This window comes from Manihot esculenta, chromosome 11 (assembly GCF_001659605.2).
Source record: "Manihot esculenta cultivar AM560-2 chromosome 11, M.esculenta_v8, whole genome shotgun sequence".
NCBI classification, from domain to species: Eukaryota; Viridiplantae; Streptophyta; class Magnoliopsida; order Malpighiales; family Euphorbiaceae; genus Manihot; species Manihot esculenta.
The window spans coordinates 31,998,759-32,140,194 of NC_035171.2; the positions used below are offsets into that span (position 1 = coordinate 31,998,759).

At 32.6% G+C, this 141,436-nt stretch overlaps 15 protein-coding genes and 1 pseudogene across 23 annotated transcripts in view; 10 read left to right on the top strand and 6 right to left on the bottom strand.

Moving 5' to 3' along the window:
* Positions 1 to 1,424: 1,424 nt before the first annotated feature.
* LOC110625856 (probable histone H2B.3) lies at positions 1,425 to 2,092 on the top strand. Its single transcript, XM_021771528.2, has one exon. The coding sequence runs from the start codon at positions 1,494 to 1,496 to the stop codon at positions 1,929 to 1,931; it is 438 nt and encodes a 145-aa protein (XP_021627220.1). The 5' UTR covers positions 1,425 to 1,493; the 3' UTR covers positions 1,932 to 2,092.
* A 7,779-nt stretch (positions 2,093 to 9,871) lies between these two features.
* On the bottom strand, positions 9,872 to 11,528 carry LOC110625804 (cyclin-dependent kinases regulatory subunit 1). 2 transcript variants are annotated; one of them, XM_021771457.2, is made up of 4 exons: positions 11,397 to 11,528; positions 11,159 to 11,300; positions 10,991 to 11,051; positions 9,872 to 10,454 (listed from the first exon to the last, which is right to left on the bottom strand). In XM_021771457.2, the coding sequence occupies exons 2-4, from the start codon at positions 11,209 to 11,211 to the stop codon at positions 10,323 to 10,325; spliced, it is 246 nt and encodes an 81-aa protein (XP_021627149.1). In that variant the 5' UTR covers positions 11,212 to 11,300; positions 11,397 to 11,528; the 3' UTR covers positions 9,872 to 10,322. The 2 variants fall into 2 exon arrangements, with proteins under 2 accessions (XP_021627149.1, XP_043817920.1); XM_043961985.1 differs by having other exon boundaries at positions 11,159 to 11,404.
* Positions 11,529 to 13,552: 2,024 nt separating this feature from the next.
* Positions 13,553 to 21,862, bottom strand: LOC110626469. 4 transcript variants are annotated; one of them, XM_021772387.2, is made up of 19 exons: positions 20,876 to 21,862; positions 20,387 to 20,827; positions 20,209 to 20,295; positions 19,902 to 20,106; positions 19,699 to 19,807; positions 18,618 to 18,710; positions 18,381 to 18,462; positions 18,235 to 18,294; positions 18,105 to 18,157; positions 17,685 to 17,851; positions 16,632 to 16,842; positions 16,158 to 16,212; positions 16,006 to 16,062; positions 15,683 to 15,931; positions 15,349 to 15,425; positions 15,126 to 15,182; positions 14,947 to 15,040; positions 14,687 to 14,827; positions 13,553 to 14,527 (listed from the first exon to the last, which is right to left on the bottom strand). In XM_021772387.2, exons 1-19 carry the CDS (start codon positions 21,584 to 21,586, stop codon positions 14,420 to 14,422), a joined length of 3,057 nt encoding a protein of 1,018 aa, XP_021628079.1. In that variant the 5' UTR covers positions 21,587 to 21,862; the 3' UTR covers positions 13,553 to 14,419. The 4 variants fall into 4 exon arrangements, with proteins under 4 accessions (XP_021628079.1, XP_021628078.1, XP_021628076.1 ...); XM_021772386.2 differs by having other exon boundaries at positions 15,126 to 15,176; positions 20,387 to 21,862; XM_021772384.2 differs by having other exon boundaries at positions 20,387 to 21,862.
* A 7,878-nt stretch (positions 21,863 to 29,740) lies between these two features.
* Positions 29,741 to 30,686, top strand: LOC110627007 (uncharacterized protein At1g08160). The gene has a single exon (XM_021773223.2). The coding sequence runs from the start codon at positions 29,832 to 29,834 to the stop codon at positions 30,435 to 30,437; it is 606 nt and encodes a 201-aa protein (XP_021628915.1). The 5' UTR covers positions 29,741 to 29,831; the 3' UTR covers positions 30,438 to 30,686.
* A 5,835-nt stretch (positions 30,687 to 36,521) lies between these two features.
* Positions 36,522 to 42,896, top strand: LOC110626454. 2 transcript variants are annotated; one of them, XR_006352547.1, is made up of 9 exons: positions 36,522 to 36,676; positions 37,412 to 38,499; positions 38,924 to 39,042; positions 39,796 to 40,668; positions 40,763 to 41,066; positions 41,444 to 41,609; positions 41,767 to 41,833; positions 42,125 to 42,230; positions 42,356 to 42,401. XR_006352547.1 is itself a non-coding variant. In XM_043961811.1 (8 exons), the coding sequence occupies exons 2-8, from the start codon at positions 37,693 to 37,695 to the stop codon at positions 42,471 to 42,473; spliced, it is 2,493 nt and encodes an 830-aa protein (XP_043817746.1). In that variant the 5' UTR covers positions 36,522 to 36,676; positions 37,412 to 37,692; the 3' UTR covers positions 42,474 to 42,896. The 2 variants fall into 2 exon arrangements, 1 of the variants encoding a protein (XP_043817746.1); XM_043961811.1 differs by lacking the exon at positions 41,767 to 41,833 and having other exon boundaries at positions 42,356 to 42,896.
* A 2,503-nt stretch (positions 42,897 to 45,399) lies between these two features.
* LOC110627214 (histone H2B.4) lies at positions 45,400 to 46,445 on the bottom strand. The gene has a single exon (XM_021773498.2). The coding sequence runs from the start codon at positions 46,412 to 46,414 to the stop codon at positions 45,713 to 45,715; it is 702 nt and encodes a 233-aa protein (XP_021629190.1). The 5' UTR covers positions 46,415 to 46,445; the 3' UTR covers positions 45,400 to 45,712.
* A 5,160-nt stretch (positions 46,446 to 51,605) lies between these two features.
* Positions 51,606 to 51,971, bottom strand: LOC110625719 (cyclin-dependent protein kinase inhibitor SMR2). The gene has a single exon (XM_021771346.1). The coding sequence runs from the start codon at positions 51,969 to 51,971 to the stop codon at positions 51,606 to 51,608; it is 366 nt and encodes a 121-aa protein (XP_021627038.1).
* A 3,880-nt stretch (positions 51,972 to 55,851) lies between these two features.
* Positions 55,852 to 57,467, bottom strand: LOC110627192 (protein RGF1 INDUCIBLE TRANSCRIPTION FACTOR 1). Its single transcript, XM_021773463.2, has 4 exons — positions 57,201 to 57,467; positions 56,941 to 57,120; positions 56,542 to 56,763; positions 55,852 to 56,241 (listed from the first exon to the last, which is right to left on the bottom strand). The coding sequence occupies exons 1-4, from the start codon at positions 57,201 to 57,203 to the stop codon at positions 56,008 to 56,010; spliced, it is 639 nt and encodes a 212-aa protein (XP_021629155.1). The 5' UTR covers positions 57,204 to 57,467; the 3' UTR covers positions 55,852 to 56,007.
* Positions 57,468 to 59,882: 2,415 nt separating this feature from the next.
* Positions 59,883 to 63,152, top strand: LOC110625980 (serine carboxypeptidase-like 51). Of its 2 annotated transcripts, none has more exons than XM_043961547.1 (13): positions 59,883 to 60,141; positions 60,231 to 60,325; positions 60,421 to 60,528; positions 60,613 to 60,853; positions 60,938 to 60,981; positions 61,061 to 61,128; positions 61,199 to 61,304; positions 61,400 to 61,599; positions 61,685 to 61,754; positions 61,869 to 61,919; positions 62,263 to 62,315; positions 62,414 to 62,546; positions 62,975 to 63,152. In XM_043961547.1, exons 1-13 carry the CDS (start codon positions 60,015 to 60,017, stop codon positions 63,050 to 63,052), a joined length of 1,374 nt encoding a protein of 457 aa, XP_043817482.1. In that variant the 5' UTR covers positions 59,883 to 60,014; the 3' UTR covers positions 63,053 to 63,152. The 2 variants fall into 2 exon arrangements, with proteins under 2 accessions (XP_043817482.1, XP_043817483.1); XM_043961548.1 differs by having other exon boundaries at positions 59,980 to 60,141; positions 60,431 to 60,528.
* Positions 63,153 to 71,346: 8,194 nt separating this feature from the next.
* LOC110626007 (serine carboxypeptidase-like 51) lies at positions 71,347 to 76,658 on the top strand. Of its 2 annotated transcripts, XM_021771733.2 has the most exons (15): positions 71,347 to 72,511; positions 72,642 to 72,699; positions 73,056 to 73,115; positions 73,201 to 73,295; positions 73,429 to 73,536; positions 73,635 to 73,875; positions 74,010 to 74,053; positions 74,135 to 74,202; positions 74,312 to 74,417; positions 74,554 to 74,768; positions 74,890 to 74,959; positions 75,119 to 75,169; positions 75,271 to 75,323; positions 75,425 to 75,557; positions 76,424 to 76,658. In XM_021771733.2, exons 4-15 carry the CDS (start codon positions 73,209 to 73,211, stop codon positions 76,499 to 76,501), a joined length of 1,254 nt encoding a protein of 417 aa, XP_021627425.1. In that variant the 5' UTR covers positions 71,347 to 72,511; positions 72,642 to 72,699; positions 73,056 to 73,115; positions 73,201 to 73,208; the 3' UTR covers positions 76,502 to 76,658. The 2 variants fall into 2 exon arrangements, with proteins under 2 accessions (XP_021627425.1, XP_021627423.1); XM_021771731.2 differs by lacking the exons at positions 71,347 to 72,511; positions 72,642 to 72,699 and having other exon boundaries at positions 72,708 to 73,115.
* A 2,034-nt stretch (positions 76,659 to 78,692) lies between these two features.
* Positions 78,693 to 95,095, bottom strand: LOC110626392 (syndetin). Its single transcript, XM_021772240.2, has 25 exons — positions 94,686 to 95,095; positions 93,819 to 93,986; positions 92,103 to 92,177; positions 91,693 to 91,771; positions 90,139 to 90,203; positions 89,847 to 89,936; positions 89,521 to 89,610; positions 89,311 to 89,397; positions 88,924 to 89,007; positions 88,016 to 88,135; positions 87,734 to 87,762; positions 87,495 to 87,627; positions 86,356 to 86,922; positions 85,458 to 86,002; positions 85,298 to 85,361; positions 85,078 to 85,180; positions 84,819 to 84,979; positions 82,796 to 82,921; positions 81,865 to 81,935; positions 81,406 to 81,468; positions 80,702 to 80,774; positions 79,911 to 80,030; positions 79,742 to 79,819; positions 79,134 to 79,184; positions 78,693 to 79,038 (listed from the first exon to the last, which is right to left on the bottom strand). The coding sequence occupies exons 1-25, from the start codon at positions 94,923 to 94,925 to the stop codon at positions 78,937 to 78,939; spliced, it is 3,384 nt and encodes a 1,127-aa protein (XP_021627932.1). The 5' UTR covers positions 94,926 to 95,095; the 3' UTR covers positions 78,693 to 78,936.
* Positions 95,096 to 106,710: 11,615 nt separating this feature from the next.
* On the top strand, positions 106,711 to 116,689 carry LOC110626590 (vacuolar protein sorting-associated protein 41 homolog). The gene is made up of 19 exons (XM_021772593.2): positions 106,711 to 107,100; positions 108,146 to 108,415; positions 108,503 to 108,682; positions 108,855 to 109,112; positions 109,845 to 109,977; positions 110,067 to 110,157; positions 111,093 to 111,195; positions 111,838 to 111,941; positions 112,025 to 112,118; positions 112,212 to 112,367; positions 112,451 to 112,513; positions 112,675 to 112,740; positions 113,476 to 113,676; positions 114,661 to 114,738; positions 114,840 to 114,959; positions 115,061 to 115,141; positions 115,263 to 115,348; positions 115,833 to 115,914; positions 116,009 to 116,689. The coding sequence occupies exons 1-19, from the start codon at positions 106,843 to 106,845 to the stop codon at positions 116,426 to 116,428; spliced, it is 2,844 nt and encodes a 947-aa protein (XP_021628285.1). The 5' UTR covers positions 106,711 to 106,842; the 3' UTR covers positions 116,429 to 116,689.
* A 1,687-nt stretch (positions 116,690 to 118,376) lies between these two features.
* Positions 118,377 to 121,112, top strand: LOC110626333 (lysosomal Pro-X carboxypeptidase). 2 transcript variants are annotated; one of them, XM_021772161.2, is made up of 9 exons: positions 118,377 to 119,045; positions 119,119 to 119,305; positions 119,404 to 119,537; positions 119,670 to 119,782; positions 119,879 to 120,128; positions 120,204 to 120,365; positions 120,478 to 120,557; positions 120,692 to 120,741; positions 120,821 to 121,112. In XM_021772161.2, the coding sequence occupies exons 1-9, from the start codon at positions 118,656 to 118,658 to the stop codon at positions 120,961 to 120,963; spliced, it is 1,509 nt and encodes a 502-aa protein (XP_021627853.1). In that variant the 5' UTR covers positions 118,377 to 118,655; the 3' UTR covers positions 120,964 to 121,112. The 2 variants fall into 2 exon arrangements, with proteins under 2 accessions (XP_021627853.1, XP_043817574.1); XM_043961639.1 differs by having other exon boundaries at positions 118,910 to 119,045; positions 119,160 to 119,305.
* Positions 121,113 to 123,767: 2,655 nt separating this feature from the next.
* LOC110626309 lies at positions 123,768 to 131,640 on the top strand (annotated as a pseudogene).
* Positions 131,641 to 133,476: 1,836 nt separating this feature from the next.
* Positions 133,477 to 136,226, top strand: LOC110625720 (lysosomal Pro-X carboxypeptidase). The gene is made up of 9 exons (XM_021771347.2): positions 133,477 to 133,868; positions 133,964 to 134,150; positions 134,241 to 134,374; positions 134,471 to 134,583; positions 134,675 to 134,918; positions 135,333 to 135,488; positions 135,576 to 135,655; positions 135,742 to 135,791; positions 135,874 to 136,226. Exons 1-9 carry the CDS (start codon positions 133,497 to 133,499, stop codon positions 136,002 to 136,004), a joined length of 1,467 nt encoding a protein of 488 aa, XP_021627039.2. The 5' UTR covers positions 133,477 to 133,496; the 3' UTR covers positions 136,005 to 136,226.
* Positions 136,227 to 138,974: 2,748 nt separating this feature from the next.
* LOC110627196 (lysosomal Pro-X carboxypeptidase) overlaps positions 138,975 to 141,436 on the top strand; it is a 3,765-nt gene continuing 1,303 nt past the window's right edge. The window contains exons 1-8 of the mRNA XM_021773468.2: positions 138,975 to 139,422; positions 139,543 to 139,729; positions 139,846 to 139,979; positions 140,061 to 140,173; positions 140,271 to 140,517; positions 140,632 to 140,784; positions 140,874 to 140,953; positions 141,125 to 141,174. Coding sequence (XP_021629160.1) covers positions 139,033 to 139,422; positions 139,543 to 139,729; positions 139,846 to 139,979; positions 140,061 to 140,173; positions 140,271 to 140,517; positions 140,632 to 140,784; positions 140,874 to 140,953; positions 141,125 to 141,174 — 1,354 coding nt within the window. The 5' untranslated portion in view covers positions 138,975 to 139,032. The remainder of the gene's footprint in view (positions 139,423 to 139,542; positions 139,730 to 139,845; positions 139,980 to 140,060; positions 140,174 to 140,270; positions 140,518 to 140,631; positions 140,785 to 140,873; positions 140,954 to 141,124; positions 141,175 to 141,436) is intronic.

Below are 141,436 nucleotides of genomic sequence, written 5' to 3' on the forward strand. Positions count from 1 at the left end.
TTGTAGGATATGACGTATTGTAAGTGTCAAAATGACGAGTTTAATTTTCTGAGTGTGTAATCCTTTTAGACACCTTTTGGTACTTCTTCGCTCAATACCCAATCTTTCAAAAACCGACAGAGTCAAAGAACTCTACTCGTCGCCCGTTGTTTCTCTCATGCTAATCCTTGGTTTGCTTGTGGATTTCTGCTTCTCCCTCAAAATTGTCCTCTTGATGAATTTGTTGATTGTTTGAGATATGTGTTCTTTTATTTTCTATATTGATTTAGAATGATTGTTGGTAGATCGAGTCTGCCTACCTCTTGAGAGCTAGGATTTTTAAATGAGAATTTATTTATTGAATTGAGCCTTTAAATTAGGGATTGCAACGGATAAGATATTTTCGAGTACTCATCCGATTAAAATCTAATAGGACGGATTTGGATAGTTATACTCATTTGAGAGATGAGTTTGGATTTAAAAAATAATACCCATTGTGAGTTTGATTGAATTTAAATTTTATGTTAGATATCCACTGTCAGAATCCGTTTATATAAATAATTAATTTAATATAAAAATATATTTTACAATAATATTTATAAATTTTTTATATATTTTTATTTAAAAATTAAAATTTAAATATTTTTTAAAAATATTAAATTTTTTAAATAAAAATTATTAATAAAAAATATTTTTTATATAAATTATTAATTAAAATATATAAAATTAAATAAGTCCAAATTTTACTTGAATAAAAATAATTGAATTTAAAATGAATTCAAATAATTTAAATTAATTTTTAATTAAATTTAAAATAAATTTAAATATTATTAATTTAAATTAAATTCAAATTCAAATAATTAATTTTTGTGATTACCCTACTCATTTATCTTCCTATTTTAAATTTCACAGGCTTTTAAAATTTTATTTTTTAGACTTTAAAGGGTCTACTTATTTTGTAAGAGTCGAGTCTTTTTATACATTTGTTGGGCTTCGGCCCTTCATTGTACTTGAAAAAATGTGGTCAAATTTGGTTGAACCTTCATCTATCCATTGCAACAGTCGGTGACATTAACAACTTTGTTAAAATTTTTTGCTTAGCCCGCCTTTAAACAGCCGGACCGCGAAACTCAGTTTTTGTTTAACTCGAAAACGAAGAGGCAGCCCAGATGTCCTTAAAATCAATCCTTTCCGTCCATACACTCTCCCTTTAAATCCATCCGTCCACATCACGAATCCGTGCCTCACACGACCTACCCGCGAAATACTCTAATATTCCCAATATAGCCACAAAAGACTTCGTGCGCGTCCCGCTCTAAATACATCAAAAATCAAACTTTGACAAAAGATCAATGGTCCATATTTTCCACGTCATCAATCCGTTACTTTCCATCCCAACCAATCAAAGAACATTCCTCATCCTCTATATAAGGAGTTGCAATTCACTGGACAAACACAATTCGCCCTTTCTCTATCTTGCAAATCAGATCTTTTCAATCTCTTTGTATTCCCAGATGGCACCAAAGGCAGCAGAGAAGAAACCGGCGGAGAAGAAGCCAGCGGAGGATAAGAAGGCTGAGAAAGCACCGGCGGAGAAGAAGCCGAGAGCAGAAAAGAAGTTACCTAAGGAAGGTGCCTCCGGCGCTGACAAGAAGAAGAGGCGGACAAAGAAGAGCGTGGAGACCTACAAGATCTACATCTTCAAGGTCTTGAAACAGGTTCATCCGGATATTGGGATCTCGAGCAAGGCCATGGGGATCATGAACAGCTTCATCAACGACATCTTTGAGAAGCTAGCTCAGGAGTCCTCTCGGCTAGCTAGGTACAACAAGAAGCCCACCATTACTTCTAGGGAGATTCAGACTGCTGTGAGACTTGTTTTGCCAGGAGAGCTTGCTAAGCACGCCGTTTCAGAGGGTACGAAGGCGGTTACCAAGTTCACTAGTTCTTAGGTTAGGGTTTTATTTTGGGGAAAAAAAGTTTGGTCTTTCTTATTGTAAAGGCTGATTTGATTTCTATGTTGAATTAGGGATTTTCTGATGCTTTTTGTAACTAATGTAGTTTCATGGACTTAAATGAAAATGAAAAAAGCTAAATATTTTGTTAATTTCAATCTGAACCCTTTTCTAGTACGAATTTTCTCTATTAAATTTACATAATGATTGAATTTTTTCATAGTGTTCTATCTTTTTTCAACTTCAAGCAAACACGTTAAACAGGAATATTGAAGGCAAAGGTCGTTGATCACTGAAGCCAAACCATTCAGGTTGATGTTGCCATCTGCTTGAGTGGAGTTGAATGCGAGTTTTGTGTAATCCTGATTCTCATAAGTGAAGATTTTCTCCATGCCCTGCAGCATAATCAAAACTGATTTTAGGAGCAAAAGAAAATTTGCCTCTGACTATTTTAATTAGAATTTGTGATAAGGGGTTACTCAAAGGTGCAAAAATATTTTTCTTTTTGTTAAGAGATAAATCACCTGGAAATACAAAAATCCAGAAAATGTCTGATTTTTCAGCAGGAAGAGAGAGCGTTGCTATCGCCTATACAAACTTGGCCAAAAATATTTTCTCTTTGTTAACGTTTTGGGAATGCATAAGCAGCATGAATTAGTTAGTATTCATTGGAATCATATTGCCAAATTGTCATTGACATCGAGCAGACAATCAAGAGACTGAGCTGATCACCACCAAGACCGTTCAAGTTGTTAATAGACTCTCAAGTTTTATCATATTCATTATTGAGCACCCAATTATGTAAATAAGCCACCCCATACTGGCTTCGGATTAAGTATCTCAAATATTTAGCTTCTTCAAATTCTAGAGCATAAGATCACAAGATATGGAACTTATTTTTGCCCATCTTGGGGCAATGTTGAATTCTGTCCATATTGTCAATTTATTAAAATCTTTTGATTTAAAATTAAAATATCCTATTTGAAAAAATAATAAAATATTAATTTTCTAATTTTTTAATAAGTAATTTTTTTTAACAATAAAATATACAAAATAATACCGACTATATTAATTAAATAAAAAAATTTAAACACTACATAATTAAAGGAAAGTATTACAAAATACTTATATGTTATTATTTATTTTTTACTTCAAATTTAATTTATATCAAAATAATATTTATAATATTTCAGTAATTTTTAAATATAGTCACGAATATTAATATTAAAATTATATTACAATATTCTAATTTAATATAAATTGAATTATAAATTTTAAAATAAAATCACGAATTATTATTTCACTTTTCCTTTTTTAATTAACAATTATATTTTACTTATTATGTTAAGCATTTTTTAATAAAGTCATAAAATTACCGCTATTTACTAACAGTACCATACTACAAGAATTGAACTATATTGACACAAATTGAATTTTATTTTAAAATAAAAATATTGAAATTATAAGATATTTATAATATTTTTGGCCTAACAATATAAAATAAATTTAAATCTTAAGAATATAAATTAATATTTCACTATTAAAAAATTTTAAAAGATATATATTAATTTAATATTTGTTAGCAAAAAATCAGCTTATTTGATCCAAAATCAAATGGTTTAAGTAAATTACGGATAAAAAAACTTAATTTTAGATAAAATTATATATCATCAGAAAATTTAGAGACAGAAGAAAAAAATGAAATTTCTTACGTATCATACATCCACCAAAAGAATAGTAGACTAGCATCCGCGGGGCAATACGAGTGTAGTTAGTATAAGTGTCGTCGTATTCTTACATATTTTAAATTAAAAATCTATTTGAAAATTTGATCAGTATTAATTGAGAAAGGCAAATAGTAAAAGTAATGAATATAAAATTTTTAATGTAAATATTACATGAAGAGCCATCAATCGTACAATTAGGAATAGGAACAAGAAGGAAAACAAAGTCGATAACAACGAAAGAGATTAGGATTCAGGAGGCAAGGTATTGCTTTCTTGCACATCCAGTAGACTAGTACCGGTTGGAATCGTACGCACTTAGTTTAAATTCTTTTCAAATTAGGTAAATCTGAAAAATCACTTAATAATCTATAATAACAAATAATCATATTAGCTAAAATTATACAAGCAAACAGCGAGACTAACAAACAGTATATACTCATAAGCCTACCAAAAGTAATTAGAGAAACAATTACTACTTATTTTATTTTAGAAATAAAATAATAATTATACATTGTTATCGACATAATTATTATAATAATTCTCTCATGGTTACAAGGAGTACAGGCACAATTTAGGAACTCAGTAGACCTACAGTAGCCGACTGGATTCAGTTCGTTCTGATAGCCAACTAATACTCCCCTAAAGAGTTTTAGAAATAAATAGACTCATGACAAGAGAAGATATCAACATGTCTCGTATAACATATCCTCCAAAATAAATACATAAAAATGAATCATAACAAATTGTCTCTACCATTAAATTTCTCTTAATTTATATTAATTTATCTCAATATTATTTTTTGAGAATTATAATATTGAAAAATTACAATTTTAGTTCCTACCTTAACAGATAACATCCCCCATGAGTTATCTCACTGGAAAAAATAAACATCTGCTAGATCCACAACTAAGCACTAGCTTCAACACGGTGGAGAAACACTCATTAAAAACTCCAACTAGCACTCATGGCTTTATTACAGCGTAATGAGTTTTGCGAAAGAAAGAACTTATCTTTTTATTGAATGAGAAAAGAATGCTTCAAGGTACATATTTATATACAAATCACGAACTACTTATAATAGAGTTACAACTGTACATAACACCTGAAAAATAGAAACTAGCTTAATAAACTTCAATTGAATTTAGTGCCACTGTATTTTCCTTGTGCCTTAACACCCTCCCTCCCCCGGCGCAAGCTGAGCAGTAAATATTGATCAGCCCCAGCTTGGAAGTGATGTTATGAAAGGGAATTGCAGAGAGAGGTTTTGTATAAATATCAACCAATTGAGCTATAGACGTCAAAAGAAGTAGTTTGAGTATTCCAAAGAGTAGTTTTTCGCGAACTAAATGACAGTCAATCTCTATGTGTTTGGTGCATCCATTGAAGGTGGGATTAGCTGCAATTTGTAAAGCTGATATGTTATCATAGAATAAGAGTGCAGGTTGAGGATGACTGATATGTAAATTTTGAAGAAGATAAAGTAACTATTGAAGTTCACATATAGTAGAGCTTAAGGCACGATATTCAGCTTCAGACGAGCTTCGAGAAATGGTACATTTTTTTTTTTGCTTTACATGAAATAAGGGAGGATCCTAAGAAAATACAAAAACCTGTAACAGATTTACGGGAGTCAATTCATCCTGCCCAATCTGAAGCACTGAATCCTTCAAGTTGAAGTGCAGATTTACTGGGAAAAAGAGTTCAGCACCAGATGAGCCTTCTATATATCTTAGAATTTTATGTGCAGCTTGTAAATGAACTGATGTTGGGTGGTCCAGAAATTGACCGAGTTGCTAAACCACAAATGTGATATCAACTCTGGTGGAGGTTAGGTATAATAGTCTTACAATTAATCTTCGATACTGCAGAATGTCCTCCAGTGGTACACCAGAATCTTTGCTCAGTTTTAGCTTGCAGTCCATAGGAGTGTTTGTTGCTTTGCCATCCAAGAAACCGGTGTCTGCAAAGATATCTAATGCATAATTCCTTTGGTTAAGAGAGATTCCAGCCTTGCTTCTTGCTACTTCAAGGCTTAAGAAGAACTTTAAATCACCAATGGCCTTGATTTTGAACTTGTTATCAAGAAAATGCTTGACAGTAGTAATTTCATCTAGATTTGTTCCTGGTAAGAGAAGATCATCTACATACACCAATAACACAGTTATGCATGATTCAGTTTTTTTAACAAATAAAGAGTAATCTGAGACGGATTGTTTGAATCCCAAAGATATAAGAGCACTTGACAACTTAGAGTAGCACTGTCTGCTGGCTTGTTTTAGGCCATAAAGAGACTTTTGTAAGTGGCAAACCTGATTTTTCTTAGCTGACTTGAATCCAGGAGGAAGTGTCATATAGACTTTTTCATGGAGGTCACCATGGAGAAAAGCATTGTTGACATCTAGTTGTTGAAAGTACCAACCATTTGATGCTGCTAAGTCCAAGAGAAGTCTGACATTGTAATTTTAGCAACTGGAGAAAAGGCGTCAAAGTAATCCACTCCCTCAGTCTGTGTATAACCTTTTGCTATTAAACGTGCTTTATATCTTTCCATTTAGCCATCAGCCTAGTATTTGATTTTAAAAACCCACTTCTAACCTATAGGAGTAACTCCCAAGGGCAAGTCTGTGATTGTCCAAGTATTATTTTATTCTAAAGCTGGTATTTCAGCTTGCATGGCTTGCTTCCAACATTCATTTTTGATAGCCTCATTACAAATTTTAGGCTCTGGATGAACAGTTATGGATAGAGTAAAGTGTTTGTAAGCTGATGAGAGGTGATCATAGAAAAGGACTGAGGAAAGAGTATGAGGATAGGAAAGTGTAGGAACTGAAGGAATGTTTACAGCAGATTGTAATTGATAGTGGTAATCTTGTAGATAGGAAGGAGGTCTTCTAGGCCTAGATACTTGTCTTATAAGCAAAGGAGATGATGTTTGAAGAGTTGGGTTAGGAGTAGAAGGTTGTGAGAAGAAAACATCATCAAAGTTTGGGAGAGTAGTGTCTTGTGGAAGAGAGGGTGAGATGAAAGGGAAATAAATGTTCATAAAAGGTAACATCTCTAGAAAGAAAAATGGATCTGGATTGCAAATCAAGTAGAAGATATCCCTTGACACCATTTTTAAAACCGAGAAACACACATTTTTTTGCTCTTTCATTAAATTTGGATCTGTGGGCAGTCAAAGTGGAGGCAAAACATAATGATTCAAATACCCTAAGATCATTGTGATCAGGTGGAGAAGAGAATAATGCTTCAAAAGGAGACTTGTTGTCAAGCAAAGTAGTGGGTAACCTATTAATCAAATGTACAGAGTGTAATATAGAATAAGACCAGTATGCAAGAGGCAACTTTGAAGGAAACATCAGTGATCTAGCAACGTTCAAGAGTGTGATGCTTTCTTTCTGCAGTACTATTTTGTTGAGGGGTCTCAACACATGATGTTTGATAAATTGTTCCTTTAGCAGCATAAAAAGTAGGCATATTGAACTCTACACCATTGTCACTTTTGATGATTTTTATCTTTGTGGAGAATTCGTCTCTACAAGATTAAAGAAGGACTGAAGAGTGTATGGCATCAGCTTTAGAGGATAACAAAAAGATCCATGTAAATCTTGTAAAATCATCTACAACTATCAAAAAATACTTGTGATTATGTATTGATGGACTAGAGAAGGGTCCCCAAATATCTACATGGATAAGCTCAAAGGCTTTGTTACTTTTAGAGACACTAACAGGAAAAGTAAGTCTTATTTGTTTTGCAAAGTGACATAAATCACAAACTTTATTACTTTTATCAGGGGAAAAGAAAGGTAAATGTTTCTGAAGGAGATGGAGTCTAGATGAGGAAGGATGGCCTAATCTGAAGTGTCAATTGTCAAAATTTTTATTGACAACAAGGATGTTGTGAGAACCAGAGGCTGTAATGGTGTAGAGTCCATTTCTGACTAACTATACCAATCGTTCTCCAATGAGTTAAATCATGTATAAAACAAGCATGTGATTGAAAGACTAAGCAAAAATTATCACAGCTGATGAGTTTAGTGACAAAGAAAAGATCAAAGGCAAACTCAGGAATGAAAAGAACATCTTCAAGAACCATATCTTCTGTCAACTGAATAGTGCCAGTAATTTTAGCAGAAATCTTGAAACTATTGGGAAGAGTTACATTTATGGGTGTAATTTGATGATATGAACTGAATGACTTGATTGAATGAGTAATATGATTTGTTGCCCCTGTATTCAATATCCATAAATTTGGATCAAAAAAAGAAAATAAAGCTAAGTGTTTACCTGGCTGTTGTTCAATGGTAGAGACAAGATTAGAAGAATGTGTAGCAGTAGTAGCAGGTGTAGTAGTCATTTGTTGAAAAAGGTTGCTATCCACTTGAGTTTTATGAAGAAGAGTCATCAGATTGTTATATTGATCTTGAATAAGGGCAAGTTTAGACTGATCTTGGATGTCACTTCCCTAAGAATTATTAATGGTAGCCATATTGTTAACAGTAGTGTTAAAATTTCATGGTTTATAACTAGGAGGATAACCATATTTCTTGTAACAAGTTTCAATTGTATGTTTGAATCTGCCACAGTATGTGCAATATCTAGTATCTTGGATGTCACTTTGTTAAAGGATCTGAATCTTTGTGACAAGGAATAGGTCTAGGATCTGGTACAAAAGGCTCGACAACTCTGCTAATAAGTGCTTTAGAATCATCTAGAGGTACTGCAAGGGAATGTTGCTATCTTTCTTATTGTATAACTAAAGAAAAAGCCAGGGAAAAGGATCTAGCATCATATTCCATATATTGTCTTGCTTTTTTTAGAGCACCACATGCGCAAGCAATTGAACAAGAACATAGAGATAAGGGTTTGAAATTCAAGAGTTCATCCCAAAGAATATTTAATTCGGTGAAGTAATCAGTTACTAGATATTGGCCTGAGAGAATCTTTCTTTGAGATCATTCCAAATATCTGTTGTTTTATCGATCAAGAGAACATTGTGAGTGATGAAGGGTGAAAGAAAATGAATTATCCAAGAAACCACCATAGTGTTGCATTGCTCCCGGGCAGGAAATAGTGGATCATCAACTGATGGAGCTCTTAACGATCCATCGACAAATTTTAGTTTGTTCTTTGACAGTAGGGCTACTCTCATTGCTCTAGCCCATGAATGGTAGTTAGGACTTTTGGGTGCCGGAGAAACAAGAATGAGCGTTGGATTTTCATTTGGATGCAAGAAATACGGGCTTGAAGTGTTTTTGTGTGGGATCTATATTGGAAGTCTGTGCAATATTAGCTACAGCAGCATCCATGGAAGAAAAAGATTTTTTTCAAAAAATTTAATGGCAAGAAATGAGAGAAAATATGTGCTTCATTACCCTGATACCATGATGAGTCTTGCGAAAGAAAAAACTTATCCTTATATTGAATGAGAAAAGAATGCTTCAAGGTACATATTTATATACAAATCACAAGTTGCTTGTGATAGAGTTACTGCTGTACAGAACACGTGAAAAATAAAAATTAGCTTAACAAACTTCAATTGAATTTGGCGCCACTCTATTCTCATTGTGCCTTAACACCGCGTAAATCCATCACCTATGAAACCCAAACTTTACAAGTTGTCATCGTCAATGATCAAAAAGCGCAGATCAACAAGACCCTCATACTATGAGCACTAATCTGCCAAGCAAAACAAGGACCTTATTTATGCACGATCTCTCTAGAGGTGGAGAGAGATCCATTCCCTGAGCTGGAGAAGAAGAAAGTCGACCCATACCCAAAAGGGGCAAGAGGGTAACTAAGAGACGAGGATTGGTTCCATTGGAGAAAAGGAAAACTCTAGGGAGAGAGTTTCTCTCTTTAGCAGACTCTAGGGAGTGATTATTCAGAAACTTCTCCTAGATGACATGACTTGTCTTGTACAAGAAGGTTCATATTATTATTCTAACATCTACAAGCATGAAGAAAATAAATTCTCTGCATTAATAATTAAGCATGCAACCTAAAAAACCTATTGTTTAATGTTACTAAAATCGTTTACTGATTCCAATGCTAACTAAAATCCCAGGTCAAAGAGTTAGGAAAACAGAGCTCAGCTACCTGTTCAGAAGAGGAGCAGAATGATATATACAAAAGATTGTCAAATGGAATGGAAGTGCATTACAGGGTGATGGTCCCATAGAGAAGAGAGGCCACATAGAATATCTCAGATTGGAAAATAATTTAATCCTATATTAGATTTGAAAAATATAACAACAAAGGTTCTGATAACATAACTAAACCACACCACCCACACAATTATCTAAATCCTGTGCTTCCAGTGACTAACCAGAACCACACATACCTTAGGACAATAACAAAGAGAATCTATCAAAATCCACCATCAGTTTTGGATCAACAACATCCAACCAACAGACCACAAAGTATCATATGTCTAATCAACTGATGCCAACAACAGCAAGACTTCAAGGTCAGGTTTAATAAAGGAAGAAACAAGAACCCAAAATGAAATTCTCCACAGGAGAGAATTACAACAGAACACTAGAAAATTCCAAATCACCCATATTGTATAGTGTTTACGCAGAGCATAAACAAAGCATTTTGCATTTGACATTTTCCACATATCAGGAGGTAAAACTGATCACTTAGCGAGCATATTTTGCTAAGCTTGATTCTCCTGCTGCTGCTGATAGTTCAAGGGCCTTCTGAAGAGCATGATATGTGGCTCAGGGCGGTGAATTGCATAGTGAACCCAACCACGGCTCTGCTGAACACCGATAGCACGCCATTCATTCTGCAGAACCAGTTTACAAACACAAACAAAATTGCTAAGAATTTCGCAAATTAACTGCTCATACACACCATATATAAAATGAAAACATGTAAAGGAAATGAAAACATTAAGTTTTAAACTGCCTATTAATACATTGAATTTACATAGTGTGCTACAAAATCTAAGTGAAATGCAATCTATAGCATCTTAGATTCTTAGTTCCTTCCAATGATTCTGTTATTATCAGTTTATACACATTGAATTGATTTCTTTTTCTAAAACTATAATTTCGAATCCAAAGTTCTTTCTTCAAAACAGTGGCACTAGAAACCCAGAATCCCGCTCTCTTTTTCTTGATCCCAATCTAAAATTTAGACTAATAATTGCGTATAATTAACCAAAAACGCTCAAATGACACAATAAAAATTTACGCAAATATGAAAAAAAAAAAATCAAAACTCTTAATCAACCACAAAACTAAAATAAATGATGAAACCATACAACAAAATGAGTACTAAGAGATAAGAAAGCACAAAGATAACCCCAATTGAACTCACTTCAGTGAGAAGCCGATTCTTTGGAAGAAGCTTTGCCACTTCAGGAGGGAGCACAACATGCCTGTACGGACAACACAGTTAACAAAATCACCGTCCAATCAAGCAACACTTCTGCAGAAGCAAATACTGAAAGGAAGAGATTAAAGCAACGATTGCTGTTATTAATACCTGTACTCATAAGTATCATCGAAATATTTCTCAGAGTACTGGATCTGACCCATCTTCTACTCTACAATAGCTTTGCTTTTCGTCTAAATCAAATTCCACTTTGAAGTCAGTTGTTTAAGCTTCTTCAAGAGTTGAAACTGATCTGTGAACAATATCAAAGAAGAAAATTATTCAATGAAATAAAAAATGGACTGATCAGTACGGGAAGAAACGCAGGAGGAAGAAGGGAATTTCACACCTCAGAAAGAGAAGGAAAGACGGAGGCACAGAGACTGAAGAAAAAGGAGAGAATATGCGGCCTTGATTTGGGGGGACAAAAGCGTAAATAGAGGATATTTGTTGGGGGCAAATTATAATTGTAGTTTCTAAGACATCATTAATTTAATTTAAAATATGGAAGGTTAGGGATCTTTAAATTTTGAATTTTTGAATTTTTCCCGCTTTCAAATTAATCAATTTTATCTCAGAATTTATTTTTTCCAATTGATAACCAAGTATTTCTGCGTTTTAATAATTTTATTTAAATCTTTAATTTTATCAAATTACTCTAATATTGAAATGTTCTCAAAATTATAATTAAATTTAAAAAATGTGTCCATATTTAGCAAAGAGACACCAATGATATTTATTTTTTTGAAAAAAAAAAACCTCAATCAAATTAAAATAATTCTAATTTTTCCATTTATTTGATATTATGCACTTTGTTTTCTTATGCTTAGGTTCGTAACTAGGGCTGAGCATTCTGTTGGTTCGGATTAAAATCGAATCGAACTGAATAAACTGAAAATTAAAATTTTAGTATTTATGAAAATCGAATCGATTTTTGTTAAAAACTGAATCGAACCGAACCGGTCTGATTCGATTCAGTTTGATCGGTTTCAATTTTTAATAATTTTTTTATTTTTTACACTTTATTTTTAATATTTTAAAATTTAATTAAAATATTTTAATCTTAATATGATTTAATTTCTCTATATTATTGAAAAAATATATTATTATCACTAATCGGTTCGGTTCGATTTTTTCAATTTTTTTCTGATCAAAATCAAACTGAATCGAAATAACCAAAATTTCTAAAATTAAAAACCAAAACGAATCGAAATGTATAAAAAACCGAACTAAATTTTTAAATCGATTCGATTCGATCAATTTTTTCAATTTGAACCGAATACGGCTCAACCCTGTTCGTAACAGGTGGCAGATCCTTGTCTTAAAAGGAAAGAGAAAAGGAAATTCCTTGTCAACTCGCTGGAGAAGCAAATGTTAAGAGTGTCAATTTTATGAGTTTTCAAAAAAGGCATGAGCTTTCTCACAAAGCTAGTTTGAGATTTTTATTATTTATTTAAGGATTAGACTTGAAAAGAAAATTATAGGTGGATTAGCCTTTTATTATGTGTAGTGGCAACATGGAGATTTAAAAATTATTTAAGGCCACGTTTGATTTGAAACAGAATAATTTATTTTATTAGAAAGTTATTTTTTAAGAAATATATTTTAATTTATTTAATTAGTGTTTTAAATTACTAAACATTAAAACTGTTTTAATAAATTTAATAATACAAATAACATAAATATCTCTATTTTAATATCAGCACTCATCATTAATTTAATATAATACATTTTATAGTATTCAATATTCAAATCACGTAACGATTGATATGTATTTTTTTATAATATAATAATTAATAATTATAATTATAAATTAAGGATAGGTGAAATTAAAGTTGTACAGAATTTTTTAGGATTTTGAATCGAACTAAAAAATCGTATTAAATTGAACTAGAATCGAAAAAACACTGATAATATATGAATTAATCTAAATTGTACAAAACCGAATTTATTTAAGTAGTTAATTCTGATTTTAATTTTTTATTAAGAATTATACCAAAATCATATTGAATTGAAACTATAATAAAGAATCGATTTATATGTATGTATATTTTTAAATAATTTATAGTAATATTATAATTCTAATATATAATATATAATTTCACTAATATATTATACATATAATTATAATATTATTTAATTATTAAATATTTTTTATCATTTTATTTAATTAATTACAATGTTTATTTAAATAGATTACATATTATATTATATAATATATATAATAAAAATATATATCACGATCTAATTTTGTGAACCAAACTAGCACTAGAATTTAGGCCGGCATAAGACCCAAAGTTTGTAGTAAGTCTCAAGTCATATTAAATTCAAAATTTAACTCAAAAAAAATTTCAAAATTAAAAAATTAAACAAAAATTTTTTCTATAAACTGAATATATGAACGAGGAGAAAATTTATCCGATCTATATATAAATAAAATTCAATAACTTTACTCACTCTCACAATCCATAACATTATTAAATATTTAAAATAACAACAATAATATAATAGAGAGCTCAACTCTCTAAAAAAAATCAAATAAATCAAATATTACAAGATATACATTTGTTTGAAGAATAATGTTTACACGTTAGATCAGAGAATAAAGGGAAAAAAAAAAAAGCAGAGTTAAAATAAAGTGAAAAGAAATAAATTTACTCAAAAACTCTACTTACTTGGATTGGAATGGGTAATTTATTTACTATACAGAAGTGGAATGGGTAATTCATTTACTGTACGGAAGAGTTCCAGACATCTAGTAAATATGGTCAACCAAACAAGACTTATTTTTACGCTTTCAATAAACTCCTACTTCCTTCTTCCGTGGTTAAGTTTCCTCAAAGCCTGAAGGAACTCAAGATGCGTGCATAAGCCATATAAATAAGATTGATCCTTTCTTATTTCTTTTATCATAAGAAAATAGTCTTTTTTTTTTCTTTTTTTGGTTTCTATTTTTCAATTCATAGTTACCCAAATGCCAAAATCAATTCTGAAAGCTCAAGTAATCATGGGCTATGAGTTGGAAAATTTTAAACAAATTCTTTCAAAAAGAGCAAAAAAAAAAAGCTACTTTCCATTTTGCTATTTTGTCAAAGCTCTGCAAGTTAACAGCAAATGTAGAGCCCCACCCCCCTCCCCTAATGCATGTATACATATCAACTGTGCCTATGATCTCTCTCTCTCTCTCTCTCTCTCTCTCAATTTTCCTTCTGCAAAAAGAATTTTGTAAAGACCCTGTCAGCTTCAACTATAACCATCTATATCCTCCTGTACACTAAATTCCAAAAACACATGTATCCCTGTACATTTAAAGGAATTCACTCCCCCCAAAATTTGCTAGGAAAAGCATTCCACACCCATTCCTTCCATCATTCAGCCACCTTCCGGTCGACCGACAATCCGGCACTTGGGGACGAGCTTCTGCAGCATTGATGTCCCTTGAAACACCATCATTTGATAATTCTTCCTAAATTTCAGAAACTGCAACATAACCATAATTTATAAAAAAGGAGACCATTTTATTAATAGTTTGACAATTATAAAATTATCTTTTTGTTGTAAGAGGAGAATCCACTTAGGAGGTTAACAAGCACAAAGCACACATACGAATATATCCCAAGGAAATGAGAATGAACACACCTCTTCTGGGGTTAACTTGCTGAAACCAAATTTGTTTGTCCAAATAGATTCAGCTTCCTCGGCTGCAGGAAGTACAAGGTTCTTTACATTGAGAAACCCAAGTAGTTTCTCTAAACAAGTAAATAAGGCTTGAAAATAACCCTACAGATTTAAAAACACACTGCAGTCAGAATTGCAATCTTTGATTATTTAATTCCTTGGAAAAAAACAGACAATAGCAAAAAAACAATGAATGTGTCAAGTGCAGCATATCATATCACCTGTCCTTGGACTTTGCTACTAGTTGCAACTAGAGGAAGTTCTGCCAATTCCTGGCCAAAAAACCTAATGATTGCTGATGACACAACTACTTGGCTGCATGGCAAATAATCAATAATCAGTCAGTATAAATACACCCGGAAGCAGGATAACAAAAAGAACACTCACTAAAAATTCTTACTTGACAAGCAATACTGCACAGTACATGCCACCCAGTTCCTGTCCTTTGACGCTATTTCTTCAAAAACAGATTAATGAAATCATTCACCAGTATATTGGACGTGGCACAACCAATAATAATAACATACAAAGAAAGGTTCCATTGCGTAAAATGAAAAGAAACCAAGTTCAATATACTATTTAAACAGTGCAGGCACAATTGCATGTCATTCATCATTACTTACCCAAAAACCATTGATGGGATGAGGTCACAATCAGCTTTGGCAGAAGTTCCGGACACAAGAATAGGATCAAATTGCTCCTGACCACCAAGGGTATAAAGAAATAATTAAGATGAAAATCAACAAATAGTTAATAGACACGAAACATACTCTCATGATTAAATGAACACAGGAACAAATCAAAATTGCACAGAACCAAACAGCTCAGTAAGAAAACCTTCTTATAAAGTTCACCACCCAGAAACTTCAGCAAAATAAATACTTTTATCAAAATCAACAGAAGTGTTTGTTTTCTCATAAATGAAAATGTTCTTAACACAGAAAAGCAATCTCTTACATGGAAAATAGCAAGGGCTTCAGATAGTAATGCTTCAGTGTCACCAAAAGGATCTATTTTCCCATTAAGTAGCCTCCATCTCACATCAATGCTGTTGCCATTCTCTAAAATGTTTTCCTCAGACTTCTTTTTTATGACATTTAAACAAGAATCTGGAAGCCTCTCTTCTCCACGAGCAACCAATTTCTCCAAAGCTGAATGAATCCTGTTGCAGTCTGTGCAACAGAACCAATTCCCTTTAGGCAACTCCTGCAGTATAAAATGTGTCAAAATTTCTACATTAATAAACACTTTTGCATGATAGGAACATAATATTATGGCACCTTTAGATCCTCCATGTTGTGGTCCTTTAAACAACCGACATGGAACTCCCTCTCACACTAGAAAAATTCCACACAAATTAGAGCGCAACTTCATTGTAAATAAATTAATAAACAGTGAAAATAATAACCAAAATTTTTTGATAAACTTTTACCTGATCACAAAGTAGAACAGTACGAGGACCAAATGACTTATCAAAATCATGGGCCCTGCAAAGATCAACAAAAAATTAAAATTTTGAACTTAAACAAAAAATAGAGAAGAGAGAGAGAGAGAGCCAAAAAGAGAGCAAAAACAACTCAAGACCCAAACACAGCCTTCAAACATCAATGCCTAAACCAACAAAAGAACAGCTTCGACAACTTTGTGCACCCATTATATGTCAAACGTCCATTTGCCAAACATACATAACAAAGTTCCAATCTTTCACTGAACTGACCTTGCACCACAAAGTATTAACTAAATCTACCTACTACTATAAATACACTGCAATATAAGGTAAGTGTGACTGTACGAACATGCGCAATCTGTTACATGTAGGATAACTCGGACATTATATGCTTGCACAAGAAGATTAAAAGGTAGGACTAGTGTTCATATTCAATAAAATGAGACAGAAGCACTCCACCTGCATAAAACACATCCACCAAATTCAGATTCAAGTGTCTTCACAATACGAATGCATCGCTTTGTTATCTGTTCTATTGGATCAACTCCTGCAACTCTTCCTGCAGCTATTGCATTGGCATTACGCTCCACAAACTTTTCTTTCTGGAAGTTATTCAAGCAAAATTTGCAATACCATTTACCATCTGGAATTTCCCGTATAGAAAGACATTCTGCCATTGAAATATAATGAATATGAAAATAAGTAAATCAGAGGATGATAATCAACATACATGCATGCACGTAAATGTGTGTATACCTAATTTCAAGCATACAGTGGACTACATTGAATTTGGATGAAGAGTCAGGTAGCTTAAGAAGAAAGTTTGCAAACATACACACACAAAAACATATATATGTATGTATGTATGTATGTATACAACATACTGAAAATACAGGTATATGAACTATTATCTGCATCTGCACTTTCTGCAGATTAGCCCATCATATACTATATATCTCTATCAAATTTAAAAAGCAAGACAGCAATATTTGATCTGCATATATTCCCCATCAATTTCCTTGGCCAGCAGCTACCAGTCTCAGTAATCCTCCAGGAGGAACAATTAGTTCCAGTAAACTAGTCTCACTTCCAAATTTTCACTGCTTTTTCACACCAACTCCAGGCCTCAAGGTACCATTGCCTAGGAGACCACCGATCTACCACTAACTTATGGATTAAGATAGACAAGGATGCGTTATGCACAAACCCAACGCAAAAAAAGGCAAAAGAAATAAACTAGCATTTGAATACATTTGTTTTCTCTCCTTCAGGAATGCTTTTATTGGTTGTGCCAACAGACAGATGCAGAATTACATTACACTACTTTTTTTTGTAAGCTCCTCTAGTTACCTACCAATGCACTTCAACAACAAATGATTTTCCTTAATGCAAAGCTATTTTATACATATAGCATGCTCCATGATCTCCACACCAGTTATTTACATCTAAAATTTTAGAAACCATTTCAAAATAATGCAAAGGAATCAAAAAAAGGAATAGTGCAAACTCCACCTCTATGATAGGCCCTTGGACATATATCACAACACAAAAGATTCCCACCATCTCGACAAATTTGGCACAGGTCATCATTTTCATGTGTGGGAAATTTCCGAATTTTGGATAGTGATATTGCCAATTCATGAAGAGATACCCCATTAGATGTGTAAATGTGCAGGTAACTGCTCAAAAAAAAAAAAATAAATAAAGGCATAAGTAAAAAACAAATCAAAATAAAATACAAAGGATAACTAAACCAAAAAACTTATTACTTCCAAGTATCAATTGCTTTCCGAGGAAACTAATTATTGCAGTTATTGCCATTTTATCATGCCATGGAATAGTAAAGCATAACTTTTTGGGTTGTTAATACAACAATGAGTTGATTGTAGCATCACTTTAGAAAAAACCAGGATTCTGAACATATATACTCACGGTTTTCGACGTGATGCCCAACCAGCATGGGCTTCAAATTGGGAGGGACTGACCTGCTCAGCAAATGCCAACAACATCAAATATCTAACAGGGTACACGGGGACGGGGGATCGAATGAAAGAAAAATTACCTCAGAATTGCAGCAAGAACAAAATATACAAAACCCCTTCTTGTATCCAACCAGCAATTTCTGCACAACGAGATATGAAAACTTAGAAAAAGGCAAATTTGAACCGAATGCACCAAAAATAGATCTGCCACCACTGTAGCAACAACCTGTCCTCGAGAATAATAAGCAACTTCAGTTCCATCCGGCAAGACATCTTCTTCAAAAACCAACTTATGCATCCGCAAATCCCTATCAAAAAGGAAAAATAAAGCCCAACAGCTTAGACCTCTGTACAGAAAAATCACACAACAAAAAATATCTAGTTTGTAAAAAATAGAACCTGATAACAACTAAACAGAAAACAGAAAACATAAAGAATACAAGATGAAAAGGAAGAAGAATACTTTGTTGTAAGTCTCCCCTGACTCTTGCTTCTTGATGTGCTAGACTTTGACACACTGTCAGCGGACTTAGGAACAGAAGGTGGTTTTGGCATTCTGAAACAAGACAAAAGAAACACATTAAATTTTATGGCAATAATGTGTAATATATACACCAGAAAGATTTTCAATGTAGATTTATCTTGTAGCGAAGAAATATGCTTATCAACACTTACACCAGAAAATATAAGGGTTACATTGCATACATTTGGCATTTATAGTTGGTTTTTCTTGCATATGCATATCTAAAATGCAAATCCTATATACAGGTTTATTTTGCATATTTAGCAAAAGAATGCCCAAAAAGAAATAAATTCACCCAACAAACATTATAATTAGTGATTCACATGAAGACACTTTCACACATAAGATGTAGAGGAGGGATAAATAGATGGATTAAGGAATTGCAAAGCCAGAGCAACACATTAATTAGAAATTAGAAGATGAAAAAGAAGAAACCTAGATTGTTGCTTTCATCACGAATCAAAAAAGACAATCACAAATATGAGTGCAAGAACAAGGGTTCTTGCAATAGATCAATCATATATGAAGAAAATACCAAAAATATTGAACATGTCCAGTCAGATGTGGCATATACACCACACGGATTGCACTAACCAATCAATCATATAAGAGATTCTTAGTTATAATGACACAACCAAATGCCAGAGACTTTACTACAGGAATCACAGTCAATAACACGGGGGAGAAAGGAAAAACTTTTTTGCAATATAAAACAGTGGTGTAATCAATGTCGTATGTCCCAATTAATTGCACCAAGTACTCAAGGATGAACTACCTTGCTCATGAAAGTGAAGTTTTTCCAATATAAAACAGGGGTGTAATCAATGTCGTTATGTCCCAATTGATTGCACAAAGTACTCAAGGATGAACTAACTTGCTCATGAACGTGACCATCAAATTAGAACATCAATCCATACCTGGACTTCGAAACACCATTCATTACATAACTAGATATAACATGTAGATTCTAGAAAATTTTGTCACCAATGATTTAAGAAAGCATAGACACAGTTTCGTATACCCTTTGTCTGGATCTATTGTCACTGATAAGATGGCTTGAGAATCTTTCAATCGGATGCATTGACTACATACTACCATTGATTTTCCAGCATCAGCCTCAGCAAATGACCCTGTAAACCATCAAATATAAAGCCCAGCATTTCATGTCTGAAAATATATCATGAAAAAGAAAATATCAATAATATGCAATTGTGCAAATAAAACCTCTGCAGTTAACACAGAAAGCTGATTTCTGCAAAGATGAACAACCGATGGAAAGCCGAAGGGCTTCATCCAGAGTCTCCAATGATGCGTCCTTGCAAGCATTCATCACATCACGAAGTGTATTCCCATTCTCCAAGTAAATATACTCTGGTGGACGTTTATTTGCACTGCCAGCATGCAACTCAAATAAACCAGGCGTAACCACCTGTAATTTAAGATTGAGGAACAAAGTGCTCTCAACAATTGAACCAAACAACCATATAAGTTACAAAAAAAAAAAAAAACTTCAACTATACACATTACTCACTTCATTTCCTCCACAAGCACCACAAAAACACAGAATCCCAGATCCCCTGATAACTCCACGCAACCCTGTCTCTCCAGGTGCTCTGGCCTACAAAGAAAAGAGTCCTAGCTAAGACTTGAAACAGTAATTAAAGCCCGAAGGAATTCACATCAATTATTATGGCAAGGTCGTGTCATACCTTAGATCCCCTCATATACTTCACCTTTAATCCCTCTAATATACCCGAATCAAGAAGATCCTTCAACTTTGATGGGAACTTCTTTGATGCATCATCTCTCCACATCTTCACCAGTGAATATGAATTAGCAGCCGAGGAACTACCAGTATCATCAGCATTTGCCATTGCTTTGGCGTCATTCCCTCCAGCACCATCTTTAGAATTGGATTCTTTCCCTGTCTCTGTCTTTGGCTTCAGCAAAGACCTGGTAAACCTCCTAAAAGGCTTCGCCTCCAGCTTACTATTACTATCATTAACCAAAACTGGCGATGAATCATCAACACCTGCTTCCCCATTAGTAGAAACTATGGACGACCTGCTAGTCCCCTCTTCAGATACATTGTTCATATCACCCCTCACTTCAGCATCATTGTTACTTTCTGAAATTGCATTCATTGTCTCCTTTACTTCAGCATCATTGTTACTTTCTGAAATTGCATTCATTGTCTCCTTTCCCAATTCGTTCTTTACATTCTCGTCCATTAAAACTGGCGCTGACCCACTAGTTCCTTCCTCATATTGATCACTCCTATCACCTTCTTTGGATCCTCCATCCACCATAACCTCATCTAAATCATTCTTTTTCTCTACACCCTCGTTATTCATGGAATTTAGCAGCGAACCACTAGACTTTTCCTGATATTCATGGTTCCTATAGTAATCGTCCTGCAAATCCTCATTCAACACCATCATTTCAGGTTCATTACTCCTCTGTGTCTCCTCTGCACACATTGAAGAGGCTCCATTATCTTTCTCTTGCACTAGTTCTACATCTACATTCATTGTAAGAGGAACTGATTCAATCAAGCCAACCTTTGCCTCTTCATCTCCACTCCCCAATTCTACCACATCACTTTTCGCCTCTTCTTCCCTCATAGCCTCCGCTGCATCTCCACCATCCACCACTTTCTCCCCCAAATCCCTGGCCATTTCAACTTTCTTGGCCTCCTTTGAGCCATTGGCATTCAATCTCTTTTTATTATTAGATCTCTCTACAGTTCCATTCACTGGGGAGCCTCCGGCCTCAGCCCGCCTAGCCCGGGTCCGACCCAAAGACCCAGAAATCTCTGAGTGAGCCCTGAACGCAAACTCGAACTCGCGTTTTAAACCTGGTCGGACCTTCGCCACCAGCATATCCTTAGCCTCCGTTCCGTTTGCCATATATAGGAATCGGATTCCAAAAGAGCCGTCTGGGTGTCTTTCGTTCACTCTGATTAATGGGTCCGTTTCAGATTGAAATTTGACCAATACAAGGCCTCTGCATATATTGCAGGTATATGGTTTTCGATTGATTTGGAATTGTAGATGATAACTGGAAGGGATTTTGGTAATTGAAAAAAGATAGAGAAAAGGGTTAGGGTAAGAGAAAGAGAAGATAGAGACGAGAAGGGGCCAAGTTCGTTCTTTCGAGGGAAGAAGGGAAGAAACAGCGGATTAGAGAGAGAAAGACAGGTGGAAACATAGAGGGAGCCACCTCAATTTTATTTGAATTACCAAAATACCCCTAGCTGAATGCTAGACTGCTAGTTGCCTTGTTTGATAATTGATTTAGCCCCATAAAATTTAAGTCTATTGACTTAAAAATACCTAAATTTTATAAATTTTCAGATTTATAATCTAAAATTTTAATTTTAAATATTTAAATTATTATAATTATAATAATTTTTTAAATTAATTTTCATCATATTTAAATAAAATTAAATAATACGCAATATATCATTATTTTTATCATATAAATAACTTAATTAATTTAAATTAAATTTTAATTAAAATTTTAAAGTTTTAATTACTTAAAAATGTTATTAAAATTTTACTTAAATATTTTAATTATATAATTTAAAATTTTCATAAGAGTTTAGATTTTAATTACTTAAAATTGATATGCAATAAAAATAATTATATATAAGATGTGTAAGTTAATTTAAATATAATTAAAATTAATTTTAAAAAATTATTAAAATTATAATAAATTTAAAAATTAAATTTTTTTATTTAAAATTACAAAATTATTTTTTTTAACCAATAGACATATTGTTTTATATATTAGTGTTTATATTTTTTGAAGTTAATTATTTAGTCTTGTAATTTTAAAAAATTAGTCTCTACACACCAATTTACTTTTATTTCATTTATAATTTAATTTCTATAATTTTATAGATTTATATAATTTAATCTATATAATTTAAATACATACAATAAATTAGTTCTTGAAAAATAATACAATAATGGTAATTTAATTATTTTTAATAATAGTGATCAATTTGTAATTTTTTAAAATTACAATGACTAAATAATTAATTTTTAAAAAATATAAAGTCTCATGTATAAATTTTACTAAATTATAAAAATTAAATTACATTTTACCTAGAATATTTAATTTACCCGTATTTAATTTTTTATAAATTACTTTAAACCTTTAATTTAATTGTGAATTTAACCCAAAATTAAATTTCCTGAGTTTAAATTTTATACTTCTTAGCTTCAAAATTAAAAAAAAAAAAAACTCAATTTTATACTTCTTAGCTTCAAAGTTGAATATATTTAATTTAATATAAAAATATATTTTATATATTTTTATTTAAAAATTAAAATTTAAATATTTTTCAAGAATATTATTTTTTAAATAAAAATTATTAACAATAATTTTTTAATATAAATTATTAATTAAAATATATAAAATTAAATATATTCAACTTTTATTCAAATCGAAATAATTTAAATTTTATATGAATTTAATTAATTTAAATTAAATTTTAATCAAATTTAAAAATATTTAAACCAAATCAAAATCATTGAATGGCGAGTTGAGGTAAAATAAATTTTGCAAATTCCTTATCTATTCATATCTTTAATGCTATCTTTTATTTTCAATGTTGGATTTAGAATTCTATCTCAAGGATTTTTTAGATTTTCGCGTATTTTACAGGCGAAGTTATATTTATTGCATAAAATTGTAATAAAACGCTTCGTTTTGTTAAAAAACAGAAATTAAAAATCTCCATTGAAAAATATTAAAAATAAGGCATGGAACATGGACACGAATGCAAAACATAAGAATGCAAATGCAAATAAAAATGCCACGTCTTTTATGTGGGTAGACAATTGAAGACTTGATTCCATAGGGGTATATTTGTCCACATGGATAGCAAAAGTGAGTCGCTTTGTCTCTTATCTACCCTCAAAATTTTTTTTCTTGTCGACTTAGCTAATAACCCGCTTTTAATTTGTTACCCAATGCCCAATCACCAAATTTTATCCTTTATTGCTTCAAGTTTTTATGAACTCGCATGCTTAGGGGTTTTTCAGAATTCCAAACTCAGCGCTTGGAATTCCAAACCCGGTCGACCCATGGCTTGGAGAACTTTCTAGCTTCATTGTTGTCATATTCTTAGCAAAACTTGATTTGAATTTGAAATTTTGAGCTCTTATTTTATAAATATTATTTTAAAATAATTTAATTATTTTGAAATTCCACCATTAAAATTAAATTAATCCTTTCAAAGCTTGAATCCCACTCGTCCTTCTTAATTGACACATTTAGAAATAATTTTAAATTAATTTTAATAATAATGTAAAAAACAAATCAAATTAAAATCACTATTAAATCAGATTAAAATCAGATTCTAAAAGATTTTAAATAAAAAACAACTCAAATCTTTTAATATTAGTGTAGATATGATATGGCCAAACGATCGATCCTGATTTGAAATAGAAAGTTTGATTTATTTAAGAAAAAAATTAAAATTAATTTAATTTAAAAATAATTTAAAAAGATTTCAGTCTAATTTTAAAATTGTGATAATTTTAATTTTTTAGAGTTTCAATTTTAATTTCAATTAAATCCAAACTATAAACCACCAATTCAATTTTGATTTTTAAAAAATGTAAAAATTAAAAAATTTAAATAAAATATAAAAAATAAATATAAATTTTAAATATTATTGAATATATATTTTATATTAAATAAGTAAATTATATAAAATGTATTCATTTATATTGATAATCTGAAATCTAAAAAATAAGATTTTATAATGGTTGAGTAAGTTTAGTTTGAAAGGAAGGTGCTCCTCGTTTTTTATTCTTTTTCTTGGTCATCTGTCCCTGCTATGCTGATCCGTATGTATAGAAGAATCGGATCTCTGCGTTATGCTAAACGGCCATTTAATTCTCCCTTTTAGCATGCATGTGAATCGAGTAGTTCGGGACTGGGCCAGTAATCCTTATTTTGCTAAGCCTCCGGGCCGGACTCGAGAAGAGAAGGCTGAGTCTTTAGCAAAGTCCGACTTCAAGGATGAATGGATTGAACATTTTCGCTTGTGGGACTCTGCGGGTCCTGGACCGACTCTGTCATTGTAGGCTCAGCTTCTTACCATGATAGTGAAACCCAACGGGTATTATATATAATATAAAAATAAAATAAAATAAAATTACATATGATATAAAAAATAAAAAATATTAAATTTAAATAATATTTTTTATAAATTAAAAATAAAATTTAATTTAATTATTTAATAATTTAATTTATTTATATATCAAAAAATAATTTTATAAATAATTTATTTTAAAAATAAAAAATTAAATTAAAATTGAATCTTAATTCCAACTAATTAATTTGAATTTATACAATAAAAACCGTAATTAATTTTTTTAATTTAAAATTTCAATTCAATTCAGAAATTTAGAACCAGGTGGCCGGACCGCGGCCTCGTCCATATGAGAGTACTTTTTGTTGGTTTGTAATTTTGAGCGCGCGGGGAATTTTCAGTTTTGTGTGTAAGAATGGATTGTCAAAATATGCTAGAAATGCAAAAAGGAGAAATTAGTTTGTTTTTTTATGAGTTTGAAAATTTTTGGTGGTAGCGGGAAATTATTTGAGAATGCCACGTGGCACCAGTGGATAGCGAATAAATTGAAATTTTTTACGTAATTATATTATTATTATTATTATTGATTATAATAAATTTTGAAAATATATAAATAAAAACACTATTACCTTTCAAATATTACATACATTTTATTTAAAAAATTAGCATAAATATATTTAAATAGGGAGGGAACTGCAAAAAGCTTAGGCTCCATGAAATTCATATATTCTTTGTTTTTTTAATTATGCTAAATCCAAAATGAATTTATAGATTTATAATAAAGACAATGAATTTTTAATCATTTTCTTATTTTAATGATGGAAAAATATATTTATTTTTTGTACCTCAACTTAATTATGACCGTTAATATAATATAAAATATATTGTAGATTTGTAATTGTGATTGACTGGTTAAAAATGCATTTTTTTAGTGAAAATGTTATTTTAAATATTATTAAAAAATACAAAAAATATTTTTTATTTGAAATAAACACTACTTTAAATTTATTATAGGTATGTAAAAAAATATTTAATACTTTTAAAGAAAATTTTAATAAACGTACTTTAATATTATAAATAATTAAAGTTAAAATTATAAGAAATAAATAATATAAATTTTTAAAAATAAAATAAATTAACTAACTTTTATATTTATAAAAAATTATAAAATACAATGTATTTAATTTTTAAAATAATTAAAATTTAATTACTTAATTCTTGCTACTCAATTCTTATAATATAAAAAAATTTACTAATTAATCTATTAATTTTAAAAAATAAATTAAAACACACATAATATTTTAATAAATTTATTAACTAATTATTTTATTAATTTTTATCATTAAATATTTTACCATTTAATTTCTGAAAACACTTATTAGTTAATTCTACAATGTTATAAAAAGTCTACAACTAATCTTTTTATATTTAAAGTATTTAAAATTTTTTAATATTTAATAATTAAAATTTATAAAATTATTAATTAATAAATTTTTTAAAATATTAAAATCTTTTAATATATTTTTTAAAGTTAAAAAATTATAATAAAATTTTTCATATTATAACTATTAAATAGTAATTTTTTTTTTAATAAAATATAAAATGCGCTGGTAATTTAATAAATTTTATTTGATGTCCGCTCGATTTGCGTAGTTGGGCTTCAGTAAATCCACTAATAGCTAGGCCTAGGCTCTCTAGCCACTCGCTCTCTAATTATTTTTTTTAGTCCATATTTCTTTTTTTTTTTTTTCATAGCTAATTGGGTGAGAAGTAGGGAAATAAAAACCGATGACTATAAAATTTTCAAATATGTATTACTAATTCATTTTTCTTAACAAAATATTACCAATTTATTTAGCAAGCCATATTTCATTTTTAAGCTCTATTTGTTATGGGATTTATATATAAAATATTTTTTAATAATAAATAGCTTATTTATTTAATGATAATATTAATTACATAATTTTTATCTAAATCTAATTTATGTAAACTTGCATTATATATATATATGTTCGATCTATAAAAAAAAAAAAAAAAATCTTACTCACCTTGAGACTTATAGCAGTAATGTGCGAAATTTCAAGCCTTACCACAGTAGAAAGAAAGAACAATTGCCTTTAAATGCAATACCAAAAGAAACAAAATCCACAGGCTCTAAACACATACCACCATTAAGAACCAGGAAGAAACATGTCCTTGTCCATACATATATTTAGAGCACAGAAACAACAGAAGGAGAGTTCTAAAAGAGAAAAAAAAAAAATCCAGAACCTAATTTAAACTCGCTGTCATGATGATCAGATAACTACCTTCAAGCCTTGAGCATGAGCCTGAGCCTGAGCCTGAGCCTGAGCCTGAAACTCCAGTCCAGATCATGTCATGAAAGCGAAGAGAAAAGAGAGAAAATGCCAAAGGATTGAGGTTGCCCTGTGGGAGAAGTTTGTCTCTCCCAAAATTTTGTCTGACAAAATCTATACGTCGCCTTGCATATTTAGCCACCTCCCACCACCCACTAAACCATTACAGCCATGGTGGGTGATGTGGGTTCATAGCTTTTAGCTTGGTGGGGTTCAGGAGGTGGCACCAATGCTAAGAGAAACACCTAGCCATCAGCTTGAAGCAGCTCATAGCATGCTATATATATATATATATATATATATATATATAAAGAAGTAGATGGTGATCAATAGAGAATTTGTAGATATTTATATACTTATAATTCTATAGGTTTCTTCTCCTATGGGTTATCAATGGCCGCATCTTCCAAGGGATATGCTTCAACCACCTCCTCCATGCTCCACAAATCATCACAGCTTTACTTCTTTTTCTGCATTATTCTTTTTTCCATATATCTTGCCATTCTCACAGCTCAACTCTGTATTCCTCACGCGCTCCAATGGATATGGCCAACATGGCAAGCCATGGAGCCAACAAGTGTCGAAAATGTTCAACCCATGCAGGCGCGTGATGACACTGCGAGATACTGAGATAGGTCTAAGCTTGTTTCAACGTCTTATTATAATGTTCCTGCAATTGCTTTTCTGTTTTGTCTCCATTACTTCTGTTACAAAAGCAAAGTTTCTTACACTGTTTATTAAAAAAAGAAAAAAAAAAAAGAAAAAGAATGGAAGCTATTTGGATTTTGAAATGACACGTGAAAGTCACAAGAGAAAATGGAGTGATGAATGGACTTAGACAAGGGTGCCAAGAGCGGAGGAAAGAAGGATTATACCTAATAATATTAATAATTAGGATCAGCATTAAGATGTTATTGATTTTAATTGGTTGCTCAGATTTGCATAGAGCATTGTAGGGTCCACATTAAAGTTGGAGCATAAGCATAATTATGGGACTAAATTGAACTTTGAGCATAGTCCAAAGTATAGGCCTATTGGAGGATGATGTCAACTTCAAGAAAGGGATAAAGCTCTTTACAGAAATTTCCAAGAATTTCCAAGAAGCTGATACTCGCATCGATTTGGAATTCTCTTGTTTAAACTTTCACTCGTTTGGGCGGGAGGCAGCTTTTGAAATGAATTAGACCTAATCTAAATTTAACGAGTGAAAAGATGTATTGAATTCTAAATCAATTTGAAAAAAAGAGTCTTCTATCTATTAAAAGGATATTTTATAAGAGTTTTAGACACTCCTCTTATTGAACTTACTTTTAGAGTAAATTAAGTTTGATATAAATTTAATCGTTACGTTTATATGAACTTACTTTTAGAGTAAATTAGATTTGATATAAATTTAACCGTTACATATTTATATAAACGTACGAAATCGAATTTAAGCCGAATTAGAATGAAGTTGATTAGAGAAATTGAGAGTTTGATTTGCCCCTGAACCGAAAGCAGACTGGTGGCCATCCCTATCCTATCTGTTTGGCAAAAATGAAAGGAAGCTGGAATTTGGAATTACTTGGAGACAAAGCAAGAATCAATATGGAAAATAAAGTATTGCTTCAAAAGTTCCATATTTAAATAGACCCTTCAGAAATAGGAAGAAGCACAGAATCAGAAAACTCTAGCTAATAAGTGCAAGAGTTTAATATGGAATTCTTATCCCTAAATAAATTATAACCTTAATTTTAACTTTCTAAATGGGATTATAATTAGTTGATATATCCTTTATATTGAACTTATATTAAAAACTGGATACCTACACCCAAAAAGAGTATATACAGCAAATTAAAGCTCGAAATTGTACCAAAAAGAATAAAAAAAAAGCCTATATAATTAAATAGATTTTATGACTTCACAACCAAAAATGATTGTTAAAATTGGGTATTTTCAAACTTGAACCATAATTGATTATTTGCAACAAACACACTCAGCCTCCTCTTGCTAGCAGGAAGAAGACATTTATATCTAAGATTAAAAAAAAAAATCTTTAATTTACCATTTTATTTTGAAGATTTCAAGTCCTGATATCAGCTCTGCAGCAAAAAGGTCTAAAGTGGTAGTCTACTCAGAAAACCAGTAATTTCAAACAATCTGATTATCCAAGAACTTCTCTGTCTACAGCAGAAGTGTATGATTGTGGCTTACATAAGGCATCAATGGATTAAGTTTGTCTGGTGGAAGCATATTCTTCTTTTCATATTTGATTATAAATACAGCATATTCCCACAGATCATAAAGTAGACTATGTATATAAATATATATATATATAGCCAAGTAATTTCTCCCAAAATGATCATTTTTAAGCATACCCAAATGGACTAATTAATGAATAATGAAGCATTCAATATGAAGAAAAGAACAATGGAACCTGAGACCCCCAAGATTTCTTGAGTTTCTTACAAGAAAATTTTAAGAGAAAAAGGTCCAAAGCAGATCTCTGATTTATTATAGTGGGTCTAGCAATCAGCTGCTCTTCTCCTACAAAAGCAAAACCTTGGATTATTTTTTGGACTAATTTAATTAATGGGTTTAAGTTTAACTTCTTCTCAAGTAAAAGAATCCTAACCCTTTTATCCTCTATAAAACTATAACAAGAATTTGATCACAGCTATCTCCAAACTCATCAGTTCCTTTACAATGGCTAATAGTGTTTCCACCCAACCACCGGCTGCAGCCACGCCAGGCCACTCAAGTCTGCTTCGAGTCATAGCTATGGTGATACTAGCCCTGATAGTCCTTATGGGTCTAGCTGTGCTAATCACTTGGCTAATAATCAAGCCTAAACAGCTCGTTTACACCATTGAAAATGGCACAGTGAGTAACTTCAACCTCAACTACAACCACCTCAATGCTTCATTTGATTTTAAGATTACGGTTCATAACCCTAATAGAAGAGTGTCTGTATACTATGATTCCTTTGATGTTTCTTTATCTTATGATGATCAAACCATTGCTTTCAATACCCTTGAGCCATTTCATCAACCCAGAAGAAATGTGACTCAGCTAGAGACAAAGGTTGAAGCTAGAGATGCTGCATTGTCTGGTGGCTTGTCTAAAGACTTGAGACACGAGAAACAATCAGGCAAGATTCAGTTAGATGTCAGGATTAAGGCAAGGATTCGGTTTAAGGTTGGAATATGGAAGACCAAGCATCGAACTCTTAGAGTTTTGTGTCCTTCTGTGATTGCTCACTTCTCCTCTTCAAAGATTTCTCAGAGGACTTACTGTGATATAGATTACTGAAGTGTCAATTTGATTTATTTATAGGGATGACTCTTAGTTAGGTTCTTGATTATCTATTCTATCTTTGTGTTTGTCTTCTTTGATTTCTTTTTATATCTGTTTTTTCTTGATATTGGTGACTTGATTTTATTATTTTTCTTACTTTTTTTTTTATAAATTTGGTGTGAGTTTCTTATATGGCTATTGCGTTTCTTGTATTAAAAGGGATTGATTTTTGTGTATTTAAATATAATTAAGGTGTTGTCATCATTTTTATTTTTAAATTTTTAAAATATATTAATACGATTCGAGTTAAATAAAAATTCTCATAATTGATTATAAAGTTTTTTAAAGAGGTAAAATATTTCGAGTTCGAATTTCAATTAAAATCGTGTTATATTTGTTTAATTTATCTTATTCCTATAATTTTTTTTTTAAAAAAAAAACAATACATTGGAAAGTGGGGACCCAAAGTGTGTTGAATTGTTGTTCCTTGGTAAGATATCATACATTAGTGAGGCCCATTAGGTTAGGGAAATGGGCTATGGGCTTTTGTCAAAGAGCCACTTGGTCACCTAGGGCATAAACTAAGGGGTTGGGCCTCAGTATAAACTGAAAAGCAAAATTCATAAATAATTAGGTTCCGTTTGTTCATGGAAAATATTTTGTTGAAAAATATTTTTTATATAAAATACTTTCAATAGAGCACGTTTTCTAAAAAACATATTTTTCAAATAAACGGAATTAAAGAAAAAAAAGGAAGAGAGAACTAAAGGGTGAGATGATATAGATATTTGGAGAAAATGGGAATAGAGGGATACCTTTCACTCCAAGTGAAAACAATTACATCCAAAAATGCCAACTATAGAAAAGGACTGCTCCTAATCACACATCAAATACATAGATTTGAATTGTGATATTGAAAACACCTTTAATTTTAATATTGAGTGTAATTTATACATTTGCATTTGATGCTTTGTTGCTTGTGCCTATAATATATAATCAATGAGGAAATTAAGACTAATTACTCTTTTATTTTAATTAAATTAAAACGATTCTATATAAACTTTAAATTAATTAAATTAGTTTAAATTAATTTGAAATCAAATTAAAATCGAGTAATTTAGTTTACTGTGAGATTAAATCTCGACTAATATTGAATTAGATTGAACTCAACTACTCATGAAAAATTCTTTTTAGATATGGTTTATAGTCAAAAGCAGGAGGGGAGAATTAAAGGGAAAGAGTAACTTAAACAGAAATGCCAGATAAGATATGACCCAATATGACTGCTACAATACCACCTAAGCATTTCTTAAATCCAATATGTGTTATTTTGGCAATAAAAAGAAATGCAGGATATTTTTCTTCAGGCAGAAGTTTTAGCATGATATAAAAAAGGCCAAACCCATGTTTTGGGACCCTAAAGAGGATGGGTCCAAGTGCTCATCCAACCTCTTTACAAAATGTACATACAATGATTTGATATTGTAGCCTTAAAAGCCACCATTTCTGGGTGGCTGTTCTCACTGTTTCAGACCCCTCCATGGCTCCATCTTTTTCATCATTTTTATCTGCATCAAGTGTTTGCTATAGGATAAGAGAAACAAAACCCTAGGTATTCATTATGCCAACAAGGAAACCCAAATTCTTTAACAATGTTAGAGATACTTTGTACCCTTTAATGTTTATATTACCATTTCAAATATATCAAGAGATAAGATGGACTCTGACTATAAATGAATTACGTTTTTATACTTTTTAATAAATTTATCCGTATAAATTTAAATTAATCAGATTTATTAGATCTCTATAATTTAAAAATAATTTTAATATCACTAAATAAAAATATATGAATATAACTTGAACATATAGATTGAGAAATTTATCATCACACAAGGATCCATCAAGTGAAAGACAAGCAACCTAACTCATAGAACCATTTCCATTGGATGCATATCTATAATTCTATAACCCCATGTCTCAATGTTAATGGACACACATGTGTGATATTATCTTTAAACAAAGGCCCATCAAGCTTCAATTATACTTTTTTTTTCTACCACTTTCTTAATTCTTTTCGTTTGTCTTTTTCCTCAACACTTAAGAGATTAACATGTTTATGTTTATTTGATAGTTGTTTGTTGTTGCTCTTCTCTTAAAACTCAACTTCATCTCTTGTCCCCTCTTAGCAACTCTCAGTGGGCACTTCAAATTAGCTAGCTAACAACTACCCATGTTGTACAATTATGAGGAAGATTCTCCTTTATGTTTCTTTGGAGCTTAGATCCATGCAAGTTTGTACATTAAGATGAAGTACAAATTGTTGAGTTGTAATCATGGATTCTATGCCACCTTTCTTTAAAATACATAATTTTTTGCTAGATATTTTTTCCCTTGTTTATTAGTGAAGTTTTGAGTTAATTTCATGTTTTCAAGTTTAAATATTTTTTTTATTAAAGATCATTAGATATATTTCTGTTAAAAATCTAATAATCACATGAAAAGAAATTAATACACCAATTATGTTCACGGCGATTAGAAATTTTTTATTTTTCTGTAAATTTTTTAATATAATACATTAAGAAAATATTATATTTATATATTTAAAAAAAATATAAAAAGATAAAATAATTTTTAAAAAAATTCATCTCAGAGGCTCTACCTCCAAACCTCGACTTTTGGGTGGCCAACTCAGTCAACTTAGCGTAAAATTAAATCTGCAACTGTTGATATAATTTACTGTTCATAATATATTATTAGACTTTATATCTTAATAATTTTTTCTTATTTTAACTTAACTTAGAATGAATCAAAACTAAAATTATGCTTAATATAAGCTAATTAAAATTGAGGGAAAAAAATGGTCGAATTAAATTAAATTAAAAAAAATAACTTTGAGAAAGCGTAGAATGTTGGTATTGTTCCATAGATTGTACATGTGAGTATTAAAGTAGATTCATATATATTATATTATCAATAGTAATTTAGTTATCAGTGAATGGCACGTAGAGTCAATTTTTAAAATCGAGAGATTTTTGAGTTCAAAATTCAAATTGAACTAATTGTATTATATAAGATGCGGATTCGATTAGGTGCATATATGATTTGGTAGCATGTAGCTAGCCAAGTATCCAACAGTATCAACTTTCAAAATCATCAGTACCCACCTCATGGCTCGATCATTTTCACTATACATGTGCCCTTTAAGCCCTAGTTTTTAATTATTTCATCAACTCACCTCCCTTGATTCATGGCTGGCCACGAAGTTGTGGTCTTAAAGCCCCTTAAATAATGCAACCCTATAAGCTTCACTTGGTTCAGAGGTTGAACTAACCAACAGACCAATTCAGTCAATGCATTTCTCCAAATTTCTATATATTTTTCTGATTTTTTATTATGATTAATCATTATATATTAAGACTGCATGATTGATTTGCTGTTGGTAATACATGTTCAAGACACACCAACGTGGTCTAATTAACAATTCTATCATGCATGAGTCATTATTGAATAATTTTTTCTATTATTATATCATTTGAATAAGTTTTCATTATCCTTAAAATAAAAAATAATAAAAATTGAAAAAGACAATTTCTTTATACAATATTCATAAAGTTTGATGGGTTTTGTCTTGTATTATCTATTTCATTTTTATATATAAAAAATCATATAGATTAGTCTAGTTATTGCTTTATTATTCAAAATTTGACTCAATTAAAATATCACTCATAAATGATTTAATGAACATAATTTAATAAGAAAATATCTTATTGATAAAATTTTGAAAAATTTTATTATGATTGTTGGGTGATTTAATTAATGGGTATTGCTTAAAACTTGAGTTGATATTATAGAAAAATGGGTAATCATCATCCTTAAGTATGAAACTTGGATGGTGGATGATGAAATGACAACTAAAAAAATTCAAATTTCAGGAAAGAAGTGGACCAAATTTTCACATGCTTGCAATTGAAAATTGCAAATGTGTTTGTTTCTTACTTTTTGGTTAAAGTAAAATTGGGATTCTTTCTATTAAAGGTGTTAAGTGTAAGTGTAAGTTAGCAAAATAAACTCAAAAACCCAAAAAGTGAAAAATTTTTAAACTAGAAATTCAAAGAGAGGTAGTTATGAGTTGCAATCCTTTAACCAACTAAAAAATTTGTTGGTGGTTGCTGAAGGACCAAGAAGACTCAAAGTATATATAAGTATAAAAGTAAGCAAAGGCTTTTTGCTCCCAAAAGTCAAGTGTACTTGACTATGCACCTTTTCTTCTTATTAATTATTATATTTAATACCCATAAAATGATGTTCATCTTTGGAAATTGCTTTAATATTTTTTTAATCTATTGAAATTTTGTGCCTTTTTTATGTGATTTATAAAATAAAATGGAGGCCCTAACTGGGTATTTACTCAAACTGAAAAGTGGATTTATACAGTTTACTTTTTTGTATTTTATAATTATTAATATTTTTATTTATTTACACTGGATTTTATTCCACAACAAGGAAATTAAGTTAAATTTTAAGGTGTCTCAAGTTTAATCTCTCATTCTTATAAAAAAATGTATTTTAAAAAAATTAAAGACTAATTCATTTTCAAATTATTTGGCATAACAATTTACATTAATTTGTAGTAAATAAAAATTATATTTATAATATATCCATACTTTGATTTAAAATTGATTTGTTGTAAATTTGATTATGCTTTTTTTTTTTTTTCACTATATTGTGGTCCATTTAAAATGTAAGCTTATTTCTTACATTTCATGAACCTAACTCACCTGCCCAAAAGAAAGATTTTAATGTATTGAAGTTCACACCACATTATAGGTAGAGAGCTTTCATGACAACCTATTTCACTTGATTTAGACTTTAAATTAACTCTTACACACAATGTGTTTGTACAATTCATACAAATAATTAAAATAAATGATATTTATTAATAAAAATTATATTACTTTTCACATTTAAATTTAAATTTAAATTTAAATTAATAAAAAATTATTTTTAATGGGTATAGAAACACTTTTGTGAAATTTCTTAATTTTTATTGTCTGTTTTACTCAATTCTATACTTACCCTTTATTGTTAACTTTTGAAATACGATATTTTTTAAATAAAAAATTATGAGTATGAAAATTTAAATATACAGCTATGAAATGAGTGATGTTTATTTAGTTATTGAATCAAATCAGACTTAATTGTTTTACAAATGCTTAAATGTTTAATAAAATGCATGAAAAACATGTATTTTAATTTCTTGAAATTATTATTTTTGGGTAAATCTAATTATATGAAAGAGTTCTAAGCTAAGATCTGATACAAATAATTGTATAGCCATAATGCTTGTCCAGTGGCAATGACCGAGACACAAAGGGTAGGATCAGAGCAGATATTTTAAGCTTTGAGAGTTCTTTTCTCAGGAAGATTTTTATAATTTTATAAATAATTAAAATCTCATATATATATATATAAATTATTATTTGAAAATTATCATAATAATTGCACAAAAACACAAGATTTAATCACATAATAATGTAGCTAATTACCTTAATTTTTGAGCTAAAAGCTAAGTACAAATCAAAATCTCTTTAACATGTTTTCTCTCAGTGTCCTCTAATGAAGACAAATTACTAAGGCTTTCTTCCACTTTCCTGGAATGAGCCTCTAATCAACCTTGTTATAAAAAGTTCTCTTTTAAATAGCCGTTATTTCCCACTCGTAACGGTTAAACTCGCCGTCACGTGCCGTTAATACTCCCGTCACTTAAACTTCCATTATTGCCCCTCCGCAAATAAAGCCAAAGATGAACGGAACCGATTAGCTTCCAGTGGCGCCGTATGGACCGGAGAGTGAAAAGCGACAGCGATTGATCCGGTGTCGTTTAGTTCGTGCTTTCAGCTTCTTCATCAATTTTTCACTCCCCCTTGAGCCCCGCTCAAGATTTGAGAAATTTCCACAAAGAAAAGTACGCTGCCACGTGTCAAACCCTTGCGGCTCCTTCGTTACCTCAAATATATTTTTAAAAGTTTAGACGTTAGTGTTACGGTAAGGTTTATGGGCTTAAGACTGTGAAATGATGACGTGTCCACCTTCCCATTTATTGCTCTAAAATAAATCTCTTCCCTCTCTCTTTCTCTCTGTTTTCTCTCATTTCTCTCTCTTGACGTTTCTCTCTTTCTTCACACTTCTTTCTCTCTCTTTTGCTAGGGTTTCGTTTTCTTTACTTCGAAATCATCAAGGGAAGAGCTTCAGTGGTAAGTTTTGGAGTGGTTTTATATGATTAGTTCTAGGAGTTCTCTTCGATGTATTTAAAAATGGAGCGTTTGCTCTTGTTTTAGATGGTTTGAGTTGTTTGATTTGGTTTTCTGTTGAGGGAATTTGATTTGGCAGAGCTTTTGTAATGTTGGTTTGAGTAATGGTTTTCGGTTCTTGTTTGCGGTTTGTTTGGTTGCTGAGAAAGGTGAGAAAACGAATGGGAAATAAATTGTTATGGATTTTTGGAATTCAGCTGCTTGATATGAGTTCGTTAAATTGGAGGTCGTTATGTATTGGTTTGCTAACAATGGAAAATGTGAAGTATAAGGTTTCGCTTTCTCACCTTTTCGTGCATTTTCTCAGCGACCAAACAGAGGCCAGAGGGATTGGGAATTGAACGGATTCTTATATTTTGTTTTGGTGACTTACCTGAGTGGATGAGGCTACTGCATCAGCCTACCACATGATGGGGACTCTTATTTGATTTTTTTCCTTTTATTTTTCTTATTATTCCTTGTAACCAAACAGTGGATTAGCAATTCAATGAGCCTTTGGCTCTTGTACTGTTGAGGTTTGGATTTAGGTAGCTTTTTCTTTTTGTGAAACTTTTATCAAGGTATCAAAATTGGAGTACTTTCAATATTTTTTGCTTTATTATTATTATTATTGTTTTTATAAAGTTCTATAGCACCTATGCTAAGAGTAGAGAAGTGATGTTATTTTTATTGATGCAGGAAGGAGACTTCTGTGGAGAGGTTTTCTCGTGAAGAATTGAAAAGTTTAATGCTGATTCCCTTTGGTGTCTACATTTGATTGCCTTCCTTTTGGCTTCTGAAGATTGATAATGATAAAGATCATGATTTGGAGGGTTGTTGATCTCATGTTATAAACTAATAGATACAATGATTTAAAAGCAATCTTCTGCATATATTTATTGCAAATAAATGCACTTTTTTTCATGCATTTTACAGCAGATGGTTGAGAGGTTTTGACTGTTTGTTTGGAATTTTGACTAATGGCTATTGCTGGTCCGCACAATGTTTCTGTACTTGATTCCTCATTCCTAAGAGAACCTCAATCAGAAGCTGTTCCAATAAGGAGTGATGGTAGTAGTGGTAGAACCCGGGCGTCATCGGTCCTGCAAATGTGGCGGGAGCTTGAGGATGTGCATGTGGTGAGTCATGCCCGAGAGCGATTTGGTGGGAGAGTGCTCAACAATAGAAGTGATGGAATGAGTTCTGATCTGTCAAGGATGGACATGTCTGAAATCCATGGTAGTGAGCACAGTGGCATCTCAGAGGATGTGACTGTGAGTGAGAATGACTATGCACAATGGTCTCCAGGTCCAATTGGGTCAGAGAATGGACAAGAAGATTCATCTGATCTGGGTGAGATTGCAAGGGAAAGGGTAAGGCAGATTTTTCAGGAATGGATGAACTGCGCTGCAAGGGAACGCACATCTAATATTTCCTGGAGGAGCACTAGTTCTAGAGCACAATGGCTTGGTGAAACTGAGCAGGAGAGGGTCAGAATTATAAGGGAGTGGGTACAAATGAACAACCGACAGAGAGGTACTTGCATTGACAATAGAGAAGAGCATGATGGTGAACTTGCAGGCCAAATAGAACAAGTTCTTGATGGATCAGTTGTTAACCCCAATGTAGGACAAACTGAGCATACACGGAGGGGCATACGTCGATTATGTGGCAGACAGGCTCTGCTCGATATGCTTAAAAAGGCTGAGAGAGAGAGGCAACATGAGCTTCAAGTTCTGTTGGAGCATCGGACTGTATCACAATTTGCTCATCGCAACCGCATTCAGGTGAGTTTCTTTAAAATGTCCTTCTGTTAGTCCTTGATGGATCTTGTTTCTTTCTTGGTTTGAACACTGTGTATGCTATTGTTTCTTATCTGTTTTTCAAAGTAACATATATCTTTAATGTATAAAACACACTTGAGTGGTTAGAGATTCTATTTCTAGATGTAAATTCTTGAGGGTAGTGCACTGGTATGGTATTCAGTGATATTTGAAAATATGATTTACACTCTCCTTGAAATGATTATTGTTTCCTGTTAAAGTCAAGCCTATTTCTCGTCTCATTGTTGTAATGCTGGCATATTTCAAGTTTGTCTCACTTTTGGGTTAAACCTTCTTGTAATTTGCTGTTGCAATATCTGACTTTGAGTTGGTTACTTTATTGTGTTTCTATTATTTGTGTTACTGATCCTTCTACATCGGTTTGCAGTCATTACTTAGAGGTAGGTTCTTGCGAAATGATAGAATAATTGAAGATAAGAGACCTCCATCAACAGCTGCAAGTGAACTGGGCTTACTGAGGCAAAGACATACAGTAGCTGATTTGAGGTATTTGGATCCTTGTGCACATCTTCAAATATGTTGTGCTCTCTCTCTCTCAAAGCACACATGCACTCACAAGAATTGTGATTACGGTCAATTAAAAGAGAATCTTAATTGATTATAGGAAAGAGAATGGATTCGCCATTATGAGCCTGTAATGTTCATAATTAATTATGGAGTTCTTGCAATTCTTTTAAAAGTATTATGTGATGAGGATTTGAAAATGGGGTTGCATTTGCTTGATAGGAAGGATTTCAATTTTGCTTGGAATTTTTTTTAAAGGGGATTGTTTCCTTGTCTTTGTTATTTAATCAAATTCAAATAGAAGAAATTTTATTTTAGACTTGCTTGTTTCTGAGAGATTTTGTATGCTCATCTAGTTGATTTTGGTTTCAGTATTTTGAAGTGTTCATTGTGTTCTGCTATTTAATTGAATACATAAACTTATTCATATTGTGATTTTCATCCGAGTGGAATATGCTTTTCTTTTTTTGGTTGCTTTCAAGGAATATTTCTATACAGGATGCTTGAAAAATCATAAAATTTGGTAACCCTTTTTCTAAAACAAGATATGTTTCAGAAATCTGTTGCTTATGTCCTAAAATTAAGACGTAGTCTTCCAGGCTGATCCAAAAATAGACTGAAAGAGTGATAGTCTGCATCCCAAATTGATATTTTCTGTCCTGTTGATTTCATAATTAACATTGTAGTTTAGTACATTCTATTAATGATAATATGCAAACTGTTTCTTCCTTGAAGGGAAGGGTTTTCCTCCAGATTGGACCATTCTATATGTGGTCAAGTAAGCAGCAGCACTTCTGATACTTCTTCTAACATTGAGATTAATGGTAATGAAAGTGAACAAATTCAAGCAAATAATTCACAACAGGTCGTTGATGAATTTTATGAACAAACTGAGTCGAATACCGAGGAAACTGACAACCATAGATTATCAGATGGTAAAACTGATTTAGGAAGTAATATCATTGATTATAAAAGTTCTCAGGAATCTACTTCTGCTTCAGAAGTGGGGTCAGGACAAGTTTCGGAGAATGAGATAAGTGACAGGCAACAAACCATGAGTACTGAGTTTGTTGAAAGCAGAGATGGTACTGGAGAAGAGGTGAATGCAAACTGGAGAGAAGTTACCAATGAAAATGTAGCTGGAGAGCATATTCCTCTGCCGTCAGCCGGTGAAGTATTTTCTCATCAATTAGAGCCAAATGGGAATGAAAGTTCTGCCCCCATCTTATCCAATCATGTGGATGATTTAGAAGGCAATGCAGTTGAAGATGCAAATCAGCATGGATCTGCTGCACTAGTGGAACAGTGGCAGAGTCAAGTTCTGGGAAGTGAAGATGGAGGCTCAGGGTCTAATGAATGGAGAGATAGTATTCACGATAACATTGATGGACATCAACAGGAAATTGCTGCTAATGAGTGGCTGGTAAATGATGATAGAGAAGAAGCCTCTGAGATGTGGCACCATGATGGTGGTTTTCGAGAGACCGTGCAAAGTTGGTTACAAGAGCCTTCTGAACAGGAATCTGTTCCTGTTGGGAGGATGGATCCTTTTTATTTATCTGATGATAATAATGTGTACAGTATGGAACTTAGGGAACTCCTTAATAGGTAAGGGTTTTATTATTGGAGGTCTTGTTCATTTGGCTAATTTAATTCAATGAAATGCTTGATCAAACTTTTGTTTTTGTTGTTTATGTTGTAGGAGAAGTGTTTCTACTCTTCTTCGTAGTGGTTTCCGTGAGAGTCTTGACCAATTGATACAATCTTACGTGGAAAGGCAAAGCCATGCTCCCCTTGATTGGGAACTGCAAGAAACATTGCCCACTTCAGTATCAGCAGAACAAGAGCAGCATAGTGGGGATCAGAATGAGGGTCAGCAAGATTCTGTTCAGAATTCTCCACACGCTCTACCTTCCTCATCAATTCCCCCTGTACAGCAGCTCTGGGACCAAGAAGCGCAGCATTTTCCATGGTCACAGCATGACATGCATCAACGCTTCGGAATTGTGCGTTTATTTTTCCTCAATGATTTTCAAAAGTTAGATTATTTTTACAACACATATAGAACGATTGAACACGTGCTCATCTTTCAGACATTTAACATTTAGCATATAGAAGCTAGAAAATTATGAAAAACTTGACGAGTTCTCTGGAAAGTTGAGTGTCTTTATACACAAATCATGAATTCGATATATTGGATGGGAATTAGGTTTAGACATTCAATGGTGAGATTATTTGTCTGTATGCAATTGCATGGCTTAGATTTTTCTTTCTCATCAGCACTGATTCTTTTTTTTTTCCCCCTTATTTTCTCAAGGACTGAAACTTTAATGTTGCAATGAGTTCTTGTTTCAACTATAACATGTTTTTTCATTTGGTGCAGGACTGGGACATCATTAATGATTTGAGGATTGACATGGCTAGGCTACAACAAAGAATGAATAACATGCAGAGGATGCTGGAAGCCTGCATGGACATGCAACTTGAGCTGCAGAGGTCAATTAGGCAAGAAGTTTCAGCTGCTCTGAATCGCTCAGCTGGTTCAGCAGGTGCATGCATGGAAGTTGATGCAATTTCTCATAATTTATGCTCACTCCATTTTACCTGATTCTTTTTAGGTCAAAATATAACTCGTTTGAGATATTGTCTGGGATGTAGTTTGTTAGTGTATAGTTTTCTGATTTTAATAGATATTTCTTCTCTCAGTTGATATTTTCCTTGAAGATAGGGTCACATAGATCATGATGACTTTTGAGTTAGCTTTAGCAGAAAGGTACTATTCATGTTGTTACTTTTTCATGTGAAGAACTATTCTTTGGACATGTTTGCTCCCAAATTTCGACTGTCATCTTTTTAGTACGTGCATCTACTTTTCCATACATGCAATGCACTTGATACATTTTCCACATTTGAGTATACTTTTTTTCCATAGGATTCTTTTATTGAAATTATCATTCCGGATGACAAATTTTTCATTAGTGATCATTTTGCCTCCTGCACTCTGTTGGGAGACTTAATTTGTCACTTGTGAATTGACCATCTAAATGCTTTTGTTCTATGGCAGGGATGTGCGAGAATGGTTTGCCAGAGGATAGATCTAAATGGGATCATGTGAGGAAAGGAATTTGCTGTGTCTGTGGTGATAGAAATATAGATTCTTTGCTGTACAGGTAAAATTTGAGCAGAATTATATGATTGTCTAATATTTGATTTGAAGCATAAATTAGCCAGAGAAGAATATGTATTATTTCTTGTTCATATAATTTTGCATTGTTTTGGATTTTTCTCATTGCAGATGTGGGCACATGTGCACATGTTCAACATGTGCAAATGAGTTGGTCCAAAAAGGAGATAAGTGTCCAATGTGTAGGGCACCTGTAATTGAGGTCATCCGTGCTTACTCCATCTTATAGTTTGATACTTGAAAAGGACAACGGGGGATCAGAAAGTAGAAGAAAAGAAATTCGGGTTAACAATACTGGGCAATTTCAGTTCTTGCTCTGGGACCTGGTCAGGTATTTATTATTTCCTGGGTTCTCATGCCATGATTTTGATACATATTGATTGTACGAGTGACTAGACAATGGGGGTCTTTTATTTGTCGTTTTAATTTGAATAAAGATTTTGAGTGGAAGAATCGTTTTATTATTAGCGCCGAGAAAGTTTTTGAAGGCAACTTTTTTATCCTGAGATGTACAAAGGATATATATGTGACTTGTGACCATTCCCTGATCCCTGACAGCTCCCACTTCTAGTGGGGTACCTAGCAATGGGCTTTTGCACAACGCTGTAAAGTTTATTTATAGCAACTTCATTAACTTGATTTCTTTGATTAACATATTGTATCCCCTGAAATTGCTCATTTTTATTGCTCAATTATTGGGAGATATGAGAGAGATGGAAAAAGATTATGCTTTGATTTTACCCTTCACAGGGCTTAAAATATTGACGCATTATGATAAAACTCAACATTTTATGACAAGGTTTAGTGATTTCCAACAAGAATCTGGGTTGATATTGAGAAATTAAAAGCTAATTATTTTGAGTCTAGTAAGAGAGACATGATTATCTACTAGGTCCTTGATAATAGATGTTACTTTTCCTATTCTTTTCTGTGTATGCCATTTCGGGTCACACAAAATAATCATGCCATGAAATTTTTGATACTGTAGTTGATTTGTGGTTATGGATTAGAAGACTGTTAGATGGGTTTGCATTAAGCTGAAAATGGATTAGGAATAAAAGTGTAAACTAAAATTGGCTAATTGTTTAATTTCACCCCTGCATCTGTCAGGAATGTTCAATTTAGCTAATTTTTATTTTTATTTTTTGTTTACTTTTTTTTTTGAAATAGTATTTTTTTGTTTACTTTAATCTTGCAGTTTTAGTTTAAGTTTAATTTTGTCCAAAATCAAAATTTGTGAGTTAATTTATTGATTTAGATGGCTAGGGTAACTAGTTTGAAAAAATATGGTTAATGTTGGGTGACTGAATTGTATTTGGTTTTTCAGTTTGTTTATGCTGTTTTTGCAAAAAGTGATTTTCGTTCCTTGAGGCAACTTTTTGGATAAATCAATTTATATAAGATATGACTTGGATTTTGGTTTTCTAGAAATTGGAAAAATGAAAAAAACCTACTATCATAGTATCATAAGAAACACACCTTAAACTTCTCCATTCTTTTTTTCATTAGAATAATTGAACAACTGAATAAGAAATAATTTTGGGAAATACAACAAGAATAAGAATAATGATGTGTTTTTTAAAAGTACAAAATGAAAATGTGTAAATAATTTTGAATAAGACTATGGCGATGAAGAGGAAGGGATAAAAAAGGAAGAAATTACCTCAATTAAGAGAGCAAGATGAAGAAGCTGGGAGAACAAACAATAAACAGATAAAAAAGATAAAGAAGACAAACAAAACCTCTAAGTTGTTTCTCTTTTTAGGAGACGTTCGTCTTTTCGAGTTTCGTAAAAAATTCATAGACAATATGAGAGCACTTTTGCTGAACGATTTACTAATTTATTTTAGCAAAGTAGAAATAGAAAACCACAAACACCAATTATATCTAATTTTTTATTTCTTGCTAAATTTCTTAATTTAATTCAAAAATTAAAATTCCAATTTTTTAACTAACAAAAGTGGCTGAAATCGAAACTTTTTAGTTAAAAATGACCATATTCAAGTTTTTTGTTATGGGTATTAGCATTGCCGGCTTGAATATGGCTCGATTTAAGTCTGAATCGAAAAATTACTTTTATAAAATAAAATCAGGTCAGAATTACTAACGTAATTTAATTTTAAGTTATTTTTTTGTAACGAAATGTACCATGTAACCATGTTAATTTCAATCTGTCAATATTTTAATTAAAATTTATGTTTTAAAAAATTTGGGCATGTTTATTTAGACATTAAACCCCAACCACCGTGTCATTAACACAGTTAAATTTTGACCAAAATAATAAGTGAAAAACAAACTTTGATCTGTGTATGATTTATCTAAATTCTATCCTACGTGGTAACAAAGAGAAAGGGAATTTTCTCTCTTCCCGAAAACTCTGCCCAATAGAAATCGAATTATTTATTTATTCTGATCGTTGGAATTTTTATTTATTCTAAATGCGCATCTATTGATTAATTCAGTTCGAAATCTGGAAAAAAATTTTTTACAGAATCTCTTAAAAATAATAATAATAAAAAACTATTTTAATGGGTTCAAGCCTTTACGACTGTTCTCCCCTGAAAAAAAAAAAAGAAAATTACTATAGGAAAAGAAAATTTATGAGTTCTTTAATTTTGAAAATGCAATTAGTCGTTTCCCACTTCTCTTCCTTCTGCGGCATTGCTACTGATAAACGTCCTCCACCACCTGTATCGGTTAGGAGAGCAGCTTCTTTTCCCACTTCTCTTCCTTCTGCGACATTTGGCCTACTAGTAAATTTCCTCAACTAGTAAATTCCCTCTTCTCTTCCTTATGAAGCATTTGGCCAAAAACATTTATTAAATATTATGAAGCATTTCTCTTCATTCTGCAGCATTTAGCCTGAAAACCGCTTATTAATATTTTTCAGAATCGAGTAAATTCCCTCATACTATTAGTTCCAATGGCATGACCCAAGTATAAATCTCTATGAAGACCAAGTGGCCTCTTCTATAAAAAGTTCATCAATTGGCCAGTCCTATTTGCTTGATATATAAAGCAAAGGAAAAAAAACAATTAAATCTGTGATTAAATTAGCCATTAACTCTTCAATCTTCTCTTTAATCTCTTATAATCTCAAGAGAATTAATTTCAAAACCTCGAGTACCCATTAAACTGCAAGAACTGAATTATAATTCTCCTCAAAAGTTGCTTCAGACGGTAAAGATTTGACTAAGTGTATTTTGATCAAGTGCAGCAATTGCCACAATAAGAATATTCAACAGCCGTGATCAAACTCTACCGTTGATTTGAAGTCATGCATGGCATGGAGAAGCTAGCTGCTTAAACACCTTAAAAGCATATATACATGCACATTCCTCCAAAATTTAGGCTTCCCATGTACAATTCAAAGACAAATTCTAACACACTACAAGCCAAATTAAAAAAAAAGAAAAGAAAATCCTAAAATTAAGACACTATTGATTCTATATTTCAAATTGAATGATGCTATGCCTTGGATCCTTTTGCTTCATAAGACATATAATTTGTTACAGCTTTAGAACCCTCAGCAATGGCGTGCCTCCCAAGTTCTCCAGGCAAAACCAGCTTCACTGCACCCTGAATCTCCCTAGACGACAGTGTCATCTTATGGCTGTGCTGTGAAAGCTTTGCTGCCTCATCAGCAATCCTCTCAAACATGTCCTTCATCAAGCTGTTGATAACACTCATCGCCATTGATGATATTCTGAGCTCTGGATGGACCTGCTTCAAAACCCTAAACACATATCTTTTATAACCTTCACCACCTTCTTCTACTCCCCTTCTCCTCCTCCTCCTCCTCTTCTTCTCCTGCCCTTTCTCTTCTTGGGTTCTTTTCTTTGTTTTTGTAGTCTTCGCTGGTTCTTGTTTCTCTTCATGAGTTTCTATCTTCTCCTGCTTTCTCTTTTCTTCCTTGGGTTTTTTGACAGAAACTTCAATTGTTTGGGCTTCTTCTTCTTCCTCGACTCTTTCTTCAACAGGAATGGTTCTGACCACCAAAGGCTCGTTTTCAGGAAGTTCTTCGGTATCTCCATTTTGATCTTCTTGTGTTGATTCTTGAGTGTCTCCTTCAAAAACAGCGATCTTCACGGTTTCTTTAATAACCCTCTTACTAGACCTCAACACAGTCCCTAAAACTTTCTTCTTCCCCCTCTTCCCCTTAGGGGCCATGGGCTTGTTGTACGCTCTCAAAAACTATAAATTTTCCCTCTTGAAATCAATTTAAAAGACGAAACTAAGGATGTAAAATTATTTATAGCCAAGCTGAAGCCTGGCTGAAGGTGGTAGAATTTGGCAGAGGTGGACAAGTGGAAGGGCAGGTGTCTAATGTATAGGAGACAGAATGGCTACGTGGGGTAAATTTGGGCATGGTAACTGGTAATGCTTGATAAGTATAGATTTCAGGATTAATACAGTGCCTCCGATTGCTAGTACATACAGTGCTCTCATTATTCACTTTCTATAACATTTTATTATCAGATTATTGAAAAATTTATTAATTATTTTTAAAGCATGCAAAGGTGTTTCCATTAGGCCAAAATTAAGAGATAATAGATTTTTTTTTTTAAAAAAAAATCAGACTTAAATCGGAACAAAAATCAAATCCACAAACAAGCAAACCAATCAATTCTTTTTTTTTTTTTTAAATTTGAAATGAGTGGATAATTTTAAAAGTTGGCAGACCAACAGAACATAATTCTCGACAAGTCCTCCACTTATCGAGACGAGGATTTTTCCAGTGTCTTCTCAGAGCTGTCAGTACATGCACTTCTTTTCCCTAAGGCTGTAAATGAGTCAAGCTATTTGTGAACTACTCGAGACTTGACTAAATAAAAATTCGACTAAGTTCGGCTTATTTTTTAAACGAGCCAAATTCGAACTCAATTTTGAGACTCGTCACTTAAACGAGCTGAGCTTGAGCTCCATATTATTCGGCTCATTAAGACTCGCGAGCTGGCTCGTTTTTAGGCGAGCTGGCTCGTTGAGAAGACTCGCAAGCTGGCTCGTTGAGAAGACTCGCGAGCAGGTTCGTTGAGAAGGCTCACGAGCAGGCTCGTTAAATAGGCTCGTGAGTAATATTGTTTAAATAAATTGGTGAACCAATTCGTTAAATAAATTTATAAACAAGTTCATATATTATTAAAAAAATAAAAATAACTATAAAGTTATAAAATTTAAATTATTATAAATACTTGAAAATTATAGTATTGAAAATTACAAATAATTAAGATTAATTATTATAATTAATATTCTTTAAAATTAAATTATAAAAATCTTTTGTATATAATTATTATAATAAGATTCCATAAAATTAATATATAATCACAAATAATTAATATTAATTATTATAATAAGTATTCTTTAAAATTATAGTACTACATGATAAATTGAGTTGTAAAAATTATATACATTTTAAAATTAAAATATAATTATAAAAAAAAATTTGTATATAATTACGCATACAATATAAAAGATGATAATAATTATCAAAGTATATTAATAATAATTAATTAAGGTTATATGGATGTTAAAGTTGAAATTTAAGTTAACTAATTGAACAAGCATGAAGATGATTATGAAGATAATTAAATTATATTAGCTTGTTTCAACTGTTGAAAATTGGAATCAACTTTATTCGTTTGATATTAAATTTTGTGTGTAATCTAATTTTATTATGTTGTTGAATTTATATTTATTTGTGTTATTTTACTTATAAATTGTGTTACGTAAATTTTTTTATGTACACTCTCTTTTTTTTATATATTATTTAAATTAATGATGATTAAAAACTGATTAAAATGTAATTATTAATTCGAGCTCGAGCCTGAACTTGAGCTCAAACCAAACTTTTTAATTTTGAGTTCGGTCTCGACCTTTTTTAACGAGTTTCTTAATCGAGCTTTCCGAATTCGAGTTCGAGTTTTATTAATGAGCTTCTTAATCGAGTTTTTCGAGTTCGAGCTCGAATTAGGCTCGTTATTAAATCGAACGAGTCTTTCACGAGTCGAGCTCGATTATAATATTTAATTCTCGAATCGAGCTCGAATCAAATATTAGAGCTCGAGCTCGAACTCGAGCTTCCAAACTTTTTTAATAAACGAGCTTGAGCTTTACAAAACTCGGCTCGGCTCGACTCGATTACACCCCTACTTTTTCCGTCTTCAATTCTAATAAATTTGGAAAAAAAAATAAGTCTTATTTTTTTTCTGAAATTAAAATTTATTAATTAAATTTAGAAAAAATTTAATAAATTAGATTCTTTTTATTTCTGATTATCAGATCTTTCGGCTTCGAATTCAAAATATTAAATAAAAAAATTTAAAATAACATTAAAAAATAAAATATTAATAAACAATTTTATTGATTCTATATGTATGTGTAAAGGTCTTATTGATCTTAATAATATGTAAATTTCATAGTATTTAATTAACTATATTAAATGTTTTAAGTTAATTTAATCAATAAAAAAGAAAGTTTTTTTTATATTATATTATATTTAAGAATTAATTTAAAAATAAATATTTATAATTTTTATAATAAATATATTATTTTTATTTTAAATCGATATAAAATTTAATAATTTTTTTTTATAAAAATATAAAATTAATATGGAATAATAAGTTTCATATAATGATTAATGAGATAGTTTGGGTAAATTGTATGAGCGAATTTTGTCTACATTCAATCTTTAAAAAATCCAAGATAAAAATTAAAGATTTTACTTGTAGTTCTCATTTAGAACGATTTTTATTTTTTATTTTTTAAAATTCAAATGAATCTTTATATTCCACATGCATGATTTAATTTCTTTTAATAAAATTTTAAATTAAAATGAATTTACTTTTTTATTTTAAATAAAAAATATTAATAAAAATAATTAAATTAAATATTTACAGAGATTTTAATTGCATATAAGAGAAGAATATTCATTTTCAAAAAAAAATATCCAGGCGGTTGATATCCTAATTACCAGGCTTTAAGAAATAAGTTTAAAAGAATATTTAATACAATTACATATAATTTAAAATACAAAAAGAAAAGAAAAATCGAAAGAAGAGCTCTCCAACTCTGTAGCCACCACAAATAAATAAATAAATAAAACCTCCAAGATGAGGGCAACTCCTAGAAGCAAACACAAATCAAGTCAATGGAGGCTTTGAGAAGAACCAATTACTCCAAACTTCCAAAAATCTTACATTTTTTAAAAGAAACCTCCTCCATTAAATATGACTATTACAAAAAATTTTATTTTATTTCTTAAAATTTCTTCTCATATTTTTTCTTTTTCACAACAACATGCATAATTGGAGTTCTATTTAAATATTTCTCTAAACACTCAACAAGGTCAAAACTCTAGTAGGATTCTCTCCAAAAAATGAGAGAATAAAATTTATGTCTTATTTAGTTGGGATAACTCAATTAGATATTTTTAAATTTTCAAAAAATATTAAAATTATACGTATTTGATTAGCATGTTTACTTGATATTTTGGGAGGTTGAAAGCATTTCTTCCTTTAATAGAAAAGTAGTAAGTTATTTTGTTTCACCCAATTAAATTACTTTCTGAAATCCATTTGAACCAAACGAGGCTTATTTATTATAATTGTTAAGAATGTTGTTAAAATAAAAAAGTACCTTAATTAAAAAGCAAACCTAGGTAGGTGGAGGTTAGAAACTGTTCAAATCAGTTATTGCAGTTGCAAAATCAGTTAATTTCCAGTGCACACAGCTGAGAAACATAAAATCAGTACAAGTTTGTGCAATGGAGAGGAAGGAGGACAAAATTAAAGGCATCCAAAGCAAACATTAAAATTCAAACAATATATGATGTTTCCCCTCATTTTCCTCCAGCTTACAGACATTTAACATTGTTGAGTTAGGTAATTACTGTGCATGTAAATGTTGAAAACAGTTGGTAGTTTTAACTCTTCTTCATATAACAAAAATCTGCTCCTAATTGCGTGTTGTTTATTGTTGGACATTCAGACAAATCATATGTATGAACACATGCAGAAATAGACATGGGTTGGTCTAATTAATTATTATCTTTACATACAGAAGCAGACAGCTTTTTGGACATTTAGAGGAAACTCACTTAGTTACTATTCCAAAGGGTATCTACAAATGTGAAATTGTCTTTGTGTGCATACCAAAGTAATCCATCACAGCACCATCATATATTGAATATTTATCTCCATCCGATTTATAAAAATTCAAAATATTTACAGTTATAATGAAATAAACGTGGAAAATAAACGAGACCCACACATTTATTTTAAATTTATTACAAATTTATTATAGTGTAATATTTTATCTATACCACCAAACAATAGTGGTTCTAAAATGGCAAGAGTATGGATCACCCGCAATCCTTGAATTATTCAATGCAGCTGTAATATGTCTAATGATTATGTATTGATAATTGATTATAACGAAATCTATATAAAAATTACTATGATCAAAGGCTGAAATAAAATTGTTATGCACGATGAATGGGCTACTGCCTTTTGATGCCCAGCTCCCCAAACACAAGAAGGAAATTTTAACAAAAAACTTCTCCTAATTCCTTATGGGAAGAATGCCAAATTATTTAAACTGTAATACCCAAATGGTTTAGTTTCAAATTTCAAGTTACAAATGATTGTAGACATCACATGGTGGATATATGGTGGGATTTAAACTGAAAAATCTCCCAACTTCTTATGGTCAAAATGCCAATTAAATTATACCCAAATGGGTTAATTTAGGTTTTTCAAGTTAGAAATTATTGTAGAGCCACTAAGTTATGAGCCTATGTTTGGATTTGTGAAGAAAACTGTGATGCAGCTGAATGTGTTGTGCATACAAGAAATAAGAGAGAAGGACATATCAATTACAGGAGGCCACTCCCTAGAATTAATAATAATCACTGTGCTTTCTGCTGCATCAAATCTTTAATCTTCATCAATCATCAAGCAAATTAATTAGTTCCTTTCTTTTGCTGCTGTATCAACTTCCGTGAATCTCTCTCTCTCTCTCTCCCTCTGGTTTGCAGTAATCCATAAAAGTATATGAAGAGGAAGAAAACGACTCGACAAATGCAATAATTCAAATTTTGTTTGCATAGATAGAAAAGGAAAGAAAGAGATTGTACTAACACAAGAAGCAAAAGCAAAAATAAAATGGATATCATAATCAATAATATCAGATGATTTATGATAGTTACAAAAATCACAAAGTATAATTAAACAGATAATAAGTGTTAGCTAGCTAGACTTACAATAATTCATACATGAGAAATAAATAAATAAAAAAAAATTCAGATATTTCATATCTACATATATGAAGAGATCATAAATTTAAAGAAAATATATTTGATTCATCAAAAGCTTCTACATCTTCTCTTCATTCGGCAAGATTCAACTCTAGCAAGCTCAAAGTTTGATCGAAAGAAAGACTCTACCTCATCTCTATTAGAAGCTTCAAAGAATTCCATCTCAGAAAATTTTCTCTTCTGCAACAACAATTTTCTCTCCTTCTTTCTCGGTGTTGGTGGGCAGCTTCGAATTCTTGGTATCTTGTGATCACTAGAAGTTGGTGTCTTGCACTCTTCTTGATCATTTGATGACACGAGTTCTTCATCAGCAGCAACTATCTCATCACCATCATCTTGCTTGAGACCTTGTGATGTTGCAGATTTTTCATCAAGTTCTGGTAGAATTTGCTGGGGTTTGTGATCTTCAGACATGGAAATGGAAGGAATAGTTATGGAAACTTGTAGTGGAAGAAGTTTCAGAGATAGAGAGAGATTGATTGATAGATAGAGAGAGAGAGAGTTTTGACAATTTGTATTCTTGTAGTATTTTTCTTTCTTATCTTTTGAAAGCTAATATGTCTATTTATTACAGTTTGCTTGCAACAAATGTACTATTATTTTATTTATTCTTTTTCTTTCTTTCTTTCTTTGTACTATTTCTTTCACATTAGCTTCCTTCTTCCATCTTTCCTTCTCTTGTTTTGAAATGCACTAGTGCAATCTCTCTAATAAATGAATATCTCCCATTTTCATTTATGGATTACTACCTGTAAATTAATGGTAGGGTCATCAAGAACTCAAACTAATTATACCTAATTGAAATGGATGGCTAAGAACCAGCATTCATGGTGATAGATATGTAAACGTGCTGTCACTTTAACTTTCACCCTCTAGTTTTGCTTCTCCTCTAGGCTACGTTGTCTTGAGAATGAAAGGATGAGCTAGCTCATATGGACATTTAGCTAGAGATCCTGTAATACAAAATAATTTGGTGATTTTTGAAGTCAATGTTGATTATGTAAATATATATTTTAATCATGCAAGAAAAAAAATTAAAACATTCACTAAAAAATTTAAACTTTATAATTTTGAAAATGATTAAAAATAATTATATATCTTACTATATGTAAGTAAATTATTTATTACAGTGAAAAAAAGATAATGCAATAATGAAAATTATTAATTATTATATTAAAGAAATGTTTGAAGAAGACAATGATGTTAATAGAATCCTATAAAATGAAGGAACAAAGAAAGGAAATGTTTATATATAATTTGTATAAGAAAAATGAAGCCATGTGATTATGTCTATTGAGAGATAAGCATAATATATAATAAAAAACTAAAATAATGAAGAAAAATTTTTGGTGAATCGGCAGACGAAGGAGAGCATCCCATGATAACGTAGTAAACGATATCTATCTTATCTTCTCTCTTCCCACTTCAGCTGTCACGTCCTACCCTCTTCTTCACTTGTCTGTATTTATACCAAGGGCATTGGATACCCTTTTGGACGTGTGCCATTATTTGACACTTGAAGGTGACCTAGAATTCTTTCCCCCTCAATAGCTCGGTTCCAGTGCACATGCTATCACTCTAGTTGTCTTGCAATCACCAATGGCATTCGATCATTGTTTCATGTGATTGGTGAGTGCAAAAATGAAGAAATGGAGAGAGATTTTTGTTTGAAGAGTTTAATTGTTGACTGTGAGTGTATGTCTGCAGTCAGACCAAAGAGCAGTTGAGGGCAGAGGGATCTATCAGTTTCCTTATTTTTTATTTGTTTCTTTAACAATTTCATAGATCTATGGACTAGACTTTTTGTTAGATTACCCTTCGTAGCCATTTGCCCCCCGGGATTTTGGGGTATATATTCCCCTACACTTTTTTTTTTTGAGAAAATTTATTTTTATTAATTGAAACTAAATTCACATTATCTTAGAAAATATACTGTATGACCATTGTTTAATTCTATAATTTTCTTAGAAATTAATAACCTTCAAATTTTATTTAGCCCCTTATTAAATAAAATACTTGCATCACTGGTGAATTTTGAACGCTATAGGTAGATTTGTGATGATTTAATTCGTAAAATAAGAAAAAAATATCAATAATGTGAAAACAAAAAAATCACTTGACTGAATTACTCTTCAAATGATACAGCAAAATTGCTCATTTTATGGTCACAATAACATTTAAGTAATTTTTTTAAATAAAAATTAGAAAACAAGAGAGTAGAATATGAAACTATTTAAATATATTTATCACCATATTATATATTTAAATATTAAAAATTATAAAAAATAATTTTTAAAAAGTATTTTTTGTAAAACGAATGCAGCCTAAAAATTTTTTTATTGAAGGATTAAACCATGTTATTTTTTATAATAACTCGTAAAACAGGGAAAATGTTATATAATTAGAAAATTTCACTTCAATATATTATAATTAAATTGTAGCATCTTGGATTTAGAATATTATACAAAATATTCCAGTTTGCAGTTTGCAGTTTGCACCCAATTATAATTAAAGCTTTTTGTTAATTGAAGGTTACTGTTAATGTTGACTTTGGATTCAAATTAATGTTATTTCAAATTTAATTATATTGTAGGGTAGGTTAATATTTGAGCTAATCAACTTGTTTAAGGACGTGATCACCAATATCAATCAATTAAGTGAAGATCATGCTTTCTCATTTTTAGAAAAAAAAAATCCTATTTTAATCTAAAATTGAACCAACGGATTTCTGTTTGATTTCAATTCAAATCCAAATTCAACCAATTTCAATTAAATTGATATGTTCTTGAATCAGACTGTGGCACTAATTTTAAGATGGAATCCTATATACCAAATAAAGCAGGTTGAGGGTTGCAAGTCTACTGAAAATGATGAGCTCTTTTAAAGTTTGACTCCACTCAATTCAGTTTAATTTTTTTTTATTAGTAGATATTTAAAAAGAAATTAAATTTTGATTATTAGGAGATTATATTTAAATTATATTTTATATGTTATTAAGTGATATGTTAGCGAAATTTGTTTATCCCTTGTATAAAGGAGATTGAAGGGTAAAAGCAAGAACATTAGATAGGGTACGCATTTGGTGCAATGAGGGTGAGGAGTTGCTATCCGTGAGATTGAGTTGCTCTCTTTTGTTTTTTTGGTCTTTGTTTTTTGTTTGCTCCATCTGCTTTCTTCTCTGCTTGGCGTTGAGCAGTTGGCTGTTGGGTCTCTTCTACTGTCGTTGGAAAATGCTTCTATCTAAATTGGTTTAAGCGTTTGGTTTAAGAAATTCATATCTTAATACTTTAATAGCATCAAGTCTATATTAGGAAATAATAATATTTTGATATTAGTTATTAATTTATAATATGTGTACATGTTAAATTCAATGTGCCAAACAATATATATATATATTATTTATTTATTTAAAACCTATTTTTCAATCCACTTATTTTTCTCTTTTAAAACTTTTAAATATTTTGATTTTTTTTATTCCTTTCAACAAAAAAAATTATAAAGAAAATCTTATTTCCTAGAACTTAATAAAGTGAGTAGTTGGACCCAGATTGACAAACAAAGTAAGCCCAGTTGATAAATCATAGATGGGATTCAGGCCGAGCTGACAAATGGGCTGCACCTGCAAGGTTTAATCCATAATTTTTGCAAAATATTTTTAATCAAATTCTTTTTTTTTTTAAAAAAAAAAACAACAAAACAATCTGTTTAAAACCGAAGTAAGTTTACAATAAGTTAATTAAACTGTTCATATTTGACAATTTTTTAAAAATAATAATTTGATTCGATTATAATTTTTAAGTTTGGAAAGTAATCGATTTATATAATTGTACTGTGTATATTTTATTTTTATATCAAAAATTATTTTATAATTTTTATAAATTATTTAATATATATATATAATCTATCATTTTATCCTAGCTAGAGAAAAACAAGAAAAGCAAAACACAAATTATAATTTTTTTGAATTGAAAATTGGGGATTAGCTAGTAGAATCTGAAATTTCTCAAATTTATTTATATAGACTTATCACCAAATTAAATATGTAAGTGTAAACTTATATTATAGTTTGAAAGGGAAAATATGAGAAATTATTATTGTTAATTAATAATAATAATAATAAATGATTTCCTTAGCATCTTATACATGTTTTTGCATGTTTCATGAGCTCAAGCAATTAAAATAAGCTGAGGAACTGTTGCGTGTACACATAAATAATTAACATAATTTCCATTTCCCAAACTTTAATGCTACCATCATTAATTATCTGACCTAAAGTTATATGGAATATATAAAATAAAATAAAATAAAAATCTTCTTTATTTTCTTTAAATACACCTTAATTAGTAAATTAATTCAATCCCATGTGGTTGATTGTGAGGAATGCGCTGGATCATTTACAAAGTTATAAAGATTAATTAATATAAAAAATTAATTAATTAATTAATTAAATTTAGGAGGCAAAAGGTGCTCTATGAGGGATGCCTTTTCTTCTTCTTGAATTGGAATTGTGAGAATTGCTTCTATACATGTCTTGTTGGCTTCCTACACGCAATTCTTCTTCTTCTTCTTCTTCTTCCTTTGATTGCAATCTTCTCCCCCCAATTCCTTCCTTTCTTTCTTCCATTTCCTCCTTCTTACTTGTTACCTTCAACTTGTCACTCCCATTTTTCTTTATTCCTACAAGCTGAATTATATCCCAAGTTATCTTTTACACCATTACTCAATTAAAAAAATTTAATAACACAATTAACCCACATGATGTCAATCTTGCAAGTTTCGATCAAGTTTACCTAGCACAGGTAAGTCTTCCCTGCACTTATATGTTCATGCAGACAAGAATTTTCACAATACTTCCATGCACTTAAATGCATACAATCAGCTAATTCAGTACGTTTCGTATATAAGCATGCTAGACTTCGACAAGGTCATGGGAATTTTGTAAATGTGAAATTAAAGGGAAGAAGGGCGGGGGGGGATGACTTACCTTACATCCAAGAGAACAGAAACGAAAGGGGTCCAAGAGACTTCTTCCACAGATTTCGCATAAATGAGAGACTCCTTTGCTTGAACCACTCTTAGGCTGTGGTCTTTCATTTAGAAAAAGAACTCTTGCACTGTTTATAACGTAAGTTTGAACTTCACTTATGTCCAAAACATTCTGAATCTCAGTAACTCTAACAACATCATGGTACGATGATCTCCTGATCTGAAAAAAAAAAAAAAACACCCCCACATTTCAGACAATCTCGATCCGTTTTAATTAAGCATTAAAACACATTAATAAAGACTCATCAAGTAAGAAAGAGAGAGAGAGAGAGAGAGAGAGAGAAGAAGAAGAACTTGAATAACTGCATGATCAAGAACTAGAAGAAGATCAACATACTTGAATAACTGGATGATCTTTGTGCCTGGAGGATCTGCAATAGAAGCAAAAAGCATCGTTCTTGCAATCAAGGCAAAACATATTACACTCATTACGTGGGGAATCTTGGTGCCTAGGGCAAATGTTGAAGAATGAAGATGACAACAATGATTCTAGCCATGGTGGTACCAGCATTTGTTCCTGTTTGGCAACCGGGAAAATTTAGACATTACACAATCATAACCAAAACTGAAAACTACACATATATAATAATGCATTACCATTAACAAGAAATGAGAGAGAAATGGGTGATGGGTTCTTCAAAGCCAACTAAGGAGAAAGCAGATAATGAAGATTCATAAGCAAATTGAAGGAGAGAAAGATCAAAGAGGACAAAATGAAATCATGGGCTGGTAGGTTACAGTGGGTTTTGAATCGTTGGATTTGAGAAAGAAAGGATTCGAGAAAAAGAAAAAATAAAAGAGAAAGATCACTTGGAGTACTTTGGAGCTTACGCAAAAGTATAGAGTTCTTGTTTTGCGTTTATTTCCAAGACACACAAAGGTCGGCAAAATTTAAGGTTACGTATAGGCTGGTTTTAATTAAAAAAAAAAACCCATTTTTTTCATTTTTATCATATTATTTATTATCTTATTTCAATAATTAAATTGTAGATCTTCGATTCCAAATGTTTTCTCTTATATACCATCGATCGTCTTCTTCTCTAACTTGAAAATGGGCTAAATTTCTTTGAGATCCATGTAAGTCTAGAAGTTAAAGAGCCCCAGATTGGAATTGTAGGGTTCACTCAGGAGTTGATAAGCCTATTGCATTAATTGTAGCCCAAGTGTTTGGGTCAGCTTAAGCTTGAAGCAAATATGGCGGAAAAAAAAAATTTAAGAAATAAAAGCATAGATTGAAAATAGAAAATGAATTTCTCCTCTAACATCTAAACGATGAAGTTTGCTGGAAAATTAATTCAATTTACCAATTTATCAATGAGATTTGGAAAATCGATTTAAATTTAAAAATATATAAAGTTAAATGAGTTCAGATAATAACAATTAAGTTTAAGTAATTTATAATAAATTCTATAAATTTAAAATGTATTTAAATTTTTAAAATGCTAAATGAATTTGAAACTTCATAGAATGATTTATGATTTTATTTTCTACTTTTTTTAATGACTTGTTGCCATGTCAACTTCTTTTCAGTAATTTGGGAAAGATTGATTGAGAGGGGAGACCTTTAGGGCAAGCAAATTGGTTATGATATGCTAAAAGTCTTTCCCCTTCGCCTGCCATCGGAGCTTGAGCCCCAAATTAGACATTTATATGTACATTTATTTATTTCTATATATTTTAATATATATATATATATATATATATATATATATATATATATATATATATTAAAAAATAATAAAAAAATTACCGATCAAATTAAAAAAAATTATTAATAAAATAAATTATTTCAAATACCGATCATCAAATTATAGACCGATAAAATTGCATAAATAAATAATTTTTTCTAACTTATATTTAGTTTTTAAAAAATCTCAATCATATATTTTTACTTTAAACGGTGAAAATCATTTAAACATGAGATAGATCTAAATCTGTGAAACATAAATGGGAAAGAAGAGTTGATTTTTGCCCCACTGCCAGGTTGGCCATATGGGCTGACATAGAAAGCTAGCTGGCTGTGATCAATCAAGAAATTTGAGAAATTGACATAGACTTAATTGTCTAATGATACAAAAAAAATTTAAAAATAGAATTTACAATTTAATTTAATGATCTCTTATAGTAAGTTTTAAAAATTCTTTAAACTAAAAGTCCAAATCCCATCTCCAAGCCTCTAATCTAGGTGGAAGCATTCAATTTCTATTTACAAGGAAAAATAGGTGGGGGTGGAAATAATTCGTAGGAACAGTATTCAATAGGGGTTGAAAACATCTATCCGTTCGAATTAATTTAAAATTTTAATTAAATTTTTTATTGTTTTATGTAGTTTAATTTTTAATTTTAAAATTTTTTATCATTTTAATTTGATTAATTTTAATTAGTAAAAAATTGATAAAATTAAATCGAACGGATCAGTAACTATTGTATATTATTTTTACAATATAAAAAAATTAGACTATAATTAAAACAAAAATATTTTAATTAAATTTTAAAATATTTAAAATAAAGTATAAAAAAATAAAAAATTTATTAAAGAATTCAATTCATCAAATATAATCCAATTAAATTGATTCGATTTAAATCAATTTTTATTTAAAATTAATTTAATTTTTATAAATATTAATATTTTAATTCAATTTAATTTTAAATTGAATTCAACAAATGCTCATCAATGAGTTTATTAAGACATTCAATTATTTAAAAAGGTTTTCTCCAATGATTTTAAATTACCTTATTTTATACACCATTTTGGGATTTATTTTAATATAATTTTGGTAAATTATTTATTAAATTATTATTTAAACTTATTTTTATACTATATTTAAGTTAATTTCTGCAAACAATGAAACATTTTTAGATTTATTCAGAAAAATGTTAATTTAATCATTAAACTATCGAGTTAAATGTGAAAAAGTTTTAAATTAGCGCATATTATTTATTGGATTTTTCTCAATTTTTATATCGCATCCAAATTATTTGGATTTTTCTACAAATTAAAATCTATTATAAATTACTTTATATTGATCGAACGGGAATTTTCCACCTCTATTCTTATTCCCTTTCAGAATTTGCTCGAATTTGGATTAATTACTGGTTGGGTAAGTTTTTCTATTCTCAAAATTCACATTTTTTTTTAAAAAAAATTTCGTATTAGTCTAATTAATTTAAGATAGCAAAAACCTCGCATTAAATCCACGTCAAAATTAAACAACTAGCCTTCATACAAACATACTCATTTCTTTTTCCTTTAAAAACTTGCCATATTTTGCTTTTTCCTGTTGCAGACAGAAACAAAGAAAGTTTCATTTCAACCACAGCTTCTGTCTATTTATATAATAATAATTATTCTTTCTGCCACTGCATGATTGAATCTGTGAAGTGGGTATCTAGCTTTTCTCCATTTTTTGGATGGGAAACTTGAGTGTTCTCATTGCTTGTGTTGTGTTCTTGGTTTCTCTGCTTCATGAAGCCATAGCCACAGCTGCAAGAACCCAGAACGGGTCAGAAGCTTGGGGATATGTACAAGTCAGACCTAGTAAGCAAAAATTTTCCATTATATTGTCTTTGAAAGTAATTATTAATGAAAAAGTGTTTATTCATCTGGGCTTGTGATGAACTAAGCAGAAGCACACATGTTTTGGTGGCTTTATAGAAGTCCTTACAGAGTTGAAAATCCCTCCAAGCCATGGCCAGTTATTCTTTGGTTGCAGGGTGGGCCTGTATGTTTCAATATTTGCTTTACTCTCTCTTCATTCTTCCAATCTTGTGATTTTTTCTTTATTTACTTTATGGGTTTTTATTTAATTTACAAAAGGGAGCATCAGGTGTTGGTTTAGGGAATTTTCAAGAAATTGGCCCACTGAATCTCAATCTAAAGCCAAGAAATTCAACCTGGCTGAGAATGGCTGATCTCTTATTTGTGGTAATCAACTCAGCCATTTCTTAAACTGAATTTTAATATTTTTTTTTCTCTCATTAATCATAATTTATTATGAAATTTGTGCAGGATAATCCAGTTGGTACAGGATACAGTTATGTAGAGGAATCAAATTTATTTGTGAAAACTGATGAAGAGGCAGCAACTGATTTAACCATATTGTTGGAGGAAATATTCAACAGAATTGAAAGCCTGCAGAAAAGTCCTTTGTATATAGTAGCAGAGTCTTATGGAGGCAAATTTGCAGTAACTCTTGGATTATCAGCTCTTCAAGCTATAGAATCAGGAAAATTGAAGGGTAAACTTGGAGGTAATTTCTTGTTATATAATTAATTCACTTTAATTACTATATAAATTATGATTATGATATGCTAAATTAATATTCAATATTCAGGAGTTGTATTGGGTGATACTTGGATCTCCCCAGAAGATTTTGTGGTGAGTTCTGCATCTGTAAATCAAAATTCTGCAATTTCCTTAATTTACTATGATTTAAATCTCTTTTCTTTTTTGCCAGCTTTCATGGGGTCCTCTTCTCAAAGATGTCTCAAGGCTAGATAACAATGGGGTTGAGAAGGCAAACAGGTGCCAAAAATAAAAATCAATCTTAAGATTAAACTTCTTTGATTATCTAACAAATCTCATTATAAAACAGTTTAGCAGAGAAGATTAAGCAGCAAATTGGCGACGGCCAGTATGCTTCTGCAACAAATTCTTGGGCAGAACTTGAGGGAGTAATTAGCAGAAGCAGTAGCTCAGTGGTACTTATAATCCTATAAACATGTAAAAAATTTTTAATTTTAACTTTTTTTTTTTTACAATGAAAGAATTTAATTTTGTGGATTTTTTTTTTCAGGATTTTTACAATTTTCTCTTAGATTCTGGAATGGACTCAGTATCTCTAACAGCAGCAGAACTCTCACAAGGAATGGCAATGAAGAGGTACATTAGATATCTTAGCTCTTTGGGGTCATCTCCTGGTGGTGATGGTGATATTGATAGCTTGATGAATGGTCCAATTAAAAAGAAATTAAAGATTATTCCAGATAATATTAGGTATGATTTTATTCTGGTTTAATTGATTATCTTGCTTAATGATAATTATCTCTATCATTAAAAAGGATAAGCTTGGTGTTTACAGCTGGGGGGGACAGGCAGATGAAGTATTCAGCAATTTGGCAGGTGATTTCATGAGACCAAGAATTAATGAGGTAATATAATTAATTTCATTATTAATAAATAAATTATTTTATTTTATCAATCAAACGAATATTGAGATAAATGGTTTGGTACTGTTTCAATTCTGATACATAATGCGTTTGTAGGTGGATGAGCTTCTGGCTAAAGGGGTGAATGTGACTGTCTATAATGGGCAAGTAAGATTTCTTTTCAGTCTCTTCCTTGAGTATGGCACTATCTATATGGTTTCTGGTCTTGGTGTGGTTGGTTTCTCTTGAGGATTGAAAGAGTAGAATTTAAAATCTCTTAAAAGAATAAAATTTAAAATCTCTTAGATTTATTATCAGACTAAATCTGTACGCGCAGCATCCAATTATTAAACGTTTAAAAAGTTTTGATTTAATAATAATTTTTAATATAGTTTTTGTATTTTAATATAATATTTAGAGATTATGAAAATAAATTATGAAATATTAAAATAATTAATATTTTATTTCAATTAATTTCTAACAATTGTATTTATTTTTCTTTTAATTGTAGCTTGATTTGATTTGTGCAACCAAGGGCACTGAAGCATGGGTGGACAAACTTAAGTAATCAAAGATTTAAATTTGATTACTCCTCTTTAAGTACTTTAATTTGATATGTTTGTGGTTAATTAGAATAATTATTTTTATTTTTTGATTTTCAGATGGGAAGGGCTTCCTAGCTTCTTGAAGATGGATAGAGCCCCTCTATACTGCGGTAATGATATTCTCACAAGAGGATTCACCAAATCCTACAAAAACTTCCATTTTTATTGGATTCTCGGAGCTGGCCATTTTGTAAGTAAACAAAACCAAACTCATACTTCTTCACATCTTACACATTAAGATCTCTTCCATTGACATGAGAATATTTTAATAGTTGTGCAATCATTAGCTAGCTAAGCTATGATGCCATGATTGGCCAGCTGGGTTCTGGTTGGTAGAGCAATGTTTTTATTTTTATAATTGATTTTAATAGTTAGAACAAATTTTTTAATTGGTTTGCATATTCTTTATAATTTAATTGTATCTTCTTAGGATTTCCACCAGTTAATAAATTAATTAAACTTACTATAATTTAAATTTTAAAATATGGGATCAAATCATTATTAATGATAAAGTTTACTAATTTTTTTTTTTTTTTTTTTTGAAATGGGGAGATGAAGCAATTGAGTGTATTTTGTTAGCCTAACATTTTGGATTTGATGGAATGAGGTGCATTGCAGGTACCAGTAGACCAAGCCTGCATTGCGTTAAACATGATAGGGGCAATCACAGAGTCGCCAGCAGCTTCTTCTGCATAGGAAAAAAGACAAGGAGAATTGTTCACAAATAATTACACCAAACCATCAACTCTATTATACAAATGGGTTTAGTGAATAAAAGCTAGAAAAAAAAAAAAAACACTATACAAAAGCTGATTCAACAAGAAAAAATTTTATATTAAATTTGTAACTCATAATTTTAGTAGAATCTATTTTTTAATTAAAGTGAGAGTCTTATTCTTTAATAGAAAAAGAACTATAAAGAGTAACTTTGTATTTTTAAACTCAATAAAATTAATAATTAAATAATAATTGAAGGGTCTAATATTATAATTATATATAGGAATATGATTGATAAATTATTTGGCCTTTTCTATTATAGAAATAGCTTTATTGAGAATAATCTTATCCAATCGAGGAGAGTGACTTTTATTTATCATATAGGTTTATCATGAGAGTGCATTCCCATGAAAAAAAAAGAAGTTTTGGATTAAGGTAAAAATGGATTTTATATATGTAGTTGATGATATGACGTAGTTATAGTAAATTATTTTTTATAGAAGAGTAAGATAAATTAATTGATTAACTTAATATGGGTAGTGTATGATAATGGATAATTTATAATTTTATTGTTTATAATGGAAGATGAATGCATAATTATATGTTGAAAGGTGAACCACGCTAAAGTTTTATATTTTATTTTTATTATTTATAGTGATTTATATTTTATTTTTATTATTTATAGTGATTAATGCGAAACTCTAAGATCAGTAACGATTCGGAAACCGGACCGCTACCGGCACTAGGATCCAGATCGGCTTAAGGCCGTCGGACCCGTAGCAAACCTAACATACATCTTCTCACCTGGTCAAATCCCATACATGATCAAAATATTAACACAAAAACTTAAACATTTGATGTATATACCGAGCTTGACCTGCATGCTACATAACTGTAAACATAAAAAAATCCCATACAAGAGTCCTCATCAAAACTTTAGCTGGGTCAACATTACATACATCAAGCTCGGATCACATCCGATGAACCAAAACTTAACCTGTGCATGCCTCAAAACCATAAACATAAGACCTCCACTAGAGTCCTCATCAAATACTCTAGCGTGGTAAACATCACATGCCACAAGTCTGGTTCACACACAACTCAATACCAAAACATAACATACATCATGTACTAAAAGGGACTAACCAAGCCTTAGGGCAAAGCATATCACTAATCCATAAATATAACTCTACCTTACATTACATTTCATTACATTACATTATCTTACAATACATTATATCAATTTACATTACATGTCCACGCTAACATGCTAATCTATTACATAAGTATGACATTTACCCTTGACGTCTTCCTGGACTACCTCGGACCTGCAAACCTGGGGTTAGAGGAGAGGGGTGAGCTAAAGAGCCCAGTGAGTAGAACAATAAAACAGTTCATTAATTATATGTTTTCATGAAATGCGCCACAACACAAACATTTCACATCACGGATTGGACATGACCTCAAAACTCCCTCTGTCGGTGCCCGGCCCCCAAAGGAGCTCACACAGAACTTTCAATCACATAACATGGTGCCCGACCCTAAAAGGGCTCACACAGGACTTACCCAACATAGTGCCCGGCCCCCCTAAAGGAGCTCACACAGGACTTTCAATCATGACAGATCTATGGGCTATTGAGGTCGCCTTGGTCCATCCACATCAACAGTAAATAATGCAATGCATCATATTCGTGACACTAGTGCAATCAACCTATTACATATAATCATGATGCATGAAAATGCTTTAGGCATTTGATTTTCTTTAACATAAAAGATCAGTTTAGTTCCACTCACCTCTGGCAGACGCTACACTGACTCTGCAACAGCTAACACTGCTGGCCTCCTCGGTCCCTCGGGTCCGATCCTACAAAGGTGGACTCGAATGAGGTGCCAAACACACTCTAAACAACTCATAAATAAATCCCCAACAACCCTCTAAAACATCCTAGAACAATCATAGAAAGCATGCAAAGGAAGGCTGGACAGGACACTTTCGGCGGCAGGTTCGGCGGCCGAAAGTCCCTCCAGAGCCGAAACTCAGCTATTTTCGACGGCACCTTCGACGGCCGAAAGTCTCTTTCAGAGACGAAACTCATGCATGTTCGGCGGCACCTTCGGCGGCCGAACCTGAGTTCATCCAGAACTCAGCCTCTTATGCATCCAAGCCAACCAAACCTTCCACAGCAACCCAAAACCTCACATGCTCTCTCCCAAACATGCATATACACTCCCACATGCATATAGGGCAAAAACTAACTTAAACCTCTCAACATAACATCACATAAACATACATTGAGCATAAAACCCACATAAACCCTTAACATGCATATCTACCCATACTCAAGCATTAAAACTTCTTTAAACTTACTTAAAACTTTCGAAAATATAAAGGAAAGCAAGGATCTACACTTACCTCTTGAAGATCGAGGGTTGGTACGACCCTAACTTGAAGATATGGAGAATCCAAGCTCCAAAGATCTCCAAGCTCCAAAACTTCAATCTAAGCTTTAAAACTCTTCAAGACAACCATAAAACTTATAAAAACCTTGAGAGATTGAAGGAAAGACATGAAATCAACCAAGGGAGGGCATGAACACATCTGAGCTCGAGAATAGGGAGAAAACTCGCCCATTTTCGGTCTGAGGGCCTTTTATAGGTGGCCTGGTCAACCATTTCCGGCGGCCAAACCTGCTTCCAAAACTTCACCACTTTCGGCGGCTGAACATGGAGTTCGGCGGCCGAAAGAAAGCCACTTTCGGAAGCCTAACTTGCCCCCTAAATGATCCCATGCTCGGCGGCCGAACTTGAGGTTCGGCGGCCGAACCTGGCAGTGCACTCCTTGGTCTTTTCTTTTCAAAACCCCATTTCATTTGCATTAAAACCATAAATCATGTGAAAACATTTTAGAAAACACCTTTTACCCTTCTAGAAGACTCTGGCATCTTCAGAATTCCAGATTCCAACGGAGATTCCGCCGGAAAGTAGGGATTCTGATGTCGGAATCTAGCCCGGTATTACATTCTTCCCCCCTTTAAGAACATTCGTCCCCGAATGTTCGAACAAACAGGCATTCTCAAAATATAGCATCACGCATACATAAAACAAGCAAGCAAACCTAAAAAAACTCCCTCCTAAAAGGGATATGGATACTGCTCCCGGTTCTCCCAAGCAAACTCTCCCACCCTGGCGGTCCCAAAGGACTTTCACCATCAGAATTTCCTTGTTCCTTCTCTTTCTGACTTGTGTGTCAATGATCCGCACTGGCTGCTCAACATAGGTGAGACCCCCCCAAGATCTCCACCTTTGGTCCTTTAAGAACCTCACTTAGATCTGACACGAACTTCCATAACACAGGAACATGAAAATCCGAATGGATTTTCTCCATAGGAGACACCTTAGCAATACCCCAACCTTCTCCTGAACTCTATAAGCTTCCGCTGCGCACTCTGATCCTTTCTCTTCTTCCTTCTTTTCTACTAACCTGACTTCTGCTCTAACCCTCAACAGGTAGGGAATACCTGTTCTTGGTAGTGACCTTGTTCAACTGCCTCCAGTCACAACAAAGTCTCAAGGATCCATCCTGCGTTTCCCATACAACACTGAAACAATCCAGAGTGAGGTACTAGGTCGGATAAAACCCTTGTCTATTAAGCTCTCGCCACTACTCTGACTACTACCTCTCTCTCTGCAGGTGCCATCCTGTAGGGAAGACTAGAAATGGTTCTGGGTCCAGACACCACTCCTATTCCAAACGCTATCTCCCTGTCAGATGGTAAACCTGACAGTTCGACAGAGAAGACATCTAAAAACTCTCTAACTACTAACACTGAGGCTGGTTCTCTGACCTGACTGCTAAACTCTCAACAAGAGCTCGCACCCTCTGACAACCCCTTCTACTCCCCCTACGAACCTGACAGGCTGACATCAAATCTCTAGGCACCCCTACACTGTCCCCTCAACAGACTACCTCTGACCTATTCTGTCTTCTGAACCTGACTACCTTGTCTCTGCGGACCCAGGTAGTACCACTAGTAGAAAAACCCAATCCATCCCTAGAATGACGTCCAGACAGTCAAGTCTAGGACCTCAAGGTCGGGTGGAAGGCATCTACCCTCAACGGACACTGAACTGAACCGGCAGACTAACTCTGCACAGATGGATCACACTCGGATCCACTGACCCCAAGAGGACACTCTAGCCTAGAAGCTATCAACTCAACCTCTCGACGGCTCCTAGAGCAACTAAAGAAAGAGAAACACCAGGGTTCACAAAAGCATACACATCAGAACATTCAAAAGTGAGCATACATGGCACCACTGTGTTTGATGTGTCTGCCTCCTGCTAAGCTTGGGTGAAGATCCGAGCCGGAGCTGACGGACCTTCTCCACGGGAACCTGCCGAAGAAGAGGATGCACCTCTCCCTCTGCCTCGACCACTGGCCTGCAACAGGGCTGAAGCTGCTGGCTGAGCCGCTCTACCTGAAGCTGCCTGCTGGGACTGTGCCAACCAGGGTGCAATGGGACACTCACGTGCTATGTGCCCCTCCTGCCCGTACCTATAACATAGATTGGTCCCATACCGACAGACTCCCTTGTGTGGTCTCCCACACTTCTTGCATCTTGAACTGCCTGAGCCAGAGCTTGAACCAGTACCACAACCCAGACTAGTCTTCAAATTCTTCCAGAACTTACTCTTCTTCCCCCTCAGAGTTCTGCCCCACTTCTTACTTCTTGTGGCAGTCGTACTCAGAGTGGAGGGATCAATTCCTCCTGAACCTGAGATTCTGGAGTCCTGAGTCTGAGTATCCTCCTGAGAATCTCCCATACCTTCTTCTGACACTCTGATTCCCAACCTGATATCTCTTCTCTGAACATCCATCTCTACTTCCCTCATACTAGCTGACATCTTTCTTGGAGCCATTCCTTCTCTGCTCACATCAAAAGACCTTCCAGGGTCCGTTGATGTTCCCCATCTGCCGACTCTACACGACTGCGCTCTTGGCAGAGCAGGGGGAAAGGTGTCCATACCTTCCCTCTCAGACGAAACTCCAGTCGATTCTACAGATCGACGAGTGCCTCGCATCCTAGCTCCGCTGAAGAACAACACACAAGCATACAAACATCATTAGCATCATACGACTCATGTGGAAACACATGAACCTGCATCACATACATAGCATATCATCAATGCACATGCATAAAATATTGCACATCATCATACAAGATAGGACTCTACATTCTATCCTAGTGGACATGATTTTGCCTATTGTGTTTGCCCTTCTACAACATCTATGAGCCCAACACACTCTAGGTCCAACTATGTGAACCTAGGGCTCTGATACCACTCTGTAACGACCCGGAAACCGGACCGCTATCGGCGCTAGGATCCAGATAGGCTTAAGGCTGCCGGGACCCGTAGCAAGCCTAACATACATCTTCTCACCTGGTCAAATCTCATACATGATCAAAACATTAACACAAAAACTTAAACATTTGATGTATATACCGAGCTTGACCTGCATGCTACATAACTGTAAACATAAAAGAACCCCAAACTAGAGTCCTCATCAAAGCTCTAGCTGGGTCAATATTACATACATCAAGCTCGGATCACATCCGATGAACCAAAACTTAACCTGTGCATGCCTCAAAACCATAAACATAAGACCTCCACTAGAGTCCTCATCAAATACTCTAGCGTGGTAAACATCACATGCCACAAGTCTGGTTCACACACAACTCAATACCAAAACATAACATACATCATGTACTAAAAGGGACTAACCAAGCCTTAGGGCCAAGCACATCACTAATCCATAAACATAACTCTACCTTACATTACATTTCATTACATTACATTATCTTACAATACATTATATCAATTTACATTACATGTCCACGCTAACATGCTAATCTATTACATAAGCATGACATTTACCCTTGACGTCTTCCTGGACTACCTCGGACCTGCAAACCTGGGGTTAGGGGAGAGGGGTGAGCTAAAGAGCCCAGTGAGTAGAACAATAAAACAGTTCATTAATTATATGCTTTCATGAAATGTGCCACAACACAAACATTTCACATCACGGATTGGACATGACCTCAAAACTCCCTCTGTCGGTGCCCGGCCCCCAAAGGAGCTCACACAGAACTTTCAATCACATAACATGGTGCCCGACCCTAAAAGGGCTCACACAGGACTTACCCAACATAGTGCCCGGCTCCCCTAAAGGAGCTCACACAGGACTTTCAATCATAACAGATCTATGGGCTATTGAGGTCGCCTTGATCCATCCACATCAGCAGTAAATAATGCAATGCATCATATTCGTGACACTAGTGCAATCAACCTATTACATATAATCATGATGCATGAAAATGCTTTAGGCATTTGATTTTCTTTAATATAAAAGATCAGTTTAGTTCCACTCACCTCTGGCAGACGCTACACTGACTCTGCAACAGCTAACACTGCTGGCCTCCTCGGTCCCTCGGGTCCGATCCTACAAAGGTGGACTCGAATGAGGTGCCAAACACACTCTAAACAACTCATAAACAAATCCCCAATAACCCTCTAAAACATCCTAGAACAATCATAGAAAGCATGCAAAGGAAGGCTGGACAGGGCATTTTCGGCGGCAGGTTCGGCGGCCGAAAGTCCCTCCAGAGCCGAAACTCAGCTACTTTCGGCGGCCGAAAGTCTCTTCCAGAGACGAAACTCATGCATGTTCGGCGGCACCTTCGGCGGCCGAACCTGAGTTCATCCAGAACTTAGCCTCTTATGCATCCAAGCCAACCAAACCTTCCACAGCAACCCAAAACCTCACATGCTCTCTCCCAAACATGCATATACACTCCCACATGCATATAGGGCAAAAACTAACTTAAACCTCTTAACATAACATCACATAAACATACATTGAGCATAAAACCCACATAAACCCTTAACATGCATATCTACCCATACTCAAGCATTAAAACTTCTTTAAACTTACTTAAAACTTTCGGAAACATAAAGGAAAGCAAGGATCTACACTTACCTCTTGAAGATCGAGGGTTGGTACGACCCTAACTTGAAGATATGGAGAATCCAAGCTCCAAAGATCTCCAAGCTCCAAAACTTCAATCTAAGCTTTAAAACTCTTCAAGACAACCATAAAACTTATAAAAACCTTGAGAGATTGAAGGAAAGACATGAAATCAACCAAGGGAGGGCATAAACACACTTGAGCTCCAGAATGGGGAGAAAACTCGCCCATTTTCGGTCTGAGGGCCTTTTATAGGTGGCCTGGTCAACCATTTCCGGCGGCCAAACCTGCTTCCAAAACTTCACCACTTTCGGCGGCCGAACATGGAGTTCGGCGGTCTAAAGAAAGCCAGTTTCGGAAGCCTAACTTGCCCCCTAAACGATCCCATGTTCGGCGGCCGAACCTGGCAATGCACTCCTTGGTCTTTTCTTTTCAAAACCCCATTTCATTTGCATTAAAACCATAAATCATGTGAAAACATTTTAGAAAACACCTTTTACCCTTCTAAAAGACTCTGGTATCTTCAGAATTCCAGATTCTAACGGAGATTCCGCCGGAAAGTAGGGATTCTGATGTCGAAATCTAGCCGGGTATTACAAGTCAAATAATTTTAAAATTCTTGATCAAAATTTAAACATATAAGTTAAACCACCAAGCAATTAAATTAATTTATTCTCTCACTTAAAAAAAACAATAACAATTTTTTTAAAAAATAAAAAATAAAAAAAATTCCTTTAAATTCAGTCGCATTAAGGTGTTTAAACAAATTAAAAACATAACATATAGAAATTGAATTCGAGAAACAATTAATAATTAACCACAACTTTATGCATAAAATTAAAAGAAAGGTGTTTAAACAAATTAAAAACATAACAAATAGAAATTAAATTCAAGAAACAATCGAATAATTAACCACAACTTTGTGCATAAAAATAAAAGAAAGTCAGAACTCTCCTTCAATAAAGAAAATTTTGAAATTTTAATTCAACATATATAAAATAAAATACTACGATCTATATATATATATATATATATATATATATATATATTAAAATGCAAATAAAATTAAATTAACTTTAAATCATTATAAAAATAGTCTCCTTTTATATACTCCTTTAATATTTGAACACTCTCGATATATATAAAATTTTTGATGCATAATGCAGCATTAAAGAAATAAGCAAGTGGATGATATTTTAAATAATGGATGATTCAAATTTTCTTTTTTTTTATAAAATTGTTTGAATAATAAAAATTCAATTAAGTTTAAAACATACTCAAATCCAAACAAACTTAAAATATAATCAAGTTAATTTAAATAAACAAACAGGCTGATTTTAACAAGTCCAATTTGTCCAAAATAATATTTATATAAAAACAAATTAACTACATCGCCTAACAACCAAAGATTACAAAGAAAGCTTTGTTTTCTAGTGGTTGTTGCTTTGTTTTGTTTGAATGTATTGATTAATTTTGCTGGCTTAGGAGCAACCTGTTTCTTGCATTTTTTTCCCTTGCAATCAATAAATTATTTTGCTTATGTACAAACTTTAAAAAAAAAAAAAGACCCACTTGATTTTTTTAAAAAAAAAGTACTTAATTTAAGTATAGAAAAATAGTATAATTTGTGTATAACAGTCGTAATAGAGGAAATATTTGAAAATAAAGCAAATGCTAGATTTTAATAGAGCTGAGTTCAAATTTCAATAGGAACAATTATATGAACAAAAAAAAATCAAAAGCTAGACCACAATTTTTTTCTTAAAAAAGCTAGACCACATGAGTACAAGCTCTTTGCACTTTTGAAAAGGTTTCCGCAATGGGGTCCTTTACTTTCCCTTTTTCATTTTCATGGGATCTTCTTGAGATGCTTCAAAGCCTAAAAGATTTTAGTTCATACCCAAAGTATCCCCACAAACCCAAATGAAAAGACACTTGCTACTTACAACATTATATAATTTGGATTTTTTTTTCTTTATAGAGTATACTTGCATTGTGGAATTTATTATGATTTTGATTTATTTATTAATTTTTTTATCAGAAGAATTTTCCTGTAGCATATACACTTGTTTTTCATTTAACTCTTTTTATGTGAGTATTGCAAAGATAAGTAATATTAAAAGTAAATAAATGAAAATAAAAAAAATTATACTTTTATATAATTAAAAAAATAAAAAAGACACCTTTCTGCAGACCCACCATGTGAAGCTAACTGTTTTAGCAAATTTGACGTTTTGTCATATGTGTGTGTCTGTTACCTCTTATATTATCTACAATCAACAACTAATTCTTTTTTATTTTTTTTTTATCAGCGCGACCACCCGTTATTGTTTTTAGTAACGGAATTAATAATTTGTCACGGTTTGTGGCATTGAATTGATTTTCGTTGCTAATTTACTTTACAAATCCAGGTATATTTTATTTGAAAAAAAAAAAATCAAAACGACACACATAGAGATAAAGGAGAAAATATTGAGTTAACAGTCATAGATTTTGCAAATTCTTTTTTCTTTTTTTGATTGGCGATTGCGGTTTTTGCAGTGGTCAAGTGGAATTAGGCTTCGTTATGGTGTCGTATAGCTTCAAAACTCTCTCCCCAGTGAGCATACATTTTTATTTTCTTCTTTTTATTTAAATTCCTTTTCAATTTTTTTTTAAAAAAATTCTATTTATGCAAATAATAGATTTATTAGCTTAAATTTCCCTGCATTTGTTTATTTTTCTTATAAATTCTGAGTGATTCAGAGCAGAGAGAGAAAAAAGAAAAAGCTTCTTTAATCATCGATTTGTGTGTTTTTGTGTGCACATTTTCTTCCTTGTTTGCATGATTCTGATCAAGCTGTGAAGTGAGTGAAAAGTCTTCTCTGTTTTTTTTTTTTTTTTTTTTAATGGAAAACTTTCTTCTCTTTTCCCTCTCTCTCTTCCTCTTGATTCCTCTGCTTCATGGAGGAACAGCCATTGCTGACAAAACAAAAGCTGGATCAGAAGAATGGGGATATGTTAGAGTCAGACCCAGTAAGCAAAAAGGATTATTTTTCCATTTTTTTTTTAATTTTCAATTATTTTGAAGCTTAATTTTGTATGAATTGGGATAAAACAGAGGCACACATGTTCTGGTGGCTTTATAGAAGTCCAAACAGAGTTGAGAATCCTTCCAAGCCATGGCCTATCATTCTTTGGCTACAGGGAGGACCTGTGAGTATTCAATCTGTTATAAAGCAATCAATTTTGATGAAAACCCTGATAAATTTTCTCTATAATTCATTATTTATATAAAATTTTCCCTTTTTTTGCCATTTTTATTTGATTTTTTTTATTTTTAATATAGGGTGCATCAGGTGTTTCAATAGGGAATTTTGAGGAGGTTGGTCCATTGGACACCCAATTTAAACCTCGAAATTCAACATGGCTACAAGTTGCTGATCTCTTGTTTGTGGTAAGTCTTCTATGATAAAAAAAACTTTGCTGTAAAATTTCTTGATTTTCTTTGGCATGCATTAATGGGATTCAATTTTTAATAAATGAAAAATGCAGGATAATCCAGTTGGAACAGGATTCAGTTTTGTTGAGGACATAAATCTCTTGGTGAAAAATGATGTAGAGGCAGCAGCAGATTTAACTAAATTATTGCAGATGATTTTTAACAGAAATAAGAGCCTGCAGAGAAGTCCTCTGTACATTGTTGCAGAATCCTATGGAGGAAAATTTGCAGTAACTCTTGCATTGTCTGCTCTAAAAGCCATTGAAGAAGGGAGATTGAAGCTTAAACTTGGAGGTAATTGCTTGTGAACAATCCGGAAAAACTTACTTAGACCGGGGCTACATGGCTCCATTCTTATTTTAGGCCGTCAACAATCTCCAACAAGAAGAATTTAATTTATTTGTGATAATGAATTCTTGTTTTCTCAGGAGTGGCACTGGGAGATAGTTGGATTTCTCCTGAAGATTTTGTGGTGAGTAATATTATTTTCATTGTTGATTTTGCTTCTCAGAATATATAGTTATAAATCATAATTATGATCTTAATATTGCAGCTTTCATGGGGTCCTCTTCTGAAAGATATCTCCAGGCTAGACAAGAAAGATTTTCAGATTATACACAGGTTCTAATACTTTCTTCTTTTTAGAATTTTTGTTATTATTAATTTATCTTGTGATAGTAAGATATTAATTATTTTATTTATATAAATCGAAATCAATTTTAATAAACAGTATGGCTCAGAAGATTAAGCAACAAATCAGAGAAGGTCTCTATGTTAATGCAACAAATGCTTGGAGTGATCTTGAAGATTCTGTAACCCAAAGAACCGGCAATGTGGTACTTTTTTTTTTTTTTTTTTAAATCTTTTCCTTGGTTAATTATAATTTAATTTATTTTTTATTTCAAAAATCTAGGTTTAGTTAATGCAAGTTATAGTTTAAAAATTCAAGAAATATTCTTTTTTGGGTTGCAGGATTTTTATAATTTCATGTTGGCCGGTACAGTATCTGGTTCATCATCAGTAATAGCTTCAACAACAAGAAGGCAATTTTCTAAGGAAATTGCATTGAAGAAATATTCTAAATATTTAAAGTCTGCGAGGTATATTCCAGGTGGAAATGATGACGAAGAAAGTGATTTTATAAATAAAATTAGAAAGAAAATCAAGATCATCCCTGATGATATCAAGTAATTTTTCCTCTTTCTATTAATTAAATTAATTAATTAATTAATTGTTGCCTAAGTGACATTTATAAAAAAAAAAAAGGAAAATGGATTGAAATGTATAGTTCTCTTCTTTTGTTTACAGATTTGGTCAACAGTCTGAATTAGTATTTGAAGCAATGGAAGGTGATTTTATGAAAGCAAGAATTAAAGAGGTAATATTTTCAATAACATGATTTATTTGATCTCTTTTAATAAAAATTTTATTAAAAGCGCAGTCTTTCTTTTTTTACTCTTTTAATTAGAGATTTTGAATTTGAATATAAATTATATTCATAATTAAATATTTTAATTTAAAATTTTATTTTTGGCAGGTTGATGAGCTTTTATCTAAAGGGGTAAATGTGACTATATATAATGGGCAGGTATGAGGAATTAATTGAGATTTTATATATATATTATTGCAATTATTATCATATAATCACATAATCTTTTTTTTAATTAAAAAAAAATGGATTGGTTGTAGCTTGATCTGATTTGTGCAACAAGGGGGACAGAAGCATGGGTTGAGAAGCTCAAGTAAGAGTTTAATTAATAATTCTTTTGGGGTTTTCATTGTTTTTTTTTTTTAAATAATACTGAAAGGTTAATTAATTAATTTAATTGTGTGTTATTTTCAGGTGGGAAGGGCTGCAGAATTTTCAGAAAAAAGACAGAAGAGCTTTGTTTTGTGGTAAAGAAAGGCTTGTAAGAGGATTCACAAAGTCATACAAGAATTTGCATTTCTATTGGATTCTTGGAGCTGGCCATTTTGTAAGTCAGAAATTATATTTATTTACTGAATTTTTTAATTTTTTTTCTCATATTTATCTGATAGAGATGTGTTCTGTGTCATCACTGTCACAACTCAAACACTCTTATGATTACACCATTATTACTGCCACATTCACATGATTCCTTTATAATCTCTCTGTCTCTTCATCTCAATTTAACTCCAAATGTTTAATTCTGAATGTGGGGAAATGTTTTTTTAAAATATTTTTCAATTTTTTGACTTTTCAAATATTTAAAAAATTGGGTAATGAAATTTATTATTTTAATTAAAAAATTACATCATTTGAAGAAAAATAATTTTATTTTCTGAATTTTTAAACATTGTAAGTTATTTTTTCATAAATAAAAAAAAAAACAATTTATCACTATGTTATAATTATTATTTTCTAATCTAAAATGGTTCTAAATTATATTAAAAAAATAATTATATTATATACTTTATTATCAATTGAAAATTTATTAGAAATGTTCCTCTGGCATGGGCGACAGTGAAAAGGATGTTAGCAGCAGCAAACTGGACAAAATAAATTGAAATTTGAAGACAGAAAAAAAAAAGAAAAGAAAAAGAGAATGACGTCATCTAAGAAGCTGACAATGCATGCAACTGTTTTGCAGTTTGTATTATTATTATTATTATTTGCATGCATAAGCATGACGTTGAAGATAAAAAAGCTTTATTTATAGAGTGAACAGTGATAATGAAACAACGACTCATCACTGGACAACACACAGATCATAAGACAGGATAGATAGATAGATTGGGTCAACGACAAAATGTGAAAAATTAACCTGGAATTTTCATATATTTTAAGGTTTTATTTTTGGGTATGGTTGGATTATTTCAGGTTCCAGTGGATGAGCCCTGCATTACGTTAAAGATGATAAGTTCCATAACACAATCGCCTGCAGCTCTAACTAGTTAGAAAATCAGCAGCAGCAGCAAAACGGGGAGGAATTATAAGTTTTTTTTTTCTTTTTTTGTTTTTTCAATTATCAAGCAGAAATATGTTAATTGCTATGCTGTTACTTTTATTACCGTGTTTATTGCTTTACACAGGGAAATTTGGAGGTTTTTTTTTTTTTTTTCCTTTATTGCTTATCTTAATTTTTTTTTTAAGAGAAAACAAACAAAGAAAATAAAATGTTATGGATATAAGCTGCTGGTGTTGGTGATTTTCGGTTTTTGCCTTCTTGAGCGCTGAACCCTTTCTTTTAAAAATTTCTTTAAAAAAAATTGTAAAAGGTAAGCGTAAATAGTTAATTAAATATGAGATTTTAAAATTGAGTTTCGATTAGATTCAAAGGGGAAAAAAGGGTAGAATAAAATAAAATTTGTATTTATTTTTTAATAGAAAATTGTTGCATATTTGCATTACATTGCTACTAAAATCATAATATCTGCACAGTGGTCTTAATTTATTTGTATTTCTTTTAATTTATAATTACTTTTTCTTCTTTTACTAGAAAACATAAACGCAAAATCACAAAACTTTGTTGAGTTGTAAACTAAATACCAATGTAATTTACATATATTTTACACTAGCAATATTAAATTATAATAATAATTTTAATTTCAAGTTATTTAATTCATAAAATAATAAAACGCAACTATTTTCATGTGGATTATATTGGACATCACTTTGGTGAAATTTGGTATTAAAATATTTGATGATGAAAAATACCTATTTCATAGATTTATAAAACATAAATTTCACTGCTATAAATGGACTTAGGATATATAATAAGAGCCCAATTCTTGAAACACGGGACCAATCCCAAATCAGCTCTCACAATCGAAGGAAATTGGGGTATTTCATCAGTTTTTTTTTTTTTTTTTTTTTTTTAAAAAGCATTAATCTTTGGTTCAAGTAAATATCATGGTAATGAAAATTTTATGTAAAAAAAAAAACCAACAAATTAACGAGTTCTACACTTTTATGCAAATGCATAATAGTTACATATTAATAATGATAATTATGTGCATAATTTTTGAAAATTTCGAGTTGAATTGAAAAATTATATTAAAATTGAAAAAAATCAATATTTCAGTAATTAAATTTATTTAGCTATTTATTTTTAATTTTAATTTTTTATTAAAAATTATATTGAAAAATCAATATTATATATACATATATATATTTTAAATAATTATATAATTTTAATAATATATTATATATTTTTAATATCATCTTATAATTTATATTATTAAAATTATAAAATTTTATTTAATGAATTCAAATCTTGTTAAATAGTTTATAATAAAAAATTATAAATAAATAAAAATATAAATAAAATAATCATTTGAGATTTATTTTTTATGTGTATATACTACCTTTAATATTTTTATATTTAATAAATTTTTATAAAATTATTCATATAATTAAAATATAACTCTTTATTAATTATTAAATAATTACTAAAAGTATTATAAAATAAGCATATAATCTAATTAATTAATAAAAACTTCTAATAATATGATTTAAATAATTTAATTAGTTAATTATAATTTATTCTATCTAAATAAATTATATATATATATATATATATATATATATATATATATATATATATATATATATATATAAATAATTTCAATTATAAATATATTAATCACTGAATTATATATTAATAATATAATATATTTTTATATATTAATTATACATATATTTTTACATTAAAAATATAGAATTAATAATTATATATAAAATAATATAATATTTTTATTAAAAATTACATAAAATATATATCAATATTGATATTATTATTATTTAAATATTAATATTTTTATTATTATCTCGATATTAATTATTTACTATTTTAAAATAAATATAATAATATTATAATTTAATTTGAAAAATAAAGATTTGAATTGAAATTAAAATTAAAAAGAAATTAAAATAAGAACCAAAACCGAACAAACCATATTGAAAACAGAAATCATATTGAAATTGTTTAAAACTGTACCGGAATCATACGAAATTTAGTTCTAAGCATGATTTCTAAAAATAAAAAACTGAAGATTTGATTCTAATTTTTAGAAAGGACCGAATTAAAACCGAAAGCGAACGGCTCTAATAAGACAAGACCATCGTAAATCGCACTTAGATCATACAGTTTGGAACGGAAACTTTCCTATAAACTCATTTATTATTTCACATAAAATGTGATCCAAAATTACATTTGATATTCCCGCATAGGGAAAGCCATATAGATTACAAGATATACAGCCTACATTTTTAATTAAGGAAAGGGGAGATCAAATATTCTATCCAAATATACATCACTCCAATAGATGAAAACAATGCAAGATTTTATGTACCTGGAACCTGATATGGCCACCCAAACCTTACATATCAGCTCATTCAATCTTCTCTATTATTTCCAACCTGGTTTTCCTCTTCCAACCTTTCACTGTGGCAACAAGGTTAATCAACCCAACAATTTGATTTTTAGTATATTCCTGCAACCAACAAGTTATTCTCACATTCAGAATTTCATTTAACCAATCATTTTCAACTATATAAATAACATTTCCACTCTGCAATGCTGTCTTACTGGGTGAGCACGGGCCCAATGCACATACTCGGTTTCCGGAAGGTAGTAAGCCTGCATGAGCACAAAGTGAGAACTGCTGTTAATAAGCACAATAGTAAATTATGTCTAACGGATGCTTATTTAACTGATTTAACCATACAAGTCAAGATGCAAGCCTCTTTTCTAATCTTATATGCACCCATGTAATTACGTTTTAGTGAAGACTGAGCTGAGATAAAATTTGAGAACTTACAAGTGGAAGATGAATTGTAGACAGTTATTTACAAACTATTTGGGGAAAACCATAAATTTACTTTTACACAGTGCTCATTGCTGGTTTGAACATACTATACAATACAATTCATGCCAAAGCACACACTGAAGACATTTTCATTATTACCCTTGTACTACCGTCCGTCTTCCTTTTATTTATTTATTGTTTAGTTTACGTTCTTAACATTTACTATTGGCTATTGCCATGATGTTCCCAGGAATTTGAAAAAAAAAAAAAAAGTAAAAATAACACACTAAATGAAACATGTGCATATGCCAGTGCCATTACTAAAACTTCATCCCTCATTTTGTGTCTATTTTAAAAATTACAGCATCTTTATTTTACCCATTCTTACCTTGATGAAAGTTTCAACTACTTGCAACTTTGGCTTCACATTCACAGAGACAAAATGTTGTAAGCCATTGATCAAAACCTGAAAGGAATAGATAGCATTTTAACAAGCAGCAAAATTAGCAAGGGGAAATCCTCCTACAGTTCAGGGAAGAAGAGGGAAGAAAGAACACCTGAAGATCCAATGACATGAGAGCTCGGCCTTCATCAGTACACTTCTTCACCCGAGAGAGACCTTCAATGAGAGTCTCAGCCACAATTTCGAGACCATATTCTAGGAGGATGTCCTGAACCTAGGAAGAGGGAAAAAAAATATGGTTCAAATGAGTTCAAAAAGAAAATTGCATACTAATGTAGTTAAAAAGGCTTTTCCTCCAAGTCCCCAGCATCACATGAATTCTCAACAGACAAACAAGACTATCAACAAATCCATGTCAGACTAATCGAAGTTAAGAAGTTATTAAGACACAATTTCCCATATGCAAGTTCTCTTGTGCCACGAACAAGCCATTTGTGAAATATATAGCTTGCTGAGGGGGTGAATCAAAGATTTCACAACAATATTTTTGGAGCTCATTCTAAAAAAAAGTGTAAAATATGAGATTTTACTCCCTTTAGGCACGTAGCACTAATTACTTGGGATTAGTGAATCATGCAATTAAAAACATGCAAAGGGGCAAGAAATGTTTCACAAATCACGAACATTGGAAATTGAAATCTATGCAACTTGGCTTGCATAACAGCCATTCAAGAGTTGCCCACTTATTCATCCACCTATTTACAAATGCATGCTTATATCCACAATTCAACGCATCCATTTAATCAAGAAAACAACATAATCTGGAATACAATAAATCTAATGAAAATAACAACCCCCCCCCCCCCAAAAAAAAAAAAAAAAATTTCTAGAATGAATACAAAATTTGACAGGAACTGCCCAATGAATTGCAGCACCACTAATTACCTCCTTGTGGATTCCCCCATGAGCAAGCCTGGTTTTATAGTGCTTAAATTCTCCCAACAACAAATCAACATACCTGACAATATATGTTAGGGAACTAGTCAATTGGTACTATGTATGAATAGTTAATTAATTTGCTAACTTGCTTGCAGCTTGCTAGGAAGATATAAGAAAACTAGTCCAGAAGATAAAAATAAAATATCAAAAGCTAATCGACATGATGATAGGATTTTCATTAATATAGAGACCAAATTAAAGTCATAAGAGTAAATAGATACGATTCAAGCATTTTATTGCAAAGAACAAGGCAGAAAAGGGCAATGACTAATGTCATCAGCAAAAAGTCTCATCCACTATCATGTAATGAAAACTTGGCCCCAAGAAAATTAAACTTGCAAAGAAAGAAAGAAACATACATCAAACACTCAAATAGTTGGACCCATATTTAGGCACTGTGTTTAGTTCAACATCAGCATTTTATGAAACCAAAGATCATGGTAAAGGACAAATGTACTAGCAGCATGGTGGCAGATGACCTAGAGAATAATATTATCCAATAACTAGATTCTTTGCATTTTCTACAGTACAAAGTTAAAAACAAAATTTGATATGTGAAATCATCTATCAGCAAACATTTGAATCTGAGCAAGACAAAATAGAAATCATAAATTTAACGATACAGAAACAATAAAAGCACTGAAACAAACCCGTTATGCTCTAGTCCAAGTTCTTTTACTTCCCATTTAGCATTAGCAATCCGGTCAACATACCTGTTAAAATAAAAAAAGAAAACACCTCCCTAGTAAAGAGTAAAAATAATGTAAACAAAAGAAACAGCCCAGAACATACACTATATGGTAGCACTTCATCATATAAATTCAGTACTGCAATAGAAATTAATAAAAATTAATATAAAGTTGTGTTTTTGGCGGCTTGATTTGCATTCTCCATTTTCAGGTTTGAACTTCTAATGGCCAAATAAGCATGTTTGGCAGCATGGTGTGAGCTGCAGTGTGCTTGAAAGTACAGGTTTGGCAGGCGTGTGCGCGCATATAAAAGGGTCACTATTAGCTTTTTTTTTAAAGCAAAAAAATAAAAGAAGTTTTGAGAAGTGTATGAGACTAGAAATGGAGCTTAAGTCCAAACAAGACATATTATTCCCTTACCCATTAATATGTAAAAGTAGTCTTGCAGTTGTCCTATGTATATGCTCTGTAAGATCTGGTACAGAATCCACCTGTTAAACCATAACTCACATATTAAACACAACAAGAAAAACCCCTTACCAAAAATTCCAGATGTTTCAAATTAAGAATTTATTTCACTTAACAACATAAAAAAACAACAGCATACAGAAAAGGTATAATCCAATCGTCAAACAAATTAAAGGAAGGAAAAACACTTGCCCACTAATTTTTTTTTTATAAAAAAAATGTAGAGGAAAAAAGGCAATGACTTTCTAATACAAGTAACAAAATGGATGGCATAGATGCATCATCATAATTCAATTTCAAGCTTGTTAATTTCTCTCTCTAAGCTCTGTTGAATAACTGGAAAACTAATTTAAAAGGCCAAATAAACACTCTGCAAGCCTCAACAGTCAATAGAAGTGATTCCAAGCTCAAACATCAAATTAGAGAACTAAATGAAGTTGCAAAAGTAAAAGCATTACATTCTGAGGGGTCATCATTTTACCATTACATTAAAATCATGGAATACTTCAGGTAGTAAAATTTGAATTCTCTCTCTGTTTGGGAAACCAAACTCTGATATTTATTTGGAGAACTAAATTGAGCATCTACAGGAAAGCACTACACTCTGAAATGTCATAAATTCTCCATTACATTAGAATAATGGAGTACTTTGGTAGTAATTTCAGTTTGGTACACCTCTCTGCAGGTTTTCTTTTCTGTTTCACTGAAGTATAACAACAATCCAAGCAGTCAACTATTAATTTGCCATCCTGACATCTGAAATATTTATTGCATTCTCAGTTTCTACATTAGAGTATCCATGCCAATTTTGCAACATGCCAAACTACTAAGGCTGTAAGGCAGATAATAATAAATACCCCAAGACATAGTAATAAGAGTGTACCAAGTGTGCATAGAAATCCTCCACAATAGCAGGATTATTTTGAAGAAGCATTGACTGAAGATGGGTTTTGGATCTGCGCAATATTCGAGCAACAAGAGAGATGCTATCAGTAGCTGCACACGTATCCTGCAACACAATGATCACATCATTTATAGGAGCTCTTAATTTCTTATACAGCATGATGTTTCTTTTCTAATTCAAACCATCAAATCTTAATAAAGCATCTCATGGTCCACACATCAACAAGATGCATGATTTCTGTTAAATTTAGGCCAGGCCTAACTCACCCCAAAAGCTAGCTCAAGAGGGAGGAGTGCCTATACCCCATATAAGGGGCACATTACCCCTTTCCACAACCGATGTGGGATTCAACACACCCCTCACGCTCAGAATTTTTACTAGTGCGTGGCACATTTATGGGGCGCCCAACATCGGATGGGAGGCTCTGATGCCATGTTAAATTTGGGCCAGGCCTAACTCACCCCAAAAGCTAGCTCAAGAGGGAGGAGTGCCTATAGCCCATATAAGGGGCAATTTACCTCTTTCCACAACCGACGTGGGATTCAACAATTTCAATACATCCTATGTCAAATACTTTGGTATGAGTATCAGATATGAACTAGCATACTTTCTAAAATTTTCATATATTTTTTATTAATTTGAAAGCATCAAAGTGTTATTTTCTGTCTGAGCATCCTTACCAATAATTAAATTAAAATGAGAAGAAACACAAGCTTCCGTGTCATTGTGTGAATCATGGTTAGCTAATCATGATCACTGATCAACCATGTAGCACGAATTGGGACAAGGTCCCAGATTACAGTACGTCAGTGGTCCAAGATCGCAATGGTGTGAAATCTGGACCTACAGAACTGGGGATCTCATTTCTGTTTTGCATTGGTTTTCAGATATTTTTCCAATATCAACAATACAAATAAGAAGTCAGTTAATGAGGTTTTGACATGAGAAATGAGTAGGGAAAGTGAACAGCAAAGAAGCAGCAGTGATGGTAACAGAAACTGAGATTGTGCCTTGTGGTAGTAGAATACAGGATGGGTGAATGGTAACGGTTAGGTGGAGATGATTGTTAAAAGAGAGGAAAGAGGTACCAGTAAAGAAAATGAGAAAAGAGAACATAAGTGGACTGTACTCTCCGAACTTATTTAGCTAGTTTCTCAGTGGGTATATATGTTCAACTTACTCAGCAGGTAGCCATCTTCCACAGATGTATAGACACAAATAGGAGGAAGGCAACGGACATTTGTCTTAGTACTTGTTTCAATGAAATGGAGATATAAGGATTTTGCCAACAGTTTACAGCTTCTATACTTATCTGCTACCAACTGACAAGACCATATCATGAAAATAAGCAAAGGATTTTATTTAAAATCAGCTATTGCATGATCCTATAATGGTGGCATCATAGCCAACCAACTTACTTTTAACACCAAAAACATACCAGTAAAAAACAGTTGCATTGTTGTAAGAATGCAAAAAGGAAGAGAATAAAGAGGAAAGTAGATTTTTTATTTCTTGGGTTGGGGGGAAGGGGTGGGGGGGAGCTGCTAGCTTGAAGATGAATTAGAACAAAGAAACAAGAGAACAATGATTAGTGTTGAATCCCACATCGGTTGTGGAAAGAGGTAATGTGCCCCTTATATGGGCCATAGGCACTCCTCCCTCTTGAGCTAGCTTTTGGAGTGAGTTAGGCCTGACCCAAATTTAACATGATATCAAAGCCTCCCCATCCGATGTTGGGCCTCCCATAAATGTGTCACGCACCACTAAAAATTCTGGGCGTGAGGGGGGTGTATTGATCCCGCATCGGTTGTGGGAAGGGGTAATGTGCTCCTTATATGGGCCATAGGCACTCCTCCCTCTTGAGCTAGCTTTTGGGTGAGTTAGGCCTGGCCCAAATTTAACAATTAGGAACTCTTGCACATGAGCAGCAAGATTAGAAAATATGTTATTATCCTAGTAATCACTCAGATAAACATAATTGTTCATAAGAATTATCCAGTACCTTCAGACTGAAAGACATGGCTGGTGAATGATTCTGAGGATTAGTAGGTGTTAAATCTGCATGCATATTTGCACTTAAAGATGTGGGCGAAGATGTTGCCTGAGATTTTATCCATTGGTCACAATCCTGTGATATTCTGGATAAGGCCATCTTCAGTCGATCTGGAGAACATTGGAAACACATGCGTTAAGAGTACACTTTAGCTCAACTTGGAGGGAATTTCGTGCAATATAATGATCAATACAAGAAAAACACTTACAATTCACAGAATCAGATGAACCTTTTCCATTTGAGTTGGAGTTTTGTTGACCAAAGGTTTCAAATATAAAGTAGAAAAAAACCTCAAACAACTGGCATATCCCCTGCAATAGAATACTGAATCAGGGAAAATAACTTAGAGAAAATGAACATATCACTAAGACATGTGCGCCAAGCAAATGAAGACAAGCAATAAATTTAGACAATATATAGTAGCATACCTTAAAAAACTCAACATTCACTATTTCTAGTTTCTGCATGAGCCTTGCATATTTGTCCATTGACCTAATATGTATAAACAAATATGGCCAAATTAAATCCATTCACACATAAGCATCTAAAAACAGATTAGTATCACTTTGAAGATGGAGAGCATCTCGCCTTAGAAGACAAATAGATGATCCCGTTTGTGCAGTTATCTCATCATTTTTCCAGTGGACAGAGTTACTTCTTGAATGATTTAGCTTTGAAATTCGACTTGGGAGTTGACTATCCTCATCAATGAAGTCTGCAAGTAGATCTTCATTCTCATCTTCCGAACCAGGAGATCCGTTTGAATGATTGATATCACTACTTTTGGGGGACATCAAATCAGCATGATAACCATCATTCGCATGTCCATCATATTCATTTGAAATTGCGCCATTAAGTGGGGATGAACTATGGCCTTCTCTGGAAGTGTGCATTAATTTTAGGGAAAAGGGATTTCCATTTCTGAGCCAACTTGTAAAACCATTCTTCTCAGCAGTAGGGTCAATCAGATTCAATGGTTTATGAGAATGACGCAATCTGATATTAGTGGGGTCAGCACCTGATGGAACGATCAAGGGTGCCCCATCCCCAACAAGCCCATCAAAACTTATTGTTTTTACAGTATCTGATTGTAATTTCAGCCAATTTTCCTTTTCCAAAACCATTTTAAGTGCCTGAAAAAAGAAAAGAGTAGTTTTTCTTTCATGTTTCTAGCATAATTCCAGTATGTATTACTTTACTACTAAACTAGCAATTCCGAAAATAGATAGCTACCGACTACAACAAGCATGTCAGCCAGAACCCTCAGTTTGCAGTATAATATTCAAAACAATATTGACAACTGCCAAGCATCCAAAAAAACCACAAGAGAAGATGACAACAGCAAAAAGAAAGGTTAGGAAAACCCCTGACAAAAGATGCTCAAAAAATCAATCCATGAGACTAAATATATCAATGTGCCAAAAGAGGTAAAGTTTATCTGCATAACATTTAAACTGGAAAATACATTAACCTGGTAATGACTTACATGAATATTTTGCCGATGAAATGCTACAAAATAATTCTCACAAACAACCTTCAACTTCTGCCTAAACTCCACTGCTTCAACTCCACAGAAGGCTTCACCAGCCAAGACGAATACATTTAAATCTTCATAATTTTTCAAGAACTGGTGAATGCTCATTGAACCAACTGCAGAAGAAGAAAGTAATACTGATACTCGACTCGTTGTAAGCTGCCAAAGATTCTTCCGACCTCTCTGAAGAGTTTGTGAGACAAAAGCGGTAGCATCTTTCCGCAGATGATACCAAGGGGATCCACTGCTTGATGCCCCACTGCTGTCACTCCTAGCCTCATCAACTTGATTATGAGAATCTGAATAACTGGCATTTGTAATTCCCGTATGGTCTGCCTTAGATACAGCAGTAATAGGTTCCTCCGTCATCATGCTGTCCACAGATTTGGAGATAGAACCATTCATTTCTTCAGGATCAGGAGAAATTCCTGAAGCAGAATCAATTTGCTGGGCCTCTCCAGGTTGTTCGGTGTTGCTACATTCCCTTAGCTTCATATTTGATTTTTGGGATGCCCAAACCTGCAACAGAGAAAAAACAAGTTCATGAAGAAAAAAATACCGAAATAAAAGCATGAAAATAGGCAGATCAAGATAAACACCCTCAAACAATAATGTCATATGAACCACACACATATACTATGACCACAACTATACAAGGGATACAAGTAATTAACTTCTGAGGAAAGCAAATTCAATGTGAAAATTTATGCTTGTGCTAATTTTACTAATGTTTTCAAGTTATAATTCTAATTGATCAAAAGGATCTATTTCTTCCCTTAAAATCTTCTCAGTTATAACTTGATGCGTAGATGCTTCAATCACATAAAGAAGAAAGAAGAAGAAGAAGAACACACATCTTTTCATAATATTTGATTTATGAACTTTCGATTGTCCAAATCATCCATGACTTACCTAGAAATGTTTTTTACAGATGAGAACCAACATGCTTAAGAAGTGCTGAATCAAATTGCAGAAGGACGAAAAATGATTATTACCTGTAAGATTCTAGAATAGCATCTTCATGCAGGAAAGATAAGGGCAAAGAAAACAAGCAACAAAAAGACCAGGCGATAGAAAGAACATAATCTTACCTTGTTCTCCAGCTGAAAGATCATGATCTCATGATAGGAACACATCAACCTGAATAAGACGGCTAATGTTCTCAACAAACACTGCCTGAACTTAGAATCAGGTATCTGAATGCATAGATCACTGTAGGTGAGTCTGGAATGAATTGAAATGTAGAAACATGTTATGAAAATGAAACACATGAAAAGTGGAGAAGCTGATAAGTATTCAGCACAGGGATGTTAAATTTAGAAGAAGATACCTGCTATTCTGCTTTTCTACTTCTCGGTCCTGCAAAAGTTAATTAATCAAATTATACAACAATGTTTTTCAATAAGACAGAGGAAACCAAATTCTATAGAATTTTAAGTTTAAAAATGATAAGAAAATAACTAAAGGGAAAAACTCATAAACAAGAGATAACTTCAAACAACCCCAAAGTGTGGATGACATTAACAGAAAGACAGATATTTCAATTTAAAACTACTAACTCTCAATACTCCTGAAATCAACGGACTTGTGAACCTTAATTACATCAGCATACCTCTTGCAAAATATTCTTCAACACAGAGTGAGTTTCTGATAGAACTTCCTGCATAAAGAAGCTCTGTATCTTTTCAGCAAGACCAGAGATATCTCCAATTAAAGCATAAGCATCAACCACCTGTTGGACACAACAAACATTTATCATTTAATTGAGAGTTTGGCACAACTGAAACAGAATAATGTTATTGAGTTTTTTAATTTAATTTTCCAAGAGACTACTGTGGCTTCTAATGTCATTTATTGATAATGGTACTGGGGATTCCCAAGAATCGGTAAAACAATATAAGCCCAACCCAAACATCATCATGGACAGATGGACGTAACATCAACTGCAGAGAAGTTCAGAAATGATAATTAAAGTGGTTTTGACATGTGCATCATAGACCAGCATACACACCAATATGTAAGTTTCAGCACATTCAAGTGATAAGAGATTAAGAAGGTGAGAGGCAAACCTTGTATGACAAGGGAGGAAGTAGTAAGAAAGGGTTTAGCAACACTAGATATTTCTAAACAATTTGATACAGAGTATGCTATCAATTTGTCCTACGGTTGTATCGTATGTTTGAACTAGCAATAAAGTAAACACCCTTCCATTCCCATAAATCCCTATCCATGATAGCCCCAAGACTTTGCTACAATCACGATGCCAAGACTAGTCATTATCAACTGTGCACTAAATTCCCTTGAATTGATAAAATTACTAAAGGGCCTCATAAAAAATGACAGATACAAATATAACAGATGCACCAGAAGACTAAGAATAGAAAAGAGAAATACAGCATATCAACCTAATACTAGAACAGCTAAAAATGCTTCAAAGCAATAATTTTGAGAACATTATGTCTGCATAATTTTGGAAAATGACTAATGATTAACATCACAGCAAAGAAATGATATACTGACAGTTATATAACTCTCTTCCTTGAACTCCTGGCACACTCCTAATAAAAGTGAATCCAGCTTTTGAAGGGTTCTTCCCAACCAAACCTGTATTAATATTAAAACAATTTAAATTATGGGAGAGGGAGAGAGAGAGAGAGAGAGAGAGAGAGGGGGGGGGGGGAAGCAGCTGCTGTTCTGCTATGCATAAGAGCAAATGGATAAGCAGTAAAAGCACAAAAAGTGCATCATCCAATAATGAAGTTCAAGGGGAAATACATCTAAGCGGAAATGAAGTCATTATATCCCAACATAAGCTTTATTAAAATAAAAACAAGAAAAAATTATGATTATTGATGCATTTTGATTTTGAATAATAAATGCATCTCAAATTCTCAATCAAATACTCACCTCAACTCCACGGCTCATCTCCTGTATGGCTGAGAGGTCTGAAAAACTATCTAATAGCTGTAAATATTCAGATAGGACTTGGAATGCCTGAGGAACAATGAAATGTAGTGTATTTAAATAGGATGGACAAAAGTAAACAAAGCAGCAACCCATCAAGTGGAGAAGGCAAATGGAGAATCAAAGGTCAAACATGGTAATCCACAAGCCCACCTTGCAATAATTTCCTTCTTCAACTAAGGATTCAAGAGCTGCTTGCATGTACAATGCATGATGAAGGTCAGATAATATGGGAAGCACATCCTGAAATTGGAAATGACATATATCTATTTAATTGTGCCTGTTTATCAACATGGTTCCAGAGAAAAATAATCAAAGATAAATGGTTCTTCCTGCCATATGATATCCAATGAAGGCCACTATTAGTTTCCCCAAAAGCCAATAACCCAGGGAGAAACGAAGATTTAGATTGTATTCGTATTCTGGTAAATACAAGGATGTAGATGTGTTGCAGTATAGTGTCCAGAAATAGGACATACCAGGAGAGCTTGTTTCTTTTTGGAATAAGAATTTACAATGAGATCCCTCGAGACCTCATTCCTTGATGAGGTTAAGTGCCTTCTTCCATTCTGCAAACCATAGCAGTAACTACAATGAAAGCCAGATCCAGCAAAGAAAGTAGCAGTAACGATGAACATGATGTTAACAAATAACAACAGCATTATTACAAAAAAAAAAATTATTACAGAAGGAAAAAAGATGCATTTATTACAAATATTCTCTTTAATAAGCTCTTTAATCTTTTAAAGAAGATACCATGCACATGCTTACCATGCAGATAACATTCGCAACCTTCAAGTCCTTCTCTAATTCCCTGACCAAATTCATCCCTTTCACTGGCCAAAAGCAAGTAAAAACATCTCATTCAAAAGAAAGGCTATACAATATTCTGAACTTGTTAATAAATTATGGCCATACTAGAAGAGGCGATTGAATTAGGTTAAGAATTGAAAGCAATGTAAGAGAAAGAGTACTGAAGTTGACTTCTATTTTTTCAAGTAAAATATTTCAAAAAAAAAAAAAAAACACAGGAAGACCACCCAAAAACAGAGGAAGCAATAAGCAATGCCCTAAGACTAGTGAATAACACTATAACTGAAATATGCACTTATAGCATGAAAATGCTACTAGTTTTAAGCACAAATCTCACACAGCACTCTCTACTTAGCTGATATCATGATAGCAAATAGAAAAATATAGTGAAAGCAAATGTAATCAAATAATTAAGACTATCAAAATGGCTTGATAAGCAGTAGCATCATACCAACAAACTCTTTTATTACACTGAGAATGTCCAATGCACAATGGGACAAGCAGCTAGCAACAAAAACAAACATTAAAAAAGTTTCACCCTAACTTTAGATAAAATTAAGGCTGGTTGATGCATCAAGGAAATCCAAGAAGATCCAGTTTAGGATTCTATTAATTAGGAACTAGGAAGTTTAGGGCCCTATTATTGTTTAGGAATATTTATAGTTTTATTAGATCTGGAATTTTATTATTTAAGAATTCTATTAGATTTATTTATCATTCCCCTGGTTTGGGTGCGTGTACTATTGCTAATTAGTTACCATTACAACTAGTTATTTTACATTACATCTATGTCTAGGTATTATAACGGATGAGAGATTATTATGATTTTATTTTAACAATTAATAAGATTTGAGAATTTTTTTTCTCTTCTTTATTTGAGAATTTGTTTATCCAGAGCATGTGTTTCTTTATTATTTGAGAATGTGTTTATCTAACTTCTGAGAATTTATTTCTCACTATGTTTCCCTGGTTCAACATCAACTTGGCATTAGAACTTGTTCTATATCAATTTGGAATCAAATTCCCACTCCTTTGTTCTGCTGTTCCACATCAACCAGTAATTTTCCTGTTCCAGGCAAAAATGGAACCAGAAGGTGGTTTTAGTCTGTCCCAATTAGAATTTTGATCAAATCAAACAACTACTAAAATTTAATCCCAGACTAGTTGGGTTCTGCTTAATTAATATTGAGCATTCAAATTTTTTTTCTTAAAAGAAATTCTTTTTTTAAGGGGAACACTGAAATTGGATCAAATCAAACCAGCTGTTTCAGTCCAGTTTCAGTCAATCCAGATTTGAAGGTTTTGGTACCGTTTCAATTCCAAGTTGGATCAGTTCCACTTCCAAACTAGACCATGGCCACCTTTAGATAAAATACAAGGAGTCACAAGAGTATAAAGGTAATCAGAATTTTTTTTTTGTCATAACTGTGGTTGATGATATAATGCAAATACATTATCTAATTAAAGTCATAAAACTTCAGAACAGCTACCTGAAAGGTTATAAGAACTTACCCATTACTTCATGATGCTCCATCACTTGGTGGGATAAACGTTCTGCTACTCTATCCAATTGCGCTAACCTAAGAGCAGCCTACAAATAGAAGGACCAATGTTGATTGTAGTCCATCAATTGCATGAAACATACAAAGAAAATGATGCCTTGTAGAAATAAAACGCAAATAACATACATTTTCCATAGTTTAGTCAGGTAACAAGCTTTGAACGTAAAATCAACAATGTTTCTTTACATGTGATGCGAGATTCAACAATTTGACAGAGGCTTGTATATGTAATACATGCGAAAAAGAATATATATATGCATCCCTTATAAGAACATAAACATCATTACAGCCATCCATTAGGCATATAAAAATATTGAAATCTTTAAAATATTGAAAATTTTCCATTAGAAGCAGCAATACCTGTTTCTCAAAATAGCCTGCGTCATTTTCTTCAGATGGAATATGCTCTAAAATGTGTCTAATTGGATCAAAATCCTGCATAACAGTTGTGCAATAATATTTTAGAAAATCAACTCAAAAGTTGATGAACAAAAGAATCTTAAAATAGATGCAACTGCTCGTGGGTGATGAAGAAGAAACAAATACCATAAGCATTTATGCACTAGTTATATGGCCACCTATTTAACTACCTTAAAAGAAAAGGTGAAACAGAAAAAATATGCTGACATATAAGAGAGAGAGAGAGAGAATAATTATTAAAATCCTCATGCATTGATGTTATCCAACATAATATACTATGTTGATCTTGTCATCCGTAAAAGTAAAAAATGAATCCAGCTGCCTCACAAACAAACAATAAAATTTCCTAATACCTTTCAGGCACCTAGACAAGCAAGGACACCAAAATCCGAATTACCAAGTGAACTCATCCTACTCTATGAAGTGGGAGACTACTGTGTGTTGGCATGTCCATTGTCTGAAACAGCCTAAGCCACAATATATATTGGGTGCAAACCAAACCATATGAATTTCAATCATAGATGAATGAACTCAGAGACTGAAATTTTTGTTTAACAACCCAAATCATGCGTACCGGAGGAAGCTCAAATAACGACTATGCTTAAGTTGCCTGAAATACAGGACACATAATTACTGGCAAAGGTGCAGAAATGGATTACTTTATAGTTTATACTCTTGGTATGAATTAATGGAAGTAGATTAGTTTTTTCAATAATTTTGATACAAATTATGCCTCTATATGACAGCATAAACAGCATGCAGAGAGAACCGGCGGCTGCCAGGTATTATAAGTATAAACTTACAAGATGGCTGCACACATAAGGATCATGAGTTCAGAAACTATTAAGTTCTCCATATCACAAGTTTGGCAAACATAATTGAAACAAGTAATATGTAACATAATTCCTCCTTACCTTGAAATTCCCACTTTTTTCCTTCTCTGGATGCATAGAAAGATTACATGGAAACAAAGAACAGCCAACCCATCTATAAATGAAAACCTGCTTATGAAATCTAAGATTTCATGCGCATCCAGAAAGCCATGTTCAATCTACAAAGATACAAAGAAAAACCATCTTTCTCTAATGTGATTATAAGCAACACGCTAATTGATATTATCAGTTAAGGTTGGTTTTCTTTTCTGCACTGGGGTTCCATTGTGCCAAGGGTATTTTTAATACTTTCTTACTTCTTTTCTACAATGGTATCATATATTATCATTTACGAGTTCTTTTTAAACTTTAACCTCACCTCAACTTTTCTTTCTACATAAGTTAAAGATTCTGGATGGTCAAGATCTCATCAAACTTCAGAAAGTGTTTTTTTTCTCCTTAAATTATCAAGCATACCTAAAAGAGTAAAGCTAATGGTATTACAAAATGTTAAATTCTGTCAAGGATTCAGATAATTCTAAATGAAATGATTCTCTTGTATTACATAAAGAAACATGACATGATGACAACATATGGATAGTGATGCTCCTTCAATAATACTATAAATAAAAGACAACCTTTATACTAACGAACTGTGTCATTGTTAATGAGAATATTATTGACATATAAGATGCCTTGACTCCTAAATTTTAAATGATAACACAAAGAGAGAAAAAAAAAAAAACCAAATATAAATCACTACAGATTTATATCAAGCAGAAACCTCTTTATAGAAGTCCTCTTCTAGTTCCTCCACCACTTGACCCTGTGATCTGCTCCCATATATTGAGAGTAATTCTTCAGAACTTGATGGAAGACTAAATCGCTGATGAGGAGGCAGTCCAGCAAGAACACGTGCAACTGCGGCAGCAGCTGCAGCTCGTGCAGGAACCTATTAAAGGAAAACAAGTCACGTCAGGATATTGCTAACTTTGTCAGCGTCAGACTAGAGTTGCATAAGTTGATTAAGGACGTAATTGACAATTGGAAAAAATCATCATAGTACCCACACAATCATCTAAACTGTTAAACTGTGAACATAAACTTAGATGCATCAAGTCTAAGCCGTTGCAAATACAGGGTCGAAAACCCACAAGCATCAAAACAAAACCAAAAAGACCCTCAATTGCAGCATAATCCAAATGCAAAATTTCACGAACTCAACTCACATCTTGTCAGAGTTAAGATCTCATTCACAAAATTCTACTAAATATAGCAACCAGAAAAACGCCCTAAAATTGATCAATTTCCAGATAAACTTACCTCGACTAAGGTTTCTAATAAAATGACAACACAATTTACTGGGTGATTTCCACGAGACTTTAGAATGAAATAAAACAGAAAAAAAGAAAAAACAAGACTAGTGAATAAGAAAACCCAGATTAAAAAGAAAAAACTCCTATCAGTGGCACTTTGAGAATTTTTTGAGTGCTAAGAACCTACTTAATGAAGTTCTAAAAGCTCTAATCAGAGAGCAGTCCAAAAAAATCAGGATTAAAAAATAAATAAATATAGCTAATCAAAATCCCACATATGCTGATTAACTAAATTAGACCAAAACGAAACTACATTTCTTCCGCAAACAATTTACCTCAGGGCGATCAGAGGTGGAAGGCAAGAGACCAAGCGATCTAGCGGAACGAACAGAACTTAAAATCTTCGTACCAACCTTGGACAAATCCATCCCACCTCCTTGGAACAACAAAAAGGGAACCAAAAAGAAAACCCTAGAGCTCTCAAATCCACCGACACCAGCTTCGTTCAAATCACCATTGAGTAGAAACGGATTCCCAAAGACGGTACCGAAAGGGAAGAGATTGGGCTGCTGCATTTCAGCTCAGGATTGCGAGATCAAGCATCAGGAGTATCCCCATTGAATCGTTTATTGAGATCTGATATGAGTTTTTGCAGGTGCTTTTTTTTCTCTGTGCTTTGGGAGTTTTGGGACAGAAGTAAGTGTCTTTGATTTTGATATACCGTGTTTGGATGGTTGATTACTTCAGAGCTGTCACTGACTTTAGTTTTTTAGAGCTAGCTAAAAATAAAAATAAAGCTGCTTTTTACAGTAATATTATTTTTTTTATTTACAGTTTAATGAATTTTAAGACTAAAAAAAGTAAAAAAACTTCAAAAATTTTAAACTAAATTTTAATAACTCTATGTCACGTTTGGGATAATTTTTAGACGGTAAGAATTAAAGAAATGAAAAAATATATATATATATTTTCCTTCCTATGTTTTTTTTCCCTTCCTATGGAGAAAAATGACTCGGAATATTAAAATAAGTATTGAATATAATTTCCATTATTTACTGTTTATTTTCTTTCTAATCTTAAATTTAAATTAATAATCATAAAATAAAATATAGTTTTTGTTTTTTGTTATTTACTTTCAATCTCTTGGTTTTTCAAGTGTGGTGTGTATTTATTTATTTTCTATTATTTTCATATATACAAACATGATGTCTAAACTATAATTAAAAGATATTTCTTTCAATAATAATGCAAATCACATGTGTTTTATCAGAGTTAAAATTTAGTCGGTTATTTCAATAATAATGCAAATTACATATATTTCATTAGAGTTAGGATTGTTCATGATCTATATAAGGGGCACATTGCCCATTTTCTAAATCGATGCAGTTTGCTTTTCGTATGAAAATCCTTTATAGAAAATCTAAAAGGATCAAATTCAATAGAAACCATATTATTGATAGTAAATTTACGTATCAAAATAAGGTTTTTAATTAATTTAGGAACATATAAAATATTGGTGAGCTTTAATAAAGGGTTGGTATGAGTTAGAGAAGTATTACAATAACTACAAATTGGAATTATACTACCATTGCCAACAATTATTCCTTTATTATTGGCTCAAAATTATAGTAAGACGTGAGAGTACCTGGAGTGGCAGTCATGTGTAATATAGCTCCAGTGTCCATATACCAATTTTCTTATGACTGTTTCAGAAAAGGAGTGTTCATTGTCTGATCAATGTTAGTAGGAGCATAAACACTTGAAGTCGGAGTGGCGGTGTAGAAAGATTGAGGTGGTCGAGCACTTAACACCCCTACTGCCTGTCCACTGGTGGTTGTTGAGTACCCCAAGGAGTGTGGGATAAGGGGCATTGAGGTATCGCCCTAGGTTGAGGATACCATCCAACTAAAGGAGGATAATTCCAAAACTGTTATTGTAAAGTCAGCTGCCTGCTTGGAATTCAATCCCACATCTGCAGATTACAGTAACTCGGAATTGTATATAATAGCTAGCACAAAACTACTAAATAACTTGGGTTAACTATTTTGGGCCAAGTAGAAAATGGGTTCAAAAGTTATTTGAGTCAGTTTGGGCCGGACTGTTTCAATTGGTATCAGAGCTACCCTAGGTCAGACAAATTGTGCGGAACTAGTGGACCTGCGAGGAAAGGGCTACTCGTATGAGACGAGGTGGAGCTGCCCGAGGTACTAGCGAACCATAATACTCAAGGGACCAATCTTGGTTTAGCAATTGTACCCGATTCAGTTGCGACGAAGATGTCGCAAATTTAGCAGGGGAGAGTGTAAAAGTCAGCTATCTGCTTGAAATTCAATCTCACATCGACAGATTATGGTAAATCGAAATTGTATATAATTGTAATACCCGGCTAGATTCCGGCATCGGAATCCCTACCTTCCGACGGAATCTCCATTGGAATCTAATATTCTGAAGATGCCAGAGTCTTCTAGAAGGGTAAAATGTGTTTCTAAAATGTTTTTACATGATTTTATAGTTTGTTTAAATGGAAAAGAAATGAGTTTTGAAAAGAATAGGCCAAGGAGGAAGGACCCAGGTTCGGCCGCCGAAAACAGGGCTGTTTCGGGAGTGCTTTAGGCCTCCGAAGGCTTTGAGGGAAGAAACCAGGTTCGGCCGTCGAACCTCAAGTTCGGCCGCCGAACATGGGATAGTTTAGGGGGCACGTTAGGTTGCCGAAGGTGGTGAAGTTGTGGAAGCAGCTTAGGCTACCGAAGGTGGGTGACCGGCCACCTATAAAAGGCCCCTCAGACCGAAAATGGGCGAGTTTTCTCCCCATTCTCGAGCTAAGGTGAGTTCATGTCCTCCTTTGGTCGATTTCATGTTCTTTCTTCAGATCTTTCAAGTTTTAACTAGTTTAGCTTGGGTTTTGAAGTATCAAAGCTTAAGACCAAGTTTTGGGAGCTTGGGGACCCAAGGGGTTGTTTCCTCCTATCTCCGAGTTAGGGACTACACCAACCCTCGATCTTCCAGAGGTAAGTGTGGATCTTTGCTTTCCTTTATGTTTAAAGAAGCTTTAAGAAGTTTTGATGCATGGGTAGAATAGATGTGCATGTTTAGGTTTATGTGGGTTTTATGCTTAATGTATGTTTATGTAATACCCGGCTCGAGTCCGGCATCGGAATTCCTGTAGTCCGGTGGAATCTCGAGTGTCGGAACCCTCGAGAAGGGTAAGACATATGTTTTCATGTGTTTTTCAGAGTTTTGCATGTTTTCACATGGTAAATGAAATGAGTTTTGAGAGAAAAGCAACAAGGGAGAAATGCAAAGGTTCGGCCGCCGAAGGTCACTTTCGGCCGCCGAACATTGCATGGTTTCGGAGTCACGTTCGGCTGCCGAAGGTGGTATGGCCAGCCACCTATAAAAGGGCCAAGGGTCGGTGGAGAGAAGCTATTTCTCCTCCACTTGCAGCCAGAGGTGAGTTCCAGCCTCTCTCAAGTTGACTTTCATGTTTTTCATGTTTTTCACCAAATCTTCCAAGGGTTTTAAGGGTTTTGGTGTGTTTTGAAGGTTTTGAGCAAACATAGCAAGTTTGGAAGTTTGGAGCTTTGGAAGAGCTTTTCTTCATATCTCCACGTTAGGATCACTCATCCTCAAGTTCTTAAGGAGGTAAGGGTGGATCCTGAACTTCTTTGATGATTTTTGAAGGTTTTATGGAAGTTTGATGGGTAGTATGCATGATTAGGTTTAGGTGCGGTTTTTGGGAGATTGTTATGTTTAAGCATGTTTAAGTGTTGTTTGTATGTGTCTTGGGGTGATAAGTGAGGTTTAGGCCCTTTTATGCATGTTTTTATGGTATGTGCTAGTTGGGAGTAGTTGATATGCATGTTGGGTAAGTTTTGGGTGAGTTTTGCATGAAACAGAGCAGGTTTCTGCCCAACGGGCAAAACCAGGTTCGGCCGCCGAAGGAAGGTTCGGCCGCCGAACCCCTTGTGGAGGCAGTTTCGGCTGCCAAAGCTTGCCCCCGAAACTTGGGACTTTCGTCTCTGGAGGCAAGGTTCGGCCGCCGAAAGTGCCGCCGAAGGTTGAGTTTCGTCTCTAGATGAGACTTTCGGCTGCCGAAGGTGCCGCCGAACATGCATGAGTTTCGTCTCTGGAGAGGGGTTTCGGCCGCCGAACATGCCGCCGAAAGTGCCCTGTCCAGCTTTCTTTTGCATGTTTTATGTGAGTATTTGGGGATCGTTTAGAGGGTTTTTAGGGAGTTTTAGAGAGATGTTCTTGAGTTAGTTTGGTCCCTCATTTGCGTCCACCTGTGTAGGAACGGACCAGAGGAACCCCAGAGAGCAGCAGTGAGCACTGTTTCAGAACCTGCAGAGGTAGTACAGAGTCAGCCAGAGGTGAGTGGAACTTCTTTTTTTAGAACTAAACTAATTTTGAGCATATATCATGCATCATAATGAGTCTAGTAGGATGCTTGCATTAGTTTCACGAATATGCTGCATTGCATATACGATGCGTATGAGGCTGTGGATAGACCAAGGCGACTCCAATAGCCCAAGCTCTGTTATAAGACCTGGCCGGGCCAGGCAGCCATCTGTAGGTAAGACCTGACTAGAGCAGGCAGCAGAGATAGTAAGACCTGGCTGGGCCAGGCAGGCAGAGTTGATAAGACCTGGCTGGGCCAGGCAGATTGAGGTTGTAAGACCTGGCTAGGCCAGGCATCCTTGTAGTATTGGGATTTTTGGTGGTCATGTCTATCCCTGAGATGATGTGCTGTTGTGCATGCCATGAGATCATGCTTTTCAGATTATATTTTATAGTTCTGCTCATTGGGCTTGTATAGCTCATCCCTCTCCCCTAACCCCAGTTGTGCAGGTTCAGAGTTATGTAATAGCTAGTGTGGACATGTAATTGTAAAGAGATGTATAGTGTGTAGTTTTGTGCTTGACTTATAAGAGTTGTAATCCCTTTTTGTAAACACATGATCAGTTTATGTATGTTTCTTTTATTGTTAATGAATATGAGAAAACCAGGCTTACCAGTATGAGTTATATCCGCCTTGAGTGGGGATAAAATAGTAGAGAGATAGTGCATGCACAGGTTAAGCCCTGGAGAAAAGTAAAGTTTTAATGGTTTGACAGAAAATGTATGATCATGAATGGGATTTCACAGGTACACAGACAGTATAGCAGGCTTACTACGGGTCCCGGCGACCTTAAGTCGATCTGGATCCTAGTGCCGGTAGCAGTTCGGTTTCCGGGCTGTTACAGTTTATGTGATGTTATGTTGGGAAGTTTAAGTTAGTTTATGCTCTATATGCTGGAGGGAGTGTGTATGCATGCTTGGGGGAGAGCATGTGAGGTTTTGGGTTGTTTTGGAAGGTTTGGAGGTTGTTTGTGATGAGGAGGCTGAGTTCTGCCCTTCAGGAATAACTCAGGTTCGGCCGCCGAAGGGACTTTCGGCCGCCGAACCTGCCTGTGGTGGCTTATTGTGGCTGCCGAACCCTGCCTCCGAAAGTTGGACTTTCGGCTCTGGAAGGGAGTTTCGGCCGCCGAAGGTGCCGCCGAACATGCATGAGTTTCGGATCTGGAAGGAACCTTTGGCCTCCGAAGGTGCCGCCGAAGGTGCATAGCTTTCGGATCTGGAGGGACTTTCGGCCGCCGAACCTACCGCCGAAAGTGCCCTGTCCAGCCTTTTCATAGTTGTTTTCTATGCATGTTTTGAGGTTGTTTTAGGGGGTTTTTTGGGAGTTGTTTATGAGTTATTTAGAGTGTGTTTGACACCTTATTCTAGTCCACCTGTGTAGGATCGGATCCGAAGGACCGAGGAGGCCAACAGTGTTAGCTGTTGCAGAGTCGGTCCAGCGTCTGCCAGAGGTGAGTAGAATGACTCTTTATGTTTCAAAGCAATTAATGAAAGTTTTAGCATGATTCACGCATCATGAATGCCATGAGATATATTAGGGTGTTTGCATTAGAATTCACGAATATGTTGCATTGCATAATTTAATGTTGATGTGGATGGGTGTTGAATGATCCATTAGCCCTCGTATGATGATAGGATATGATATGATATGGTAGGGTATGTATGACCAGTGAGACCCATTCTACGCCCCTGGTACTATGTAAGAAAAAGACTAGTGAGGCCCATACTACGCCCCTAGCATATTGGAATGTTATATTATGTTACGTAAGAGAAAGACCAGTGAGGCCCATGCTACGCTCCTGGCACTATTGGAATGTGTGGAGAGCTATTGGTGACAAGTCCATCCTTGATGTGATTTGTTTGTGATGTGATGCATTCCATGAAAGCATGAATTTTAATATAATATTTTTACTATTCTGCTCATTGGGCTCTAGTAGCTCACCCCATTCCCTTAATCCCCCAGGTCTGCAGGTATGGGATAAATCAGGAAGTCAACAAGAGTAAAGTCATGTTTTATGTAATAACTAGTTGTGGACATGAAAAGACATTGTAATGTAAAGTATAGTAATGTGATGTAATGTAAAGAATTGTATTGAGGATAGAATTGTGCTTGGCCCTAGTATATGTTAATCCCTTTTAGATACATGATCTTTTAATGAAAGGTTTTAATGATGTTTATGTAAACCAAGCTTAATGTATGATATATTACCCCATTGGAGCATTTGATGAGGGCTCCAGTGTGGGGTTTTATGGTTATGAGTTATGCATGCACAGGTTGAGCTTGGTAAATGAAAGAAAAAGTTTGAATTTTATGTATATGTTTGATCATGTATGGGATTTAACAGGTATACAGGATGTATGTTAGGCTTGCTACGGGTCCCGGCGGCCTTATGCCGATCTGGATCCTAGCACCGGTAGCGGTCCGGTTTCCGGGTCGTTACAATAATAACTAGCACGAAACTACTAAATAACTTAGTTTAACCATTTTGAGCTAAGTGGAAAATGGGTCCAAAAGTTATTTGAGTCAGTTTGGGTTGACCTGTTTTAATTGGTATCAAAACCACCCTGAGTTAGACAAATTACGCGGAGCTAGTGGGACTGCAAGGAAAGGGCTACCCGTGTGAGACGAGGTGGAGCCGCCCGAGGTACTAGTAAACCACAATACCCAAAGATCCGGTCCTGATTTAGCAATTGTACCAAATTCAGTTGCGATGAAAACGTCGCAAATTTAGCAGGGGAGAGTGTTAAAGCCAGCTGCCTGCTTGGAATTCAATCCCACATCGGCAGATTACGATAATAGGAATTGTATATAATAGCTAGTACGAAACTACTAAATAATTTGAGTTAACCATTTTAGGTCAAAAATTGGTCTAAAAGTTATTAGAGTCAGTTTCGGTCGAGTTATTTCAGTTATTGTTGTTGGAATCATTGTTGAGGATGGCGATTGTCGCGTCATCTATTCTGATGTTGCTGATTATGGTTCTGCTGGTTACCACGATTTTTATCAGGTTGTTTCTTGCCCTTATTTGTTGAATTATTGGTTGGAGCATTCTTTTGTTGTCCACCAGCATTGTCAATATTGTTAATAGAATTTATTAACAAGGCAAAATTTGAACCTGCTTCAATTTTTGCCCGTTTGGCTTTGGTGATCTCTTCCAATAGTAATATAGACCGTGCTTGGGCGAACGTCGGCAGAAGAGACTTATTATGAACCACTATTACAAAGCCATCATATGCATCGGTCAAACCAGTGAGTAGGCATAAAACCATTCTCTGATCAGAAACCTCAGCTCCAACATTAGATAATTAATCAGCTAAAACCTTGAGACGACGAGTATATGCCTTTGTATTACAAAAATCACGCAAATTGGTATTTATGAATTCAAACTCTAAATAAATGGCTTTAGAGGTTTTGTTGTTTTGAAACAAATTTGCTAATCGGTTTTAATTTTCAGCAATCGTATCATCTCGATTAATATTAGTATTTAAGAGATTGTTAAAGATAATCCCATAAATCCATTGATGAACAATATTGTCAATTTGATCCCATTGAGCCTGGTCAATTGGATTTTGGTCACCGAAACAATAACTGTAGATGAGGGTAGCTTTAGCATGGATTATAAATAACGTTGTTCAATTATTGAATTAAGCAGACTCATAATCCAGCGTGAGAGGAATAACTGCCTTAATATTGATGATCGTAGTAGCTAGATGAATTTTATTGGCCATTACGAATAATGAAGAGAAAAAAAAAGAAAACTATAAAAGAAGAAGAGAATAGAAAGGGTATAGTTCAGCTTTGATACCATAAAAAAAGATACATTTCTCGATTTAAATCTTTGTAAACCAAACTATTATATAATACAAAAAAATATAATTTTAGAATAAAATATCAGCAATTGTCTAAATAAGAATATTAATTATTACAAATTAAAAACTAACTAAATATATAAAAAAATTATGCTCAACTAATTTAGAAAATAATTATAAAATATTAAATTGATATGCTATCACTTCTAGGAAGATTTGGAATCGGTACTCCTTTGTATTTCAATTGGTCTCTCAATCATGCATGGCTTTTGGGCTGTGTATATGTTGCAGGCCTTTCAGGACCGACATGTTCTAACTTGGGTAAATTTATTGGGCTGTATTTACCATGATTATTGTTAGAAAAATATGTTTCTTTTTCAAATATATTCTAAAGTATTTTGTAATAGTTTAAGTAATATTATTGTTAGCTGTCAACCTCAGTTCCAAGATGGCAATGGTGTTTCCGTGCTTGCTTAAAAAATGGGAATGAAATTGAAAACATATATGATAGATGTAAGTTATAAGAATTCACTTATTTCATATAAATTTATTTTTTAAGAAAAAATAATTTTTATATTTTTTGAATTTGAAACTTTTAAAAAAATAGTAACTAAAAATATTGTCTGATCAAATTAAAAATTAAGTTATTTAAAAAAAATAATGTTCTCTCTTTAAAAAAAAGTATTTTCTAGATTTCAACATATTAATATCACAATCTTTTTACACAAACTTATTGCAGTTTTGGTTGCTGTTGTTTGTTGTTTTCTATTATGATGTGGTTTGCAGGGCTTGGAAGGTAGAAGCGCAGATGAGGATCCCTCATCAGCTAGAGTTTCACATAGTTTTTCTTCTTCTGCCTGCATGCATGCCTAATTGTGGAGATCCAAGATGGTATATACCTCTTTCCACCTAGATCTGACAAGTGGATCTTGGTATTTTGCCGGGCTTGACTTTGATAGACAGAGAAGTCATTCGAGCACGCCAACCCCTACTTGTTCGGTCATTTAGCCATCTCTGGTTCTGGATCTCTTTCCTTCAGCTTGGCTTTGGATAGGAGGAAAGTGGAAAGGAAGAAAAATAACTGGTGGAAAATAAAAAATAATCTTGATTTTTTTATACTAATAAAAATTATGATAAGTTCTACATTTAAATTAATAATATTTTATTGATTAAATATACAAAAAACATATAAAAAATTTATTTTATTAAATGTCGTTTTCATTGGGGACATGATTAGGAATTTAGGATAACCATTATCTCCTTTAAGAAGGTCCACGTTGCATTATAATTATTCTCTTGTACCCTCCAGAGCAAAAAGGGATCCTTTATTTCATCCAAAAGATGGTCTTTACAAAAGTGTAACCAACACCTTCCTCAGTCCTTAACCTCACCTACCTAGCATCTTCTTCTTGACATTTCCATGGTAGGCCATAGCTTCAGATGGTTCAATTCCCTTGATTTTGATGGCACCACTTTTTCCCTGGAAAACATTAACAAAGCAACTAAGGTCGGAAGACATAAATTTTAAGGTTTTATTTAGTTGGAAATAATTCTATATTTTACAATTTTATCTTCAAATTTTATTAAAATCTACAATTTTATCATTTTATCTTTATAATTTTTATTTTCCACCCAAAAAATACAATAATATTAAAAAAATCAGCTGAAAGTTGAAATAAAAAAAGTACAATTAAATAATTTTTTTTTGTACTCTCTTTCTCTTATCTTAGACTTGAAAATCAAATCAAACGTTGAATAATTTCAACATCAAAAATATAATTTTGTTCACAATATTTTTAAGAAAAACAGTTTTAAAATATTGACAAAAATAATAACTTATTTATCACTTTAATATTAATGATTAAATTCTTATTTCATATTCAAAGTCAACGAGCCCTGCGTGTATCGCACAATAAAAAATTTGAAACAAATCAATTAAATTTATTAATTTTTTGGATTATAATTATTTTTAACTAACCTTATTCAACGTGCACGTTTAATATTTATTACAATATTTTGAATTATATAATAATTATTAATAATTTTATATAAAATTAACAATTTAAATATAATAATGTGATATTATGATAATTATTTTAATATTTTAATTAAATTTGTTATTTTAATAATCTTACCCCAAAAATTTAATTTAATATTATCAAATTTATTAATTTTTAATAATTATCCTATTTAATTACCAAAATATTAATTAAACTCATAAATAAAACGTTTAAACATGCATTAATTTTAACTGATAAATATTTAAAATTATTTTAAGTGATATATAAATAATTTATTAATTTTAAATTATTTAAATAAAAAATAATTATTTATTTTTAAGTTTAAAATATAATAAATAAATAAATAACTAACTTAGAGATATAACCGGTAATACTAATATTCTCCATCTTCTCACTTTTATATATCATACATAAATTATATATAACATAAAAAATAATAAAAAATATATGAATTTATTAATTATAATAATTTAACTAAATTATTATTTAATTAAATAATTTTTATTTTATTTTTAACTCTATAAAAATACTAATTTTTAAATTTTTATATACGAATTTCTTTGTTTAATTTATTATTTAAAAAGAAATTAACTTACAATAAAATTTCAATAAATAGAATTTAAATATTAACAAATCTTCTGTAATAAAATTTAATTAAGGATTTCTTTAATCAATTTAAATTTAAATAGACTAATAATATAATTAAATTAAAAATTTTTAAATAACAATAAATTGTAATTTTTTTTTAAAAAAAATAGTTTAATGTATAATAAAATTTAATATAAATAATTTAAATATTCAATTTCAAAAAAAAAAAATTTAAATATTAAGAGAATTGTTATGTGATGAAAAATTTAAATATTAATAATTTTTTTCAATCAATTTAAATTTAAATATTGACTTCAAAAAAAAATTTAATATAATATTAATATAATTAAATAATTTAATTAAAAATTTTTAAATAATAATTAAATTATAATTAACAAAATATAATAAAAATAGTTTAAAAAGTCTCAATATTTCCGCTCTTTCTACCTTTATATATAATATAGAGTAATTAATATTATTAATTTGAAGTGTCAAATAAATTTTTTCATCTAAGATTATTTGATTGATGAATCATATTTAATTAATAAAATTAAATTACATAATTAAAAGAAAATTAAAACATCTCAGTATCAATGTGCTAATTATTTATTTCTATAAAAAATTTTCCCTAAACATGATATTTGTTAAAAATTTTTAAAAAAATTGAAAAATTAACTTATAAAGCTTGATATCATATTCCTATTTTAGAAAATTTCTATGTAAAAGAGAAAATTATGTCAAATAATGTACAGATTAATTGTATTTAAAATTCGTATGAATAAAAAATAGGATTTTTTTAAGATTAAAAGTAATTGATATTTTATTTTATTTTTATTATTTAACACTTAACAATTATAAAAATATTACTGGTTAATTCTAAGTATTTATTTGCGGAATATAAATTATACTTAAAAAATATTTGTATGAAAAATATTTTTGAACAAAATAATTTATTTTTTTATTATTTAATTTTAATTTAAAAAATAAAATATATTAATAAATTTATATATGAAATGTTAATAAAATTTTTAAAATATAAAAATAATTTAATTTATCTTTTAATTAAAAAATATTTTATTTTAATTAATTTTTTAAGTATATAAACAATAAAATATATAGAAATATTTTTTCTATGAAATAAATAGAATTTCAATTTTATAAATTGTAATTATTAAGTATTTAAACTTTAATACGTATAATTTTTAAGTATGTATAATAGATGTTTATGCATAAGGATTGAATAATTATATATTTACAAAAATATATTAAAAATTAACAATGAAACTTTTTCTCCAAAAAATTGATTATTATTATTATTTTTTTTCCAAAATATACAAATGCTAAATTGAAAACTGATGAAGAGGGAGAAGAGAAGAGGCGATTTGGGCCAATCAAATCAGAGGAAGCACCCAAGGAGGTAGCGTGGAAACAGTAGACAGGTGTCACTCTTGGGTTGTTGTCACTCTTTTGTTGGCTTCTAAATAAATAATTAAACAACTCTACTGGAAATAAATAATTAAACAAATTAAATTACTTAATCGACCGTTTTTTAACCAAACCACTCTCGTCCTCACCCGTTAACCACACACGCCATCACCCGAGCTGAGCAGATCTCTCTCTAATCATTTCCTGTTTCCTTTCCAATCTCTCCATAACGAATCCCAAAATTCTCCAAATGGCTCCTATTCCGTCGGAGAACGGCGTCGACGGAGATGACGAGCGGGAAGAGGACGAAGAAGAGGAAGAAGAAGAAGAGGAGGAAGAAGCAGAAGAGGAGGAAGAAGAACCTAGGCTTAAGTATCAGAGAATGGGAGGTAGCATACCTACGCTTCTATCCAATGATGCGGCGTCGTGTATTGCGGTGGCGGAACGCATGATCGCGCTCGGGACACTTGACGGCACCGTTCACATTCTTGATTTCCTTGGCAACCAGGTGATTACTTGAGTAATGACTGTATGAGCTGTGAAATCGTTGAATTGAAGTTTTTTGGATCTCAATTTGGATTGGATTTTTATTTTTTGAGGGTAATTCAGCTTATGTTTAGGGGTATTTGAGTTTGTTTGGTATTTTTACTTAGTTTTTTGTGCATTTCTTTTATATCTCAAAAGTTTATTACATGTTTACACTTAGCTCGCATGCTCACTTTCCAGCTTATCAGCATGTGAAACCAAGTATTTTATTGTCTTAAGAAACATATTCTAGTTGTTACTTAGTGGTATTTTAGCTTCTGAATCTAATTTTATTATGAAATTTCAAAAGGGAAATTTTGTTTGTTCTTATAAGGGGGAGCGTTGAATGATCAAAACATGATTAAGTATAAGATTTAGATTCAGCAGACCTTGAGTGCTACTGCCTTTTTTTACGCCGTCCTTTTACTAAACTTTACCCTTAATAGAACTTAACTTTACACTTAATAGAACTCACCTTGTGTCTCTACTGTGAGCACTATTCTTCTTCTCTTGACACTGAAATCATCTTTCCCACAAGGGATACCCTACGTACGATAACAATGTGTATATCATATGCAACAGCTTGTAAGATAATGGAAAATTTTAAGCTTTGTTTTATTATCTTCACACATCCATGTCAAAGAACAAAACCAATTACTCCTTGCCTCACAAGTTTCAGTGGTAAATGCAAAACACTTCCAATATAAAAACTGTTGCTGTTTGGAGGAGGGGGGCAAGGCAGGGAGGGTAGAGGAGAATTGAGAGCTGCAGTAATGTTGACAGTCTGGCTGCTGACCTTTAAATGACATTAACAGTAAAGATAAAGAAACCTTAAGGATGGTTTATAGTTGGCAATTGACACTGCATTTGTTATGGGTTCGAACTCCAAAAATTCCTGTGTTATTGATTTATTAATTCTTTAGAGAAAGAAAACTTAAGGATGCTTTATGGATGGCTGACTATTGACACCACATTTGTTACGGGTCCAAACTCCAAACCTACTGTGTTCTTGATTTATTACGTTTCAGGTTAAGGAATTTGCTGCTCATACTGCTGCAGTCAATGACCTAAGCTTTGATATAGAAGGTGAATATGTAGGAAGCTGTTCAGATGATGGGTCTGTTGTAATACATAGCCTTTTCACTGATGAGAAAATGAAGTTCGATTATCATCGTCCAATGAAGGCTATTGCTTTGGACCCTGAATATTCTAGAAAAACGTCTAGAAGATTTGTAGCTGGTGGTTTGGCAGGTCATTTGTATTTCAATTCAAAGAAATGGCTGGGCTATCGAGACCAGGTCTATACAAGTTCACTGTTATAACCCATGTATGGATTGCTTTGTTAAATTTTCTGTTCTAATGCTGCAAATCAATCTATTTTTCAGGTTTTGCACTCTGGTGAAGGTCCGATACATGCTGTAAAGTGGAGAACAAGTCTCATTGCATGGGCTAATGATGCAGGTGTGAAAGTTTATGATGCTGCCAATGATCAGCGAATAACATTCATCGAAAGACCACGAGGAAGTCCACGTCCTGAGCTTTTGCTCCCTCACTTAGTTTGGCAGGTTAGTCAAAGCACAAGTGTCTGTAATATTCCAAACAGCTTCAAACATCTTTTGCATTACACTATCTATCTGTTTCCATTATATCCTTGTGGCTTTGAAAATTGAAATTAACATGAACACGTCGTTTTCCCCAAAATTTGTTCTTTTTCTTGGTACCTTCTATCCCATTCAGGACGATACCCTCTTGGTTATTGGCTGGGGAACATCTGTGAAAATTGCATCAATAAGAACAAATGAGTATAAAGGAACCAATGGGACATATAAGCACATTCCAGCAGCTAGTATGAACAAGGTGGATATTGTGGCATCTTTTCAAACCAGCTATTATATTTCAGGAATTGCTCCTTTTGGTGATTCTTTGGTTGTTCTAGCTTATATTCCTGGAGAGGATGGAGAGAAGGAATTTAGCAACAGTATTCCATCGAGACAGGTATTTCCCCACTTGTGTTGTGTGAAGTGTATGAATTATGATTCTTGATCTAGCACCTTTTAAATGGTACGATGATAAAATATATGAATTGTCATTTTGATAAGGTGCAAATAAATTTATCAGTTAGTTTTTCGGTCTGCCAACATTTTGTTGCCATGACAGTACAGAGGTACGAATATTTGTGAAAGGAGATCATGCTGCATTTGAATACTTGTTGTTATGAAGGCTATAATCGAATGGCTAGCATCATTTGTCTTCAAGCTTTTTAGACTTTGTTTTCTTGCGTCCATGTTTTGCTTTATTTATTGAACATGGTTAACATTTTCGGTAGTCTGAGCAGTAAGCCCCCATTTTTTTGTCTAAAATATAATTTAAACCTCCCTGCTAATGTTACTTGTTTAAAGGAGGGGCACATTTATTTCTGTAGAAGTTAGTTTATCAGTTTAATAAGTTGTTTTTGCACTAATTTATGTTGTTTGCTCCATCATTCATTATTTGGTTGTGTAAATTCCTGTAAGCATGACCAAATTCAAATTTCATGTATGCTAGCTAGATATGACTTGTGAATAGCCTTATTGATTTCTTTTTTTTTTCTTTTTGCTTTTAGACACTAAACTGCTATGGTCTTTGTCCACACGAAGTGGCTTTCTTTATGTAGTAAACATGATCTAAATCACTTTCGGCTATTCAAGAATTACTATTTTTCTAACTTTTCCTGCTTATTTTAAGCAGGGCAATGCACAGAGACCAGAAGTACGTGTAGTTACATGGAACAATGATGAACTGGCAACAGATGCCCTACCTGTGCATGGATTTGAGCATTACAAGGCAAAGGACTATTCCCTTGCTCATTCTCCTTTCTCAGGTTAACATTTTTGTATTTGAAGTGGGTGGTCTTTGCTTGCTGGATAACCTACCTTTAAGTAGTTATTATACTTATTCATGTCAATATAGGTAGCAGCTATGCTGGTGGTCAGTGGGCTGCTGGGGATGAACCATTGTATTACGTTGTATCTCCAAAGGATGTGGTTATTGCAAAACCAAGGTTAGTTTTTTGCTCCTCAGATTTGAACATGCCTGACTTTAAAAACCTAGACATTGATGCCTTCTGCTTCAGTTTGGTTATAATTTATTTTATAGATGAACATATAAGCAAAAAACAAAATGACATTTAAAACATTGGTCTAAGACAGTGTTTTGAATTATAGTTTCATTTATATGACCTTATCTTTCAGTATCACCCCTCTCATATGTAATTTGCTTTAGAAATTATGATGTCATGATCACAGGATATGACTTCATCTATTGATTTATGGTGGTAACTTGTGCCGCTATTATTTCTTGAATGCTTCTTTGTAGTTCACACTTACTTTTTCACACCAAAAGTTATTGATAGATTGGATTTAGAGAGTTTGACTGAAATGTGTAGGACCTCACTTCATTTATTGTTTTATTTTTTTGTTCATTTATTATTTTATTTTTTGGCTTTTTATGATGATGGTTGAAACAGTAAGAACTTCGTTGTTGGAGAACCTATTAGATGGTTGGTATCGTAGTTCTTCTACTGTCTGTTTGATGTGTCAGTGAACCTATTAGAAATTGTATATCATGGAAAGAAAATTACAGATGTTGAGTAGGATTAAAATTGTATATCATGGAAAGAAAATTACAGATGTAGAGTACGATCAATCTATTGTTTCTTATATGCTTCTTATAGGTATGAATATCTAGAAATGGAAGCCAAATCTCTAACAAATTATGCTGCAGTCATAAAAAGTTGAATTCTAGTTATTGAGATTTGATCAGTAATATTCTTTTAACAGTTGGATGGCGTGGAAAATTACACTAGGATGGAATATTTTGAGTTTTGGTTGAAGCTATGAAGTGATACATAACCATTCCAATGATCTTGTTTTGTAGAAATGGAAGCCGAATGATGCCTAAAACATAACTTTTTAAAGAAAAATGTTTGTTTGTTAGGGATGCTGAAGATCACATTGCATGGCTTCTACAGCATGGTTGGCATGAAAAAGCTTTAGCAGCTGCTGAAGCAGGTCAGGCGCGAAGTGAACTACTTGATGAGGTACATCTGCTCTTGTAATGCTAAGAAATAAGAATTGTGTAGTTTTCTGTCATCAATACTCTTTAATAAATATGCCATAAATATGTAAGATATTTTCTCCCTGGATATAATTTGCAAATTTGGACATGCTAGTCAACACTAGCGATAGGCATGAGCAAAGGTTTACCCAAAAGAGGTTTGAGGTCCAGGGTTTAGTTAGTCTGCTGGGGTTTGGCCGAAACCTATGATCTTAAGCTTGGCCTAAAGGGGAAAAAAGGCCCTGGGCCAGGCCATACTTTTTTTAATTTTATTTTTCTAATGAAAACTTATTTTTTTCATCTACTTATTTATGAAAAAGGATAAATAAATTATTAGACTACAATTTACATGTATTGTGCTACAATATAATTTTAAAAGTATAAATTGTAAAATAACTGTATACATGTATGTGTATATGTGTATGTGTGTATGTACAAATGTATCGTGTATGTATGTTATACATGTATGTGATCCAGCCAGGCTCAGTTTCAAGCTACTCGGGCCTAAAAATTAACCCCAGCTCTAGTATTTGGTATTAATTAGGGAGCAAGGCCAAGCCCTTTAGTTTCCTCGTTAATATAATATGCATATGATTAAGTGTGGTCTGCTACACTACATGATCAGGTGGGATCTAGGTATCTTGATCATTTGATTGTGGAAAGGAAATATTCCGAAGCTGCATCTTTGTGTCCCAAATTGTTACAAGGATCTGCATCAGCATGGGAAAGGTAAATAAAGTTACTATTACTAAATATACTAAATATTCTCACATCCCCTTGTTAATAATTGACTATCGGCTGCTAATTGGCAGGTGGGTTTTCCATTTTGCGCATCTTCGTCAGCTTCCTGTATTGGTTCCATATATACCAACAGAAAACCCAAGACTGCGCGATACTGCTTACGAGGTTTGCAGAAGAAATGTGTTTATATAGTCTTGTTATGTCTTTTCTGATATGCGAGCTTGTGATCAAGATGTCCTGTTATTTTTCATGCTACAGGTTGCACTTGTAGCACTGGCAACAAATTCATCTTTTCATAAGGATCTTTTATCAACTGTTAAATCTTGGCCACCTGTGATTTATTCTGCCTTACCTGTCATTTCTGCTATAGAACCTCAGTTAAACACCTCTTCCATGACTGATGCACTCAAAGAGGTCAGACCGAGAGTTGCTGCATGCATTTGAAATAAAAGATTTTCAACTTCAACTTGTCTTTAATCAGTCTGCTTTTATATCAGGCACTAGCAGAGTTATATGTAATTAATGGACAATATGAGAAAGCTTGTTCACTTTATGCTGATGTAAGTATTTTTCTTCTATTCTTATGTTCCTGTAATCTTATGCATAGAGACACCAATGCTGTAATTATGTCTGCCTAAATGTTTTGGAGAAGCAAAGTGTTGCATTTATTTAATCATTATGACATTATTTTATTTATTGTTTATTGGTTTTTGTTTTTCAGCTTATGAAACCGGATATGTTTGAATTCATTGAAAAACACAATTTACATGATGCGATTCGTGAAAAGGTATGGCTGTGCAAAATAAGTTGAATGGTTATGATGTTATTGCCTTCTCCATTCTGATATCGCTGTTTACCTATCTTCACTTATCTATTTGGAAGTATACAGTCTTAAGGAGGCAGAGCAAATGTATGCTTTTCCTAATATTTTTCCTCAGTGATGTTGGAATAATACGATTTGTATCGTATCAAATCATTAGCTAAGCAAACAAATTGAAGGGTGAATTGTAAGTAGTCAAGAATTGGACAAGAATCACCATGAATCAAAGGTGAATGGTGAGAATCGTTATTGATCGGTTGATTCATCGATTCATAAAGAGAAGGACAACAAATGGTCAAATTAAAAAAAAAAAAAAAAGAAAAGATAAAAGACAAAACCCAAGAGAAGGACAATAAATTAATGAAAAAAGAATGGAAATGGCCCAAGATAGTTTTAATAATTTTTATTTTAAAATTTTAACTTGCTGGTTTGATACTTTGAGCTTTTCCACTTCAAAGTCATTACATTCCCTTTGTTTTGTTTAACAAATGATTTCTAATTAAAATGCACACATGCACACACGCTAATTACGATTAAATGTTTAATATGTTGTAATAAAATTAATAGGAGATACATTTATAAATATATATAATGTTATTTCAACTGATTTTTCATAAGTTGTACTGAACCTTACGATTTGTTTCTCGATTGACTACTATGTTTTTCTTATGCCAGTTTTTATCTTGTGCTTGTTTGTGTCAGGTTGTCCAATTGATGATGCTAGATTGCAAGCGTGCTGTTCCTTTATTTATCCAAAACAAGGACTTAATTCCTCCAGCTGAAGTTGTCTCACAACTGCTGGCTGCCAGAAATAAGTGCAATGCGAGATATTTCTTGCATTTATATCTGCATTCACTATTTGAGGCAAATTCACATGCTGGAAAGGAGTTTCATGATATGCAGGTATGTGAGAACTGTTAGTTAGACAGTATGTTATTCTGATTACGAATACTATCTTAATAACATCTCTTTAATTCTTGTCCACAAAGATATTGTTTGCTTGAAATATTATTGGTTAATGATATCAAATGTCAGGAATCTTGTCCATTCAGCATTGAAACAAGTGAGGTGAACTCATAAAATGTATCATAAGGGCATTATGTTAGGCGGTTATGGTAGTATTGGTATTAGATGTATCCATTTGTTAAATTAATGTAGCTTCTGGATATTAGTTTACCCATTCATGTCAAGTGTTGTGTCTGTGTCATGCAAAAGTGGGTTTTGTCACATTTTGGATGAACATGATGGTCTGAATGCAATTCAGTTGTGATGTCGGTGTTGTGATAAGATACAACAGACAGGTTGATGTGCACAACCCATTTGTATGATTATATAACCTCTTAGCGCCTGTAGGCTGTTTAATATATGACATGGCAGAAGTAACTTCTATTACAAATGTGAACATGATTTATACGTTAAGGCATAACCAAATACAAAACCTTTTCATGGATGGGTTGGTACCCCTAATCGATGCAGTTCCATTCTGTCTACTAATTTGAATATGTTGAATTTTCCTGTCTTGCCATCCAACTCAATCTCTAGTTGATTTGAAAAGACTGTAAGAAGCAACTTTCTTTTAGTAAAGATCTATTGTGTTTTACTTCCTGCTGTGCATCTTATGCTGTAAGATCTCTTTCTTGTCTTAAAAAACTGGGCAGTGGTCTTTTCTAGTGATTTTTCTTGTTCATCTTTGTACATTTGAATCCAAAAAATTGAATTCCAATGATGTTTGTCCATTGGAACTACAGAAAATAAATTCTTACCGTGTCACTATATCTGGCCGCATGCTTAGCTGCTGACTGCTCATGTCTGTTTAGTGCTGACGTGCACTGCACATACGTGAATTGTCTGCAATGTGTAACATCAACCTTACATTTATTGTGACAGGTAGAACTTTATGCAGATTATGATCCAAAAATGCTACTTCCTTTTCTTCGTAGCAGCCAACATTACACACTTGAGAAGGTTTGGATGTCAAGATTACCGGCTGTTTATGTTCTATTTGATGAATTGTCAATTATTTTTCTGAATTATTTGATGATTAATTTATCATTCAACTGTCCCAGGCATATGACATTTGTGTCAAAAGAGATCTTTTGAGGGAGCAAGTCTTCATACTTGGAAGAATGGGAAACTCAAAAAAGGCCTTAGCCATCATCATAAACAAATTAGGAGATATCGAAGAGGTATCTAATGTCTTTATTTAAATCATGTCAACTGTTCCTCAATGATTTTGTTTGTGATAAATTATCATTGGCACAGATAAACATTATGCTTTTTTTTGCAGGCTGTAGAATTTGTAACTATGCAGCATGATGATGAACTTTGGGATGAATTGATTAAGCAGTGTCTTCACAAACCTGAAATGGTATATTAAGAGCTTAATTTGCAGAATTTAGTCTACTAATCCATTTCACAATTTTGTCAATTTGGCATTTCTGTGCTACTTTTCTTCAGCTTTTTCCTGAGCATGTTGTGCTACTTGGCAGGTAGGAGTCTTGTTGGAGCATACTGTTGGCAATCTCGACCCCCTGTATATTGTAAATATGGTACCTAATGGCATGGAAATTCCTCGGTGAGTATTCCTTGAATTAATTGTCAAGTTTTGGCTGTAAATTTCTCTTTACTGATTATTGATTTCAAGTTTTTCCTTATATTTTTATTTGTAATTGATATAAGCTGAGTGAAATCTAGGGCTTCTTTGAGACCCAAAACAAAAAAAAAGAAATTCAAATCCGATTTTTAGTTTCTTAGATCAGTTTTCTGCAAGTCCAGGACAAGCCTAGGATTATCAGATAAGCCATAGATGAATACATACAAGTTGAAAGTTTTATTTTTGTGAATTAAGATACCAAAAAACAATTCATCAATTCTTCCAATTTATTGAATATTTTAGGTCACGAAAAGTTCACTTTTATTCTCTTTATTCTCATGAAACCTGATAAGAAACAGGCCGAGCTCCTAATGAAAAGTATACACACGTTATAGTTTGTTAAACTTCAACTTAGTGTAGCATCTGTACTGATTGTGTTCACTTCTCTATCATTCTGTTTTTTCAGGCTTAGGGATTGCCTAGTCAAAATTATCACTGATTACAGAACTGAAACATCCCTTAGACATGGGTGCAATGATATTCTTAAGGTGCCAAGTTTCACATGCCCTTAAATTTCATTTGAACAGAAAATAATAATTAGTGTTAACCATTAGCGTTTTGGTGTTACTTTGAGATGTACAGGCTGATTGTGTGAACCTCTTGGTAAAATACTACAAGGAAGCGAGACGGGCAGTTTGCTTAACTAGTGAAGGAGATGATGCGCGAGTGATTAGTGATAGCAGTAGGGATTCTCAGTCAACTGAGAGAACATTGAGCATAAAAACTATGGATGTCAAGTCAAAAACAAGGGGAGATTCAAGATGTTGCATGTGTTTTGATCCCTTCTCTATACAAAATGTTTCGGTCATTGTATTCTTTTGTTGTCATGCTTATCACATGACTTGTTTAATGGATTCCATGCATACTGTCAGCAGCCAAAAAGGGAGTCGAGAAAACAATGAATATGAAGAAGAAGATGAAGAAGAAGAAGATGATGATGATGATACTCGATCTGGTGTTCCTCGATTGCGTTGCATCTTGTGTACTACTGCTGCCAGTTGAGATAGTATTCCCTTTTTCAAGGCCCCCTTTTTTTTGGGTTGGGAAGTGTGAAAGGGCCGAACGGGTGGGTGTTGTGCGAGTTTTTACTAATTTATCAGGCTTACCTTTCCTTTTTTTTTTTTTTTTTTTTTTTGTGTTAATATATGATATATCTGTGGTATTAATCATCAACATGCCATTTTTGGTCGAGTTTCAACTGTTGTATTATAATTTTTTTTTTATATATAATTAGAAATGAAAAAGCTTTAAGTTTTCGCGGAAGGCATGTGTGTTTGGACAAAGGAAACGATGCAATATACGCCTAGTATTTTCTCTCATGAACCTTGAATGAAGATGTGAAGCTGCAATTTGCCGGTTTAATGCAAGTAGATTCCATATCATCTTAGTATTTAAGAGAAACAATAAACCATCTATATTGCCCACACAAAACTGGGTCTTTTTTACATTTTTGATTGCAGAGTATTATTTTCTCTCTCTTTTTTATTCCCAAAGATATTGTGATATAAGGGTCTCGAAACCTATTATATGTAGTGGATGTAAAGAAGATTCAAAAACAAGTACAGTACATGGTAAAGAAGAAAAAACTGAGTTTGTCTATCTACATAAGCCCAAATCACAACCCAGTCAAGAAGCTCTAAAGCACTAGTTGGATTTCACTTGGGAAAGAATCACTTGTGCAGACGATGTCGCGCTGTTTGGTTGGGAAAGTCTCGAAGCACGTTCCATGGAAGACAAAGTTTAGAGACCGTGATGGTGTGAAATTGACGAACAAGAAGGCTAGAACCCAAGGAGCGTAGAAGCAGCTCAAAAAGTTCAAATCTAGAGCACCTTCACCACGGTTAGCCGGACGAGATAAGGGATGCCTGGCGGAGTTGTGAGGGACCAGAGTAACTCAAGAGGTGAGCGTCTTTAGTGTCCTGAAGATGACTGGTCACTCATTGCCAAAGCAAAAACAACCAATAAAGAACTTGCATACACAAGCTATCCACACACAAATCGTAAGAAGAAAGGTAAAAAAAAAAAAAGCATATTACTTTATTCCCACTCTATTTCACCATTGATTAGTAGGTAAGGATAAAGAGAGAATCATAAAACCAAAAAACCCATTCGAAGGTGAGGAAGAGAACCCATTTTTCCAGTGGAAGGAACAAGGATGTTTCCCTCTGTCTGGACGAGGCAGTGAAAAACCAACGTACGACAGATAACGAGATACCGGAACTTTCAGATGATGTGTTTCTTGAATGGTAGAGAGAGATTATTGTAGAGTAATATTCACAAAGAGCATAAATCATTATCTATTTATTGCTAACCTGGCTTTGACAGCCTATTAAGTATTCTTTCACAAAGAGCATAAATTTCACTGTTTTTAAGCCTAAAAGTCCTTTTGCACAACTGTCATCTTTTTTAGGTTAATTGGTTTTCGGAGTAAAAACTACGTAGTTTTGTCGCCTCTGCTTGGTTGAATAGGCCTAACTTTTCGTATGACTGTAAGCTGTACAACAAGATGGAAAATCTGAAAAGAACAAACAATAGAAGTATCAATTTTGTCCCATGATACATGGTAGCTGTCTTTGGCCGGCTACAAGTGTATGTGGTATTTTTTTTTTTTTAATTACATATTATATATTAAATATTAAATATTATTTATTTTTTAATAAATTATATAAATTAAAAAAATTATATGCTTCTTAATTCAATTAAAAATAATCTATATTAATTTGAATTAAATAAATGTCTATTTAATATTTATTATGGTAAGTGTATCAAAGTAAATATGAGAGATCTCATGTTATATTTCAATTTCAATTTAAAACAAATGTTAAGTTAAAATATATTAAAAATTAATTTAAATTTTAGTTAGATATTTACTAAAATTAGAAAATAATTAAAAAAATTTCAAGTACATATATTTTTCGATTCATCTAAAATGATGTTTTTTCACAAAGTTTATTTTTTTAAATAATCCACCTATATAAATATGATAAAGCTGTGGCCTAGTAACATGATGTTCAGCTATCGTCAACTAATAATCTTAAACACCATGTCAGGCCGGCTGTCTCGTTAAGATTTCTTCGACAAAACTAGTAAGTCCAAACTTGTAATCATCTCCAAAAACTCATTGATAGCCACTAACTAGGAAGCCAAATCTCCAAGAACAAAACTATAAAAATCTCCACCTTATATAATAACTTCATTGTAAAGGCAACAATTAAACCTGTAGCTAAAGATGGCAATAGCATCATGTCAGCTGCTAGCATTGCTTCTTCTTCTTACAACAACGTACATATCAGCAGCTTCACATCCTGGAGGATTGAGATTGGGTCCTATTAGACGACCACTGATTCAAAAATCCAGTTTACAGTCCACAGAAATCCCACCAGAATATGAAACACATTACTACACACAAACACTTGATCATTTCAACTACTATCCCAAGAGTTATGCCACCTTCCAGCAGAGATATATTTTGAACTTCAAGTACTGGGGGGGAGCAAATACTAGCTCTCCTATCTTTTTCTATGCAGGTGAAGAGGCAGACATACTTGGTGATGTTCTTTATGTTAATTTTATTGCTGATCTTGCTGCTCGTTTCAAAGGTTTACTATTGTATGTTGAGGTATGTCTTCCTTCACGAGTGCATGAATATCTCATTAATTTGGAGATGGATGAAAAAAAATTGCAATTTGCAGCATCGTTATTATGGAGAATCATTTCCATTTGGATCCAACAGAGAAACATACCAAAATGGGAGTACACTTGGATACTTGAGCTCAGAACAGGCTTTGGCAGATTATGCACAGGTCATTACAGATGTTAAGAAGAATCTATCAGCACTGAATTCTCCAGTCATTGCTGTCGGAGCTTCATATGGTGGAAGTAAGTAAAAAATTTCCTGTAAGATCAACACCAACCATGTCTGAAAAACCTTATAATTTATACTGAAATATTTTCCTGCTTAAATTAAAATTATCCAGTGCTGGCTTCTTGGTTTCGTCTGAAATACCCTCACATTATCATTGGTGCTTTGGCATCTTCTGCTCCAATTCTATACTTTGAGGATATCACACCACAACATGGATACCACGCTGTTGCATCCAGAGACTTCAGAGTATGTATATATAAGCAGTTAATCGAAAAAAAGCTCGATCTTATATGAGAACGGATATACAACTCGTTCTCATATGATGTTGAGCTCGTGTTAGATATCCATATGTTTCAGTGCTAATGTTGTGTTCTGCAGAATACAAGTGAGAGTTGCTACAACACCATTAAACAATCTTGGTCAGAAATTGATAGAGTTGCAGCTGAAACTAATGGACTTGTAACTCTTGGCAATATCTTCAATGCATGCACGTAATACAATAAAACTTATGACTAATATCTATAGATTTTCTTTTTTCAACAAATTTTTCTGGGATTTTCTTGACCTCTCCATTCATTCTCTTGAAGGCCTTTGAACTCATCTCAAGAGCTGAAGGACTACTTAACCATCATTTATTTGGTGTCAGCTCAGTACGATAATCCTCCAGATTATTTTGTGGAGAATTTGTGCAAGGCCATTGATGGAGCTCCACAAGGAACTGATGTTCTTGCAAGAATTGCTGTTGGTCTCAATGCCAGTATTATTTTTGGACAAGGTTCATGTCACTATATTGTTGAACCTGAAACGGTATACAGACAGAGCTCATGGTCATGGCAGGTAGTTATATATATATATATATATTGTCGTTTCGGTTTGATTTAATAACATTATAATATCGCAAAAAAAATTCAGACATGCACTGAGATGGTAATACCGAGGGGGGTTGATACCAATGAAACAATGTTCGAATTTTCTCCCTTTGATCTCAACAAATTCACAAAAGCTTGCCAAGAAGTATTCGGTATCACCGTCATCCCAAGGCCTGGTTGGGCCCCTGTACAATATGGTGGCCGTGTAAGCTCCTCAATTTTTCTTCCTTTATCAAAAAGAAATGTCGAGTTTCAGCAAAATTTCCTCCTTATTTATATGAAAACTTGCAAGCATTTATGTTCTGATTAATCTTCAGAATATAAAATCTGCACTTGAAAATTTTGCAAGCAACATCATTTTCTCCAACGGGTTCCGCGATCCATGGAGCGCAGGAGGGTAAACAATCTCATGAATCTATTACTTTTATTATTTTTAACACTTAAATTCAGTTTGTTATGAATTTGTTAACATAACAAAATCTCTTACCATAGTTTACATTTATTAATTATTTTAATTTCATCGACTCACAGAATTTTAAAGGACATATCAGACACTGTTGTCGCCATACATACAGATCAAGGTAGTAGCTTCAAGTTGTTTAATATATTGTATATAAGGTTAGCTAAGGTTTTGTAATTAAGAGTTGTTATGGTGATTAGGTGCTCACTGCTTGGATGTGTTAAGTCCTAATGCAACAAGTGATCCTGCATGGCTGCTGGCTCAGAGAGACAAAGAGATCCAAGTTATTGCATTTTGGCTTGCAGAGTACTATGCCAAACTTGCTACAAATACTGCCAATTGAACGGCTTGGAAGACTCTTCTTCTTTCCTTTTATTTGGTTGAAAGAAAAAAATTGTGATGGGTTCTGCTTGAACCTGGAGAATCACTATTCGCTTGAGCTAGAATATTGAAATTGTAACAAAATAAATTGCTTTCAATTTTTATCTCTCATATATTTACTCCTCCAAATATATGGGGTGTTGATCTTAAAGACTCCCAACATATAGTAGTATTAGCAAATTCGACATAATGAGCGTCACCTCACCTTTATTGATAAAAAATTAGTCTAATTATAATTAAATCCAAAAATTATTTAGGAAAATACTTTTCAACGATAAAAAAATATCGATCACCAATACCATTCAGGATATGGAAATGATACTATCCATAAACAAAAAAGGTAGAGAGAGAAGTGTTTCGGTTTCAGACTGAGAAAAGTTTTGCTAATAAAGTTGAAAGTTGAAAGTATCATTTGCTAATAAAGCTGAAAGTTGAAAGCATTTTGCTAATAAAGTTGAAAGCATCATTTGCTAATAAAGTTGAAAGCATCATTTAGGAAAATACTTTTCAACAATAAAAAAACATCGATCACCAATACCATTTAAGATATGAAAATGATACTATTCATAAACAAAAAATATAGAGAGAGAAGTATTTCGATTTCAGACTGAGAAATATTTTGCTAATAAAGTTAAAAGCATTTTGCTAATAAAATCAAAAGTTGAAAATTTTGCTAATAAGGTTGAAAGCATCATTTGTTAATAAAATTCAAAGTTGAAAGCATTTTGCTAATAAAGTTGAAAGTTGAAAGTATCATTTGCTAATAAAGTTGAAAGTTGAAAGCATCATTTGCTAATAAAGTTGAAACCATCATTTAGGAAAATACTTTTCAACAATAAAAAAACATCGATCACCAGTACCATTTAAAATATGAAAATGATACTATTCATAAACAAAAAAATATAGAGAGAAGTATTTCGATTTCAGACTGAGAAATGTTTTGCTAATAAAGTTGAAAGCATTTTGCTAACAAAATTGAAAGTTGAAAATTTTGCTAATAAGGTTGAAAGCATCATTTGTTAATAAAATTCAAAGTTGAAAGCATTTTGCTAATAAAGTTGAAAGTTGAAAGTATCATTTGCTAATAAAGTTGAAAGCATCATTTAGGAAAATACTTTTCAACAATAAAATCGATCACCAATACCATTTAGGATATGAAAATGATACTATTCATAAACAAAAAATGTAGAGAGAGAAGTGTTTCGATTTCAGACTGAGAAATGTTTTGCTAATAAAGTTGAAAGTTAAAAATTTTGCTAATAAGGTTGAAAGTATCATTTGTTAATAAAATTCAAAGTTGAAAGATCGAAAAAGACTAATTTTGCAGTTAGAGATAAATTAATTGGTTGTAATTGACTAAATAGATAAATAACTTAATTTTATAATTAATGATTTTATTGAAGATAATGAAAGATAAATATCTATGAAAATAGCTCCATGTTAAAAAAGAATCAACCATATTAAAAATTTATTTTTGTATTTATTATTTACGAATAATTATTACAAATAATTAAAATTAATTAATAAGAAAATACAAAAAAATAAAATCTCTCCCACTCTCCATTTCTCTCATGCTCTATTTCTTTACTTTACCTTAATTTCTCTTAAATATTTTCATTTTTCTTACTAGTTTCAATATATTAAATTCCAAATTGCGAACCTTATTCAAATTCTCAAGTCAAAAAAATAAATTAATGAAATTAATGGCAAATTTAGCTAAAATTAGTAAATATAAGAGCAAAACCTTTCATTTAAATAACCAAATGTTTTCGTCAATTATAACTAATATTTTTAATTTTGTACAATTAATTTAATTTCAAAGGTTAATTTTATTTATGACTAGGTGTTTATTTGGCTCAAATCTATACAAGTCGATCAATATAAAAAGAAATAATATTAACAAAAAAATATTTTCAACTAGTTTAGACTGCACAAATCAATAAATTTTATATTTTGAAATTAAGTTAAATTATCAGATAAAATTAAAATTATTGACTATAAGTGATAAAAATAAAAGATGTTTGGCTCTAATTATATTATTATATATAGTAAAAAAATTAATTTTTTTTCAATAATTATAATATTATTATTTAATTATTATTCTAATAGTGTTAAGATAATAATTTTATATAATTACACTTAAAAAATCCTAAAATATAGTTGTGTATCTGGCTTATTCTCAGCAGCATTTTTAAAAATGATGCATATACTACAAGCCACCTCGACTAGAAGACCTTACATCATAGTCCTTGATCAAACTTCAAGCCCAAATGTCATTGAATTACGTTTAACCTATATATTTTCAAGCAACATTATTTTCTTCACATTACGTATATATATACTACCGGACGAAAATATCCAAAACTCGTGGAAACTCTAGTTGACTGATTCTTTAGGTGTCTGATACACCTTGTAATTGAGTGTCTGAACTATATAGTTGGCTTCTAGATTCTGATTAAGATGGGTACATCATCCGGTTCTCGCTGTTTAGATCTAGAAAAATACTGTTGGTTCAAAGCAAGAATAATCTGATAAATAAGACAAATCAATGTTAATTTTAGCTAGAACTACAATAATTAAACAGATTAATATAACTTAGCCGGCTATCAATCATTTTAAGTCTTAGCAAGAAGCTATAATCCAAACATAACCCATCTTTGGAAATCACGGTATAGCAAGATTACAGAGTTAAAGACAAGATATATAAGACTTTTAAGCTAACTATTTAAACATCGTAGTATGAGAGCAGGAGCCTCATAGCTTAAAATGGCAATGGCTTCATTTCATCTATGGCTTACATTGCTACTGCTTGGATCAGTTTGTGCATCCTAGGAAATTAAAAAGATTTGGTGGTGTAAGAAGATTCACAGCTACCAGTGAGCCTTCTTCTGATCTCCCACCAGAATATGAAATACATTATTACAACCAAACACTAGATCATTTCAACTACTATCCAGACAGTTATGCTACGTTTCAGCACAGATATATATTGAATTACAAGTACTGGGGTGGAGCTAATACTAGCTCACCCATCTTTGTTTACACGGGTGCAGAAGATGATGTAACTTATGAAGTTGAGACTTTCATTATTGATCTTGCAGCCCGTTTTAAAGGATTGCTGTTGTATATAGAGGTATCTTACTGTCTTTTTTCTTATGACTCGTTTGATAGTTTTAGTTTTGAAGGATTTTTTATTTCCTAGACCTCGTAAACCTAAGACACGACATGTACGGTGGGCTTATATATAAAAAATAGATCATTGCTTCTATACACAGCAATATTGGAGCAATGATTATAAAATTGTTGAGTATTAAGATAATAGTTTGACAATAATTTAAAATTGTTAAAAAAACAAAATTTTCATAATATATTTAATAAATAATTTAGTTATATTAAATAAAATTATAATTTTTATTGCACTTTTTATCTTTTTCATAAGCAGATATATAAAGAATTTCAAATTATTTCTATTCATTTATCGGCTACAATTTAAATATATAAAGCGATAATTTCCGATCACTACCTTTAAACCCGTTTTGTGGCAGTGATTGAACCCGATATTTACATGTTGGGTCATGATAGACCAGGTCTAGAAAAGTTTTTCTCATCATCTACATCTCATGTAGTAATTTTTCTGATGACTGATTACTTGTTGCAGCATCGCTACTATGGAGAATCAATGCCTTTTGGATCTGAAGAGCAGGCATTTCAAAATGCTAGTACTCTTGGATACCTAAGCTCAGAACAAGCTTTAGCAGATTATGCACAGGGGATTGTAGATGTTAAGAAGAATCTGTCAGCAGAAAATTGCCCATTGCAGTTGGAGCATCTTATGGTGGAAGTAAGTTAATTAATTAGACTGAAATTTTAGTTTTTGTAGGGAAAATTCAAGATTCAAGACTAATCTTCTGTTGTTCGTGTAATTGATGATCAGTGCTTGCATCCTGGTTTCGTCTAAAATATCCCCACATTGTCATTGGTGCTTTGGCATCATCCTCTCCCATACTCTATTTCGATGATATTACACCACAAAATGGATACCATGTTGTTGTCTCCAGGGATTTTTGTAGAAGATTAATCAAGCTCCAGTGGTTCAGTTTTAAATGCTTATGCAAATAATTTACATTAATAGCATTAGTTTGTTAGATTTCTATTATAAGTCTGTTAGCTGTGAAGTTAGTTAGCTTATTTTTCCCGCCACTATTAGATGACGAGCTGGGATGATGAGCTGGCAACTCAATTTTACCTGTATAAATACCTCACTTGTAAATCCTCTCATCAACGATTTTGAATACAAAAGCTTTCTCTTAACATGGTATCAGAGCTATCAAGGCTCCTGATCCAGAACTTTCTTCATTGACAGTTATTTCTTCTTTCTTCTCCCTAAATTTTTCTGCAATTTTCTTGATCTTTTGCAATTTTCTTGATCTTCTCCAATTTTCATACTAATTCTACGAAGATGACTACTAATCCTACCGTTGAAGTCGCTGAATCATCTGATACAGATCTAATTACATCTAAATCTGAGATTGACTTGCTGAATTCTGATTCGCCAAGCCAGATTCTAGTAAGTACTCCTTTGACTGAATTCAATTACCTCTCTTGGAATAGATCTATGATAATTGCTTTGACTGCAAAAGATAAAATAGGATTCATAGATGGAACCTGCAAGAAACCCTCTGCTGATTCTCCTTTATTGCCAAAATGGAATAGAGCTAATAATATGGTGATATCCTGGATTTTGAATTGCATTTCAAAAGATTTAGTTGAAGCCTTCCTTTTCACTAAATCTGCCAAACAACTTTGGGATGAATTAGAGGAAAGATTTTCTGAATGCAATGGCCCTATGATGTACTAAATCCGTAGGGAAATTACAAGTTTGACTCAAGAAAACATGTCCATAGTCAAGTATTACACAAAGATGAAAAGATTTTGGGATGAACTTGATTCTTTGAGAAAAATTCCTATTTGTTCATGTGATGGTTGTACATGTGGAATTACTGCTGCTATACACAGAATGGACAATGAAGAGAAACTCATGCAGTTTCTTCTTGGACTCAATGACAGTTATGACCATGTAAGGAACCAAATTTTACTAATGGATCCTTTTCCAAGTATCAACAAAGCTTACAATATGGTACTGAATGTAGAAAAACAGAGAGAGGTAGCACATGTACCATTTTTTCATAATGATGTCTCAGTCGCTATGGCAGTACAGAATTATAAGAGATTTAACAGCAGAGACAACAGATCAATGGCTTATAGAAGCAATAATTCAAAGAAAGAAGGTCCGTATTGTGATCATTGCAAGTCAGGAGGCCATACTAAGGATTCATGTTTCAAATTAATTGGTTATCCAGAATGGTACTGGGATTTAAAGAAGCAAAGATCTTCAAACTCACAGGCACATAATGTCTCAAATGTTTTTGCTGATCTTAACCCGGCTAACACTCCTTTAGAGGCAAATTTGAATTTCTCTGCAGGGACTACTGCTACTGCTCCCAGTACACAGATATCACAACTGGCTCAAGAAGTCCTTCAAGCAATACAGCTTCAAAACTTGATTCCTTCATCAACTGATCCTAGTATGGTCAATATTGCATCAACTTCTAGTTTTGCAGGTATTTCACCTTGTTTAGTATCTAAACCTGCTGTTAATTATAGTGACAAAGGCTCTTGGATCTTGGATTCAGGAGCTACAGACCATATATGCTTCACATCTTCATTCTTTGACTTTATTAAACCATTGCCTAGACCTAAATTGCTTAGACTACCTACTGGTAAAATCATAGTTGTCACACATGGAGGCAACATTACCCTAACTAAGAGGATTACTTTGTTCAATACTCTTTACATTCGAACTTTTCATTGCAACTTAATTTCAGTTACCACATTAACCAGAACCTGTAACATAGCAGTCATCAGTCTACCTTACTGTTTTGTATTGCAGGATTTGCTGAGTAGTAAGACATTGGCCATTGGACTTGTACAAGCAGGACTGTATATGATTGATCACAAATCATTCAGCCTTAAACAATGTCCCAATTCTACTGCTTTTCATGTTTCTTCAAATTTTAGTTCAAATAAGTGTTTACTTTGGCATTCTAGACTAGGGCACTTGTCCTTACCTAGACTTAGACATGCTGATGTAATCTCTAATGATGAAATAAAAGAATTTTTTTGTCCTATCTGTCCTTTATCAAAACAGCATAGACAACCATTTCCTACAAGTCAGTCAACTTCCTTGAATCCCTTTGCCTTATTACACATTGACCTGTGCGGACCTTACACAGTCTCCTCCATATCAGGTGCCAAGTACATGCTTACAATTGTTGATGACCAAACCAGATATACCTGGATATATCTACTTAACACAAAGTTCCAAGTTCCTTCTACCCTTAATCATTTTTTTATTCACATTAAAACTCAATTTCAGCAAACAATCAAAGCAGTAAGAACAGACAATGGCAGTGAATTTCTTAATTCACAGTGCAAACAACTTTTCCTTTCCCTTGGTATTCTCCATCAAACTACATGTGTCTATACTCCACAACAGAATGGTGTTGTGGAGAGAAAACATAAAACTCTTTTAGAAGTAGCTAGATCTTTGATGTTTCATTCAAAACTCCCAAACCAATTCTGGTCAGAAGCCTTAATGACAGCCACACACATAGTTAACAGAACCCCTTCTATTGTACTTGATTGGAAAACACCTTTTGAAAAACTATATCAAGAACCACCTGATTTGTCTTACTTCAAAGTATTTGGATGTTTAGCCTATGCTACTAATACAAAACCACATAAGACCAAATTTGAATCAAGAGCTATACCTTCTGTGTTTATTGGTTATGCAAAAAATCAAAAGGCTTACAAATTATATGATATTCACACCAAACAGTGTTTCTTTTCTAGAGATGTCATTTTCCATGAACATCATTTTCCCTTTTCTTTTTCCAAACCCACAGACATTACTAACTTTGTTCTTCCCAACACAATAAATGACAACATTACATTTGAAGACACTACTACTAATACTTTACCTGCCCTTCAACCAACTGCACCAGTCACAGAACCTTCTACCTCTACCCCTTCACAATTACTTTTCCCTTTATCATCTCCTACACATATTCATCAAGACATTGCATCTCCCATTTCACCATCATCACCAACTGTTCCTACTCTTAATAACACTGAACCTACCATTCCACCCTCACTACCACCTGTTCCTATTCTTAGACACAGTACTAGACAGCACAATAGACCTGCTTGGCTAAAAGACTTTGTTGCACAGATTCAATCAAATGGCCAGTCTACTACTTTGCCAAATTCATCAGGTAGCTTAACTCCTTTCTTTCCCTCTATGGACCATATATCCTTCATAGCAAATGTTTCTAAGATTATAGAGCCTTCTAACTACAAACAAGCAAGTAAGGATCCTAACTGGGTTAATGCTATGCAGCTAGAACTAAATGCATTAGAGGCAAATAATACTTGGATACTAACCTCTTTACCTGCAGGAAAGAAAGCAATAGGATCCAAATGGGTATTTAGGGTCAAATATAAACAGGATGGATCCTTGGACAGATATAAGGCAAGGCTAGTGGCTAAGGGGTTCAACCAAATGTTGGGATTAGATTACACAGATTCTTTCTCCCCTGTAGCCAAACTAGTCACTGTTAGAGTTCTCTTAACTCTTGTTGCTTCATCTAATTGGTTTCTCCACCAATTAGACATTAACAATGCTTATTTGCATGGTTACATTGAAGAGGATATTTATATGGAGCTGCCTGCAGGATATTCAAAAGCTCTCCCAGATCAGGTATGCAAACTTTCTCGATCTTTATATGGCCTCAAACAAGCTGGGAGACAATGGAATAAAGAACTCACCTCTCACTTACAACAATTTGGATTTTCACAGTCTGTTAATGATCATTGTTTGTTTATGAAAGGTTCAGGTTCTTCCTTTATGGTATTATTAGTATACGTTGATGACTTATTGATTGCTAGTCCCACTGAAAGTTTGATTGAGGAGGTTAAACAATTCCTGCATCAACAGTTTACCATAAAGGACCTTGGTCCAGCAACATACTTTCTTGGTTTAGAAATTTCTAGAACCAAAGAAGGTATTGCCTTGACACAACAGAAATATATACAAGATATGATTGTCACTGCTGGATTACAAGATGCTACAATTGTCCAAACACCTTTAATTCAAGGTTCAAAACTAGTTCCTGAGAAAGGCATTATATTATCTGACCCTGAGAGTTACAGAAGACTAGTTGGCAAGTTACTGTATTTAAGCCATACAAGACCTGACATCACCTTTGCTGTCCAGCAACTATCCCAATTTATGCAAAACCCTTATTCTTCTCATTTGAAAGCTGCTCAACATGTTTTGAAATATCTTAAAGGGTGTCCTACAATTGGTCTTTTCTTTTCTGCATCTAACACTATGAAATTAACTGCCTTTTGTGATTCAGATTGGGCCTCCTGCCCTACTACTAGAAAGTCAATTTCAGGATATTGTGTTTATTTAGGGTCCTCTCTCATTTCCTGGAAGTCAAAAAAACAAACCACTGTCAGTAGATCTTCTGCTGAAGCAGAATACAGGAGTATGGCTTTGACGGTTTGTGAACTTTTATGGTTATCATATTTGCTCAAAGATTTTCACATTACAGTTCCTTTGCCTGTTCATCTTTACTGTGACAATCTTGCAGCAATTCATATAGCCACTAATCCTGTTTATCATGAAAGGACAAAACACATAGACATTGACTGTCATGTAGTCAGACAACAAATCACAGCTGGTTTCCTGCAAACACAGCATATTAACTCTCCGAATCAATTAGCAGACATCTTTACAAAGTCCGTTCCCTCTCCTCTGTTTCATTCTCTGTTGTCCAAGCTTCAGTTGGTCTCTTTGGCCCATCATCAGCTTGAGGGGGGAGTGTAGAAGATTAATCAAGCTCCAGTGGTTCAGTTTTAAATGCTTATGCAAATAATTTACATTAATAGCATTAGTTTGTTAGATTTCTATTATAAGTCTGTTAGCTGTGAAGTTAGTTAGCTTATTTTTCCCGCCACTATTAGATGACGAGCTGGCAACTCAATTTTACCTGTATAAATACCTCACTTGTAAATCCTCTCATCAACGATTTTGAATACAAAAGCTTTCTCTTAACAATTTTAAAGTAAGAATTCTGTCAAATAATATTGGACATTTTCAACTTTCAGGAATTTAGTAACTTGCAGGATCTAAATATCCTATATTTGTATTGTATGGATTGGAGCAGAATGCGAGTGAGAGTTGTTACAACACAATACAGCAATCTTGGTCTGAGATTGATAGAATAGCAGCTGAAACAAATGGGCTAACGACACTTAGCAATAAGTTCAACACTTGCAGGTAATCAATCAACAAGAACACCAACCTCACTACAACACTTGTATGCTTGTAATAATTATTTGTTACTGTTTTGTTCAACAAAAGTCCTCTGAACACGTCGCAAGAGCTCAAAGACTACCTAGAAATCATGTACGTCAGTGCAGCTCAATTCGACAATCCTCCAAATTATCCAGTAGAGAGAACCTGCAGCGGAATTGATGGAGCCCCAGTAAGGAACTGATATTCTTGGAAGAATTGCTGCAGGTCTCAAAAGTAGATTTCGTGGATTGGTTTCATGCTATGATGTATTCACATTTGAGCTAAGCAACACGAGTGCATGGGATTGGCAGGTTAATTTATACTTCTAAAACAAGTATAAATTCACTCCATTTCTTGAAGACTGTTAATAGTTTTCTTCTTCTGCTTCTTTCAGACATGTACTCAGATTGTAATGCCAATCGGATATGGTTATAATGAGACAATGTTCGAAGCAGAACCTTTTGATATAAAGAACTATACCAAAGACTGTCTAGATGTTTTTGGTATCGTGCCTAGGCCTCATTGGATGACAACAGAATTCGGTGGCCATGTAAGCTTATGCTACTTCTTTCTTCTTCTTCTTCTTCTTCTTCGAACTCCAGAAAATCAGAACATAACAGTGCTTGTAATGAAAATCTTTCAGGACATAAAAACTGTACTGGGAAATTTTGCAAGCAACATCATTTTCTCCAATGGACTTCAAGACCCCTATAGCATTGGAGGGTAAAGAAACAGATTTCTAATCCTTTGTTGCAAGTTTTATACTTTCATTAATATTGAGAGTGCTAATTCATTCTTCCTTCTTTGAAAAATCAACTGCAGAGTTCTAAAAGGCATATCAGATAGTGTTGTTGCAGTGTATACAGAACTCGGTATTTTCTGTTCTCCTAGGAATATTGTCTGAATTTCAAAGCTATTTATGCAAGATTTTGATTGACAGTTTCTGATGGTAAACAGGAGCCCATTGCTTGGACCTATATCCTCCAGCTCCAGATGATCCTGTCTGGTTGGTTGCACAGCGAGATAAGGAGATTAAAATGATTTCAGCTTGGATTGCCGAGTATTATGCCAAGCTTGGCACCAAATAAAGCATTGGTTAAAGAATTCTGCATTTAATATACATGTCTTAAGGCCAAATTGTTCTCAGTGTAATAACAAACTTGACAGAGATCCTCTTGTTTGATATTTTAATTATTGCATATAAAATCCATAAAATCAACCAAAGTCAAAGTTAAGATAAATTTCTGACTTGTTCATGTAAGGACTTTTCAGTAACGTTCTTGTTTGAAATGAAGGTTTTCTAAGCAAAATACAGTTTTCTGGTTCTTGTCGTTTGGATGTTCGAAAACATCTGAAAAAGAAACCCCCCACCTTTTTTTTCCCCCCTTTTTCAAATCCATTCTCTTTCCAATATATTTGGACTATATTGATTTTTTAATAATATTTTAAAGATAAATTTAAATAAAAAAATAAAATTTAATATTTTTTATCCATATTGTATGACTTAGAGACAATTTTAATCATTTTGTTGTTTTGTTATAATATATATATATATATATATATATATATATATATATATATATATTTATTTATTTATTTATTTATTAAAGTTCATTTAATATTCATTAGATATAAAAAATACTCTCTTCATCCTATTTAATTTTATTTTATTTCTAAAAAAATATCTCATTAATTATTATTTTTCTAAATAAGTATTTAAAATATTTTTTAATAATTAATAAAATTTAATGTCTTTAAAATAATATAATTAGAAAGTTATATATATATATATATAAAATATTTTTTACCATTTGTATTTTTCAACGCAGAAGATGTTTGAAAAAATAAAACCTTTTCTTTCCTCTTAAATAATAATAATAAATCTTATTTTATTGTATTTCATTCTAAGTAGAGTGAGTAATAAAAAAACAAATACACTTCAATAAAAAAAATTACTTTAACTATATAAACAAAAAGAGACAAGAAAAATACATGAATTGTCGAATTAATCAAGAGATTTTTTGGTATAAATTTAAATGAGGTTTCACATAATTTTTACAGTTGTGTTTGGATTTCTCCCTAATTAGAATTTAAATTTGATATTAATTGATTAGATTTCGTAAAAAATTTTAATCAATATTTTTTTGTTAAAACAATATAAAAGAAACGAGAGTATAAAATTTAAAAAATTTTATTGTAATATTCAAAAGATTAAATTTCAAATAGTTAAGAAAAGAGCATTTATAATAAAAAAAACTTAACACGTAAACTTATAAAAGTAATTAAAAAAATAATTAAAATGTAAAATTCACTCTCTAAATAGTGTAATTTTCAGCTCGAATTTTGTGATTTCGTTAAATAATTAAAAAAATAATTAAAATATAAAATTTACTCTCTAAATGGTATAATTTTCGGCTCGAACTTGTGATTTCGTTACACTTTTAAAAGTCGTAGCATCTCAAAATTTTTTTTTCGAAAAGTTACCTTGAGTCTTCGTTTAACGTCGACAATAAAAATTAGGTTTAGCTCAAATTTGCCATAAAATTCAAAACTAATTACTACATGAAATCTTGACTCTTTCCTTGCAGTAATAATAGTCCTTAATCAAACTTCAGCCTAGAGATGTCATTGAATTACGTTCAACTATATATTTTCAAGCAACACTATTTTCATCACAGTACGTAAATACTGATGGATGAAAATATTCAAAACTTGTGGAAACTCTATGTGTCTGATATACCTTGTAATTGAGTGTCTGAACTATATAGTAGGCTACAAGATTCTGATTAAGATTGGGTGTATCATCAGGTTCTCGCTGTTTGGATCCACAATATAATGTTGATTCAAAGCAATAACGACTATAATTAATTAATTTACATTTATTTTGAGTTTTTATAATCTAAATAGGACAAAATCAATGTTAATTATCATAAATTAGCCGGCTATCAATAATTTTAAGTCTTGACAAGAAGCTATAATCCAAACAGATCCTAAGACAACATGAGACTTTAAGCCAACAAATATTTAAACATGATAGTTTGAGAGCAGAAGATTCATAGCTTAAACTGGCAATGGCTCCATTTCATCTATGGCTTACATTGCTACTGCTTGGATCAGTTTGTGCATCTGCAGTGCATCCTAGGAAATTAAAAAGATTTGGTGGGGTAAGAAGATTCACAGCTACCAGTGAGCCTTCTTCTGATCTCCCACCAGAATATGAAATACATTATTACACACAAACACTCGATCATTTCAACTACTATCCAGACAGTTATGCTACGTTTCAGCACAGATATATATTGAATTACAAGTACTGGGGTGGAGCTAATACTAGCTCACCCATCTTTGTTTACACTGGTGAAGAAGTTGATGTAACTTACGATGTTGAGACTTTTATTATTGATCTTGCAGCTCGTTTTAAAGGTTTACTATTGTACATAGAGGTAATTTTTCTCGTGTTGGAACCAGGTCTAGGAAAATTTTCTCCTTTTCGACATCTCGTGTAGTAATTTTTCTGATGCCTGATTACTTGTTGCAGCATCGCTACTATGGAGAATCAATGCCTTTTGGATCTGAAGAGCAGGCATTTCAAAATGCCAGTACTCTTGGATACCTAAGCTCAGAACAAGCTTTAGCAGATTATGCACAGGTGATTGTAGATGTTAAGAAGAATCTGTCAGCAGAAAATTGCCCAGCTATAGCAGTTGGAGCATCTTACGGTGGAAGTAAGTTAATTAATTAGACTGAAATTTTATTTTTTGTTGGGAAAATTCAAGATTCAAGACTAATCTTTTCTTGTTGTAATTGATGATCAGTGCTTGCATCCTGGTTTCGTCTAAAATATCCCCACATTGTCATTGGTGCTTTGGCATCATCCTCTCCCATACTCTATTTCGATGATATTACACCACAAAATGGGTACCATGTTGTTGTCTCCAAGGATTTTAGAGTAAGAAATCTGTCAAGTAATATCGGAAAATTTCAAGTTTCAGGTTTTTGTAACTTGCAGGATCTAAATATCCTGTATGTGTATTGACTGGAGCAGGATACGAGTGAGAGTTGTTACAACACAATAAAACAATCCTGGTCTGAGATTGATAGAATAGCAGCTGAACCAAATGGGCTAACGACACTTAGCAACAAGTTCAACGTTTGCAGGTAATCAATTAACAAGATCGCCAATCTCATACTCTTGTATGATTATAATCTCTGATAAAATAATGCTGTATTGTTTTGTTCGACAAAAAAGCCCTTTGAACACCACGCAAGAGCTCAAGGACTACCTAGAAATCATGTACATCAGTGCAGCTCAATACGACAATCCTCCAAATTATCCAGTAGAGAGTACCTGCAGTGGAATTGATGGAGCCCCAGAAGGAACTGATATTCTTGGAAGAATTGCTGCAGGTCTCGCAAACAGATTTCGTGGGTTCGTTTCATGCAATAATGTGTTTACGTTTGAAATTAGCAACAAGAGTGCATGGGATTGGCAGGTTTATATTTCTGACCACTTATAAATTCACTCCTCTCTTAGGGGTTTTTACCTTTTAGGTGTTAAAAAAAAGTATTTAAGAAAGGAATAAAAAAAAATATTTAGGAATAGAAATTCTGAGACGGTTAGATTAAAAAAAAAAATCAAGGTCAGAAGCGTGGCAGGTCTTATCTTGTCGTCTGGTAGTGATTTCTTTGCCAGTCGACAAAACATTCCATTTTATTTTTTTTCAAAGGCCTGTCATGCTTTTAAAGCGCAGCAAGTGGAGGTCATTGGACTACCATGTTGGCAGTTAAAAGTCCTATTTTCTAAATGCTTTTTTCTGAACTTTCCTAAATATTGTATTTTAACACTTAAAATCTATCCCCTGTGTTATGTCTTAAACGCATGAACTCTATTTCTCTGCTTCTTTCAGACATGTACTCAGATTGTAATGCCAATTGGATATGGTTATAATGAGACAATGTTCCAATCAGAACCTTTTGATATAAAGAACTATACCAAAGACTGTCTAGATGTTTTCGGTATCGTGCCTAGGCCTCATTGGATGACAACAGAATTCGGTGGCCATGTAAGCTTATGCTACTTCTTTCTTCTCCTTCTGCTTCGAACTCCAGAAAATCAGAACATAACAGTGCTTGTAATGAAAATATTTCAGGACATAAAAACTGTACTAGGAAAATTTGCAAGCAACATCATTTTCTCCAATGGACTCCGAGACCCTTATAGCATTGGAGGGTAATTAAAGAAGCAGACTTTTATCCATTGACTATAAGTTCTATACTGGCTAATTCATTCTTGTTTCTTTGAAAAATCAACTGCAGAGTTCTGGAAGACATATCAGACAGTGTTGTTGCAGTGTATACGGAACATGGTATTTTCTGTTCCTAGGAAATTGTCTGAATTTCAAAGCTATTTGTGCAAGAATTTGATGGAGATTTTCTGATGGTAAATAGGAGCCCACTGCCTGGACATATATCCCCCAGCTCCAGATGATCCTGTCTGGTTGATTGCACAGAGAGTTAAGGAGATTAAAATCATTTCAGCCTGGATTGCGGAGTATTATGCCAAGCTTGCCACCAAATAAAGCATTGATTGAAAAATTCTGCATTTAATACAGAATTTGAAAGGGATCCTCTTGTTTGGTATTTTAATTGTTGAATATGAAATTCATAAAATCAACTAAGCCAAAGTGAAGTTACATTTCTGTTTTATTAATGTCATAATCAATTTTCAGACATTCATTTTGAATTAATCAGCCTGTTTCCAGACAAGTAATATTGATTTTAAGAGACAATTGCCAGTTTTAACTGTGTACGATTGCCTCTTTATTCCATGTTTATAAGGAAGTTTCTTTTTTTTTTTTGACGTACTTTGAGAATTTTTAAATTAATGCTCTCATTTGGAAAGAAAGTTTCTTTAAGCAAAATAAAAGTTTTTGGAATTTTCAATTTATCAAATTAGTGAATTGGCTTTATAAATCTTACTTCATCCTATTCAAACACACTAGGCATTGCCTATAAGATTTTCAAATAGTTTTTGCAATTTTTGTAATGAAAATATGTCAAATAAACACTAAATTATTTCATTTCTAATATGAGAATTGATAAAAAAAAATTTTAATTGAATTAAATTATTTATCTGAAAAATATTTTCTGTTAAATAAATAGAGTCTAAAAATATAAATTATTTTTCAATAGAAAGCTAATTTTAGTTAGAAATTTATTAGAATGAATTAAAAAAAAAAAAAAAAAAAAAGGAAAAGCAGCTTAAGTTGGTCAGTGATCATGAATAGAAAGATAAGTTCATCTCCAAGTTGACGATTGAATAGTAAAAATCCATTAGACTTGCTGATTTGTGGGCATATAAAAGATCCTCACGTGGCCATATAAAAATTCAATTTAATAAATTTATTTTCTAACTATTTCTTATTTAAAATGAAAAAGTTTAATTATTTTTAATTTAAAAAATTTTTATTTTTAAAAAATTAAAATCTTGTATAATTTTATAAAAATTTATTTTCTATAACGAATTATAGTCAATGCAATACAAACAATTATTTATCTGTCTGCATAAAGTCCATGGAAATTTTTGATATGCACTTGTCGAATTATAGAATAAATTTTAAAAGTGTTTGATGTAATTTTGGAAAATATTGTGAAGGCATGGAAAAAAGAAGGTGGCATGGACCATTATGTTTCCAACTTAGCCAAAAGCAAAGAGGACATAACCTTCTCCTTTTCTGTTTGTTCTATACAAAATACAAACTTCTTTTCCGGACTTTCACTAGCACATCTTTTATAGTGGAAAGAAAGAAACTATATGCTAACAGTGGACTTTATGCAGCGGCAGAGCACCAAGGGGCCTTTTTGAAAAATTTTAAATTGTGAAGGGTAATTAGGTAAGTTTATATATAATAAAAAAAATTTACTACTAAATTTTTATATATTTAAAAAATTTATTACTTAATTCTTATTCTAAAATTACTCGACTAAAATATTTTATACTTTATAAAATTAAATTAATTCTTTAATTTTTTATCAAATAAATTCTTATTGACTTTTGATATTATTTAGTTGTTTATTTTATTTTCTTCTTTACTTTATTAATTTCTCACTATAAATTGATTATATTAAAAATATTAAAAATTTTTATTGTAATTATATTATATATTGTAAAAATATTTTCAATTGCGGAAATAAATTTCTTCTTATTTTAAGTTAAAACATTCCTTTTCTTATACGTTTATATATACTGGATAAAAATTATGCTCTATATATGATTGATAAAAACTCTTTCTCCTTAATTCGGTAAAAATCTCTCATCATAATAAACTAAAATCCCTCCTCACAAAATTTAATTATTATTATTATTATTGATAATGATCTGAAATTCAGAAAATATAGTTTTTATAAAGGTTCTATAAAATTGACATAATTTTAGACTTAAAAGAAAAGTATTTCTCCTTTTATATGTCTCCTTTCATCCGCTAGTGACGTGTAACAGAATGTATATCATTGGGCCACCTGTCCCTGTCACGTTGATATGGACGTATAAAGAAATCAGATTGCTGCCCCATGCATAATGGTCCCTGATTCTCCTAGAGGCGAGTGCGGATGGGCCCACCAGGCTAGTGGGCTGGTCGCCTTTCTTCCTCTGAGTTAGGCTGAAAGGTGGGGTCAGAGCTGGGCCTAGAGAGGATCTGATCCTCGGGTTATAAAGGCTGGGCCGGCCTGATTGTGGAGTCGGAATAGAGCCCGATCTCAAGGCTGGGCGTGCTGACGGGCTGAGCCTGAATCATAAGGGAGATTTGAGGGTTTCTAAGTAATGGGCTGATATCATGGATTTGGTCCCAGACCGGGGTGGAGAAATCCAGCAGTCATCAATTGTTATTATCGTCTAGAGAAAATTTGTGAAAAACATGGGAAGGATTTTTAGTGGTTGACTGAATGATATAATGGGCAATGCACTTGTTGAGGGTGTTGATTGATTTCTTTGATGGGAAAATATTGCTTTTGCTAATATTAATTTGTGAATTAATTAATATATTTATTTATTTAATAATTATCTAGTAATTAAGTGACATCACTTCTTGGGTAAGTGATGTTCAAATAGAGCACTTTGCAAACCATTCAAGCAAAATTCTATCATTCAATCATTCCACTGATTTAATGCCATGCCTTATCCTTTTAGTAGTAATTAATTATAGTTTGAAAGAAAAATAGAATTTATTTGGGTGGAGGATAAAATCATCAATTAAAAAAAAAATTGTAATTAAATGATTTCTATTCTAAATTTTTTATTAAATATATATTTTTACTCCTACCGTATATATTTCAAATAATACATAATTTCTCATAAATTTAGTCTCATATATCTAAGTAAATTCGAGAGATCTTATATTCTACTCTTTCAATCTCATTCCTATTTCTAACAGAAAAGAAAAATAGTGCATGATTTGCCAATATTAATGGCAGGATGCAAATTCAAATATATGCTTTCCCACGTAACCCACTAAGCTTCTTACGTTCTAGCTATATATATAAGCAACTCCTACAATTTATAATTCGCAAGCAAATCTTCACAAAATAATATTCGACTGTGCAATTTCTACAATGTCTCAAACACTTCTGTTTCAATGGTTTCTGTTCTTTTTTATTCTCTTAACCTCTGCAACTGCAGCACGGGTTAATATTCCAAGGCTTAGTCCGACAGGACCAAGAATTATTGAAAACCCATCTGAGATTTTATCTGAATTAGCTTCAGATGATCTGGAAACATTCTTTTACAACCAAACTCTTGATCATTTCAATTATCAACCTGAAAGTTACACCACCTTTGAACAAAGATACGTGATCAACTCCAAAAACTGGGGTGGTGCTAATGCTAATGCACCGATTCTTGTGTATTTTGGTGCAGAAGAATCACTGGATAATGATCTTGCTGCTGTTGGGTTTCTCTCAGACAACGCTGTTCGATTTAATGCTCTTCTGCTATATATTGAAGTATATATAAATGATTTTTCCTATATTTTAATTAATAACCAGATTTATTTGTATATTAATTATCTTTAAATTTATGACTGAAACAATCCTTTCTTTCTTCCTTTTTTTTTCTTTCATCAGCACAGATATTATGGAAAATCAATCCCATTTGGATCAAGAGAAGAAGCCTTGAAAAATGGAAGCACTCGTGGGTATTTCAACTCAGCTCAAGCTATTGCAGACTACGCAGAAATTATCCTTCACGTCAAGAAAAGCTTCCGAGCTGAAAATTCTCCGGTTATCGTCATCGGAGGATCCTATGGTGGAAGTATGTCAGCGATTATATATCTGAATTTCTTCACAACCATTGCATGGAAAATATTATGAACCTGGTTTTCTAACTTTGTTGTTTCAATCTGTCAATCTTTACCGGTGTTTTTATAGTGCTGGCTTCCTGGTTTCGGCTCAAGTACCCTCATATAGCCCTTGGAGCTTTGGCTTCATCAGCACCTGTTCTTTACTTTGATGATATTACTCCACAAGATGGATACTATTCCATTGTCACCAAGGATTTTAGAGTAATCTATCTTTCATTCATGTCAATTTCTCTAAATAAATAAGCTTTTGATTATTATTTATTTATTTATTTGACACTTCAGGAAGCAAGTGAAACTTGCTTACAGACAATACAAAAGTCATGGGGAGAAATTGATGAAATTGCATCTAAACCCAACGGCCTTTCAATCCTCAGCAAGAAATTCAAGACTTGCAAGTAATTAATAACATTATAATAACCTTCTGCAATTTTTCTGGAGTCGTTATTACAGCTTTTTCAAATTCATATACTCTATTTTATTACATTGTTTCAGACCCTTAGCAGACTCTGATGAGCTCAAAAACTACCTAGACTCCATGTATAGTTCAGCAGCACAGTACAACAAGCCACCCACATATCCTGTAAATATAATCTGCAGAGGCATAGATGGAAGCTCAGATACTGAGAATGATACTTTGAGCAAAATAGTTGCTGGTCTTTTTGCTTATAAGGGAGATAGATCCTGCTATATTAATGCAGCCACTAATGTATCTGAAACAGGCGAGGGGTGGAGATGGCAGGTGAATCAATTGCACTGTGCTTTATCTTCTCTTCTCGTCACTTTTCACAGTAAGTTTTAAAAAAAAAAGAAATTCTAACTTCAGTCTCTGGGTGGAATATTTTTATATATGTAGACATGTAGTGAGATGGTGATTCCTATTGGACGTGGGAATGATACAATGTTTCCACCTGATCCATTCGATCTTGAGAGCTACATCCAAGACTGCAAGAATTTGTATGGTGTTCCACCTCGACCTCACTGGGTCACCACCTATTATGGAGGTCATGTATGTTTTTATTTCTTTTTCTTTTTCCTTATGTTAAGTACATTTCCTGTTTATATTTTTAATTTTTTTTTAGTGATTTTCAATTGCAGAGCATAAAGCTTATTCTTCAGAGGTTTGGCAGCAACATCATTTTCTCCAATGGATTGAAAGATCCATATAGTAGTGGGGGGTAAACTCATGAATTTATTTACCATTCATGTCTAACAATTATACCTTGATTAAGAATTATCAAAAATAAGAGAGAAATTAAAAAATATATATATTTTTAGTATTGATTAAGCATGGTTAATTATCTATATTATTTTCCTTGATTTATAATTGTACTCTGTGTTTCCTGTAGGGTGTTGGAGAATTTATCAGACACCATTACTGCTGTTCATACTGTCAACGGTATATTCTTTTACATTCTCCATGTTAAAGCATTTTCAATAGATAAATTTATCCATTAATTAATTAAGAAAAGAAAAACCTCTTCTACAACTTTATATCCATGCTTAAATTCATCTGCTATGCACAACCACAAAATTTTCCTGCTCTAGTTTGAGTCTGTTTGCTATCAGTATCCTACATGCTATTAATAAAAAGAATTTTTAAATGAAAAATAATTTTCAATATACTAGCCAGAGAATATTAATATTAATTTTCAATTAAA

Bases quoted from the DNA above. Each gene is read 5' to 3' on its own strand.
- LOC110625719 (XM_021771346.1), bottom strand. From the start codon at position 51,971: ATGTCTGAAGATCACAAACCCCAGCAAATTCTACCAGAACTTGATGAA.
- LOC110625720 (XM_021771347.2), top strand. From the start codon at position 133,497: ATGGCTCCATTTCATCTATGGCTTACATTGCTACTGCTTGGATCAGTT. The intron at 133,869-133,963 runs GTAATTTTTCTC...TACTTGTTGCAG, and splicing joins GTTTACTATTGTACATAGAG to CATCGCTACTATGGAGAATC. The intron at 134,375-134,470 runs GTAAGAAATCTG...TGACTGGAGCAG, and splicing joins TTGTCTCCAAGGATTTTAGA to GATACGAGTGAGAGTTGTTA.
- LOC110625980 (XM_043961547.1), top strand. From the start codon at position 60,015: ATGGGAAACTTGAGTGTTCTCATTGCTTGTGTTGTGTTCTTGGTTTCT. The intron at 60,982-61,060 runs GTGAGTTCTGCA...CTTTTTTGCCAG, and splicing joins TCTCCCCAGAAGATTTTGTG to CTTTCATGGGGTCCTCTTCT. The intron at 61,129-61,198 runs GTGCCAAAAATA...ATTATAAAACAG, and splicing joins GGGGTTGAGAAGGCAAACAG to TTTAGCAGAGAAGATTAAGC.
- LOC110627192 (XM_021773463.2), bottom strand. The intron at 56,764-56,940 runs GTATGTTGATCT...TTTTTTTTTCAG, and splicing joins AAGATCATCCAGTTATTCAA to ATCAGGAGATCATCGTACCA. The intron at 56,242-56,541 runs GTAAGTCATCCC...GATATAATTCAG, and splicing joins TCTGTTCTCTTGGATGTAAG to CTTGTAGGAATAAAGAAAAA.
- LOC110626469 (XM_021772384.2), bottom strand. From the start codon at position 21,586: ATGGCAAACGGAACGGAGGCTAAGGATATGCTGGTGGCGAAGGTCCGA. The intron at 19,808-19,901 runs GTTTTATTTGCA...GATGGTTTACAG, and splicing joins TTTCTGTGTTAACTGCAGAG to GGTCATTTGCTGAGGCTGAT. The intron at 15,041-15,125 runs GTAAGAATTTTT...TTTGCCATGCAG, and splicing joins TGTGCAGTATTGCTTGTCAA to CCAAGTAGTTGTGTCATCAG.
- LOC110625804 (XM_021771457.2), bottom strand. From the start codon at position 11,211: ATGGGTCAGATCCAGTACTCTGAGAAATATTTCGATGATACTTATGAG. The intron at 11,052-11,158 runs GTATTAATAACA...TTGTCCGTACAG, and splicing joins GATGATACTTATGAGTACAG to GCATGTTGTGCTCCCTCCTG. The intron at 10,455-10,990 runs GTGAGTTCAATT...CTGGTTCTGCAG, and splicing joins AGAATCGGCTTCTCACTGAA to AATGAATGGCGTGCTATCGG.
- LOC110626454 (XM_043961811.1), top strand. From the start codon at position 37,693: ATGGCTATTGCTGGTCCGCACAATGTTTCTGTACTTGATTCCTCATTC. The intron at 39,043-39,795 runs GTATTTGGATCC...TCTTCCTTGAAG, and splicing joins CATACAGTAGCTGATTTGAG to GGAAGGGTTTTCCTCCAGAT. The intron at 41,067-41,443 runs GTGCGTTTATTT...CATTTGGTGCAG, and splicing joins TGCATCAACGCTTCGGAATT to GACTGGGACATCATTAATGA.
- LOC110626392 (XM_021772240.2), bottom strand. From the start codon at position 94,925: ATGCAGCAGCCCAATCTCTTCCCTTTCGGTACCGTCTTTGGGAATCCG. The intron at 90,204-91,692 runs GTAAGTTCTTAT...GCTTTTGGCCAG, and splicing joins GGAGCATCATGAAGTAATGG to TGAAAGGGATGAATTTGGTC. The intron at 79,820-79,910 runs GTGTTCTTTCTT...TATTCCTTTCAG, and splicing joins TCATGTCATTGGATCTTCAG to GTTTTGATCAATGGCTTACA.
- LOC110626333 (XM_021772161.2), top strand. From the start codon at position 118,656: ATGGCAATAGCATCATGTCAGCTGCTAGCATTGCTTCTTCTTCTTACA. The intron at 120,129-120,203 runs GTAGTTATATAT...AAAAAAATTCAG, and splicing joins AGAGCTCATGGTCATGGCAG to ACATGCACTGAGATGGTAAT. The intron at 120,742-120,820 runs GTAGTAGCTTCA...TATGGTGATTAG, and splicing joins CGCCATACATACAGATCAAG to GTGCTCACTGCTTGGATGTG.
- LOC110626590 (XM_021772593.2), top strand. From the start codon at position 106,843: ATGGCTCCTATTCCGTCGGAGAACGGCGTCGACGGAGATGACGAGCGG. The intron at 108,683-108,854 runs GTTAGTCAAAGC...TATCCCATTCAG, and splicing joins TCCCTCACTTAGTTTGGCAG to GACGATACCCTCTTGGTTAT. The intron at 115,142-115,262 runs GTATATTAAGAG...GCTACTTGGCAG, and splicing joins GTCTTCACAAACCTGAAATG to GTAGGAGTCTTGTTGGAGCA.
- LOC110627214 (XM_021773498.2), bottom strand. From the start codon at position 46,414: ATGGCCCCTAAGGGGAAGAGGGGGAAGAAGAAAGTTTTAGGGACTGTG.
- LOC110625856 (XM_021771528.2), top strand. From the start codon at position 1,494: ATGGCACCAAAGGCAGCAGAGAAGAAACCGGCGGAGAAGAAGCCAGCG.
- LOC110627007 (XM_021773223.2), top strand. From the start codon at position 29,832: ATGGCTAATAGTGTTTCCACCCAACCACCGGCTGCAGCCACGCCAGGC.
- LOC110626007 (XM_021771731.2), top strand. From the start codon at position 72,989: ATGGAAAACTTTCTTCTCTTTTCCCTCTCTCTCTTCCTCTTGATTCCT. The intron at 73,537-73,634 runs GTAAGTCTTCTA...TGAAAAATGCAG, and splicing joins TTGCTGATCTCTTGTTTGTG to GATAATCCAGTTGGAACAGG. The intron at 74,054-74,134 runs GTGAGTAATATT...TTAATATTGCAG, and splicing joins TTTCTCCTGAAGATTTTGTG to CTTTCATGGGGTCCTCTTCT.